The sequence below is a fragment of the Lepidochelys kempii genome, chromosome 7, assembly GCF_965140265.1.
Source record: "Lepidochelys kempii isolate rLepKem1 chromosome 7, rLepKem1.hap2, whole genome shotgun sequence".
NCBI lineage: Eukaryota > Metazoa > Chordata > Testudines > Cheloniidae > Lepidochelys > Lepidochelys kempii.
Window position 1 is genome coordinate 2,695,848 of NC_133262.1, and position 144,179 is coordinate 2,840,026.

A 144,179-nucleotide genomic window follows, 5' to 3' on the forward strand; every position below is an offset into this window, starting at 1 on the left:
TCAAATAAATTGGTTAGTCTCTAAGGTGCCACAAGTACTCCTTTTCTTTTTGCGAATACAGACTAACACGGCTGCTACTCTGAAACCGTTTACAAATGTAACATTTACAAACTTCCAGAGAGTGGAAGAAAAGCAAGGAACTGAAATAACAAAGGTAGCCGAGAGAATCATAGAATTGGAAGGGACCTTGAGAGGTCATCTAGTCCAGTCCCCTGCACTCATGCCAGGACTAAGTATTATCTACACCAGGGGTAGGCAACCTGTGGCCTCCAAAGGCAGCACGCAAGCTAATTTTCAGTGGCACTCACACTGAACGGGTCCTGGCCACCAGTCCGGGGGGCTCTGCATTTTTATTTAATTTTAAATGAAGCTTCTTAAACATTTTTAAACCCTTATTTACTTTACATATGACAATAGTTTAGTTATATATTAAAGACTTATAGAAAGAGACCTTCTAAAATGTTAACATGTATTACTGGCATGCAAAACCTTAAATTAGAGTGAATAAATGAAGACTCGGCACACTGCTTCTGAAAGGTTGCCGACCCCTGATCTAGACCATCCCTGACAGGTGTTTGTCTAACCTCCTCTTAAAAATCTCCAATAATGGAGATTCCACCACCTCCCTAGGCAATTTATTCCAGTGCTTAACCACGCTGACAGTTAGGAAGTTTTTCCTAATGTCCAACCTAAATCTCCCTGTGATGTTGCACCCCATAATGCTTTATAGAAATATGCTTATGAGTGTAAATATAACATAACTGGAATATGTTTTATGCTAGATATGCCATGCAAATATCTTTGCAAAGGTTATGATCTACTGAATATATTCATCCTATTTTTATGCATGTATCATTTTTATATCTGAAGTTATGAGTGTTGGCTCTATGCTTGTATTTAAAGTGTTTGCTATAGGAAGCACATAAGGCAGACTTGGTCAACATAGTGTGAAGGGTTATTCAAGTAATTGGGAGTGCTTAGCTAACAATGGACTTTGGGAGACACCAATCCACATCTGAGCTTTCCTGGGAACGTTCAAACGGACATGTAAACAGTAGCATTGACCTGCAAAAAGCTGAATCATTCAGACATGTGACTTGCCCAGGTGGCTAGACACTCCATCTTGTTACTGGTTTCAGAGTAACAGCCGTGTTAGTCTGTATTCGCAAAAAGAAAAGGAGTACTTGTGGCACCTTAGAGACTAACCAATTTATTTGAGCATGAGCTTTTGTGAGCTACAGCTCACTTCATCGGATGTTACTTCATCGGATGTTACATCGGATGTTTCATCCATCTTGTTACTGTGATTTTGCACAGGAGAACAAAGGGGTTTCCACCCACAAGAGAGAATATAAAATGCCCTGGAAATCCCTCCATTTTGTCTTCAGCTTTCTCAGAAGATAGCCTCTCCACCCCAAAGAAAGAAAGAAACTGGAACATAGGACAGTAACTACAGGGGGTGTGAGTGATTTATGAGGAGAGGCTGAGGGAACTGGGATTGTTTAGTCTGCAGAAGAGAAGAATGAGGGGGGATTTGATAGCTGCTTTCAACTACCTGAGAGGTGGTTCCAGAGAGGATGGTTCTAGACTATTCTCAGTGGTAGAAGAGGACAGGACAAGGAGTAATGGTCTCAAGTTGCAGTGGGGGAGGTTTAGGTTGGATTTTAGGAAAAACCTTTTCACTAGGAGGGTGGTGAAACACTGGAATGCGTTACCTAGGGAGGTGGTAGAGTTTCCTTCCTTAGAAATTTTTAAGGTCAGGCTTGACAAAGCCCTGGCTGGGATGATTTAATTGGGGATTGGTCCTGCTTTGAGCAGGGGGTTGGACTAGATGACCTCCTGAGGTCCCTTCCAACCCTGATATTCTATGATTCTATGATTGCTGGACCCAGATTAGGAAGGAGTCTAGTCTGTCAAAGAAGCTTATTGGAACATCTCTGAGGGTGAGATTTATCTGCATTTAATTTCCTACTGTATTAGGCTTAGACTTGCATGTTTTTGTTTTATTTTGCTTCGTAATTTTCTTTGTTCTGTCTGTTATTACTTGGAACCTCTTAAATCCTACTTTTTATATTTAATACAATCACTTTTTACTTATTAATTAACCCAGAGCAAGTAATTAATTCCTGGGGAAACAAACAGCTGTGCATATCTCTCTATCAGTATTATAGAAGAAGAACAATTTATGAGTTTACCCTGTATAAGCTTTATACAGAGTAAAATGGATATATTTGGGGTTTGGATCCCATTGGGAACTGGGTATCTTGGTGCTAGAGACAGGAGCACTTCTTAAGCTGTTTTCAGTTAAGCCTGCAGCTTTTGGGGAACATGGTTCAGATCTGCATCTGTGTTTGCAGGAGGCTAGCATGTCTGGCTCAGCAAGACAGGGTACTGAAGTCCCAAGCTGCCAGGGAAAACGGGCTCAGAGGTAGTCTCAGGACATCAGGTGGCAGTCCCAAGGGGGTCTCTGTGACCCAACCTGTCACAGTCCCTTGCCGCAATTTAAGCCCATTGCTCCTTGTCCTATCCTCGGAGGTTAAGAAATACAATTTTTCTCTCTCCTCCTAGTAACAACCTTTTACATATTTGAAAAATGGTTATCGTGTCCCCTCTCAGTCTTCTCTTTTCCAGACTAAACAAACTCAATTTTTTCAATCTTCCCTTGTAGGTCATGTTTTCTAGACTTTTAATCATTTTTTGTTGCTCTTCTCTGGACTTTCTCCAATTTGTCTCCATCCTTCCTGAAATGTGGTGTCCAGAACTGGACACAATACTCCAGTTGAGGCCTAATCAGAATGAATTAAAGTGGAAGAATTACTTCTCGTGTCTTGCTTACAACATTCCTGCTAATACATCCCTGAATGATGTTCACTTTTTTTGCAACAGCGTTGCACTGTTGACTCATATTTAGCTTGTGGTCCACTATGACCCCCCAGATCCTGTTCTGCAGTACTCCTTCCTAGGCAGTCATTTCCCATTTTGTATGTGTGCAACTGATTGTTCCTGCCTAAGTGGAGTACTTTGCATTTGTCCTTATTGAATTTCATCCTATTTACTTCAGAGCATTTCTCTAGTTAGTCCAGATCATTTTGAATTTTAATCCTATCCTCCAAAGCACTTGCAACCCCTCCCACCTTGGTATCGTCCACAAACCTTATAAATGTACTCTCTATGCCATTATCTAAATCATTAATGAAGATATTGAACAGAACAGGACCCAGAACTGATCCCTGAGGAACCCCACTCATTATGTCCTTCCAGCATGACTGTGAACCACTGATAACTACTCTATGGGAGTGGTTTTCCAACCAGTTTGGACCCACTTCATAGTAGCTCCATCTAGGTTGCATTTTCCTAGTTTGTGTTTGAGAAGGTCATGCGAGACAGTATCAAAAGCTTTACTAAAGTCAAGATATACCAGGTCTACTGCTTCCCCTCTGTCCACAAGAATTGTTACCCTGTCAAAGAAAGCTATCAGGTTCATTTGACATGGTTTGTTTTTGACAAATCCATGCTAACTGTTACTCATCGCCTTACTATCTTCTAGATGTTTGCAAATTGATTGCTTAATTATTTGCTCCATTATCTTTCCAGGTATAAAAGTTAAGCTGACTGGTCTGTAATTCCCTGGGTTGTCCTTATTTCCCTTTTTATAGATGGGAACCACACCTGTACCCCGATATAACGCGGTCCTCGGGAGCCAAAAAATCTTACCGTCTTATAGGTGAGACCATGTTATATCGGGGTAGGGAGAGGAACCGCTCCCCGCCCCAGCTCACCTGTGCACCGCCTCCTCCCATGAGTGCACCGCAGCTCTGCTTCTCCCCCTTCCCAGGCTTGCAGTGCCAATCAGCTGGTGCAACAAGCCTGGGATGGGGGAGAAGTGGAGCTGCGGCGCGCTCGTGGGAGGAAGCGGAGAGGAGGTGAGCTGGGGCAGGGGGGCTGCAGCAAGTAGGTGGGGGGGCGCAAAGGAACCGCTTGCAGTAACACAAATTCAGATATAACGAGGTAAAGCAGCCCCGCTCCCCGGAGCACTGCTTTACTGCGTTATATGCGAATTTGCGTTATATTGGACCGCATTATATCAGGGTAGAGGTGTATGTTTGCCTTTTTGCAGTCTTCTGGAATCTCTCCCATCTTCCATGACTTTTCAAAGATAATCGCTAATGGCCCAGATATCTCCTCAGTCAGCCTTGAGTATTCTAGGATGGATTTCACCAGGCCCTGGTGACTTGAAGACATCTAATTTGTCCAAGTAATTTTTAACTTGTTCTTTCCCTATTTTAGCCTGTTCTGATCCTACCTCATTTTCACTGGTATTCACTGTGTTAGATGTCCCATCATCACCAACCTTCTTGGTGAAAACTGAAGCAAAACAGTCATTAAGCACCTCTGCCATTTCCATATTTTCTGTTATTGTTTTCCCCACATTGAGTAAAGGGCCTACCCTGTCCTTGGTCTTTCTCTTGCTTCTAATGTATTTGTAGAATGTTTTCTTGTTACCCTTTATGTCTCTAGCTAGTATGATCTCATTTTATGCTTTGGCCTTTCTAATTTTCACCTTACATACTTGTGTTATTTGTTCCTTTGTAATTTGCCCTAGTTTCCACTTTTTGTAGGACTTTTGGGTTTTTAGATCATTGAAGATCTCCTGGTTAATCCAGGGTGGTCTCTTGACCTACTTCCTATCTTTCCTACACAGTGGGATAGTTTGCTCTTGTGCCCTTAATAATGACTCTTTGAAAAACTGCCAACAGTCTTCAGTTGTTTTTCCCCTTAGACTTGCTTCCCATGGGATTTTACCTGTCAATTCCCTGAGTTTGCTAAAGTCTGCCTTCTTGAAATCCATTCTCTTTATTTTGCTGTTCTCCCTCCTACCATTCCTTAGAATCATGAACTCTACCATTTCATGATCACTTTCACCCAGGTTGCCTTCCATTTTCAAATTCTCAACCAATTCTTCCCTATTTGTCAAAATCAAATCTAGAACAGCCTCTCCACTTGTAGCGTTCTCCATCTTCTGAAATAAAATATTGTCTCCACTATGTTCCCAGAACTTGCTGGATAATCTGTGCCCTGCTTTGTTATTTTCCCAACAGATGTCTGAGTAGTTGAAGCCCCCCATCACCACCAAGTCCTGTGCTTTGGATGATTTTGTTAGTTGTTTTACAAAAAACCTCATCCACCCCTTGTTCCTGGTTAGGTGATCTGTAGTAGACACCTACCACGACATCACCCTTGGTTTTTACCCCTTTTATCCTTAACCAGAGACTTTCAACAAGTCTGTCTCCTATTTTCATCTCAACCTCAGTCCAAGTGTGTACATGTTTAATATATAAGGCAACACCGCCTCCCTTTTTCCCCAGCCTGACCTTCCTGAGCAAGCTGTATCCTTCTATACCAATATTCCACTCATTCGTGTTATCCCACCAGATCTCTGTGATGCCAACTATGTCATAGTTGTGTTTATTTACTAGCATTTTGAGTTCTTCCTGCTTATTCCCCATACTTCTCGCATTAGTATACTGACATCTAAGATGCTGATTTGATTCCCCCCACCCCCATTCTGTCTTATAGAATCATAAGAATATCAGGGTTGGAGGGGACCTCAGGAGGTCATCTAGTCCAACCCCCTGCTCAAAGCAGGACCAATCCCCAATTAAATCATCCCAGCTAGGGCTTTGTCAAGCCTGACCTTAAAAACTTCTAAGGAAGGAGATTCCACCACCTCCCTAGATATCGCATTCCAGTGTTTCACCACCCTCCTAGTGAAAAAGTTTTTCCTAATATCCAACCTAAATCTCCCCCACTGCAACTTGAGACCATTACTCCTTGTTCTGTCGTCCGCTACCACTGAGAATAGTCTAGATCCATCCTCTTTGGAACCACCTTTCAGGTAGTTGAAAGCAGCTATCAAATCCCCCCTCATTCTTCTCTTCCGTAGACTGAACAATCCCAGTTCCCTCAGCCTCTCCTCATAAGTCATGTGTTCCAGTCCCCTAATCATTTTTGTTGCCCTCCCCTGGATGTTTTCCAATTTTTCCACATCCTTCTTGTAGTGTGGGGCCTAAAACTGGACACAGGACTCCAGATGAGGCCTCATCAATGTCGAATAGAGGGGAACGATCACATCCCTCGATCTGCTGGCAATGCCCCTACTTATACATCCCATATTGCCATTGGCCTTCTTGGCAACAAGGGCACACTGTTGACTCATATCCAGCTTCTCGTCCACTGTAACCCCTAGGTCCTTTTCTGCAGAACTGCTGCCGAGCCATTCGGTCCCTAGTCTGTAGCGGTGCATGGGATTCTTCCATCCTAAGTGCAGGACTCTGCACTTGTCCTTGTTGAACCTCATCAGATTGCTTTTGGCCCAATCCTCCAATTTGTCTAGGTCCCTCTGTATCCTATCCCTACCCTCCAGAGTATCATTGAATCATAGAATCATAGAATATCAGGGTTGGAAGGGACCTCAGGAGGTCATCTAGTCCAACCTCCTGCTCAAAGCAGGACCAATCCCCAATTAAATCATCCCAGCCAGGGCTTTGTCAAGCCTGACCTTAAAAACTTCTATGGGAGGAGATTCTACCACCTCCCTAGGTAACGCATTCCAGTGTTTCACCACCCTCCTAGTGAAAAAGTTTTTCCTAAAATCCAACCTAAACCTTCCCCACTGCAACTTGAGACCATTACTCCTTGTCCTGTCCTCTTCTACCACTGAGAATAGTCTAGAACCATCCTCTCTGGAACCACCTCTCAGGTAGTTGAAAGCAGCTATCAAATGCCCCCTCATTCTTCTCTTCTGCAGACTAAACAATCCCAGTTCCCTCAGCCTCTCCTCATAAGTCATGTGTTCCAGACCCCTAATCATTTTTGTTGCCCTTCACTGGACTCACTCCAATTTATCCACATCCTTCTTGTAGTGTGGGGCCCAAAACTGGACACAGGACTCCAGATGAGGCCTCATCAATGTCGAATAGAGGGGAACGATCACATCCCTCGATCTGCTCGCTATGCCCCTACTTATACATCCCAAAATGACATTGGCCTTCTTGGCAACAAGGGCACACTGCTGACTCATATCCAGCTTCTCGCCCCCTGTCACCCCTAGGTCCTTTTCCACAGAACTGCTGCCTAGCCATTCGGTCCCTAGTCTGTAGCGGTGCATTGGGTTCTTCCGTCCTAAGTGCAGAACCCTGCACTTATCCTTATTGAACCTCATCAGATTTCTTTTGGCCCAATCCTCCAATTTGTCTAGGTCCCTCTGTATCCTATCCTTGCCCTCCAGCATATCTACCACTCCTCCTAGTTTAGTATCATCCGTAAACTTGCTGAGGGTTCAATCCACACCATCCTCCAGATCATTTATGAAGATATTGAACAAAACCGTCCCCAGGACCGACCCTTGGGGCACTCCTCTTGATACTGGCTGCCAACTAGACATGGAGCCATTGATCACTACCCGTTGAGCCCAACAATCTAGCCAACTTTCTACTGACCTTATAGTGCATTCATCCAGCCCATACTTCTTTAACTTGCTGACAAGAATACTGTGGGAGACAGTTTCAAAAGCTTTGCTAAAGTCAAGGAACAACACATCCACTGCTTTCCCTTCATCCACAGAACCAGTTATCTCGTCATAGAAGGCAATTAGATTAGTCAGGCATGACTTGCCCTTGGTGAATCCATGCTGACTGTTCCTGGTCACTTTCCTCTCCTCTAAGTGCTTCAGAATTGATTCCTTGAGGACCTGCTCCATGATTTTTCCGGGGACTGAGGTGAGGCTGACTGTCCTGTAGTTCCCAGGATCCTCCTTCTTCCCTTTTTTAAAGATTGGCACTACATTAGCCTTTTTCCAGTCATCTGAGACTTCCCCGGATCGCCATGAGTTTTCAAAGATAATGGCCAATGGCTCTGCAATCACATCCACCAACTCCTTTAGCACTCTCGGATGCAACGCATCTGGCCCCATGGACTTGTGCTCGTCCAGCTTTTCTAAATAGTCCCGAACCACTTCTTTCTCCACAGGGGCTGGTCACCTCCTCCCCATGCTGGGCTGCCCAGTGCAGTAGTCTGGGAGCTGACCTTGTTCATGAAGACAAAGGCAAAAAAAGCATTGAGTACATTAGCTTTTTCCACATCCTCTGTCACTAGGTTGCCTCCCTCATTCAGTAAGGGGCCCACACTTTCCTTGACTTTCTTTTTGTTGCCAACATACCTGTAGAAACCCTTCTTGTTACTCTTAACATCTCTTGCTAGCTGCAACTCCAGGTGTGATTTGGCCTTCCTGATTTCACTCCTGCATGCCTGAGCAATATTTTTATACTCATCCCTGGTCATTTGTCCAATCTTCCACTTCTTTTAAGTTTCTTTTTTGTGTTTAAGATCAGCAAGGATTTCACTGTGAAGCCAAGCTGGTCGCCTGCCATATTTACTCTTCTTTCTACACATCGGGATGGTTTGTCCCTGTAACCTCAATAAAGATTCTTTAAAATACAGCCAGCTCTCCTGGACTCCTTTCCCCCTCATGTTATTCTCCCAGGGGATCCTGCCCATCAGTTCCCTGAGGGAGTCAAAGTCTGCTTTTCTGAAGTCCAGGGTCTGTATTCTGATGCTCTCCTTTCTTCCCTGCGTCAGGATCCTGAACTCGACTATCTCATGGTCACTGCCTCCCAGGTTCCCACCACTTTTGCTTCCCCTACTAATTCTTCCCGGTTTGTGAGCAGCAGGTCAAGAAGAGCTCTGCCCCTAGTTGGTTCCTCCAGCACTTGCACCAGGAAATTGTCCCCTACACTTTCCAAAGACTTCCTGGATTGTCTGTGCACCGTTGTATTGCTCTCCCAGCAGATATCAGGGTGATTGAAGTCTCCCATGAGAACCAGGGCGTGAGATCTAGTTGCTTCTGCGAGTTGTCTTGTCTCTCCTTTTTCCCTTCTATAACAGCCCATGCTCCCCCCAGATTCCAAACCTTCTCCCAGGTCTCTATGTTCTTGACTTATCTGTGGGCTTTGGTCACCTGCCCTCTGCAAACCTAGTTTAAAGCCCACCTCACGAGGTTAGCCAGTCTGTATCCAAATATGCTCTTCTCCTTCCTCGATAGATGGACCCCATCTCTGCTTAGCAGTCCTTCCTGGAACAGCATCCCATGGCTGGTTCCCTGGAGCACCTGGCTTCCTGCAGACCCTGGCTTAGGGCTTTGTGTAGGAGCCTGCCTGCTCCCTGTGGTTCTGCCTTTCTGCACCGAAAGCTGATCAGAGCATTTCTCCCTGGCTGGCACTGGGGCACCTTCTACCACTGCTGCTTTGGTTGGCCCTCCAAAAACTGCCAAAGGATTACCAATGTCTGCTTTTGTTGTGCCACGAGCAGTCAGATAATGTCTTCAGCTCTTTTTCCTTCTTGCTGGAAGGGCTTCATCAGACCCTTCCTGCCACCCCACACACCAGCCTGGGAAGGTGTCTGTACTTGCTGCCCCATAATGCCTCCTTGATGGGAGGGAGCCTTGTGATCCCACTGCGGGTACACCCTTTGGGAGATCCTTGTCTCCCCCCATGCTTGTTTGACTGCTTGGGGTGGGGACTGTCAATTTCCATTGGTTTGTACAGTGCCCAAAGCCCTGGCACCCGAACCTGGCTGGTTCTGTTATAACATGTGTAAAGCCACGTGCAGCTGGAATATTTCATAGCAAACATTAAATCTATGGGGCCAGGTCCTCAGGAGGTGTAAATTGGTGCCAGTTGGTTGAAGTCAATTGAACGACACCAATTTACACCTGCAGCTCTTGGTAAAATATAGACCTACATTTATATCGGCTTATTTGCTAGTCTAAATCACGTTGCCATGAACTCAGTGGGGCACAGCTCCCACTCCCCCATCACGCAGAAGTATGTACAAATCTTGCAAATAACTGTGAAAGGCATGTGTGATTCTACAAGGCCGCAGCACATGTGAAAAACAGACCCTGGGAACAATGGCAAAGACTGTTGTTGTTGTTCCTTTTGCAGGAGTGGGGGAAACGTTCAAGTTATGCTCAGGCATAAACTGCTATGGAGAATAAAATACTTCTTTCCTTCATGAGCTGGGCTGGTGCTCAGCTTTTCCCAAGATGTGCAGGGACAACTTCGGTCAGGTTGGTCCGTTTTGATGCGGTCTCTCTTCTCTGGGGATGAAACTTACAACTGAGCAGGGGATAACAACATGATCATTATTTCCCTGTATTGTGGTAGCTCCTAGGATCCCCAGGCATGGACCAGGACCCTGTTGTGTCAGGCGCTGTACAAAGAAAACAGTCCATGCCCCAGAGAGCTTACAATCTAAGCGGAAGACGAGACAACGCAGCTGGGGAAGTGCAAAGAAACAGTGAGACAATACTGGTCGTCATGACAGACTGTGATCTCAGCTCACCGGTGATCTGCCCACTGTCAGCGCATAAAGTCGTTGTTAGACTTATGAGCTGCATACCCTCGGTGGAATTCCACCCTGTCATGCCAGCACTTCAACAGTTACTTCTTTTCTTCACTATCACTTTCCTCTGCAATTGAAGGAAGAGAGATAATATGCTTCTCCGGAACCATAGCTGTCATTATTTCACCAAAGAGGACACTCTGATCCAGTCCAGATTAGATAAAACAGGATAGTTTTTCTTTTAAGATGCAGCTGAGAAATTGTACAGAAGAGAGCAGTTCAAACCGTAGCCACTTTCCTGACCCTGTCTGTCTGTCTGTCTGTCTGTCTCGTGAAGCTAGTGAAGGTTGTGGAGTAACTGTGACTTCCTAAAGAGTAATTTTACAGTAAAATCTAGCAGGAAATTTTATTTTCATGTCGAGTGAATAATGGTGAATGAAACTGTCAGGCCAGGTCCCCCACTGGTGTAAATCCATGTAACGTCACTGAATTCACCTCAGTGACTCTCCTTGACACGTGCTGAAGATCCGGCCTCCATAGGGAATGGAATTTGAAAGACCAGTGTTTGCCATCAGAATGCATCTCTAGCCATTCTCCAAGGAGAAAAGTTATCGTTTTGGGTGGGGAGAGGGAATATAGGTGACTGGGGAGGCATCCCGCCACCATGAAAAGGCCAGTCTCCCTGTTGTGAGTCAGGCCGTTTGCTGGTCTCCCCTGTCCTCCTTTCTCAGGGTCGCTCCAAACATTCCTCGAACAAATCCCATGTCGGGGTAATTTATTATTACATGTCTCCAAGGTATCAACTAAAGGTCCACAGTGTAACTCGGAACACCTCGGGCTATGTCACTCCCAACTCTTCTTCAGTGCCCAGTCTTCCTTCAAACAGTGCAGTAACCAGAACAATGACCGCCCACTGGGGATTGTTAAGTCCGGTGTCCCTCCCTGTTTTTTCCCAGCTCCCTGCCCCGTGTCCAAGATGGTGATATAGGGCTGCTCCTCTGGGCCTTCCTTTGTGGAGTCTCTTCCCTGCTTCAAAGACTGTCCCTTCCCATAGCTCCTCTACTCTCCACCCCCCAACACACCTTTTCCTGTCACTCTTTATAAGGAATGCCTTTCCCCTGCTCAGCTGGTCTGATTAGGGTACAGGGCTGGCTGGGCCCCAGGCTGGCCTCTGGCCCTTTAATGGAGCTGCACCCATTCACCCTACAGATCTGTGCTATATTTGGCCCTGAATCCTGTACTGTCTTTAAGATTCCCCATACCTGGAATACCTACCACCACTGTCTAGCTCCCCATCTGAGAGTTTAGTGCTTGAGCAGCAACTGTCATTTTAGTTGTCACCAGGGATTGAACCCAGGACCTCCAGAGCTAAAAGCATTCGGCTTTTAGAGCTTGGGCTAAAGGCCAATGAGATTGAACTGGCAGCTGTCGCAGAGTCATATTCTCTGTGGATCAGGCAATAACAAACTCTTGCTAGCTCGCCCAGCCTTAAGACTCCTGCAGTTCAAGGTCAGGTGGCTGCTTTAATCAGATGTTTGTGGACTGGGGTTGCCAGCCAGGAAATGCTGTGTTTGAATAAAGAAAAGGAGGACTTGTGGCACCTTAGAGACTAACCAATTTATTTGAGCATGAGCTTTCGTGAGCTACAGCTCAATGCATCCGATGAAGTGAGCTGTAGCTCACGAAAGCTCATGCTCAAATAAATTGGTTAGTCTCTAAGGTGCCACAAGTACTCCTTTTCTTTTTGCAAATACAGACTAACACGGCTGTTACTCTGAAACCTGTGTTTGAATAATGGCTCTGCCACTGAGTTTGCTGTGTCGCCTTGGACAGAGTCCTTAGAACGTCTAATCGCCAGTGGCTTCGGAGCACAAATCCAGCTGAAAGCCACTGGGACTTGTGCTCCAAAGTCACTTTCGAAAATCTCACACCAACTGCTCTCTGCCTTGGTTTTCTCCTCTGCAAAATCGGTATGTTGATATTTCCTTACCTACCTTGCAGGGCTTGAAGATGGAAAAGTTAGAACCAGATCTTCCGAGTTAAGCCCAAACCAGTGTGTCTACACATTTTTGCCACTTACATGAGGTGCACAAATACACCATGTGCAGATAAACTGGGGGGACCCTGGAAAATGTGACTGATGCGAGTGGCCTTTTTGACTCCAGTGGCCAGTTCACATGTATGAGCACCACTCACCCATGTAAGGGATTTCGGGGCTGAGCACCGGAGTCTTGCATGCACATGTGGCAGGTTAGAGACTTAGCTGTCAGAGGTGCTTGTATCCCTACGTAAGGCATGAGAAACTCTTCTCAGTGCTTTGAGAATGTTCAGTACTCGGAAAGGGCTGGTATCATTAATATTTATTCAGTCGGTCTCATTTTGCTTTGGCACATTCTGAATAGGGTGTGAATTCATAAGGTTTGTTTTTTTCCCATCAGTATTGCAGGCTTGAACCGAGAACTTGCATGTGAAGCCCTGTAGACCATTTCCTTATAGGACTTAGTTCCCCAAGCTTCATTGGACTCGTCCGACAACAGAAACTTTGTAGCATAGGTTTTCACCACCAAATGTTTGGTTTCCATTAACAACTTTACCAAAAGGTAAGTGCATTACTACTTTGTGATTCCCAATGATAAATGAAACACATTGCATGTGGAGTAAAGACTCTATTTATCCTTGATATTTTTTTTAAAGGTCCCAGCAGGTTTAATGTGAGTAGGTTTGGTTGACCTTCAACAAATCAGAAATAAACCCCAATGCATTCCCATGAAGGTGAAAAGCATTGTGGGCATTTTTGAAATTGAAATATCAACATTAATAGGGAAGAGCTCTATTGACAGGGTTTAATAGGGAAGAGCTCTATTAACATTAATAGGGAAGAGCTCTATTAACAGGGTTTGATAATGCTAAAAAATCAACGTTCATCAAAAGCCAGGTGCCAGCACTATTTCATTGTTTACCAACAGACTCATAAAGAAACAGAGTTATTAGAGGATCTGAAATCACTCAGTAATTTGGCTGCTGACTTTGATGGATGGCTCTTGGCTGTTCCTCTTTGCTAAAGCCGCTGACAGGATAAATGTTTTATTCATGAGGCCCAGGGAAGAAGGGATGCCAAAGAAACTCTTTGAGATGTCAGGCAAGTCATCAGGTGTTGTTAAGCAAAGGAGCTGAAGTACTATGTGTTAGTGTAGCTGGACTATGAACGTATCCAACAGTGATACATCAAAAGCCAGGATGCAATTTTTTTATCCCCTACAAAGTATATGGAATAATGAGCTGTGAATATGAGCCATTTTATTTACTATCCTCCTGTACACACATTCATCTCAACAGCTCCCGGTAAGAACTGTTACAGCACAGGGGATTTTTGCACCTTGCATTGTAAACTTTCTTAATTCACTTAGGACTGGAAACAAAAACTGTACTTAGAGGCAAAACTCTACCAGCTCATAAATTCAGAGCAAACCTCAAACCAGCACAGATGAAAATCCACCTGTAAATTGCAGCTATAAAAGTAACAAATGAAATGACAGCAAGTAGATTCTCAGATGACCTCTAAGCTCAAAAATTTAATTATTGAACAAGCTTTTTATCCAAATCCTGAATATCAGGGAGTTTTGTCCTCAGCCTTAAGGGGGGGGATGACTTTTTATTGCAGACAATATGCATAAAGGGCCAGATCCCAGTGGTGTAAAATGACATAACTCCAATGGAGCTATGCTGATTTACACCAGCTGAGGATCTGGTGCACAGTAATTTGAGTTCCTGTCAAAGGACTCGTTCCTGTTGTATAATATCACTTTGGAGAAGGAACCTTTGTTGATTTATGAAGGCAAGAGGATTAAATCACTGTTTTGTATAAAGAATTTTAATGAAGGGGTCCTTTGGCCCGCAAGCTCTTGCATGGACAAGTGTTTGAATATTTCATAATCTATATTAATAACTTCTTTTAAGTGCCTGGAGTCTCAGAAGAGCAGAGCAGATGAGCTCTTGATGGAACCAAACTGTCAATCTGAACAGGATGACATTAGACAGGAGCTGTGGTTCCAACTCTACCCCTGTGAAATGTGCCTGCCTGCCAAGGGAGCAGCAAAGGGGAGTTGAAATGTGCCGTACCAGGCGCTCTCGAGAGTAGAAAAATCAGAAAAGGTATTAAAATTGAGTAATTAAGCACTGAAAAATGATAGATAATGGTGAATAAAAACTAGACTGCACTGCCCCTGCTCTTTTGATTTGCGAGCATCCAGTACTAAAGACCACAGGCATATTTCTCATGGGTCCCAGTTAAAAATCAAATACAGTAGATTGACAGTGGAAAACTACTGTCAAAAAAGCTGTCAAGATGTATCAAAATATGTCAGAGTGTTAGCTCTCTTTATCTGTCAAAGCCATTGATTATTTTCAGTAAAGAAACCCGCTGACAGCAGCTGAAACTGTCGAATTCTGTACAGCAATGATTTGGTTGACACATGTCACTATTTCCTAAACAGATGAGTCAAAGGTGTTTTTTTTCCCCTTCACTGACTCTGCACAAGGCAGCATGCTTATATAGTGTTTTACAAAAGGTAAATGATGTAAAAAGAAAGGAACATCCATTAGCCTTTAGGATTTTCAGCACTAAGAGCCCTTTCTATGTAGCATATATTTAAAGGTTCTTGTTTGCATAAAATCTTCAGTTTTCCCGTGGTGGATCTGACACACTAGAGGGATTTGCTTAGGTACCTTGAAGTAATTCAGATCATCAGTGAACCACATTGGTGCTGCTTGTGATCACAGCTGACAGTGTATTGTTGACTACAGTAAATTTCTGTTTGCTACCCATTATAAATCCATACCCATAGCACAAACATTAATATTCTGCAGACGGTGTGTTTATAGTATGGATGGTCAACCAGGGGAGGAAAACCTGGACTCCAGTCTGACCCTTTGCCAGTTTTCAGAACCAACTTGGGGCTGCGCTTTCCCCTGAAATCAGCATATAATCACCTCCTTTCCCTTTCCAGTATGTTTGCAGTCCTGGGTTCCAGCAGAGAGCAGGACCAGAAGTGTGTAGTCTTTCCTGTGGCATTTTGTGTATCAGAGTGCCCACAGCTGGAAGCAGAAATGGAAAAGGCAGAAGTCTAGAGAGACAGGCAGCCCACATAGGCAGAATGTCCAGCCCTTTTTCGGAAAGGCTCAGATAAGCAGGCAGAACTTGTGTGTGTAGCTGAACTGAGCATCAACTCGCACCTATCAAGCCCATCACGGATACAGGTGTGTATCCATAGGGGAGTATCCTATGTGGCTCATCAGAAAAGAAACTTAGGAGTTAGAGATGGAAAATGATCCACTGAATGACCCAATCCAGTCCCGTTAGTGCAGGGCTGCTCCCTACAGATCATTTCCTCATATTTCGCCCAGCCTGGTTTTAAATATCCCAAGCAGGTTTCTCCCTCAGGGCTGATGTGAGTTGTGCCTGAGGTCCCATGGTACCTTTCTAGCAGCTGGGTGTCAGCAGAGTTCAAAGGCCAGGTCCTCTGCACTGGCGACCAAGATGTGGAATGGTGCAGAGCCACAATGAGTTTTACGTCCCCCCCAGAGGTCCCCTTTCCACAAAGATACCCTGGGTAGCCTGTTCACCCAGCTTTCTGTATTGCAGGGCAGACTTGGGACAGATACACTGTATGCCATCCAAAATTACCTTGGCCTTTTGCACTGCAATGTTGCCTTGCAAACTGGTGTCTGATCTGCTAAACTCTCACTCCTAGGTCTCTTTCAGAGTTGCTGCTTTCCCAGTGTTTGTATCATTGAATATCTGTATTTTTGATCACTTACCACCCCCCACCCCAAGGTGTACTAACACGTGACTTCCCCCTCCCCTGCCCCGGGTAAATTTCCTTTTGTTATTTTCTAACCGTGTTTCTTATCTCAAACGCCCTGATTTTATAGGGACGGTCCTGATTTTTGGGTCTTTTTCTCACATAGGCACCTATTGCCCCCCCACCTCCTGTCCCGATTTTTGACACTTGTTGTCTGGTCAGCCTATTCTTATCTCTCTGTTGGCCCTTTTTCTTCTATTTCTCTGGCCTCATTGGTATTTGAAACTCCTTCAAGGCTAGTATAATCAGTTTGCTCTCTTTTCAAGATCCGTAAGGAAGATATTTACTAAGACTGGGCCTTGCTGTTCTCTGTGCCGTACCTCGCTGGGCATCTCCCTCAGCTCAGTACATTGTTGTCTGGCATAATGTGGCATTACAAGTTCCTTTGAGTCATATTTTAAAGTGTAACCCAATAGATGCTCCACTTACACAATGTTAATTTGTCCCGTCAGAGTGCTTAATTGACTGAACCCGCAGCATCCCCATTTTAGAAAAAGGTCTCCTCTCATGCCACTTACAGTCACGTGGATGTTTCAATTTTCAGTTGCTAGGAGGTGCAGGTGTGGACGGTTTCTTTTAAAATTGATATTTACAAATAGCTTTAAAAAAGAATTGTACTTTCTGATTGAAGGTTGCCCTAATGTCTCCTCATTTCAGTGTCCTTACATTCCCCTTTGGGGCCTAGAAGGGCAGTGCTTTTATGTCTCAACATGGTTTGTGAAATAAAAAATCTCATATGAAAAGCAACATCATTGGGAGCATTAATTACTATAGAGAATGATTTAATGTGATGCACCTTAACACAGCAAGTCAGATAGCAAAGAATTCTTCCCAGCCAGGGCATGCATTAGCAACCATACTGAGTACTCACCGTTAATTGGCTCACTTGTTTCTCAGTAGGTAAAGCAATGTAAATTCAAGCCACCATTGCTCTAAAATAATCTTGCCCTTTGCTTATTTTGCTTAATCAGACGATAGACAGCTCCTAGGGCCTGAGTCAATGTCTACTGAACCCCACTGAGTTGGATGGGCTGGCATAAATCCCTGGTGTTAGTCGCTCTCTAGCAAAACTGTATGCCTCCTGCGGCATCTGTCTTTAGTGATGTTTGCCGATAGCAGAAATCAGAAAACATTCACTGGTCTGGATGGTACAATGAGGATGCTTTGTGAAACATAAAGAGATCTGGCTAGTCCTAAAGAACCTTGAACCTAATGTCTTGGGAGGGAAAGCAATCCGCTATACAGGTGATGTACTCTAAACCCGCAAGCTGCATACCAGTCATGACTTCATTGGGGTTTCTCGCACTGCGTAAAGCTAAGCGAATGCAGTAACCCTAACCTAAACACTAACTGGGGCCTCAGATTTTACTTCTCTGCAGCCAGGTCCATCACTGTACAACTTAGTTTCCTGTAGTAATAGAGGTCTGATCCAGTATGGCAATTCCGGCAAATAGTCCAATACTTGTCTCTGACCGTGGCCAGCATCAGATGCTTTGGAGGAAGGTGTAAGAACCCCAGCAAGCAGATGTGGGATAATCTGCCTCCCCATGTAGGTGAGACAAGGTGGGAAGGTAATAGCTTGTCTCTCTCACCAGCAGAAGTTGGTCCCACAAAAGATATAGCCTCACTCATCTTTTCTCACTTTTACCCTGGGACCAACATGGCGACAACATCACAGCTTTTCCTGATCCTCCGTGGGCTTCCATGGAGTTCCGCCCAGTTGTACTAACTGAGGATCTGCCCAAGCTTCTTGTGTTGACGTAGACAATGACTAAAAACACGCACATCCCAGGTTTATGCACATGAACTAAACGAGAACAACTTAGACATTTTCCAGCAAATGTTTTTCTAGCAGAAAATGGTGATTCATTGAAATGGAAACATTTGGTGGGGCTGAGTCGATTTCAATGACATTCTGGTGGAAACCTGTCTACTGTCCTGCCAGCTCCTCCGCAGTCTTCTGCCAGGCTGATGGAGAGCTGAGAGCCTTCAAGAACTCAGCATGCTGGCTCCCAGTTCCTTGGCAGTCAGCTTGGTGGGCTGATGGAAAGCCAAGGGCCTAGGAGCCCTGGATCCTAAGCCCATGGCTCGTCAGCAGCCTGGGCTTATAGGTTCCCCAGCTTCAGGGCACCCCACTGGGCAAGCTCTGGCCCCAGGCTCACGTGGCAGGCTTCCAGATGGCCTGCTGCCTCAGCACCTTGCCTGGTGAGCTGCTACTGAGCTGATGCTCTTTGGGACCCACCACTCCCAAGGATTCCCAGCTTCCCAGGGAGCCAAGCAGCTGGCTTCCAGCTGGCAGGCCAGCCCCTTGGGCTGATCTCCTAAAGGGTGCGTGAGTGGGCAGCCAGGTACCTGGGGAGCTGGGCAGCCACTCTGAAAAAAATTCAAAGTATTTTGTTCATTCTGCTCCAGGATGATTCCCCCCCCCACCCCAAGTTGCTGAAGTTTTAGCAGAATGGAAAATTCCGTTCCCGTTCAACTTGAATGCATACCCACATCTGTATACAAAGTCCTCTTCCCAAGTGCTCCATATCATCCTATTAAAATGGTGGACATCCCAAATATATCCCGGTGAAACATGGCACCATCAATTGCAGAGTGAGTAGGAATTATGAATGTATTAATAGCGTTGAAAATTGGCTCAAACATGAGCTATCCTAGACAAGCTGATGCCCTCGTACATAGACTTTATTATCCATTAGTACATATTGTGCTGCCCGCTAAGCATAATTCAGGCTATACTTCCATCACATTAAGATAACACTAAACCTCACTATAATTTGTTGGAAATACGGCTCCCAGCTGTTGTTGCAGAAGTGAGCTAAACAAAATCCAAAGAAGTGCCAAAGGAACAGTTGTAAAACTCAAACTGTGTTAGGCATGGCTCTCCTTCTGTATCACCCTATAAAATAGGAAATGTTTGTAAGTCAATGTCTGTATTAACAAACTGCAAACTAGAATGGGCTTGTTTCTGAGTTCAGTGCCTTCATTACACTGGAGTAACTCCACCGAAATGCACTGAGTTACTTGGGCTTTACGCTGGTGTGCCAGAGATCAGAATCAAATCATTATCACTGGTAGCACAGTTGTGCTTAGAGGCACCATTGTGCTAGGTGCTGCATAGACATGGGTCAGGAACAGGTCCCCGTTTCAAGAGGCTCACAGTCAAAACAGACACATCTGGGGGAAAGGGAACAATTTCATCCCCATTGGGCAGATGGAGAACTTAAGTGATGTGCCCAGGTTCTCTCACACAGTCTCTGGGAAATGAACATAGACCTCCTGGAGCCATATTCAGTGCATTCACCACAAGACCATGCTTCCACTTACTTTCCCCTAGTGAGCCAGGGCCAGGGACTGTGTTTTTGTTCAGAGTTTGTACCGCACCTAGCACAGTGGGGTCCTGGTCTGTGACTATCACTGTACAAATTCAGAATAATAATTATTATACTATATTTTAAATACTTGTAGTGACCAATTCAGTGTCTGACGTCTCTGAGTACGCATTCCATCTCTTACCAAGCAGCTGTTATAAGTTACCATCTCCCCAGCTCAGAGGCTGGCGGAGTGGGAAAAGAAAAGAATATAAATGTAGAGTTGGTGAATTACGCTTCCTCAAATTAGTTGCATATTGTCCCAAATCTTGTTCCCTTCTATGCGGCTGATGATTTATCAGCAGGGCTCATCTGGGAACCAGCAAAAAGCAACTGAAAAATTAATCTGAGCAAACCTACAATCTCACACTTGACCCAAGGAGTCTACAGCATTGGCCTTCCAAGCAGCAACGGCTCAGTGCAAAGTAGAAGAGAAATGTGCCATTAAAAGAGAAACCTGGAGAGCAGCTGAGCTCTCTGACAGCAGCGAAAAGATACAAACCAAAAGAATGGCTCTGACAGCAAATTAAATTGGGAAGATAAACAGGGAAAAAACAAAACAAATGGGAATTGTCTGAACACATGGCCAAAAAGGAGTCTCAGCATAAATGCCACCAAGTGGAAATTGCAGTGCATGTAGATGGACTACCCATCAGGCAAACAATATCCTCTTGTGAAATTTGCGAGACCAGCATTGATTGAAAGTCTCATGGCTGGGGGAAGTAAAGCGTGTATGATTTGAAGTAGAGTTCATCCAAGAGTGGGCTGGCAAAAGCTGACAATTGTTGATGATAATGAACTGAAGGAAACTAAAGAAACATGATTTAGAGGGGAACAGCAGATTGTGATTTTTGTCGAAATGTGGATTTGGTTTCTGAGTAAATCAGATTTATGCGTCTCTGAGACAATTTTGCTAATAAGCCAATGACTCAGAAATCTTACACCAGATGGAGTTCTCTAGCTGCGGTGGAAGGTATTGTTTTTCCTAAGAGGAAAGTAGCCAGTTCTTTTTAGAAAGCTGATGTCTTGAAAATGTGGTAGGTCTGTTTCCTCAGCAGCCATGCAGCTTTGTCAAATAACACCAGGCCACTCTGTTGATGCTGTTTCTAAAATGGAAAAATTCTAATTTGGAATAAACAAAATAAATTAATGCAAATACAAATTTTAATAATCAACGATAAAGAGTGTGGGGGTTTTCATATTGTCTTCTGTCGTGGGAAATAGCCCCGAAGCCACAGTGTAGAACCAGAAGGGTAAAATGTCGAATGAGGTTACCCACAATTTCTTGGAAGAACAGTTCTCCCGTTTCTGATTTAAGGTTTGTCTGCAGAGGGTCATCCAGGAATATTAATCTGAATTACCTCCAGGTGTGAATTTGAGGGGGAGAGGAAGGAGACGACATAAGGTGGGGAAGGAAAAGGACACATGGGGGGCAGCAATAGAAAGAGAGTCTCACATCCCAGGTGGTGTTTGGGATTCAGCAGGAGCCAGTAGAAGTGACTATGCCATCTGGGTGCCTCTCCCTGGCCTGGTCTGGTCAGGACCTCTCTCAGGATAGGGATGACACAGTCCTGGGGTTCCAGGAAATGGGGGTGGGGGCTAGCAGGCATGATGGTGAAGCTTACTTCTGTAGACAAATTCCCTCCACCCCCCAAGTATTTCTTTAAGAATCCCAAAAGGGCGTGGTGGGTGAAATAGTTTATCTCCTCATTTTTTTGTCTAGTATTAGGCTTACTAGCTGATATATCAGTTTTGGTTAATTGATTTTTGGTCTCATGCCATCCTTGTTTACCAGGTGTGATCACAGGCCTCTTTGTTTGGACTAGTTCTGTCTGTTTGTCTCCTTTTCATACTTTCCCCATCAGCATTTACTGTTATAGGTTATTGTGACATTCATGAGCTTTCACATACCTTCTACAGTTGAGCTCACAATCAGGGTAAATTTGTAGGCCACATAACCTATATCTGCAATACACTCAGTGATAAAGCCTTTCCTGGAGTTTCAGAGGAACAGCCGTGTTAGTCTGTATTCGCAAAAAGAAAAGGAGTACTTGTGGCACCTTAGAGACTAACCAATTTATTTGAGCATGAGCTTTCGTGAGCTACAGCTCACTTCATCGGATGTTTACCGTGGAAACTGCAGCAGACTTTATATACACACAGAAATCATGAAACAATACCTCCTCCCACCCCACTGTCCTGCTGGTAATAGCTTTAGCTTTAGATAAGCTATTACCAGCAGGACAGTGGGGTGGGAGGAGGTATTGTTTCATGATTTCTGTGTGTATATAAAGTCTGCTGCAGTTTCCACGGTAAACATCCGATGAAGTGAGCTGTAGCTCACGAAAGCTCATGCTCAAATAAATTGGTTAGTCTCTAAGGTGCCACAAGTACTCCTTTTCTTTTTTCCTGGAGTTGTTTTCGTTAAAATCCTTAAATGCTCATTGTCTCCCCTATTGAAAAATGGTGTCATTCATCAATGGGCTAAGCAAAGGGGGTTCTTTAGGCCTCTGTCCTGTTTGGATTTAGCACACATTTGACTTTAGACATGGGAGTAGTTCCTCTGAAAGCAGTGGGACTGCTCTTGTGCATCAGTGTTTGCAGGAGAGGGGCTGGGAAGCAGTGTCATCTGGACTTCAATCTCAGGGGCCAACAGCAGTGTTAAAGTTCAGAACTCCTTCCGAGGAACAAACTCTGGTCTTATGGTCTTTATTTTATATAAAGTGCAGAAAGGGGTCAGACTTTGCATCGTAGAAATGCAGTCATGGGGTGTGTAGCCGGGTGACTCTGTGCAATTTACTAATAATCTGGAAGAGGTGAGTAAACGGTAAGATGGTCAAATGTGGAGATGACTGAGAAGAAATGTATTAGGATCCAACAAAGACACATTACGGGGCAACTTGATGGGAGACGAAATTCAATGTAGATAAGTAGAAGTTATTGGAAATTGGAAGGAGCAACACGTCGGACCTGGGGCCGTATTCCAAAGTAATTGTAGCTATTTTTTTTTAAATAAAAGGTCCTAGTCATCACTGAAGAGCTCAGTGGAAAATATCTGCTTAGTGCATGGCAGTGGTCAGGAAAGCAGATGTGTTAAATGGTGTTAATATATGAAGAGAGAATAATAGTGAAAATAGGACAGGTTGGGTTTAAAAATGGGGGTCATGATCTCCCCGTGAATGTGGTGTTCAGCTCGGGCTACCCTAATTCAAAAATGATGTAGCAGGGATAGAAAGGGGTTGGAGAAGGGCAACAAACCTAATCGAAGGCATGGAAAAAGACTTCAGCGGAAAGACTTGAGTGTCAGGAGAGAGTGCCAAGGTGAGGTCTATTTAGCTTAGAAAGACGAATCGGAAGCAGTCTGCAAGAGAGAGACAATATAATGAACAGCATAAAGAAGGTCAGCTGGCTGCTCATACTTCTTCTTTCTTACATATGAAAAAGGGGCACCAAGCGAAATTCAAAGGCAACCCACAACACTTTGTAAAGGAAATATTTTAACCCAAGTGATAATTAGCCTATGGGACTCATTGCCACGAGGTATCATACCCAGACCAAGGGCCTAATAGATGAACAACAATATCATCTAGCTAGAGTTTCAACTGTCATGCTGCAGGCTATACACTAAGCAAAACTTTCTTCTTAGGCATATTATTGCATAATCATCCATTGTGGGATGTTACAGCTTGCTTTGAAGCAGCTGGCACTGCTTATTCTCCAGACCACATCTTGGCTCCAGTGGTTTGCATTCTGTGTTCCTATGTTTCTTTGTGGCAATGGGCTTCTTTACAATTCATGGATAAAAGACTTGTTTTCAGTTCTTGACCAGTTTCCACATGCTTGGACTGTAAGTGCATCAGTGTTAGTGATTAGGGATGTCTAGAAAATGAGACTTTTTGGCACCCCATTTATGAGATCTCTTTGGCCTTCATTTTTATTTCACTCATCCCTTGATAATTGGTATCCTTTCCTGTCTTTAATTATTGCAGATTTTGGATCCATCATTCCAACCGGCTGCCATCAATAAACTGGTTAATTAAATTATTTTGTTGGCTTCCCAAAATGGTTATCCTGAAGTGACTGATACTAGGGCTGGGTGGACTACAGAACGTCTGTTTGATTTTGGTAAAAAGCATAAAAAAATTGCACTTTGATTCAGTCCTGTAGTTATAAAGCTTTTGTTAGTAAGATGCTAAATGTTTAATAAACATTTGCAGTGACTTTTGAAAGGGCTATATTCTTTACAAAACCTCTGTGATTTCCCAGTGTCACTGTGTATGTTCTTAGCTATGGCAGGGCATAGCTTGTCTTTTTTTTTTGCATTTAAAAAAATGGTAAAAGGGCAAAAAATACATGAAAATAAAAACCTATGGCATGTGATTGCCTTAAAATGCATGAGATCTAATCTCTGATTAAGGAGCAACCAGCCTCTGTTTGGAGGAAGGCTAGGGTATGGACTGGCAAATGTGGATCAGAACTGGTCAGACACCATAGATATCGGCCTGAGTCACAGAGGCCTTTCTCTGCATAGTTCCCAGCCCACCCTCTGCCCAAACACACACACACAATCTGGAAAAAATTCCTTCATGAGAATGGACAGGCAGGGGAGAAGATTCAGGATTGAGCACAATTACGATCCAGATGTCCCAGGATTGCCAACCCCAGACATTAAAATATACAAATCCAGCCCCCAAAATATCATGAGGTTATCTTACAAAAAGCTCATGATTGGACTTTTTTTTTTGCCTTCTGTTTCTATAGCCTTGTGTTGTGTTTTCAAGCTTTTCTCTGCAACCATGAAGTTTAGAAACTTACCATTATTTTTTCATGGAAGCTGAGATTCTCACATAATCACAGGACTCCAGGAGATGGGGCTTTAAGAAAAAAGCCAACTAATATGATACTCACAATAAAATCACAGGAGTAGACAACACTGCTGCTCTGTCCATACTTCCCTGGGAAAACACACAACTGCACCACAGCTCTGGCCAACCTCTTCTCCAGACTGGCCTGTAGAATGGGTCTGGTGCATGGGAGAATATGCTACGCCCCCCCAGAAGGTTTCAGCAGTGGCTGCTCTTCCGTGAGATAGGAAACTCCAGGTGGCATTCTCACAATAAAGAGAGTGCATTATAGTACTTGTATGAGGTGAACTGAAAAATACTGTTTCTTTTGTTTATCTTTTTTACAAATATTTGTAAACAAAAATAATACAAAGTGAGCAGTGGACAGTTTGTGTTCTGTGTTGTAATTGAAATCAATATATTTGAAAATGTAGAAAAACATCCAAAATATTTAAATAAATGGATTGTATTATTAACAGTGAGATTAAAACTGCAGTTAATGGAGATTAATTTTTTAAATTGTTTGATAGCCCTAGTAAATAGTTCTCCTGAGTCTTTATTTTAAGTGTAAGCAATTTTTAATAACAAATGGCACCACATTTATATGGTGAATTGGGGATTTGGGGACTAAAATGAGTGTCTTCCCTCAAAATATCAGAAATGGGAGAGGCCTGTTCCTGTGGTCTCTCTACACACGTAGTTCGTGCTGCTTAATACTTCTGGATCCTTTAGGACAAAGGGCATCAAATTCCAAATGATTTATATTCGCTGATTGGCCTCTCGTGTTGTCTTTATTTCCAGGCCGTCAGTCAGCTTGCTAGCTGTCCGGTCAGAAGGCAGTGTTTGTAGAAAACCTGCTCCAGAGAGTTTGTGGGGGAGGTTGGTTAATTGAGATTTTTATTATCATCACCAGTGTGCACTGTGTGTTGTTTCTGGGTGTAAAAGACAAAGCCAGACTCTTTTTCATGACTTTGGAATCTTGTCTCAATGCAGGGACTGATCGAAACCCCACTGTTATCAGTGGGGAGGGAATCGTGGCTCTGAGAGAGGATTTATACCAATGGAATCTACATCCACAAATCCCTGAGCATCCGGGTAAAACAGACGCTGCTGGGGGTAGAATTTTATCTTCAGTGCGGTTAGATCATTCTCTCAGTCTGAATGCTGTGGGATTCGTCTTGTTTTAGAAGCTTCTCTGTCTAGCCCTGTGTGTGAATTTTCAGCTGAGATCACTGAGAGCAGACTGCCTTTCCCATCCAGAGGTACACTTTTGGATGGCGTTGCATTTGGAAGTGCTAAGATCGTGCTGTCTGCACAGCTGCCTCTTTGCATACGCTTCGGCGTATACATTTTAAAAAGCAAAGGTGCTCTTAATTGTCAGGAATAATAACAACACCCTGACGCTGTAGTTTTTAAAGTGTGCAAAGGTTTCTGATCCTTGTTGCTCTCATAGTGCTGGTACAAGAGAAAGCAAGAGTGGCACAAATCACTTCGTTCTTTATTAACCCTTTGTCTCCCTCACCTCTCAGAAGGCTCCCCTTCTTTTCTCTGACATACATGTCCCCTGCTTTCTCCTCCATCCTTTTAGCCCTTTCACAGGTCTGCTGACAGAGTCCACAATGCCTACAGGTTCCTCTGCTGGGCCTTAGCATCTCACACGCCAAGGCCACCCCCTACTCAGTGGTACACAATAACTACGGACATCAAAGCATGCACAAGCTTTAGGTTCCAGTAAATATTATGGTGCCTTAAGACTCCTGCAGTGAACACATTAGAAATGAATAGCTAGGTGAACAATGCAGGACTGAGCGCCCTGCTGACCAGCCCCCTGTCTGCACAACAGGTTCAGGATGGACAGCAGCAGGGCAAGCTTCCCCTCCCCACAATAGCAATTAGTCACAACTCTCTTCTGCAGTGAGCACCCCTCAGAAGGGGAGCACAGCAGGCTCCGTGCTTTCACTTCAGCTGTATCTTTGCCCTTTAAGACGAAATTGCCAAGAGAGGGGCGATCTGGGAAGTGGACCCCAGTCTGCTAGGAACTGCACCTGACATCCGTCGCCTAGACCAGTGAAAAATCACAGAGCCCTTGACCTGCTTACATCATGCTCCAGCGAAGGAGCTCCATTTTGAACAGAAAGGCCAGTTCATTTTGTTTTTTATTGTTAGCAGGAAGAGGAAAAGCAATGGAGAATCGGTACCATTCTCCATCACGTCCTCCGGGCTGTTATACACCAGCACTTTACAATATTGCACAACAGCTCAGAGGCAGGGTTTTTTCTAGTGTGCTTTCACAAGAACTATGGCAATAAAGGCATTGCTGTCTCCATATCTCCTACCAAGAGGTAATGAGCAGCGTTCCCAGAGCAGTTTTGCTAATAACCTCAACTAGAGTGAAGAGTTCAGCTGGGAAGGGAGTTTGTTTGTTTGTAAAAGTTTGCTGAGCTTTCAGAATCTGGTGTTTCAGAGCTGGCTCATTACTAATTAAGGGTTAGTATACTAAATTAGCAGTAAATTAACATTCATTTCTCTGCTAGTACACTAGAGCAGTAGGAAATTACCCAAATTATTCAGGTAGTGACATTCATCACTGGATAGAATGAGTGTAGCTTAAACAAGATTTAGTGCTACTCGGTAGCTAATATTCACAGCTGTGATAGCAAAAAGGCAAACTTCCTCATTCACCATCGTTTTAACAGTGTAGGCGCCCAGTTAGGGTAAAATGTTCATCTAAACTGTAGATTTTTTAAGCAATAGGACATGACAGGCAGTGTGCACTTCTGAGAGATCACTGCATGCCTTAGGTGCAAATTGGGAGGCCCCGGCTCGCAGCTTAGTGACTTACTGTTATTGTAAAATGAAAATGCCACCCCCAAGAATATCATCCTGCATTGGCTGGGGATAATTGACATTGGTGTGCCAGGGCTTCAAACCAATCATAAAGAGCCATCTGAATTCATAGCTCTAAAGACATTTCATAATTATGTTTAATACTGTAATCCCCTATTTCAGGGAGAGGCTATACGGATTTCTGTGCATTTGTCTAAGTGCTCAGCATATTATCTAGGGCTTAGCGTCTTACCTTACCTGCTCAGAGGAATAGGCAGCTTGGGGAATTGGCCATTAGCTACAGAGCCCTATCCCGGCAGATCAGCAGCTCAAACCCAACGTGGCTCCGCAATGGCCCAAATACCTTCCCATCAAGTGATGATTTTGTTAAACATTTTATTACGGCAAAGTTATACTAACACGTTAACACACTACATCAGACATTACTTAGTCATGATCCAGTTAACATTCAAAGAGCCTGGCTAAAGATTCTGGCTTGCTGCCTTGGGAGCCCTCTTCCTCTGAGCATGCTAAAAATGGTGACCACCCTTCTCAGTACCTAGCCTCTTTTTGGTACGTCCCTTGTGGAAGTGCTTGGTACGAATGCTCTTCCATTACGAGGACTGTCCATATTTTAAGATACCACCGTTCCATAGGAGGAGAACTCACAGGGGAGAAGGAGAATGGGTACAGGCCCTGTGCTCCCCGCCACCCCCTGAAGAGACTGGAATTCTATCCAGCTATTACACCGGCTGTGTAAGGGGAGAGCACCTGTGTTAAGGCAGAGTCTGAGATGCAGAAATTAGTGCACAAAATGCATTTTTTTAAAAAATCTGTATTTCACATGTTAAAATTCTTGACAGGAAAACAATATAAACAAGGTCATAGCTATCAAGATACTTACTTGCAATATATTATTCAGCCTCTAGGGATGTCTGTGTTCTGCAACAATTCAGATAGGGAATGGACTAGAGTAAACAAAGGAGACAAAGCTGGAACTCAAGCTGTGTAGAAGCTTGTTTGTGTTTAGTGCCTGTAATTAATTACTGTTTTCTTTTAATAAATGCCTCCAGTTTCAGATGAATTGTGATTCCATAAAGCATAGCAATAGCTATCCCCAAAGGGTTAGTAAGCAGACTCTTTTTTACTTTTAGTTATTTATAAAATCTTTTAGCAAAATTGAGGTTTCTTTTCTGGAAGCACTTTAAAATCAATGGACACAGTAAGCCCAGCTTCAAGAAATCCAGTACAATGCAAGTTAGTTGTTAAACAGATTAACAAATAAACTCGTGCTTCCTTCTATTGTGGGTTAGCAGTTGGCATTTTAGCAAACTTTGCCTTGTGGGAATATTAATACCACTTGAGGCTGTTGCTCCCTCCTCCTCCCCTCCACCCTTTCCCAATTATAATTCTCTGCTTTTGATCTTGGAAATGTTTTTTTATCTCAGAGATACGGCACAGAGATGACATTTTATGAAATGTTCATTTTTAATTATATGGGCGTGGGCACCACCTTTCAATGCAAAAAATCCTTATTTTCTGCTGATTGTATCTTGAAAAGAACTGGAAGCTCTAGGCACCTGAATATTGTAATGCATCATTGTTCACTAACCGAACAGCAGGGGACAGAAATTAAAGCAGAAGTGGGAGGACAGTGGCAGGAGCATCTAAATCAGCAATAACTGATGAGCGCCAACCCCAGGAATGGGGAGGCTAGAATGCAGGTGTCCTGCCTCTTGGCCTGAGCATGCCTGCACAAGATGACGAGCGGGTGCAGAAGGCAATACAAAGTGCTCCTGCAGGACAGTGCCGAGAAACAGGCCAGCCATGACGTCTTCCTGCCACGGTACAGCCCGGAAGAGAAGCAACTGTAGCAGCTCTCAGAGCAATAAGAAACGATAAGGGTGACGGAGCAACACTCACCCTGCAATGCCAGAGCCAGGCGTCCATCCTCCATCATCAGCGACTACAAATGATTGAATGGAAAAATAATGAGAGAGAGGGTCTCCAGCTGGAGGAGAGGACAATGGCCAATGAACTGGAAATGCAGCACCTCTTCCAAAGCCTGCTGATGCCTGGCAGGACTCCAACTGACATCATTTTAGCTCAGGCCGGTGGTACTCAGGATGGGCGGAGCACCAAAGGCTTGGAGCCTGGGTTCAGTTCAGAGCGGTGTCCAAAATGAAGGCATTGATGAAGTGCCTCAAACGCCTTAAGGCTGGGAGCATGGACTGAAGTTTTTGTGATTTCTAATAAAATCTCCAAAGAACTCACTTCTGTCCCTGGACAGAAGCACAACCACTTATGTGAGGTGAGCAGGAAATGGTTCTCATTTCATGTTAGCACAAATGCTACCATAACACGCTGGCAGTGTGTTTTTGGGTCCCTCTCTAGTGGCTGGTCAGCTATGGGGTAATAGCTTACTACTAATAGTAGTATTACTAGGGGCATACCGAGCAGATCGAGGGATGTATAAGTAGGGGCATAGCGAGCAGATCGAGGGACGTGATCGTTCCCCTCTATTCGACATTGGTGAGGCCTCATCTGGAGTACTGTGTCCAGTTTTGGGCCCCACACTTCAAGAAGGATGTGGATAAATTGGAGAGAGTCCAGCGAAGGGCAACAAAAATGATTAGGGGACTGGAACACATGAGTTATGAGGAGAGGCTGAGGGAGCTGGGATTGTTTAGCCTGCAGAAGAGAAGAATGAGGGGGGATTTGATAGCTGCTTTCAACTACCTGAAAGGGGGTTCCAAAGAGGATGGTTCTAGACTGTTCTCAATGGTAGCAGATGACAGAACGAGGAGTAACGGTCTCAAGTTGCAGTGGGGGAGGTTTAGGTTGGATATTAGGAAAAACTTTTTCACTAAGAGGGTGGTGAAACACTGGAATGCGTTACCTAGGGAGGTGGTGGAATCTCCTTCCTTAGAGGTTTCTAAGGTCAGGCTTGACAAAGCCCTGGCTGGGATGATTTAACTGGGAATTGGTCCTGCTTTGAGCAGGGGGTTGGACTAGATGACCTTCTGGGGTCCCTTCCAACCCTGATATTCTATGATTCTATGATTCTACTGCTGGCAGCTAAAGGAGTCACTCCTTTAGTTCATGCATGAAAGGTCTCAGGTTCAAACATTGCTGATGACCCATGTTATTACACTAGCATTTGCGTTGGACCAGATTTTGCCATGCTTATGGTGAGCAATATCTTTCTCCTCAAGTACTTCCATGGGTTTACTAGGATAGGCTGACCAGAATGCATTAGGAGTAGGGTAGTGTGTGACTGGGGACACTTCATGAGAAAATTAGCCCAGGACACCTGTTCTAACAAACCTAGCCTCATGAAAAGTCCCATGGGGTTTTTAATGACCACAAGTTTATTATATTACATTAAGGTGTAATGTCAGGAGTTGTGCGAGGTGCTGGACAAACACTTCAGAGACTGTCCCTGCCCTAAAGAGCTTCCATTAAATTAATGGTCTATAAAAATGGATAGGGCCTTTGTTTTACAGCCCCCATGCCAGATAACGAAATTTTATCCTCTTAATAAAAAAAGCTCTTTTGTGGCTAAGCTGCTACAACACTGAGCAATGCAAACCAAGTCTATTATTAAGGTGAGATATAAATAAACTTTTTCAAAAACTGAGAATTAGAAGTTTGGGCTGAGTTGCTTTTTTAAATAAAAAAGCAATTCAAAATGTTAAAAAAAAACCCCACGAACCAAGTCTGTTCAAAACACAAATCATTTGGAAAAGAGAGCTCACAAAAGAGCAGATGATCAACTCTGAACCCTTTTTGTCTTAGTACAAAGGAACATCTTTAAGAAACAAGAAAGCCCTCATTTTCTCTTCTGAGAGCACAAGTTTTATATAATCTTAAAAGAGAGGCAAAAAATGGTGTATAATTTAGTACATTGCAGCCAGAGGCAGTGCACGAAGGAAAGGATGGAGGAGAGCAGTAGGATTTGTGCTTTTCCTTGCAAGGCACTCAGGCACTTGTTAGGACCTGGTGGCCCCTGGGATCCGAACAGCCTCACACAGTAGGCAGTAGGTGGCCTGATGCAAAGTCCAGTGAACTCGTGGGCAAGGTGAGGGGTGAGATTCCAAGAGGTGCAGCACACAAATTGCAGCCCTGGAGGAGGGACCGGGGGGTGGGGGGGTGGGGAACAGACGGGGCTACGGTGGCTAAAAACCACCTTGAACTTTCTTAATTCAGGGCTGCTCCTGGGGCTGAAGTGACCCCAGCCATGAGAAGCTGCCTAAGCAATAACAGCCTGAGCCCAGCTAGCCAAGGGCATGAAATGGCATGTGTTATGCCCTATCCTCCTGCTCCCAGTCCACGCCTGCCCCTAGCACCCGCCCTATGTGCGGGTTTGCAGAGGGGGCCCTGTAGGGCAGCATGCAGCTGTATTTCTCAGTGCCTGTTCTGGGGGCCCTCTCCACTGGCAAGATCAGAGGTTTCAATCATTCCTTTGCACTGCTGCAGCAATGCGTGGGGCCAGCATGGGTGGGAGAGTCTCCCCTTGTGTGACTGAGGACCTGATCCATACTCCATTGGTGTCAATGGACATAAGCATGGCCAGATGAGTCACAGCAAAGGTCCATCTAGCCCAGCATCCTGTCTTCTGACAGTGGCCAATGCCAGGTGCCCCAGAGGGAATGAACAGAACAGGTAATCATCAAGTGATCGATCCTCTGTTGCCCATTCCCAGATTCTGGCAAACAGAGGCTAGGGACACCATCCCTGCCCATCCTGGCTTATAGCCATTGATGGACCTATCCCCCATGAACTTATCTAGTTCTTTTTTGAACCCTGTTATAGTCTTGGCCTTCACAACCTCCTCAGGCAAGGAGTTCCAGGGGTTGACTGTGCGTTGTGTGAAAAAATACTTCCTTTTGTTTGTTTTAAACCTGATGCCTATTACTTTCGTTTGGTGACCCCTAGTTCTTGTGCTATGAGATGGAGTAAATAACACTTCCTTATTTATTTTCTCCACACCAGTCATGATTTTATAGACCTCCATCATATCCCCGCTTAGCCGTCTCTTTTCCAAGTTGAGAGGTCCCAATTTTATTACTCTCTCCTCGTACGGAAGCAGTTCCATACCCGTAATCATTTTTGTTGCCCTTTTCTGAAACTTTTCCAAGTCCAATATATATTTTTTGAGATGGGGCGACCACATCTGCACGCAGCATTCAAGATGTGGGCGTACCATGGATTTCTATAGAGGCAATATGATATTTTCTGTCTTATTAAATATCCCTTTCTTCATGATTCCCAACATGCTCTTTGCTCTTTTGACTGCCGCTGCACACTGAGTGGATGTTTCCAGAGAACTATCCATAATGACGCCAAGATCTCTCTCGAGTGGTAACAGCTAATTTAGACACTATCCTTGTAAATATATAGCTGGGATTATGTTTTCTATTGTGTATTACTTTGGAATTATCAATATTGAATTTCATCTGCCATTTTGTTGCCCAGTCAGATCCTTTTGTAGCTCTTCACAGTCTGTTTGAGACTTAATTATCTTTAGTAGTTTTGCATCATCTGCAAATTTTGACCCCTCACTGTTTACCCCTTTTTCCAGATCATTTATGAATATGTTGAATAGGACTGGTCCCAGTACAGACCCCTGGGGGACACCACTATTTACCTCTCTCCATTCTGAAAACTGACCATTGATTCCTACCCTATCTTTTAACCAGTGACCAATCCATGAGAGAACCTTCCCTCTTATCCATGACAGCTTACTTTGTTTAAGAGCCTTTGGTGAGGGCCCTTGTCAAAGGCTTTCTGAAAATCTAAATACACCATATCCACTGGGATATATGGGTGGGAGTGCTTGGTAGGGAAAGCACAAAGCCAGTCGTTGTCTTCCCCCCACTTCCTGGGGCACAGCTTCCACATGCAACAGCCTCATTTCACTAATGCTTAAATTGCACACAGTCTGTGTTTATTATAGACTTGAAAAGAACTATTAGCCAACTATCTGGAAAACCGACCTTCTGTAGCATGAACACCGAGACAAGTCCATTAATCACACTCGGGAGTCTTTCTGTTCAGATGGGTACCGATGCTGAATGTTGAAAGCAGTGGGAGCTAGAAGTGCTGAGCACCTTGCAAAAGTAGACCACATGCTGCCTGCATGAAGTGCTGGACCATGGGAAAAAATCTTCTGGAGCACTAGCTTCCATGTGTGTGTGTGTGTGTGTGAGAGAGAGAGATGGTGTAATTTTTTGGAGAAAATCAGAAGTTCACACTAGAATACAACCCTGATTTCTTAGCACCTCAAACATTCTTTTTGCTAGATCTGACTTCCCCTCTGATTTATTTCTCACCTTCCATGGTTTTTGTCTGTATCGAGCAGAGCAGCATGGATATCTTTTTGATAAACAAGGTTCTTTAAATGCCGCAAAAGCTCATTATTAGGCTAATAATAACCAAAGTTAAAAACAAATCAAACAATGTGAGTATGAAAGGTTTTTCCCCCAGATGGCTAGAAAAAACCCCTGAAAACAAATTCAATTAAAATAACATTCAACCTTTTTGTTCTTTCGGTGGTTTGATTTCTCTGAGGCAGGTACACAGAGATGAGAGAGATTTCTTTGAAATGCTGGGGAGAGCACACCAATTGGCAGAGCTGCGACAGATCAAAACAGTGGGTTTTTTTGGTAGAAAACAGCCTGCTACTATTAAGCTCCTACTTTAGGGTCTGAAATGTTTTTGTGTCCCAGATGCTTTTGCATCTGTTGCTGCTCTTTCCTCATGCCTTTTCCCTTATTAAACCTGGCCACAGGTCTAGACCAAAAGGAAACTTCTATATTGAGATGAGAGAATTCTCTCTCTAGTCATTCTGCTGCCCTGACGGTATCTTTACTCACTGAGTTGTTCTCTTGCTGTGCTTGCAGCGTTAGGTACTCGTTGTGAGTAAAGGTGGGAGAACTGGACCTTGGGGCCAGATTCTGAGGTGGTTCCGCAGCAATCAATACAGCAATTGTTAAGGAAGAACAGCTGCAATCTGTCACTGTGCCGGCAACACCCCTTCGCTGTCCTCCGCTCCCTGAAACACCTGAGGACGCTGAGGGGCTTCTAGTGGGCTTTGGAGGTCTCCACATGGGCTGACCAAGGGGAGAAGTGAATCCCACTCTAGCTTATTATTTAGGTGTTCATGCCACACTCAGCACTGTGGTATCTGAATGCATCAGTGTGATTCGAGAGCCCCTCGCCAAGGAAACCCTGACACCCCCTGTTTGAAACACAAGTTCTAGCTCAAGTCCCTGGGCTCAGCATGGCTACCAAGCAATCAGATGAAGGTAGATGGGCCCTCCAAGGGTGGGGGGCAAGGGCCAAGCAATGCAGGGCTTTCTAGAGGTAAAACACACAGATGAAAACTGGTAGACGACTCTAATTTGACTGCGAAGGCCTGGGAGGAAATGCTTAGCACGTATGGAGACATTACGGGTTAGCACTGAATCATAGAATCATAAAATCATAGAATATCAGGATTGGAAGGGACCTCAGGAGGTCATCTAGTCCAACCCCCTGCTCAAAGCAGGACCAATCCCCAATTAAATCATCCCAGCCAGGGCTTTGTCAAGCCTGACCTTAAAAACTTATAAGGAAGGAGATTCTACCACCTCCCTAGGTAACGCATTCCAGTGTTTCACCACCCTCCTAGTGAAAAAGTTTTTCCTAATATCCAACCTAAACCTCCCCCACTGGAACTTGAGACCATTACTCCTTGTCCTGTCCTCATCTACCACTGAGAATAGTCTAGAACCATCCTCTCTGGAACCACCTCTCAGGTAGTTGAAAGCAGCTATCAAATCCCCCCTCATTCTTCTCTTCTGCAGACTAAACAATCCCAGTTCCCTCAGCCTCTCCTCATAAGTCATGTGTTCCAGACCCCTAATCATTTTTGTTGCCCTTCGCTGGACTCTCTCCAGTTTATCCACATCCTTCTTGTAGTGTGGGGCCCAAAACTGGACACAGTACTCCAGATGAGGCCTCACCAATGTCGAATAGAGGGGGATGATCACGTCCCTCGATCTGCAGCTGGAGTACATCAGAGTGGCTCCAATGAGATCGGTTTACACCCACTGAGCATCTGGCTCTGTATCATGAACCTCGGTGACATAGCACTGCAGCGGGTAACCGTAGGCAACTTATCCCCATCGTTGTAGGTAGCAAATGGAGGCTGAGCCGTGAAAGGCCAGACTCGGATCCCCTCGTTCCTGGTGAATAGTACCTTACCCCAAGGATAGTTCCACCAAACTCAATGGGACCACTCACTGAGGAAGGTGCTACTCAACATGAGTAAAGGGGTCTGTTGCAGGCTGGCTGGCTGGCCCTTTAAGGGGGGACTTAGCAGTTAGCTACCCGCACTGGGTCTGATATGGACTCAGTTACCGTTAGTGAGCCCAGCTGTGGCAAGGTCGGGGGGAACTAAGCAGAGAGAGAAGAGAACTGAGTCTGGGGAGAAGACCCAGGGGAGAGGAGCCTGGTAAAGAGGCCTGATGAAGGCAGGCTGGACAGAACATCAGGGAACAGGCCAGGCTCCTGTGGGAGGCCCTGAGATCGGGCTTGTAAGAAGCAGGGAGGTCTCTGGGGGAACTGCCAGAGTCCTGGGAAGGGAGACGGTGGGGAAACCTGCTGCAGGAAGCAGCATAGGAGAACTCGTCAGGGCCTGGGAGCGGGGGGGGGGGGGGGAGAGCAGAGAACTGCAGGGTAGCCCCAGGGGGCAGAAGAATCCGAGGGTTGGGGATTTATTTGGCTCTCCAGTTGGACTGAACTGGGAACGTGACCTGACTGGAGGGCTCGGTCGTGGATGATGTAGACGGAGACAGTCCATTGTAAGGCAAAGACATGGTCACAAAGGAGTGCTAGAGATGAAGGCCCTCTGCAGGGCTGTGGCCTGATGCGCGGGGATGTAACAGCAGTGTGGGCACCTGCTCACAGTGTCGGGCTGTTACCCTAAGGGCTTGATGCGTGGGAATGTGGTATGGAACAGCTGGGGCGTGAATCTAAAGCACACTAGCTAGTCTGGACTTTTCCCCTATGTAAACCGCCTGAAACGATTTCCCCAAAGCCAAGGAGGGAGTTTGGCGGTAGAGCCAGCATTAGACTTCAGGAGTTCCTGGCTCCAGAACGCGTCCGTCTCCAAGCCTGGTCTCCTGCTACATCTGACCTTAGAGAGAGACTGTTGGAGGGGAAATCTCTTTGGTTGGTCCAACTTCTGTTGGCGCGAGAGACAAGCTCTCTAACCTGAACATTTGTTATAAAGGCTGGATTCTGAAACAATTCCCCTCTCGTTAACTTGCAATGTTTGCAGCTTCAGTGGTGGCCAGCTGAACGGTCTCTGGCCCAGTCCAGACCGGGAAATTAATATTCTGGGAACTAGACTGTCACTTTGAAATTTCAGATTGTTTTGATTTATTACAACTGATTTTTATGCCCCGTAATTACTGGGCTGCCTGCTTTTTGTGGCGGGTGGCTAGCACATGTACAGGTCATTGATGTTGACCTGGCACAGTTTCTACAGTCATTATTCTACGATGACTTTGTAGAAATATCTTCTTTGAAGGGCGTTTGATGTTGAATAGCTGGAGAGGTCTTGTCAGGTGCTTTCCTGTGTGGCAGTATTAAGCTCGTGGCTGGCCCCTTCAATTTCTCTGTTTGCTTTTCTTTTCATGACATGGCTCAGTCGAACTAGGAGTCAGGCAGGATCACTTGCATCTCAATAGGCCTTGGATTTTTGTTTATATTAAAGACCCCCAAAAGTTATTTAAATCCCCATTTGTATTAGTTTGGAAGAGTCTTAGCTTCTTGTCCTTTCCATCCCACTGCTGTCAGCTGGGACTCTGGCACAGTGACCATAAGAACATGGGCTGTCGATACATTTGCAGCTGTGTAATGCCCCTAAGAACAGCTATATAAGACACTGGCAAGGGAAAAAAATCTCTGCAAGGTGTTCTGGGCAGAGCTGGCCACTAGAGCAAGTTCTGGTGGTTTGAAGCTCTTGGAAGCTCAGCTGGAGCTGGTCTGTGCTCTTCCAAGACTTATAAAGCGGATTCTGATAGAGAGTTTGTGGTGTCCACCTAGGGGCAAAGAAAAGGCAAGAAAAGTTTTGAATTTGCTTGTCTATGAAATACACTGCCTAAAGAGAGGTTTATTTAGAAAGTGCCTTTTACAAGTGTCACGACATCATGCTGCTTGAGACAATTACAAACCCCTGAAAATGCAGAATACCCATTACTCCAACTGCAGGTGCTCAGAACCTTTAAACTAATCCAAGGCAAGCCACGAGCACTCCTCAACCTCTCGGAGCTAGTCAACCTGTCTGAAGTCTAAACCCAGATATGAAATTTACGAATAGCTCTTATGTTTCTAATGAGCTGAACAAAAACTGTGGCATTGAATGCCTCCAAACACTGGATCTAAAGTCTGCATCTCTGGTCCTATGAAAGGATTAGTTAAATCATCACTGAAATGCAGCCACCTCTGGGCTGAAACATGGAAGCTGTTTCTAAAAGCACACAGCACTGCCATGAAACTGTCCAGAACAGGACAAAAAGAAAACTGCACCCAGTTGAAACCACTGGGCCAATGAAAGGATACAAGATACAAAACACTGGCTCATGAGCTCTTTCAAGTAAAACAAAAGAATGAGGCACTACTCCAGACTTTAACATTTTCCCCTCCCCTCAATAGCTTTTGCCTTCTTCCACCATCCAAGAATCCCCTGAGTCTAGCACCGTGTGCTACACAGAAGTATCCACCCCACACTCAGATCAGCTGAATAAACCCAGCCATAGTGCAAGGCATACGGTAAGGAAGAGCATCATTAACAATAGCGCAGCGCGCGTGTGACAAAGGATGTGAGCTGGCTGGTTTGTGGCCCAAAACTGACCGTCCAGAGCTGGTTTTAGCTGTGTCTGCTGGGCCTTTTCTTCCCCAGGTTCACCCCCTGGAAAACTGGAACAGCTGCCCGTCATGCCTACGTCTAAACCAAGCTTCCAGCCCCAGCAGTTGGCTCCAGGGACAGGCAACACCCAAGTGATGAGAACTGCTCTCCCCTTGAAATGTTGCTGTTTCTTCCGGCTCTGAACTCAATGTGAGGGAGCAAATCCTTTTTCAACCCAGAAGTCACCAGACCCCAGTCATTGCCCTACTTCCCCATCCTATTTCCCCCCAGATCAACCCCTGATCCCCTGTCTCCTGCTGCTCATCCTCCCTTCACCCCAGCATGTCACTATCCATAGTGCTCAGCAGGCCAGGTAACCTCCCTCCCATGTGCTCGCTATCGCTCATTGCAACAGCCCTCTAACTGGGAGGCGCCTTTTCAGATTCCATTCTACAATGAATGGGGATCACTCTGACTTTTGCCCCCTTTGACCTGGGCATAGTTCATCCCTGAGCAATCTGGGGCCTCAGGCACGGATTTATTTCCAGAAATGGATTGTACCTTCCATGCTGGTGTTCTAAGAGCTCCAGTACCTCACTAAAGCACCCCGGCCCAAACGAAACATTCCCATCACGATAGCGGGGTAAGCAGGTAACTTACTCTTACCCTCAGAAGTGGCAGGTGGCTCCTGCCTGAGAAGCCAGTCCATCGATACAACGGAGAATCTTTGGTGCCAGGGCACAGGCCCGAGGACTGCTGGTTTTCTGTGCATCCCAAACTGGAAGCATACAAATAGCTCAGTTGATCATCTCTGAGCTGGCATTCAGTTGTTTTCCTGCAGTGGATCAGCCAGCTTCCAGATAATCTGTATTTGCAATATGGTCGACTGAACGGCATCCCTCCATTCTTGTGCATTGTTCAGAAAACAATGTCGGAAGATGAAGAGCAACAATTAATGGAAATGATTCATCTTCTGAGAGGTTCCCTCTGATAATCTGTGGGGCACTGTTCATGTTCTGAGCCCCCTGGCTTAAATGCTTCTATAACCATGAAGGAGAAGTTGACCCTACATTTTAGATTTTATTCACAAGCTTCTACTAAACCGAGGGCTAATAAAAAAGCTTCCATCTATAATTTTTTTAAAGTTGCAATGGAAATACTTTTTTACCAGATAAACATTGCCCCGCAGCATTGGCAATCCAAACGATGCAGCTCTGTGTTAATGCCTAAGGACTTGAAGTGAAATTGACTAGAAACTGATTATATATATATATATATATATATATATATATATATAAATGAAACTACTTCTGATTTTCACTGGCCCAGCTGTTAGAAATGCAAAAAGGAAACAATCAGCATAACTAGAGGAAAGTAAATGCAAATGTTTAAAGCCTTTGGCTTGAATCCTTGAAGGTGCTGTTAGTAATGTAGGTAAGGAAAATTATTTTTTAAAACTGTAGGATTTTAAACCTCTTTCCTTCAAATAGTGCCCCCGACTACTTGTTTTAATGGAAGGCAATGTTTCAGGAAGGAATTCGCTTTTAATCACCTGACGTGTGTGCCTCTAAAGATTTCTGTTCTTGGTTGTGCCAACATTTACTTCTGCTGATCCGGTAATACAGTTAATGGCAGCTACTCCTGTTTTATTAAAAATATCGAAGTGTCCAAGAATCATGCATGTCTAAAGGCACATGTGTGTCAGGCAATGAAAAGTGAATTCTTCAGGCAGATCAAGAACTTGCAGAACTCATGTTTGCTGGGTCATCCCTTTGGTCTGTTGTGACCATGTAATTTACCATATGAATGAGAGGCTAGCGAGGAGAGCAGGCTGGGGAAGAGAATAATCAGTAACAGCTGAGGTCAGTGCTCAGTGCTGTGAGCTGAAAATGAGAAAAAGAGTTATCTGCCAACGGGGGGCAGAGGGAAGACAGATTGGCTCAGGGAGGCTGTGGTTTTCAGACTGGCGGGGGTGTCCTACAGGGCACTACTGTATGTTGAGTATATTGGTGTAGGAAGTGGAGTTTGTTTGGACCCTCAAGTAGTCAGTTAAGTCGCCTTGAATGCTCATGTGTGTTCCTGGTGTTTATTCTCTGCCATAGTCCATACAGCCCTGGTCAGAAATACAGCACTGTGTGATACACCCCTATGTGCATTTGACCATGGTTGAGCTGACAGATATAATGACAAGCACCTTTATGCCTTCAGTGTATCCACCCCACCGCACCATGGTTACTTTACTGTTGTCTATCTATTATTGGTCGCAGGGTTGTAGCCGTGTGGGTCCCCAGGATATTAGAGAAACCAGGTGGGTGAGGTAATATCTTTCAATGGACCGAATTCTGTTGGTGAAAGAGACGAGCTTTCAAGCTACATTGAAGAAGAGCTCCATGGGGCTCGAAAGCTCCTCTCTTTGACCAGCAGAAGTTGGTCCATTAAAAAATATTACCTCACCCACCTTGTCTCTCTATCCATGATGTACTAGGAGCAGTTCTCCAGGTCGGCCAGCAGATGGAGCAGTTTTCCTGTTCAAGCCTGGTGTGACCCTTGTAAAATTTTTCATTGTATTAGAAATAAGGGGCCAGATCTCCAGCAGCTATAAACCGGCGGAGTTCCACGGAAGCTACACCCATTTACACCAGCTGGGGATTTGTCCCGTGTACCTATAAAAATCAGAATCAAAGGTTCTGTATAAAAATCCACAGGAGGTTGTAAATTTGTGTGGGGGATTTTTATAAATTCTGTGTAAAATTAACGGAACAATTGATATAGGAAAATAGATCAAATTTTCTGTAGTTCTCATGCCGTATAGTAGATTTTTATTCGTACTTGAGCTCCAGTTTTCAGTTAAATGAGACAAGGGTGTAAGAATGATCCTTTGATCACGTTGCTGTTTTGTGAGTCCTGTAATTCCTGTGATTCAGGGGGTTCCAAAAGGGATGGCTCTAGACTGTTCTCAATGGTAGCTGATGACAGAACAAGGAGTAATGGTCTCAAGTTGCAGTGGGGGAGGTTTAGGTTGGATATTAGGAAAAACTTTTTCACTAGGAGGGTGGTGAAACACTGGAATGCGTTACCTAGGGATATGGTGGAATCTCCTTCCTTAGAAGTTTTTAAGGTCAGGCTTGACAAAGCCCTGGCTGGGATGATTTAGTTGGGGATTGGTCCTGCTTTGAGCAGGGGGTTGGACTAGATGACCTCCCGAGGTCCCTTTCAACCCTGATATTCTATGATTCTATGATTCTAATAAAACAGCAGTAGCTGTCATTCACTGTATTCCCAGAGCACTGTTATTCCCAGAGCAGCAGAAGTTAATGGTGGCACAACCAGGAACAGAAACCATGCACTTGTTCTTTCTTAGTGAATAATTGAAGGAGAAAAGGAGAAAAATATTCTCTAGGATCCAAACAATAAACAAAAAAACAGGATCAGAAATCAGGGCAAATGCATTCCTTTCCCTTAAACCTAACTGCCAATAGATTTTTCCTTCAGTGACAGAGAAATGTATTCAACTCGTAAGGGAGAATTGTATCTCAGAGGAGCATGTGTATCCGAGATGGTGCAGAGCAATACTAATGGCCAGATCCTTCTGAGTTACATTTGTGTAAGCCTGGAGCGACCCTGACGACCTCCCAAATTCTTCTCTGTTACACCCATTTGGCTAGATTCTTCTGCTGATGATTTCTCAGCTGTCTATGTCCCTTATACTCTGTTGCTAGGACACCTTTGCCCAAAGCTCGCTACATTATTCCAGAGTCCCCTTCTCCACGGGACAGCTACTCCCCAACGTCCCTGAGTGGATTCCAGCTGTCAGCGGTGATCTCCTGCCGCAGCACTCTACTGTTGTTCATTAGCCTTTCTTCGTGCCCAGGACACACTCATCATTCAAAGGTAACACTACATTTCAATAGCATGGGTGGGCTTTCATTGCAAAGCCAAGTAAATAGGCATGTAAATAGCTTCCACTGAATACGGTTATTTTACATGGCAGTGAGGCGTGTCCCTTTTTGGCAAGCTTGCCTCTGTTTCACATGGGCTATTTCTGGCTTCAGTTCAACAGCCGAGCTAGCCTCAGAACTTCAGCAGGGGCACTGGAAGCTGGGTAGCCATAGTTAAGAGTGCCTCGCCTTTTCCTAGAGACATGGGTTTTCCACTTTGCCTGTAACAGCAGCAAAGGGTGGCCTGTCTCCCAGTATTTCTTGGCACCGTTCAATGTGTTTAAATATTGGCCTGTTTGTAGGCTCGAGCAGGAATAGCTTCAAGCTACATGAAGAGGCATTTCCCTGCCCTTGACTTGTTCAGTCATATCTGCTGCTCTGTTTTGAGATGTGACCACTTGTGGCCCCCATGCCAGCTCTTCAGTCATACGACACTCAGGAGCCAAATTAAACATCCCTCCCTGGCCCAGCTGTCTCCCTACCTTGTCTCACAGTCACTTTCTGTCCTTGCCCACACCTGACTGACCATTTCCCATTGCTCTCCCCTCCTCACCGCCTGCACCCTGTTGTCACCTTGCTGCTGCCATAGTCTCTCCTTCCGCCCTCGTCCAACGGCACATTCCTCTTCCTGGGTGCCAAGGATCCTTACTCTCCTTTTCCAGGTACCTCCTGTCATAAATATAAAGGGAAGGGTAAACCCCTTTAAAATCCCTCCTGGCCAGAGAAAAAAATCCTCTCACCTGTAAAGGGTTAAGAAGCTAAAGGTAACCTCACTGGCACCTGACCAAAATGACCAATGAGGAGACAAGATACTTTCAAAAGCTGGGAGGAGGGAGAGAAACAAAGGGACGGTGGGTCAGTCTATATGCTGTTTCTGCCGGGGATAGACCAGGAATGGAGTCTTAGAACTTTTAGTAAGTAATCTAGCTAGGTACGTGTTAGATTATGATTTCTTTAAATGGCTGAGAAAAGAATTGTGCTGAATAGAATAACTATTTCTGTCTGTGTATCTTTTTTGTAACTTAAGTTTTTGCCTAGAGGGATTCTCTATGTTTTGAATCTAATTACCCTGTAAGGTATCTACCATCCTGATTTTACAGAGGTGATTTCTTTCCTTCTATTTTTATTAAAAGTCTTCTTGTAAGAAACTGAATGCTTTTTCATTGTTCTCAGATCCAAGGGTTTGGGTCTGTGGTCACCTATGCAAATTGGTGAGGCTTTTTATCCAACATTTCCCAGGAAAGGGGGGGTGCAAGTGTTGGGAGGATTGTTCATTGTTCTTAAGATCCAAGGGTCTGGGTCTGTAGTCACCTAGGCAAATTGGTGAGGCTTTTTACCAAACCTTGTCCAGGAAGTGGGGTGCAAGGTTTTGGGAAGTTTTTTGGGGGGAAAGATGTGTCCAAACAGCTCTTCCCCAGTAACCAGTATTAGTTTGGTGGTGGTAGCGGCCAATCCAAGGACAAAGGGTGGAATATTTTGTACCTTGGGGAAGTTTTGACCTAAGCTGGTAAAGATAAGCTTAGGAGGTTTTTCATGCAGGTCCCCACATCTGTACCCTAGCGTTCAGAGTGGGGAAGGAACCTTGACACCTCCTCAAAGCCCATTTCTTCCCCCTCGTCAAGCTCCACCTCAGGCAGACTGCAGAAGCTTCCTTTGCAGTGTAACATCACTCCCATTAGCTAGCGTTGCTGTAACATTCCTCCATTCCCAGCCCCCTTCCTTTCTCTGGGATCTCCAAGTTTTACCAGGCATCAGTGGGTTAGTGTGGGTACAGTGGAGGTTGTATTTGGCCCTTCGAGTGTTAGCTTTCCAATGCAGATGCCCAGGGTCAGATCCCAGGTTAATGGTGTCATGCTGATTTACATCAACTGAGGATCTCTTTTTATACCACTGTAAAGTGCCATGTCCATCTGTGGCACTCTGGGACTGTAGATTGCTAATGGCCCTGGCCAAGGTTTGAGGCTGGGAGGACCACCTTACCCTACTGCAATGCATTGTACAACTAACAATAGAATGCAGATGTTTTCCCCTGTCGAGAAATACTTTCGGTGTCCAATATTTTGGGAGAGACCCTCTTGATGTACACGCTCTTCATTACAGTATCTTACTCAGGGGGTACTTTATCAGCTTCATTCCTTGGTGGAAGCTGGCAGAGCCACCATAAGGTGGGTGTCTTATAGGGAGTGGGAGAGAGGAGAAATCCTCTTTCCATATCCTTTGTATAGTACTGTTGGGCCAGAGGTTTCGTTTGGTCCTCAAGTCAAGAGATACTTTTTATGGCTGCTCTGATACTCTAAGCTGTGCAGAGTAGCTACAGGCATGGCATGCTGTAGAACCATACTTTTACACCGCCAAAGGCTACCTGACATCAGCTTTGTGTTTGTAACACGCCACCACTCCACATGACTCATGGGGATTTTAAGCACAGCAGCACAGACCTTTAGATCATTTGGTAAAGGAGTAACCCCACTAACCAGTGGAAGCAGTAGGTTGTTATCCTCTCGTCAGCAACTAGAGGGGAGTCCACCCCACACAGCGCCAGTATGTTCCACCTTCACCTCCACTGGAAAACTGGTGCAATCTGGTGCATCTATGGTCAAGTTAATGTCCAAAGTTGGCTTTTGCAACAAATTAGGCCCAGAGATTTCTAAAAACAAAATCCTGTTCCAGTTTTGAGAGTGTTTCCTGCACTGTGACTGTTGAAGAATGAAATCATTGATACTCAGGATTTCCAGAACTGCGTGCTATTCAGAGGAGGAACTTTGTGTATTCATCCACAGTAGCTATTTTTTATTTTTTGGCACTATGTCTAAGTAACGGCATGCCGGATGCGTACCATTTCCCATCCAAACTTCAAACAGATTTTTGAATTATGGAAATACTTCCTGTCTGAACCCTGGCGGAAGGACATCTGCAACTCTGCTTGTATTGTCTTTCACAGAGATGTCGTTCATAAACTCCAAGCACAATGAAAGCACCAGAAGAGAATATTTGGCTTCATTGTGAAGTCTGTGCACTTCAGAGTAGTATCAATATCTCAGAGGAACAAATGAATATTTTTTTAGCATCTCATCTACATAATGGCTCAATGAGAATTTGTTACACGTTGAATAGGCACCTGGAGGTCCTTTGGTTTGCTGCAGCACTCCACGCAGTGTGGGAAGAGCGCACCGGTTGCCAGCAGGGGTGAAGCTTGGGTACTTTCTGACATACCATCGTAGGGTTAGAGGGGACCGCAAGGGTTATCTACTCTAAGGCGATGTCTGCACTACCGCCTCCGTCGGCGTAATTTATGTTACTCAGGGGTGTGAATAAACCACCCCCTTGAGCGACAGAAGTTACAGAGACCTATGCACTCACGTGCACCGCGCTTCTCGCAGAGGTGGTATTTTCATGCCAACGGGAGAGCGCTTTCCCTTCGGCATAGACATCGCATGTATAGACCTGGCCTAACCCCCAACCTGGCGGCTGTCTTGCTGCTCCAGCACCATTTACCTGCCCCCCGTGGAGTAGGAACCTGTGTGTATATTTTGCAATGCTAATAAAACATTTGCACACAACGGAACCCATTATTTCAGGGTGACTTTAAAGGAAGGGGACTGGGGAAAAGAGGCCTGTGGGAGCTTTGCTGAGAGGTCTAGATCCATGCTGCACTGTGGACCCGTTTCAAGTGAAATGTTTTTTTTACCGGTAATTCCCCTTTGCCCGTATTTCAGTGGTGTCCGTGCAGGAACTTATAATGCGTATGACACCCAAGCTTCCCATTCTGCTAGGCACTGCACTCGCCCCTAGGAAAAGACAGGCCCTGTGCCGAAGCATTTACAGTGTCAGTAGACAGGTCAGAAAGAGGATGGGAGAAGGGAAGTAGTCTCAGCCCCATGGTACAGGTAGGGCCTGAGGAGCAGAGAGGGAAATGACTTGCCCAAAGCCAGACTTTATGGCAGCACTGGGAAACTGAGCCCAGATTCCCGAAGTCCTGCTCCAGTGACTTAACCCCAAAGCCATCTGCTTTCTCATAGCTCGTGAGACCTGATAACTGTTTACAAATACATGAGTGCCAGGTCCCGTCCTGCAGCCCTCATTCGCGGCAGGTCATGGGAGTTTTGCTCGAAGTTTTGTTTAAGGACAGCAGCATTTGGCTCATGGTTTGTCAGCGTTTTGTTAAGAGTTGGCACCAGGAATTTTGATAGTAAAGGGGGTGGATGGGCTTCAGTGCAAGGCATGAGATGCCCTTTTGGGAACTGAAACAAGACCCACCAACTCATTTCACCCAGGTCACTGAAAAGAGATGGGGCCTGACTCACCACTGGCCTGTCCATGTGGCTGGTGCAAAAACTCTCCCAATGTGACTCGCGACCCACCCTGCACTGGTGCGAACGATGACACAAGGTGTAGGGCGGCAGTGAAGCAGGCTCAACAAGCGGCATTAGCTCTTGTGGATTGGGATTCTCTTCTGCATAGGCTCTCATTCAGCGCTCCTCGTCGTAGTCTCTGAGCAGCTTCCAGTCGGGCATTCAGCATCTGTCACACATTTGTTCTCTCATCCTCTTCCCAAGAGGAGAAGCGTGTGCAGTGCAGTGTCTTGTGTTGGTGGGTCTGTGGTGTGTGTTTGTGTGTGAGTGCGGCGGGGGGGGTGGAGGAGTGGTGGTTGTAATTGAAACCAGGAAGGGAGCTAGCAGGGAAAGGCTCTGTGCCCATATTCAGCCTCCTGGGCCATTCTGGCCCCCTTCCCAGTAGAGTCCATTTCTTTATTAAATGTGAAATGGCAACAAGCTGCCAATTAAAGAACCTGTAGCTTGATAAGCAGATAGTAACTCAGCAAAAGGAGCTTTGTCTTGGTTATTTAAAAAAATCTAAAAAATCTTTAATGTTAAAGTAACCATCACTAAGTCCATTGAATTTACTATCCGGCAGAGTGCACGGGGCAAATATTTGCTTTCTTTGCAGAAAACGTGCTCTATGTTTCAACTTGTGAATGAAAATACAGGTGTGGTTTCTATACTGGCTAACTCATATTCTTTTCCCACCAAAGACTACACTTGTCTTAATTTCCTCTCAATTACACTCAGGCATTAACTAATACTGACTAACTGCAGCCCAAAATAATTATTGCTATCTGTTCCCTTTGTAAATATAACTCCAGCACGGAGCTAGAAGAATAATGGCATATTTACAGAAGGCAGCTAATTAAACTGAGCTTCAATTGCTTTCAGTTTGCCAGAAGGAGCCATTTTCACAGCAAAAAATGTGTGCAAGCCTGCATGCTTACCAGGAACAACTCGGTATAACATAATTCAGGGTTCCCAAGACAAAAATTCAGTTCAAGACAAATTTACACTGGCAATAAAAATCTCGTTAAGGAAGATATGAAGATTTCTCTACTACATCACAACAGTTAAAAGAGGTTATCATTTTTTCAGTTTATTTAAGGAACAGTATATATTTCATTGTTCCACAGCAGCTGTAATTGCAAGTGTCTTTCAAACACTCCTCGCAGCGATGCGTTTGTCTTATTACCGCACCTTCCAAACCTAGCCTCTTGATGTATCTTCATTAGCAGAGCACTGGATGCAGGATTTTCAAAGCTTTTCAACATTCATTTCAGTTTTCCTCATTTTCTAAACCCACGTTTCTGCATCATGAAAATTGTCCCTCTGCCCTGACTGCTCATACAGCGGGTGAGGTTGGCTGCAGTCACGCTCTGGCCCCTAATGCTTAAGCTTCCCTTGTGTTTCGCAGATTTTGTTATCTGGGTTCATTCACGGTGATTACAAAAGTGGCGTTCCTTCGAAAATCAAAGTTTGACAGAGCAGTTCTTGTTCAACGCATGTGTTGCCAGGGCCCTGGACTTCCTCTGTCTTGCAAAAACAAAAATAAGGGGGTTGCCTCCAAGCTGTTTTCTCCATAATAACGAATGTCCGTTCCTTACTCCAGTGCTGCGAGAGAGTCTGGCGCAAAGAGCGTTATTTACCAGAGCTTCTCCTTTGCAACAGATTGCTGTGTTTCTGGATGCGAAGCCGTCCACCCTCAGGTCATTCCTGAATTTGTTTGTATCTATCCGAAGTAATGATTTGGCAGGCAGCTGCAGTTCTTCTGTGTTTAATTAATTCCTTTAATTTTGTGGTAAATGAGAATAATGGGGGCTTAATTTTGCTATTTATGTAAAACTGATTGGTAATTATGGAGAGCACAGGAGCTTTGGCTTTACAAACCAAAATGAAGTGACCTCTTCGTCAGGAGGACTTGGCATGTCTCATTCATTCATTGTGCGAAAGCCGAAATGGCCTGGAAGCAGATGTTACTAAGCTGCAGTTAGGTTACATGAAGTCAAAATATCAAAATGGATTGGATTATATTGTTTTAATTGAATGTAAATTAGCACTAGGAATGTACTACAAGGTGCAGTACAGAAACTGTTCCTATCAGCGCTAACTTGGACACAAAGTCACTTGACCTTCATGATCAACACATGCCCTTGTGTCACCTAGCAGTAGGCAGAAAAGTCTTAGAAAGAAGCAGAGAGGAGCAATCGCTCTGTGGCTGGGGCACTGAGCTGGCATTTTTCCCTCCCTGTAAAATGAGGTGGGTAACACGACTCTTCTCCCACCCTGTGGCTGGCTTGTCTGTGTGCAGTGTAAGCTCCTTGGGGCAGGGATCATCTCTTATAGTGGAATATACAGTGCTTAGCGCAGTGGGGCCCTGAGCTTGGCGGGGGCCTCCAGGTACTGCTGTGTACAAATAGTCAAGAGTAATAAACAATGAGGGGCGGCTGCATGCTGCTGCTCTTGGTCATCTCCGGTGTTCAGGGATGGTGTGGACTAGTGATGCTGTGACCTTGAACTTCTGGGCTGGGACGCCAGGCTGTTGCTGTCCAGTGCCGGCCTGGCAGACGAGTAGGATTAAGGGCTATTCCACTGGGAGGAATATTCAGTCTCCAGTCTGTGAGCCTGGTAGAAAGTGCATGGAGTGTGGGAGGGGACGGGCATCTGAGGAGGCGTTGGTTTAAGTGTGATTCTCAGAAAGCAAACAAGGACCTTAGCTGTCTGTTCCCCCTCTTGGAGTAACCTGGTGGCCATGCAGTAGTGGTCTAGTTAATGTAATGTAGCCTGATCTACAGATTATGTATTAATTATTTTGATTACTTAAGAATTCCCAGTTATCACTTTGGGGGTTGACAGGTTCTTGTCCCAAGATCAGACCCAGTATTGTTAAAATGACTGTATCGTTGGGAGCCCCGACGTGAATGGTTGCAACACTCACACTCGAGGAACTCCTCTGTTTACAAATAGTGTATTCCTACATTTAGCACAGTCACAAACACTCCAGCCCAGTAAGGGAAATAGAAATCATACAAAATGTCCAGCTGAACATCCATGTCCTCAAAGCACCTCTTGCAGAACAATCTGAAATGGTAGCCATTTCTTCCTCATCACCGTCACCTTCCTCATCACCACTGGTGGCGATCATTCTGGCACTTCCCAAGGGCTACAGGTCTCTCCTCCTGTCCATAGGCTGGCATGCAACTTTTGTAATATGTTATGCTGATGCTGCTGTGTCTAATGCATATTCAGTAGGGGGTTCTCCCTCTTCCTTATTTGTATTTCCTCACCTTACTAATGTTGGCGTGTCCTCCTATAGGTTAGTGTCTCAATGATCTCAACTTATTATCAAATATGTCAATTCGTTGCCATGGCCCTCTTGTGGTCAGTCATCTGCAGAGGTTGACTCATGCCCCTGTGGTTGGTAGGTGTCATTATGGTACATTCTGACAAAATCCCCCATTGCACATTCTATTTACAGTTCCCAAAACTTGGGGGTGACCGTTAGGTCATTTATCTATGCCAAAGTTCATAGGCCTCAAGCCTTATGCTAACTGCTGAAGTTAAAGTCTTACAGGATACAGGCCTTTGGGTTCCTTGCATTACTACTGAATCCAATAAGGGCAGAATGCAGTGAAGGCAAGCCAGCCCTACGGGCTACAGTAGGGCTGGCTTCCTCCTTATTCCCTACCCCACTTATTGTTCTGAACCTCGTGCTTTTTTCTGCCACACTCTGCCATTGGGCTCTGCAACTTCCAGCCCTGTGTGAGCCGCTGTTTTAATCATATGGGACTCTGGTTTGAATGGAAAAAAAAAGCCTCTCTCAGCCTCCTTCGGAAATGGCAAGATGCATTTGTGGAGAGGAGGCTGAATGAGGCCCGGCTAAACAGGGCTTCTTTGAGTTTAGCTTCAAAATAGAATTTCAAAGTCAACCACTTGCAAATTTTCTACATCTTTTCGTCTTAATGTTGAAACCCCCTTGCATTCCCCAGTGGCAATGTTCAGCCGCCCTTGAAATTATTTCCAGTGTACATCTTAAGTTTCAAAAGAAGGAGGCAGGGGGAAAAAACAATCTCAATTCTCTTCAGTGCTGCTGCATCAATACTTGGATGAGCTGTATAATGCTAAGCACAGTGGAGCGGAGCAGAGCTATCAGTGTGCTAGCTAACGAGAGGATTAGCTATGCCTGTGAATGGGCAGGCATAATTTAAGCAAGAGGGCAAATGTTTAGAAAAGTCAAACTTGCCCTCCAGGGAAGGCTTTGCTGCTTTCATGTCCCCCTCTCAGGAGCTTCCACTGCACAAACACTAGCCAGGAAACAAAGTAAAGGCCAAGTGTCTGTCTGGGACTTGACGTTTATTTCGCAAAGAGTCATTGCTGCCTTGCTCAGATTTTGTTACTAATACTAGTAAATGTCACCATAATCCTGACCTGCCAAAGCATGTCATCAGGAGATCCAATTCAAACAATAAAAGATGACTATCCCCTAGACGCTCAACAGATGGTACTGCTGAAAGGGAGCCTGAGAGCAGGAAGGTGAGGGGTAATGAGCATAAAGCAAATGGTTTTGAAACTTAAACCCCCCCCCACAATTTAACAATATTTTTAAGGGGGAAGTGGACTGAGGCATTTCTAGTGAGGTGGGCATGGAACTCATCCTATAGTGCCATGCCCAAAGGCAGTTAGCTGGCTGATCTAAGGGGCAATGGTGGGTTCCCTAACAGCATGTGGAAGGGGACTGCAAGGACTCCTCATATTCATAGCTTTTAAGGCCAGAAAACAGCATTACAATGATCAAGTCTGACCACCTGCAAACAGCTTAGAACATCACCCTGTAGTTCGTGCATCGAGCCCAAATGTCATTGTTTACAAAGATATGCAGCCTTGATTTAAAGACTTCAGTTGATCGAGACCACCGCATTCATAGATAACTCACCCCAGCCACACTAACTGGCATTAATAATGCTATCAGCCTTTGATTCTCCACTGAAGCTGTCCCAGATCAGTCTTTCTGTGACTTTGCATGGGATCAGTGTCAGGCTAAGCAGTCTGTAGTTAGCGGGGTCATACTATTTTCCCTTTATAAATTATTGGTATGACATTAACATTTTTCCAGTCTTTTCCCCAGTGTTCAAGGTCTGATTAAAAATTAATATAAATGGTTCAGAGCACTCCTCAGGCAATTCTTTTAATACTCTTGAGTGTGAGTTATTCAATCCTGCACATTTAAAAATGTTTAACTTTTAATAGTTGCTATTTAACATCTTACCTAGTTACTGAGGGAGTAGAAAGTAGTTCCTCACTATTGTAAGATATGAATAAATCATCCTGCTTTTTAACTACAGAAAAGAAAGGTTTGAATTCGTCTGTCTCTTCTACATCGTGATTGACAATTTTATCTTCCTTATCTAGTATTAGATGTATACCATTGCTAGGACTTAATTTATTCCTGATATATTTAAATACTTCCTTCTTATTTTCCTTAACTCCAGGCCATTTATTGAGACCTTGTGCCTTTTCTTGCTGATGATTTGAACTCATTTCCATCCATTTTTCCATTTCTTATCTATTGTTTTTACCTTTTATTGCTGCTTTCACCTCCCTTATTAAACAGGATTTTTTTTTAATGCAAACAAGTCTTCTTTTGTGAGTGCAGAGTGCTGCTGGCTTTATCATTTTAGCATCTAATAAAATTCCTAATCACTCACATGTTTCTTTAAATTTCTCCTCTTCTTAATTTCACTCAGCCTGTTTTCAGCTCTGAGAAACTGGCCTTCTACAAGCATCACCTGTCTCTATACTGGTCAGAGCTATGTTCTGTTTGCACGGATGTAACAAATGAAATTAGGTCATGAACTCTTGCACCTCCGCACCCGTCAGTATTTAGTTCTGTGAACACTTTGTCTTTATCCATCGGAATGAGATTTAATCTAGAATTACCCTGAGCTGGTTACAATAGTTTTTGCTGTTACAAAGTTATCTATTTTGATGAACTCCAGGGATAGTTTCCTAGTAGCAGCATGAGACCTCCAACTAGTATCACAATGTTTCTTTCTGTACCTGTAGATAGATGGAGATAGGTCAGTCAGAGGGGGCTCACGGAGGGTTTCTCCAATGTACTGAGGTCCTCCCCTAATGTGCGCTTTAAAAGTAAACAATCTGCCAATCTGGCTGTAACAGAATCCCGGCAGTTCACAGCCCCAGGCAGAACCACGGCTGCCTTCTGCACAAGCTGTAAGCAAGGAAGGAGTCCTGCCAAGCAGGATTTGCAGTGATGGTTCCTGATGAGCAGGCGGGGCAGGTGCTGCTGATGTAAGATCAGTACCAGCTTACTGTGGAAAGGGTCTGTCTGATGGGACACCAGAAACTTTGCCTACCTCCCTGTCTGTGATATAAGCCCCCTCAATAAATGTTAGCAGGAAGGGCCAGGAACTGAGGTGACCACAACTAATAGTTTGTAGAGAACCTGCAGCTCCCCCCATCTAACAGTTTGGAGGGACCATCCCCCAACCAATCTGTCTCAGAGATGAAGAAGGTACCACTAAAGCTTTCTGGTGGTGCTTCTGGGGGCTTTGGCATAGCACCTCATCAGGAGCTGCTGATTTCTACAGTGGGAGGTTCCAATCCCCTCCATTGCAGAAGCCACAACACAACAAATCTTGTAGCTAGCCGTAGTGGTAAAAAAACCACATTGTAATTGAAGAACTGAATCATGTGATGAGGCAACCTGGATTTAATCCGAAAGTGATTGATCAGCTTCAGGTGTTCAGCCCTATGAACACAGAACAAAAATTGCAAGTACCAGCTAAAAGTGATTGAAACTAATTAGGACTCCAGCTCTGTGGGAAGCTATAGAAAGCCACCAACAATATCTTTCTGTAAATTAGCTGATGATTAACACTGCCTTTTTATTCATTCATAATTCCTAAAGTCCTCCTTCATTCGAGGAGTTCTATGAACAATACAATTTTGGCTTTATAGTCAGACCCTCATTACTCTGAACAAGTAAGATATCCTCAACCTCTTATTGTCAGCTGTTTGTACACTTATCTGCGGTAGCTTAGCATTTTACAAGCATGGGCTGGATCAGCTGGTAATATTATTTTTCCTTTCACAGTTAATATTTTCTGTAAAATAATTCTTTCTGTGTCTGCAAAACCCCCAAACCAGAATCATCTGTGTTGCACATGGGTAAAAGCAGAAGAGTATTTTTCCCAGTTAGACACAGGAAAGAGAGACTGACTATACCATAGGCAAATCTATCCACGTGATGCCCCTGCCTGTCTTTATTTTGTAACAGTTCGGTTGTGGCCTTTTTAGAATTAGATTACGACTGATCAGTCCCTGCATTCTAACTACATCCCACAACGCTCCACTCAGTGACATATAAAATAAAGCTGAGGTGACTGGAAAGCCTAAGGGATCAATTCCAAATATCACCTTGTAATAAAAACCGTAGTTCCTTAATTTTTTGTATTGATTCCGCACTCACTCTGCTCTAATGTGACTTTGATGATAAAACTTCGTGACTGACAATGCCCTCCTGCAGACCTGATTTCAATAGCAGTACCTGGGAAGGAAATGTGTTTTGCTTTAGTTGGTCCACAGGATCTCTCTTATGGGCAGGAATTTACCAATCCCTTTTTCCCTTTGAAATTTATCACCCATCTTTCTAGGGACTCCATCCCACATGCAGGGCTGCTGGAACAATTTGTATAGTGCTGAGAGCCATTGAACCAAACTGTAACCCCTGGATATGATGGAAACCACTTCAAGCCAGGGGCTGCAGCAGCTCCCCTGGTTCCAGCACCTATGCCTGCAGGCATGAAGTCAATAAGATTCTTGTTGTTGATTTCTCTGAGTGCAGGATTGGGGCCCTTAAAGGGAACTGGAAATACTTAGTCATCTCTGTGTATGTCATTTATGTGTATACTGTAGATAGACACAATCATATTTTTTTCAAATGCAATTTCCAGTTGATTGCATGGTATACAACAGTTAAAATACAACAAACATGTTGGTACACTGGCATATGGGTGGCATTTAGGTAACTAACACTTAGCATTATCTACCATTCACGGCCGGGAATTTCAAAGGAGCCTAAGGGATTTAGGCATCCAAATACTATTGAAATTCAAAGGGAGTTGGGCACCTAACTCCTCTGGAAATCCCAGCCTGCATGTTCAAAGTGCTGTGTGATCCTTAATTATATACTGTAAATCTCTTGTCTTCAACCCTAGACTGGAAACCTCATGACAACGGGCTTTCTCATCTCCTGCTGCCAGCTAGCACAAGAGTAGTGTGAGCTGAGTCTTTCTGGTTTGGTACCTCTCCGGTCCTGGCTGGAACGCAGAAATGCAGAAGGATACTAAATAATGAAATATAACTGGAAGTTCATCACCCCCTGAGGGTGTTACATCCGCAAAGGGTATGAGTCTGTTTCGACTCCAGTTACAGTGTCTTGGCTTTTTAGCTTAAGCTGCAGTAGCTCATGCTTTCAGCTCCAAGGTTCCTGATTCAGGCCCCAGTGTGTTAGCCAGGGTGGCGGCTGTCACACACACTTCAGAGCCATACCAAAGACTTGGTCCACGTTAAGTTCCAGATTTGGGAAATGTTCAGGGAATCATGTTTTCCTCAATAGTTCTCCCATCTCAGTTACCAACAGCATTTCATAGCCTGGCACATATATTAGACTTGAATGGACTCAACCGTAAACATTTTTGGCTCATGCTTCCAATCAAAATGATCCAACTCACAATCTGCTGCCCTAGAGCCGTTCACAAAAAGTGAATACATTTGAGAAAATCACAAAGTGCTCATTGACTAAAAAGAGACTAAAACTATTGAATAAACGATTTTCTGAGCTTTTTTAACAGTATAGCAGTAAACAGGACATTGTGATGCAGGTTTAAGAGCCTTACTCCTTGGTGCTAGCTATGTCTTTATTGAACAACACTACAAATCTGCACAGTTGACAAAGTGCAAAAAGATGATTGCTGCCACAGTTACTGTTTATATTGAACAAAGGGCTGATTTTGCCAGAATCAAATGCAGATTGAGAGAGCTAAAAAAGCAGTTAAGATCCCAACCTGCACTGAAATCTGCATGGACAGACCCGGACCCCGAGGCAGAACCGTATTGTTGTTAGGAGCGATCCATGTGAGCACAAGGGTCTGTTTGCCCTGTTCTTACTGCAGCATCAAGCCTAAATGTGCTTTAAGGTCTAAGTTTGATCAGCAGATGATAGGAAAATACAGAGCTTGAACAAAAATATCACACACAATAAACCCTGTCATATCTGGAGGAGCCTAAGAGTCTAGCATCTTTGTCACAGTTCAGGGCAGCTGCACCTGTATTTACCCTCCATGGTCCAGCAAGGGCACCTGTTCTAAGCTCCTCTTGGGCAGAGACCCATGTCTCTCTTCCTCCTGACCAGGGTATTGCCAGGCTGCTCGGTTCCCTGCCTACACCATAAGTTCCCCAGCAAGTCAGATGGCCTAGGCAGGTCTGCTTTTTTTGCTTTCTCCTCAGAGCCTAGAAAGAGTGTAATTGCTTCAGTTAGATGGTACCACCCAGCTTTGCTAAGCAAGCCCATTTATTAAGATAAAAGCGTTCCAGAAAACACACTAGAACACTAAGAGACCTTTTATACATGGCAATAAGCTTACCAGAGATACCTCCCCGCAACTCCGACAAGGGCTCTGGTAGGAGTCAGTCCTTCAACCTTGCACAGGGTTTTTTCTGTGGTTACAGAACAAGGACCTATAGGTTAGCCTTTCCTGTGTACAGCCTAGATCTCTGATCTGTGCAGAGCGTGAACAGGCAATCCGCAGACCCCATTGTCTCTTCCAGGTGTAACTTCAAAAGTTTTGAAACCCCTTCACTGCGTGTCTGGTTCATTGTTTAAAATAGTCCTCTGATGGTCAGAACATATCCCAGAGTTTATACAGGCCATGCCTTACCCCCCACTCCACCCCACACCCCAGCTCCGCCAAGAGACGTTCCATACAATCCCCCAGTGACCAAACTACATTTATTATGAAATGGACTTCAACTCTCTTTCAATGGAATTCACAAAGACATTGCAGGAAATTGCCATCTTGGTCACAGCCCTGATCTCCCGTCCAGTGATGTGTGTGATGCAGGTTATTACATTCCACTGGACCTCCACACTGGAGTACCGGAGGGTTCTCAGCCAGAACGCTGAACTTTCTGTTGGCTGAAGTCAGGCAGGGATATAATTGTGAATGTAATGCTGTAATAATAGAACCTGTACTTGTAAGAGAGAGCCATTAGTTAGGAGCTCATTAAAGTGATGGCTCTGAAAAGATTTTTCTTGCCTAATATCCTCTTCCATCACTGTGTCAAGACTGGGACCTAGTTAAGAAAAGAGCTGCATGCTATTAACACTCCTTTAATTATCTTCTTTTACTTCTGGGGGGCTGCTGGATTAAGACTTCGTTCAGCCTGGAGCTACCAAACTCTGGGCCTTTTGTGTCCTGTTCCCACCCAGGCCTCCATGTAAACAGCTGAACAGCTCCAGCAAGTCCTGACCCAGCCTCTGATTCCCTTGCAACCAATGGGGGCTGTGCTCAGCACATTCAGGCCCAGGTCCACAGGCAAGCACTGGTGCTGCCTGCCCGGAATGGTCTTCCCGCCATTTTCTATACATCTGGAACAGCTGTCTTTCTCCAAGGAGCCGGGCTGCTCTGACCTCCTTTGAGAGCACACAGCTTTTGGCTAGGTTTCCTCAATTAACCCCCCCACCTCCCCAAACTGTCCTGCCTCCCCTCCTGAGCCCAAGGTTGTTATGTTTCAAGTTAGTTACAAACAATAAACTACTGGCTCTGAAGGTTACAGTGTCACTTTTTGATTTGTTAAAAGCCAGAACCGTAACACATAAGAACCCCAAATCGGAAGGACAAAGCCAGGCTGTTCTCTAAAACAGAGAAATATAACTCACCATTTTAATAAATCTTCTCCTTAATTAAGTTAGGCAATTTTGATTATATTCCTCTAATGTCCACTACCTTTCTGTTCTCATCACAGTCTGATGGCACTGTGGGAAGCAGTGTTCAATTATAATTGATGTAAGCCATAATAGAGAGCCAAATTATAACACATAAAGCCATCTGATCATTGAGGACTAGAATAGATTTCCACACTCGTGTCATTTGGATTGATTAGCAATGTTTCCAGAGTCTTATTAAAGGTGAGAAAAGGCTGAATTCCAAAGGCATTTTTTAAATACGGATACACTATTCTGGTGCACAGATTTCAACTGTAACACTTTTGTGGATTGGTTACCCACATGGATTCCAATTCTAAACCTGGACCTTCTCTTATTTCTGGAACAGGGGACCTTAGGTATGATTTTATTTAGTGGTTTTATTAAATCTCTTTTTTGCATGACATTAAGGCTTGAAACCTTGATATATTACTGCTACTACCCAAGCATGAAAAGTAGGGTGATAGATAATAAAACAATTCTAAAGGCATACTCAGAAATTCGTGGGAATATTATAACACAACACACATAGTATTGGAAATATTAATTCATCACCAGGAAGATTCCCACTTGGGACAAGGCACGAGAACTCAATTCAGGACCAAGGCCCAGGTCTTTTAAAGGTATTTACACGTTGCTCTGCTCAGTGGATATCTTTCTTTTTTATGAGATTACCAGTTTGGTTGATGAAAGTAAGCGGGTTGATGTGATATCCTTAGATTAAGGCATTTGACTTTGTATGGCATGACATTTTGATTAACCAACTTGAATGATATAAAATTAATCTGGCACACATTAAGTGGATTAAAAACTGGCTAACTGATAGTTCTCAAGAAGGATGTTGATAAACTGGAGAGGGGAGAAAAGAGCCACAAGAATGATTGATTAAAGACTTAGAAAACAAGCCTTATATAGTGATAGACTCAAGGAGCGTGACCGATTTAGCTTAACAAAGAGATGGTTAAGGGGTGACTTGATCACAGTCTATAGGTACCTACAGGGGGAACAAATATTTAACAATGGGCCCTTCAGTCAAGCAGAGAAAGCTATAACACAATTCAGTGGCTGGAAGTTGAAGCTAGACAAATTCAGACTGGAAATAAGGTGTTCATTTCTGAGGGTCATTAACCATTGGAACAATTTACCAAGGGTCCTAGTGGAGTCTCCATGACAGGCAACTTTTCAATCAAGATTGGAAGTTTTTCCCAAGAGCTCTGCTCCAGGGATTATTGTGCGGAAGTTCCCTGGCCTGTGTGACACAGGAGGTCCAACTAGATGATCACACCGGTCCCTTCAGGCCTTGGAACCTATGGCAGGGAAGCAGATGTGAAAGTAAGCCGGTACGCCCCTGTACAGCATACCGGTAAGAGCCGGCGCGCCGTACCTCGGTATGCTGTACCAGGACCAGCTTTCCCAGGCGGCAATTTAAAGCCCTGGGGTAGCGGCGGTGGGGCTGCGGCGGGGATTTAAAGGGCCCCAGAGCTCCAGCCGCTGCTACCGCCCCAGCCCTTTAAATCCCCGCCAGAGCCCTGCTGCCGAAGCCCTGGGGCAGGGGTGGGGGAGCTCTGGTGGGGATTTAAAGGGCCCCAGAACTCCAGCCCCCATTACTGCCCCAGCCCTTTAAATCCCTGCCAGAGCCCTGCTGCCTGAGCCCTGGGGTCGCGGCGGCCAGGCTCCGGAGGGGATTTAAAGGCCCGGGGCAGTAGCGGCGGCTGGAGCCCTGGGGCCCTTTTAATCCCCGATGGAGCCCGGCCACCGCGACCCCAGGGCTCGGGCAGCAGGGCTCAGGCGGGGATTTAACGGGCTCGGGGCTCCGGCAGCCGCTACCAGAGCAGAGTCCCAGGCCCTTTAAAGCTCTGCCAGAGCCCCGAGCCCCGGGGTAGCGGTGGCAGCCGGGAGCCCCCAGGGCTCCTCAGTGATTTAAAGGGCCCAGGGCTCTGCTGCGGTAGCTGGAGTCCTGGACCCTTTAAATCACCCCTGAGCCCCGGTGCTCCCAGCCGCCTCTGCAGCTGGTAGCTCGGGGGTGATTTAAAGGGCCTGGGGATTTAAGGCCCTGCCTCTTCCAGTTAAGGCCACGCCTCTTCCAGTTGAGGTCACACCCCCTGCTCAGGACTCCGGCGGACCTGTAAGTCCTCTAAGTTACTTTCACCCCTGCAGTGGAGGGAATTGAGTCCTGGTCTCCCCACATATAGGTTACTGGCCTAAGAGCAGGACCATCCTTCCTTGTTCTTCCAGATGCCTTTTGGACAATCCCTCCCAGTCACGCTTTCACAGATCCTCTCCCCTTCCATTTGCACGTATGCGACATCCCCATGGCAGCTGCAGCCAGTGCTCACATGGGAAAGCAAGGCTGGGAAAGCATTTCACGTAGTTTTAGCATTTTGAATGTGATTTAGTAGCTGGAAACAAGGAGGTGGAGCCGGCGCCCCGTGATCAGGCTGCTCTGTCCAATGGGTGCTCTGTGTACGCCTGTGGTCCATGCCTGACTCTGCGTCAAGCCTGGGGAGCCTGGTGTAGGGCCAGGGATCAGGGGCTGGAGGGGAAGGAAGTGTTCCACAAAGGCCCTACAGTGGTGGAAGAGCTGCTCCCACACCCCTGAGCTTTCAGTAACCCCCCCCCCCGCACCCCCTGCTGCTCTTGGGCCTCCTGGGGTTGCAATGTTAGGTTCTCTGACTCCACCTCTGCTCTGGCTGTGCAGAGAGGTGCTGGGAACCCTGGTGGGGCAATGCATTGCAGCACGTAGGGGCTACAGATCTACAGCAGAGCTGCCCCAGGCCTGCCTTAGCGCCCTTGCAGAGCGGACCTGCGCTGGTTCAGCGACAACTGTTGAACCTCTGCAGCCACGGAAGAGAAAGAAGGAGGCAGAATTGTCAAAATTCAGTGACTGGTTTCTCCTCCCCCCCCCCATTGTCTGACTTGCTCTGTGGGGCAGGGACTAGCTCTCCCTCTGTATCTGCACAGCGCCTGGGACAATGAGGCCTGGATCTCAACTGTGGCCTCTAGGTGCTACTGTAATATTATAAATAAATAATAATAAGCTGTAAAACATCATGTGGCCCCTGTCCTAGCACTCTATGACCAAAGGGAAGATTTATTGCTGATGGATAGTTTGATGTGGTGATGTCTTAAGGGCATTTCTGTTCCGATTTACCTGTCTCTTTTTAAGTGCTGAGATACAAAGGAGCATCCTTATGCAAGTCAATAAATAGTAACAATAGGTTGCTTGCAAAGGTTTGTTTGTTTCTCACATGCCGTCTTCCTTCATTGACAATTGGCAAAATAGTTCAGGTGATTGGCAGGGTTTTTGTCATGCAGTCTGTCATTACAGGAACAGAGCAACTTGAAATTTGCATTTCTGTTTGAAAACGCTGTGTAATATTATTACAAGGAACAGCTAAGGTGACCATAACTGCATGAGATTATGCTGCCTCGCATTATCCTTTGGCTCCACAGTTCAGGTGGATGATGCCTGCTGTAATTGCTCTATTATTATTAGATTTATACGAAACTAAAGAGGGAAGCTTACAGCATCTTGCTTGTGTATTGGGTTTCTAGAAGCTGTAGAAGGTCATGCTGGCTCCTCGACAGGGGGGCAGCAATGGCTAATACACAGGGCACTGGACTAGGAGGTAGAACACGTGGATTCTGTTCCAGCTCTGATACTGAACTTTTGGGTCACCTTGGGCAAGTCCCTTCTTCTCTGTGGTTCTGGTTCCCGTTGCCTTATCTGTTTAGCCTGTGAGCTCTTTGAGGTAGGGACTGTGTGGGTACAGTGCTTAGCACAACAGGGCCTGTCTCAGTGTGCACAAATAATAATTGGAAGTTCATGGCAATCGTCCTTTGATTTCAGTGCAGAAGTAACTAAAAAATCACTCTCTCCTACATGCTGTGAAAACAGGATGAGGCCCTAAATGCACTTGTCTCTAGGTGAACATTGCCTTTCAGTTCGCATAAGATTTTCTTTGCTTGGTTAAACCACACTCAAGCTCATCATTCACTTTATGAATTTACTGGGTGTAGACCCAAGATGCAATGTATCCTTCTCTTGTGAGCAGATTCACCTTACACCTGGAATTTTAGCTGAAAGGATATGATGTAGCCCTAGGGTTGACACATCTGTTCATACTGTACTAAGTCATCAATAGCCATCTACCCTGGACTGGAATTAGTTGGTGAAAGGTTGGTTAGTAAATTAGATCTTTGTTCATTTTAAACGTGTGTAGGTGGGACAGTAGTTGGCAGAGAGATTCTCAGAACCATACAAGTGAACCACAGAGAATTGGCTGCCATCTTCCATGGGTGGGGTGGATTCTGTGCATGTGCTGAAGTCACTAGATGGGCCTTCTCTCTTGCCACCAATAGGTATCCAATATCCATTTCTAAAGTAACAGGAGCGGAAGAAGCCATTCTGAAAGCTTATGAGTATGTCTTGTTGCTAGGAGACACCTTCTCGAGGAGCAACATTAACTTATTGGGAGTGGATAAGAAACCACAAATTAACGTAAGTTTAAAACACTTTTACCTTCAAACATTAATTACAAACATAGGTGAATTATCCTGGAATTTAAGGTATATTGGTTACTGTTTAAAATGTGGTTAATAGAACATTTGGGTGTTTCATAGTGGGGCTGAGAATGCATAGCTAGGCCATAATTATCACTCTCCTCCCACTCTTTCTCCTAGGATGTCCAAACTATGCTAAATACAGTGAGCCCCGGTTCTCTAACTCCTACCTCTGAACTCAGCCTCAGACACAGGAAACCTCAAAGTCATGTATGACAGCCTGAAGAAAGCTCTAGGTCCCACTGTCAACAAGGTGGCCCATTTCAAATCGCACAGGAGTGAAAGCATTACAGATAAAAGCAAACAGTTGTCACGTTGGGTTGAACTCTATTCAGAGCTATACGCACAAGAAAGAAACATCACCAGAGAATCACTGGACCAAATACCAACTCTACAGGCCATGCCAGAACTAGATTTGGAGCCCACTGTAGAAGAGCTAAGCAAAGCCATTGATTTGCTATCAAGTGGCAAGGCTCCTGGAAAAGATGTCATCCCGGCGGAAATCCTCAAGTGCGGGAAAGACAGCCTATTACCATATCTTCATCAGCTGCTACTGAAATGCTGGAAAGAGGGTGAGGTACCACAAGAGATGCATGAGACAAACACCATCACTTTGTATAAAAACAAAGGTGAAAAGGGCAACTGCAACAACTACAGGGGTATCTTGCTACTAAGCATAGCAGTAAAAGCTTTTGCAAAAGTCATTTTAGTGAGCCTACAACAGCTGGTGAATCATGTCTACCCTAATCACAGTGTGGATTCAGGGCTGGAAGATCAACCATAGACATGATATTTTCTCTGCATCAGCTCTACATCAGAAATGTGCAGAGAGCAAAACCGACCATTGTACATCTCCTTTGTGGACCTAACCAAAGCATTCAACACAGTCAGCAGAGCAGGTCTATTTGCAATACTAGAAAAGACAGGATGTCCACCAACCCTGTTAATGAACCCTTATAATGAACCCTTATACGTTCATTCCACAACAACATGAGAGCAACTGTCCAGTTTGATGGGTCCGCTTCAGACAGCAATGAGATGAAAAGTGGAGTGAAGCAAGGATGTGTTCTTGTTGCGGTTCAGTGATGAGACAGAACACAGCTTTATGCAAGCAAACAGGCTGGTCAGCGGAGATGGGCTGTTCTGCCCCCCCTGCCTTCCACCTTCTCCTTTTATTATATTTCTCCCCCTAAGCATTACACACTGCTACACAAAGGAATGTATGACGTTGATTCATATGCTTAGTTACCATCCTCTATCTACTACAATCCTGGTTCTCAGGCCTTGAGCCCAGGCTAAAGAAACCTCCCACAGTTGCTGTCCAAACAATCAAGTTCTCAGGGTTCATATCTAGCCCTTGTCCTTGGATAGAGCAATGTGTGCATTGCTCCTAGGAAACAGTCAGGGTGTGCCCCGCCTGCTTCCAGGTGGAATAGCTAGACATTAACCCTTCATGTTCTTCCCCTACACTCTTTGGAATCTTCTCGGTACTCTTGAACTGTGCGTTTAAGGACATGAAAGATGCAGTGTATCTCCACACAAGATCAGATGGGAAACTCTTGAACCTGTCCTGACTTAAGTCAAAGACCAAAGTCAAAAAGGTGCTAATCAGGGAACTTCTATTCACTTAATGATGCTGCCCTCATAGCCCACAATGAAGATCTACTACAAGAACTCATGGACCACCTTTCAAGTACCTGTCAGGCATTTGTTCTCACCATCAAGAAAATGGTTGTGTTAGGAGTGGGGGTTCCACAAGATTCTTCAAGTACCTTAAACACAAACCAGCTAGTAGTCGTCCAGAAGTTCAGCTGTTTAGGTTCTGCAGTGACCACCAACCTCTCACTGGATGAAGAACTAAACGTTTGCATTGGAAAGGCCGCTACCACCTTTAGCAGACTAACTAAAAGAGCCTGGAACAACTCAAGACCAAAACGCTAGTGGACAAAGCCTGTGTCCTCAGCACTCTCATGTATGGTGGGGAAACATGGACAACTTATGCTCATCAGGAGAAAAGGTTAAACAGTTTCCACCTACGTTGTTTATGCCACATACTCAACACCAAATGGCAGGATAAAGTCACCAGCACAGAGTTCTTCAAAGGGCAAATTTACCAAGTGTGACAGCCCTTCTCAAGCAAAGACCACTGCACTGGCTGGGCCCTCTGAGTAGGTTGGAAGACAAACACATACTCAAGGACATGCTATACGGGGAGTTATCAGAGGGAACAAGAACAACAGGACGTCCCAAGCTTCACTATAAAGACACATGCAAGTGAGACATGAAGGAATTTGGAATTGATCCTGACCAATGTGATTGTAACAAGTGGCGCTATCATCTCCATCAGGACATCAAAGTCCTTGACAGGAGCTGGCTCCTACAGCTTGAAGAGAAAAGACCCTGTAGGAAGCAAGCAGCTTCCAACCAAGATACATACATTTGCAATAACTGCCAAAGATCATGCAAATCTCAGATTGGTCTATTCAGTCACATGAGACATTGCAAACCATCTACATCATAGGCTGCAATTCCCACCATCTCTTGCAGATGAAAAGATGCCAACAATCTCTGAACTTCCCACTCAGGCCACCAAAAAAAGCCAGAGACTGTTAAAAGTGTAAGCACAGCAATCCTTAAAAGTTGGCGTTCACCAGTTACCTGTCTGCAATATCTGAAAAACAGTGGTTCGTCCCTATTCCTAGCATTGGAGGTGAGATGGTAAATACCACAGGCTGTAGGTAAATGATGGTTCTTTACCAATTACCACTGTAGCACAATACACATTTGCAAATTAACGCAGATATCACATTGAGGAGGGCAGCATAAGAATAGAATGAATAGAATAGAATACCTTGCATGTAGGAGCTAGTAAACCAGTGCACCTGCCAAGTGCCTGGAGTCGAGATGCAGAGATGCTGGGGTTCATTAGGGTTATTACTCCCTTGTGTGGCTGCCTGAGTGCCCCATATGTTCTGGCTGTAAATACATAGCAGCACCAGCAGACGGGCTGGGCTGTGTGCTACAATGACAAGGCAAACACGTCCAGTTAGCGCAGCATCTGCACGAAGACAATCGCTGACGGCACATTGGTGGGATGTAGCAGAAAATGGGGTTCATTTCTCTTTGCTTAGATAGGAAGGGAAGGCTGTTGTATTGCGCACCAGAACCGCACCCCTCAAAAGAGCTGAATGTCTTGAAGAATGGATCGTATCAATGCTGATAATCTTGCCCAGCAATAATGCAGTGGATTATACAGCGATTGTCTGTTGAGGGGACACTGACCTTAATTTCCCTTTACTTTGGTTTTCTCTCCAATCAGTTAATAAAGGGGAAAGCGCAACATGTGCCAGAGGTGATTAGGCCCCCAGGTGCCCTTGGCAGATGGCTGACACAGCAATCAGAGACAATCCTAAAATAATTAACAGACAAAAATAAAGTTGTGCATAGAGCTAGCTTGTAAGGCTGGAGGAAGGAGACTTTCCCTGCATTCCTGAATGCACCGTTTAAATGCAAGTAGATCTTATTAAGCTTCCACTTGGCTGTTAACAACTCTTCAGCCATCACTCATAGTTTAGAATCACTATTAACAGGGGGAAGAGATTATTTTAGGCTACTTTGAGACACTATAGATACACACAGCAGGCTTTCCACACTGCTTAAACTTGTACATCACTGTCCTGCTATGTGACAAGTACAATGCTGAAAATACAGAAGAGTAGGCACATAAAATGCATGTCTACTTTATCCACCCTGTCAAGACTAGAAAAATTCTTGGGTGAGCTGCAGAGGTCAACAAATCACCAAAACAGCCGCTAAAGAAGGGAGATCAGCATGAGTTCAACTTATTAGAATTTTCCTTAATGTATGCTACGAAGCCTCTCTCAGATCAGGGGACTGAACATGATCTTGGCAAGCAGAAGAGCGTGCGTGGACTTGTAGGCAAGTAGAAAATGGACAAGGTTGATGTGAATGACCTTCAGCATTGAAACCTGATCGTTCCTGTCATATGAGATGGCCTTTGTCAAGGTTCCTCCCCCACTCTGAACTCTAGGGTACAGATGTGGGGACCTGCATGAAAACCTCCTAAGATTACTTTCACCAGCTTAGGTTAAAACTTCCCCAAGGTACAAATTAATTTTATCCTTTGTCCCTGGATCTCCACTGCCACCACCAAACTCTAACTGGGTTTACTGGGAAACGTAGTTTGGACACATCTTTCCCCCCAAAATCCTCCCAACCCTTGCACCCCACTTTCTGGGAAAGGTTTGGTAAAAATCCTCACCAATTTGCATAGGTGACCACAGACCCAAACCCTTGGATCTGAGAACAATGAAAAAACATTCCGTTTTCTTACAAGAAGACTTTTAATAGAAGTAAAGGAATCACCTCTGTAAAATCAGGATGGTAGATACCTTACAGGGTAATTAGATTCAAAACATAGAGAATCCCTCTAGGCAAAACCTTAAGTTACAAAAAAGACACACAGACAGGAATAGTCATTCTATTCAGCACAGTTCTTTTCTCAGCCATTTAAAGAAATCATAATCTAACACATACCTAGCTAGATTACTTACTAAAGTTCTAAGACTCCATTCCTGTTCTGTCCCTGGCAAAAGCAGCATACAGACAGACGCAGACCCTTTGTTTCTCTCCCTCCTCCCAGCTTTTGAAAGTATCTTGTCTCCTCATTGGTTATTTTGGTCAGGTGCCAGCAAGGTTACCTTTAGCTTCTTAACCCTTTACAGGTGAGAGGATTTTTCCTCTGGCCAGGAGGGATTTTAAAGGGGTTTACCCTTCCCTTTATATTTATGACAGCCCTGTAGGAAGAAAAGGTCAACGATGAATCTTTAAGTTGGGTATGGTGAGAATCAGACTTTTCTGAAGAGCTCTCTGTAACAAATCCACGCCAGGCTGTAAACAAGTGTGTTGTGTTTATCTGTGTGCTTTGCTGCTACTGCCAGTGGGCATGGCTCTCCGGCTGGTATCACCACCAAAGGAGAGGAGCAGGCAGTGTAAATCTCTGATCATTTGTTTGGAAGGTATCTTCTGCTCAGGACAGTACTGCCTATAAGCAGCAAGAGAGCTCTATGAGCAAATGAAAGCAGAAATGTACATGTCACTTCTGTTTCCCAGAGCAGGCAGCATAATCAACAAAGGCCCCATCCTGCATTTCTTACATTGGGCAAACTGCCCAGTGACTGCAATGGACGTTTTGCCCACGGTCTGCGGAGTTGGACCCAGCAACTATGTCTCCATTTATTGAAAAGTTCCGATATTGAAAACAGTAGAAGTTGGGCAACAGAAATTGCAGGAACTTCTCATAGGTTACTCTTCATTTAAAAAAGCTGAAGATGTCAAAGAGACCAAAGACATTGCAGTGGGACAATAGTGTAAAAATTCTCTCTCTCTTCTTGTACAATATGTGTATGATTAGAAAACTAAAGGCATCAAAATTATTTCACTTCCTAATAGGCCGAGACTGTAGTAGTGACTATTTAAGATGTGTGGGTACTATAGAATTGTTCTTAACGAGCAAATTTGGATGTTCAAAGTGTAACTGACTTGCAAAATTTTAAAAAATGTTATCCTTAAAAAAATGTACCCTAGAACATTAGCATTGAACAGGTTCGGAGTTAACCTCATCAGACTAGTGGAGAGATGACAAAACACAGTAATGCCTATTGATAGTATGTGCTAAGAAATTAGCCTCTCCACAGCGTGTTCCTTGCCTTACAGTGTGTCTTTGTCATTTTAAGTAGCAAAGATCTGACTGGTCTTTATTTTCCCCCTCTATGCATGGAAGAGAGACTAGATAAAGAAGACGTTCAAAACTTTCTGAGGATTTGACATGTCCTGCAACCGGGATTGGTTTTAAGATATTATATATAGAGGGGAGACAAACTGCTAGGATGGGTAGAACAGGCAGTGCAATGGTAATATCTGTCACCGGAATGCTCCTTCTCACTCTGGGCTCCATGGGAGAGAGGTGGACACGGCAGCCCCGTGGTCCATAGCTCTTGTATGGCCTTGTGGGTGCCCAAGGTGTTCTAGCTTATCTTGTGCTTTGTGTTAGCCCTATCCACCAGTTTAAAATCTCTACAGAAGAGCCCATTTTGCTCTCAGAAGGCCTAACTTGTAAACTTTAACATAATAAGCAGACAGTTAATTACAAGACCAGTATGGCAGTGTGGCAAGTTGGAATCCCTGGCCCATCCCTGGCAAATGAAGAGTTAATTACAATCTATGGTCACAAGAGGTACAGTGACCATAGAAGAGGCTGCACCAGGAGCAGGAGTTCACAGGGCACCTGGGAGAAGGTTGTTCTTGGCTGGGGTGACCTTGAGCTGGGGGATATTTTTGGTTCCGTTTCGGTAACTAAAATACATTACCGTCTTTTGAAAGGGGGAATCCAACTAGCTGTCTCCGTCTTTTAGTGCTGATTTGCTTCATAATGTTACAAGAGGCAACAAGAAACATAGTGCAGGGAACCTAACACGATGTGGGATGCATTTCTTTGTGTTGCTTTTATATTGACTTTGGGCTTGTCTACAAGGGGTGGGTCATTTCTAAAGCACACTAGCGAGTTGCACGTTAATTGGTCCATGTAGAACCTGCTGGTGTGCATATAAAGTTCCCTGGTGTGCTTCTAGCAGTCACACCCCCATAGAGCACATTGACCCACTGTGTAAACGAGCCATCAGTCTCACAATTCCTTGGGCCTTGTCCTTGGAATCTGGGCACAAATAGCACAAAACATTGTAAGCCTGGAAACAATCTCGTTGTAGGCCCTAAGTGTGTAGAACTTGCTTCTGCTTAAATCTGTTCATGTCTGTCTCTTACCACTTTTCACATTTGCAGTGCAAGAGTATTACACGTTAATGTCAATAGGTAAGAACAGAGCGAAAAACGTTGCCCCTCAAAACAAACCTCAGCGATTCTCCCGACCTGTCTAACCACAGTTTGTGGCCCAAACAACCGTATCCAAGACATTTCCATTTCTACCACTTCCTGCTGGAAGGCAGGTGCTAATTTTTGCAGGAAAAGCTGAATATATAAATTAATATATTGGCAGGTAGGAGTTCTCTCGACTCTCTGATCATCTTGATCAGGTTGGTTGATAACTCCAGCCCCAGTCTTGCAACTGACGCTGTGTAGGTAGACCCCGGGTGTGTGGAGAGCCTTAGTGACTTTGAGGAACAGAAGGAGCCCATTGCAGGATGGAAGACAAAAAGCTTGTCGCATCATCAGTACTTCTGACCCTTCAAAGCCCAATCCTGCAACAGGCTCTGCAGGTGTAAGGCTGGGGTCTACATCAGTTACCTAGCAACCAGACCAGCCACCACCCCCCACTCCTGGCACCTATGCACCCAGCATACCCTCTCTCCGAGGTCTCCTACCCCATACCTCCACCAGCATTCTTTTGCTGTGACTGATCAAACAGTCTCCCACTGACACGTAAGACTGTGAAGTTTTGGAAGTTGTGGCTGGTTTTGGGAGCAGAGTGGAGACGCTTTGGGACCCATTGTGGTTAACATGCAGTTTGGCTGGAAAAATAATTCCTATTTGGCCTTGTCTCCATGGGGAAGAAAGGTGTCATCTTAACGTGAGTGAGCTCACATAAAATCCAAGGGAAGAAATGGCGGTTTGTCGTTTTAACAGGAGTTAGACAGTTGTCATTAACCCTAAGCTTCCCCTTCGTCTTTGGTAGAACTGGGTAATATTTTTGTACTGAAAGATTTTTTCCACATAAAATACAGATTTAGTGGCACTGAAATGCTTTGCAAATTCATTTTGATTTCACAGAATTATTTCAGTTGATGTGGGGGAACTTCCCTCTCCCCCCCCCAAAAAAAATAAAACAATCTTTCTTTTTCACACTGTTGAAATGAAAGATTTCAATTTTCTGATTCGAAATAACATTTCATTCCCAGCTTTCCTTTTGTTTTATTTTTTAAACTTAAAAACCTAAAAAAATGCTCATTCCAAGCAAAACATTGCATTGGGCCTGACACACACTTTTTTAATTGCCAGCAAAGTGAAAACCCCCCATTATTTGCATAGCGCTGAACTTTTAGTTAGACCTATTAACTCATGTTAAAGCTACACAGTGCTTTGCCTTTCCCAGGATTTTACCTTGGGTTAACTACTGTGCTAAGAACCCTTCTCCCTTGTGAAGACACCCCTGTTTTGTAAAGCTGTCCTTCTACTTGTTCGTTCCCCTGGCTGTATCTCTCAGAGTGGGGAATAGTTCTGCCTCACCCAGACCCTTTTCACTCAACTCTTAGCATTTTAAGTCCAGCACCACCAGCCTGAAGAGTCATTCCAGCTGTATAGTAAAGCACCTCTCTCATGAACCTTGTAGTGTTAACTAAACCTTGGCAGGCCAGAAAGGGATGTGCGCTCCTGACAAATATTTACAGATCAAATTCTGAGTAGCCCAGATCTGGTTTGTTTTGCAGATGTGCTGTTTGTAATGCCAGGCCTCATGCTTACTCCCTTTCTTTTCATTATTTTTCTCCTTTATTGATCTTGTTCTCCCCTCTTTTGTGTCCTTGATTTAAATAGTAAAGGGAGGTTTTAATTATGTTTTTATTGAGTCTGAATCTCTACAGTATTTATTGGGTTTCACAGCTCCCTGGGCACCTGAGGCTTGCATTGGTGTGCTTGATAATTATTTCTCATATCAATAATTTACAGTAATTGGCAATACACTACCACCAGGTCTACACTTGGTAAATTTGAGCCGAAGAGGAGAGACGTTCCTTGTAATGAGGGCCAGATAAAAGACAAAATCCACACCTATCGCCAGAAGTGGTGGGGACATTTAAATGAATGAAATGAACAAGAAGGTATCTCAGATGCAGAGCTTGTCTATCCCAATCAATTCACAGTCATGTCCTGTCCTCTAGGTCAGATTAAGGTGTTGTGCCTTGAGTCCCTGCTCCTGGAGTCACGTCACTACACCAGAATCTCAGCTTTCATTTTAAAAAATGAGGGGATTCTAGGTCTCCTGGTTGAAAAGAAAAGCTGTAAAGTCTGATCCAGGAGTATCCAAAGCAGGGGTGTCTGCCTGAGTCTGAAAAGAGCCTGAAACAATAGCTCAGAGAGGTGGGAACTGGTCTAGACTTCTCACTGGAGCATTAATTACAAGACCTACCACTCTGAGGGGGCCTCCCCACCTCTGCAGGGGTTCAATGCATGGCTGTAGAAGAATCCCGCAGGCCCATCCCAGCCATTCCACCTGATGCAGCTCAACTGCTTTGGTAAGAATTTAGGCAGGGGGAAAAGGGGCTGCTGGTTCCACCCCTGCCCTAGGGAGAAAGGTACTCCTTTCACTCCCAAGCAGGGGAGTGGGGGCCCCATGCCACTACCCCACCTCTCTGGAAGACAAGGAGGTGCATGGCATTCCAAGTATTGGGGCAGAAGTGTTGGGGTATCCTTAGAGCCCCAGGTTGCCTTACTTTAACCCATACCGTCCCACCAGAGAACATATGGGTTGCACATAATGCATAGTACACTTGTGGTTTCTAGCTTCCTCACAACCCTTTGCTGCTACCAGAATGACTTGCCCATCAATGGGGATCTTCTGTATGACTCAGAGATGCATCAAATCCTTTGCTAGACTAAAAATGGCTCTCTCAAACGTCCTTGATTACATCTGTGCCTGCAACTCGCTGCCTGCGAGATGAAATGGAAGGCGGTGATACTGATGAAGATTAAATGAGCAGAGGGCGAAACCTGAGCTGAATTTTTGGAGGATAATTAGTGACTCTGGTACTCCTGAGGAGAGTATTGTATTTTACTTTCTTCTATTATCTGTGCACTACTGGGGGAAGGCTGGGAAATTCCCTCCTGATCCTATTCTAATTAAAAGGTCTCTCTGGGTAAGGGCTGGAATGTTGTGAAGGAGCAATAAATTAAACTGTGTGCGTTCTCTGCACTGAGCTCAAGGTGTAACAGTAAATAAGTCTCTCTCTCTTGCAGAAATTGGAAACCTTTAAGCACCTGCTGCTGCTGGTGCTGCTACAGTGAAGACACTATTGCTTTTTCCTATTATAAATGTCAATTTTTAGGGGCTTGCAACAGCCACTTTCTTTCACCAGAGGAGGAAGCTGAGTGCAACGGTTTTTGTACCTTTAAATCAGTTGATGTTATGGAAAATGCTAAAGCACAATTGGATGACCTCATCTTCGCTGAGGATATTGACCTGCTTAGTTCAACACCTGGTTGAATGGACCCAGCTTTTGGCAGACACAGCAAAACAAGCTGGTTTGTTTATCAGCATGGGGAAGGCAAAATATATGGTCGTCAGTGTCTCCAAAGTTACCATCAGTGCAGGTGGAGAAAGTCCAGAAGAAGTCATTCGTTTGACCTCTGTAGGGAGTGAGACGTTCCGTGATGGTGCTACTGTTCTAGATGTCGAGGAGCAGCTATCCAAAGCAGCTACCAGCTTCCATAAACTTGAAAAGATTTGGGCAAAAGTAGCCTAACTGGCACTGAGACAAACATACAGGTTGTTAAAACTGGCATCATGTCTGTCATCCTTCATGAAGCAGAGTCATGGAAATTGAGATGATCGACTCATTCCAAAGCAAAATCCTGCAGAAGCTTTGCAGAGTCCACTGGAAAGAATCTCTTACAGTATCAGAAATTCTAAAGAGAGCAAACCAACCTAAAGTATCGAACATGGGAAGGATACATGCCACCATGTTCTTATGTTCACCAACAGGACTTCCATATCAAGTGATAATGGACTCCACCTGGACAGAGAAAGAGAGGGCGCCCTAGAGAAACATTATCCAGAACAGCGGAGAAAACAAGCTAAATCTGTCAGTGTGGCTCTCAGAAGCTTGAACAGACCAGCACAGGACCGAAATACATGGTGGAAACCGGTGGCCACCCTAAGCACCTGAGAGCACGGGAAGGTAAAGAAAGAAGAAATCAGGTCAGCCACGGGTTCAGAATGCTACATGCAGTACTGCTCTGTGTCCAGACGTTAACCAGCTGGGTTGCTGGAGGAGGGCAAGGTAGGTCTCTGCTGGTGCCAGAGGGAAGGGGAAGGAATCCCCATCCCCTGCAGGCCAATTAGCAGCAGGAGAGCCACTTCAGGCAGTTACTGCACCCCACAGGCTGTCTTGGCTTTTGTAACCCAGTACACAGGGTAGGCTAGTTATCACCTCTGCATAGTGACAGATCTTCAAGCCTTGCATCACAACTCCTTCATCCCCAGAGCTCCTCCATCAGACCCAAATCAGGCCCCAACAGGGGCTTAAGGGCATGACAGCACACAGGGAATGGAGGTGGTGGGGCAGGGCTCGAGGATCTGCTAATCTTCCTGTCCCCCTTCCCTTCAGAAGGGCTAGGGGCTTCTGAAGCTTCAAGGATACAGTGACAACTGTGTCGTGTGCTCCAAGGCTGCTGCGGCACCGGGGAAAAGGCAGCTACTCAGTGCACAGCTTTCTATTTGGGCTGTGCATTGGTAGAGAAGGGCTGTTCCGTAAGTCTCAATCCATTTTTTTCCCCTTTAAGTGGAACTCATGCATACTGTAAACACTTAGAGCAGAAAGCACATGCCCTATTGAATTTTCATAGGTAAGTGTTTCAACTCCAGGTTTCCCCAAAGCTCCAGACATGCATTATTTACAACCCTGACTAATAATGTAACAAAGCTGTATGGTATTAAAATTGTTCCATAAAATATTAGAATTATTACTTTTGGGGAGCTTGACTTAAGGTGTGCAATTTTTATGAAACAATATGAATTATTTTCTGTTACAAAGCTATTCAGTGCAGGCTCTGTGTATTACAGTTATTAATCTTTCTATTTAAATGCAAATTTTTCTTTGCAACTCAGAGCTAAAGACACTTTTTAGACAACTAATAAAACACAACTTTGATCTTCTGATTTATCCATCAGGGAGATGCCTTTTTTTAGTTGTGTTTAGTATGTCTCTGGCAGAATGCTCTGTTCTTTTATTGCACAGATGCTTTCTTCATAAATACATTTTTAAAAACCATGGTGTGTTGAAAAATGAAATACAATTTGGGTGGTATTTGGACAATCCTTAGGCTTGTAAAGTTGTTTTGTTTTTATTATAGAGAAAAATCTAATTTAAAAAGGTTATCTCCTCTTTGTGGGCAGGTTATCCCCTGCAAACAGGGCAGGTAATTAACCACTGGAACAACTTACCGAGTGGTGTGCTAGATTCTCATTGTTTGAAGTTTTCAAATCAGGATTGAATGTCTTTCTAAAGGGTCTGTTTTAGCTCAGACAAAAGTTTTGGGCTTGATGAAAGAATTACTGGGTGAGGTTCTTCGACTTGTCTTATGCAGGAGGTCAGACCAGATGAGCATAATCATCTTTTCTGGCCTTAATCTATCAATTTATGAAACATGATCTTGTTAATCAGCGTATTTGTTCTGCTAACCCCAGAGTGTAGCTGCAAAAGGATTTGCATGTCAACTCCACTGCAAATACTCCCCCAAAATACCAATTCAGCCAATCCTTGAGGTAGGCGTGAGCAGTTCATTCTGCTATGTGGAAAATATACCAGAAACACTTTGGTCACTTTCTCTTTTTTTTAACCCGTCTCCCTTTTTTGTTTTAAGGTTTAAAGATATGCTGCAACTCCATGTTTGTTCCTATGTGACATATTTTTAAAAATTGCCACATTGCAAGAGACCAATGGTCCCATGCCATCAGAGCCAGGTTTACAATGGTGCTATGGTGCTGGGCCCACTGTCAGAAGGGGCCCCGGCAGCTGGACTGTGCTCCATCTATGCAATGCCTCAAGGCCCCACCAGCCGCTCACGCCTCTCTTCCCCTCCCTCCGTGTGCGCAGTGGGTGGGGCTTGGGGGGGAGAGGCTGAGTGGCGGCAGGGCCTTGGGGCCGAGCGGGGGGTGGGTGGGCGACAGTCCAGGCGCTGGGGCCCACAAAAGATTAATCCGGCCCTGCATGTCATCCAGTGTCTAATCTGTGATAGTTGCGAATGCCAGATGCTTCTGTGGGCTTCCGTATGCATGTAACAGTACAATACTATGCTAAGGGAAACAATATACCTGACCCTCGCTGGTAATCAGTTGATATCCTGAAGCATGAGTGATAGTCACCGCTACGACTTCAGGCTAACTCTGACTCAGACAGGTAGTGATATTACCCAAGCAGCCCCAAGGGCTACTCCCATAATAAGTTTGCAGCACCTGGCTCCTGGTTACCACTAGCCTATATTGGCAAAGGAGATTGAAAGCCATGCTGGTTTCTACCCTCCTTTCTTGGAGTCCTGAATTAGCATGGAGTCAGACGTTCTGTGAAATCTCATATCCTGGTAGTACAAATGGTCTGAGTTCCTGCCAGTTTTCTCCCAAGTATCTTCTGTGGGGCACTGGAGGGTGTTGCGTGCTTTTGTCCTTTTTGGTATTGCTTACCTCTGTTTCCTGGATGTCCCACTCTCCCTACCCCCTGTTATTTTTAGCATTGCTAACCTGTAGGAAGAAGCTCACCAGGTTAGCCAATGAAAATACAGGTAATTGAATAGGTTAAAGCAGTGAGTAGTGTTATAATTAACTGAATATATTAGGCATTTTCTCATTCTGACACCCTGCAAGAATGAAAGTTTAATGAGAACAGCGAGAGGCCCAGAAGTAATCCATTTTCATGGTGGACATTGTAATGAAGGTGTGAAATGATGCACAGTAACTAAACCTGTCTGTAGCAGTCTCACCGTTGTATGGTTGGGCTCTGCCAGATTTTAGAAACCGATAAATTGCACATACGTTCTTCATAACTTCTGGAACTGTACTAATATAGAGTGTAATAAATCATTCACTGAAGGCTCTAGCTATAGTCCAGGATCATAAACGTCGGTAGAGAGTGAGCTGTGAAACCAAACTTTTATTGGCGAGGAATATTAAGAGGAATGTAACCACGTGAATGCTCTATTTGTGCACCATGGCAAAGAGGACCAGGTACTGCACATGTGGTTGCAAGGCAGTCATCGGTTCTGAAATGGTATCAAGCACATCTCTGCAATCCACACTCATCAGTGTGAGCAGTTTGCCTCATTCTAATAGAAAACCACTGGTAATTATTATTTATTCTTTGTCTGACCATAGCACCTCGGAGACCCATTTGTGCCAGGGGCTTAACCAACACAAAACAAAATGATGATCCCTCTCAAAGGAGCTTGTAGACTAAGTATGAGACAAGAGACAACAGGTGGATAGAGACAGACAGATGGGGGAAGTACAAAGAAACAGTGAGACCATGTTGGGCAGCGTGGCAGACAGTGGTCTTTGCATACCAGCAGCCTAGCGGTGGTCACTATTTTTGTAGGTCTCATGGAAAAGGAGAGCTTTGAACGAGGGTTTTGAAGGATTCATTGCAAATCTGCCAAGGAGATTGCAATGAATCACCATAAAGATGTTCATTTACCCATTTGCATCTGGAGATTCCACAGCTGTTTATTAACATATAATACAGAAGTCGCTGCTTTAAACACCATGCCGCCATGTGCAATAAAATCCTGTCATTCTTGGCTGCAGTGTAATTTGTCTGCCTTAATTTCCAGGTGAGATGTCACAGCAGGGTGAGATTCCCCCAGGCACAGCAGGCCAGCGCAGGGCATGTGCACCTGCGGTGAAGTGCAGTTACTGTGGTGCATGCTAGTGTAAGCAGAGTCAGGATGAGCTCCACCCTGACACCTGGTGGTGAGGTGTGGCAAGTTGTGGAAAAGAACTTCAGGGGCTGATCTCATTTGCATAGGCACACCCACCATGCCTAGAATGAGGCCATAGCTGCCCAAATGGTCACTTTGACTGCTGTGGGATCCCCAATGTCTCTGTTATTGGGGAAGGAAGAATAAATTGTTATTACCCTGATTATGGGAACTGTGCTGGGAACTGTACTTGGCCTTTTGTTATGATGGAGGGACTCACCATCAACTAAGTAGCACTCGCTAGGCAAGGGTCATGGGTTCCAAAACTCTGTGACTTGAGAGAGGCTGGGGACAAGTATTAATACTTGGTGGCATGGGCCTCTTGGTGAGGGCCTTACATGGTAATTGCACTTCCTTCTCGCTTTCCACTGTAGAATATCAGAGCTAATTTTGATTCTATTAGGAGTCTAGTTACAGGCTGCTGAGCTCACTTTGGGCTAATGGTGTACCAGCCCTGAAGCTCCCCTACTAGAAGCTGAGTTCACCAAAGAGCTGAACTGACTAAGAGCTGCAATCACTGAGTGTTGTGTTAAGTAGTGGGGGAGCCTGAAGATATATTGTGGAGCAGTTTGCAGGATGGCTGGAGTGCCTTGTAGACAGGCTAGCGGAGCAGTTTGTGGGACGGCGGGAGCTGCTGGTGGGTAGCGGAGCTGAGTGAAACAGTTCGTAGGGCGGCTGGCAGAGCGGAGCGAAGGCCTATGGAGCTGTGGGGTGGTCAGCTTCAGATCATGTAAGGTGCCCCTTACCTCTCTTCCCCCCTCCCCTCCCCATCTCCACCCAGGTTGGGAGGTGAAGCTCTGCAGATAAACTTTCGAACTCTGGGGTTCCCCTGACCAGGGAAAGAGACTATTGGGTCATTGGACTTTTGGGACTTTGGGTGATTTGGGGTTGCTGGACTCAAGAACCAAAGGGAAAGGGCATGCCCCAATTTGCTTGGGGTGGGTTTTTGCTCATGGGTTGTGTTACGAATCCTGTTGGTGGTGTTTCCCCAACATAATGCCACATTGTTTCTCTCTGTTATTAAAAGGCTTTTGCTACACTCAGACTCTGTGCTTGCGAGAGGGGAAGTATCGCCTCTTGGAGGCGCCCAGCGGGGGTGGTATAGATTTGTCCCAGGTCACTGGGTGGGGGCTCGAGCCGGTTTGCATTGTGTTATTGGAATGGAACCCCTAGATATTGAACCCGGCCCTTGTTGCTGCCAACTCTGACGGGCAGAAGGGTTACACTAGAAGGCTGCATGCTGGCCCTCTGTGCAGGAATGAATTTCACCCACGATGCTGAATTCTGGTCATGGCTGCTTTCCCCAGGGCTTCAGTCTCGGCCTCAGGGATTTCCAGGGCAGAGGCAGGGTGGCTTGGTCCCAGACATGGGTAAATTCTTGGTGGACCCAAACACACTCTCCCATGGGTGTGGAACCTATGCAGCCATCATGGGCTCTCTGTGCCCACTTAGTGGCTTGACCACATCGAGGTTTGAGTCTGCGACTGGCTTTATGCTAACAGCATTGGGCCTTGTAACTGAGGCAGGAGAGTCTTGCACTTACGTACTAAGAGGTTGGGGGTTTGTCCCTGCTAAGGGCATGAGAAGCAAAGCCCTAGGGCTGAATCTGAATCTCTGTTCCCATGGAACGCACATGGGAGACTTTAGGATCCTCAGCCCTGAAGCCTTCAATACCGTAACTTCAATACAAAGCGTAACCTCCTTGACTTAGTGGCATACATAGATTCATAGTGTAAAGGTAATAGGAGCTTTGGAGTGGGAACCAAAGTTACCGATAGTGTTGTGTGTGAGTGTGTGTGTGTGTGCGTGGGGGGGCGTTATTATGTAGTGAGCCATCTCAGCAGAGGCACGTTGCTTTGCACGGGGAGCCGGGCAGGCAAACCAGCACCACCTCTATGTATGGTTCTCAGTAAGAAGTTAAGTAAAGTAGATGAAAAGATGAATGGCTGCAAGCAGCACTATTTCATCATGTGCCAGGTGAAGGAGCAAGAGAGGAACTGAAAACTTTTCAATAGGATGGTGCAGGAGATAAAGAAGCATGCCGAAGATATGGCAAACAGAATCAGTTGGCCAAATGTGCAAATCTGGAAAGGAAAAGTCTCAGGACAAACAGATGAGCCTTTGCAAGATCCGTTCCTCAGAATGCTGAGTACTGGATTGGCTCGGTAATGATCACAAAATCTTGAGTTTGAAACAGATGCAAGGGCACAAGCCAATGTGATGTCTATAACGTTATACAGCACTTGAAGGGCCAAATCAATTCACAGATTGGATTTCTGGCTGACAGCCTCTTTGCGAAAAATTGCATGTGTGTTGTAAATGGAACTTGGACTGTGAGTATCAGGGTGTAAAAGACTTGCTGGGATTTCAGGTGATGGAAAGTTTAAACTTAGAGCAAAGAGTCAGTATGGTAAAGGAAGAACCAGCAGATGACTGGGACAGATTTAAAGAATACAAGGATGTATCTGAAGGCTTAGGGTGCTTGCTAGGTAAGCACACCATAAAGGTGAACTTACAAGTACCACCTGTAATTCATGCACCTCATAAAGTTCCAAGTGGCATTAAGGGGCAAAGCAGAAAAAGAATTGCACCACGTGGAACAGCTGCAAGTAATAACAATTAGTTAATTACAATAATTACAATAAACAGGGCAAGAACCTGCAAAAATGGATTAGTTCTATAGTAATGTAGACAAACCAGGTCAAGATGAAATAAAAAATGCCTGGATCCAAGAGATATGAATAAAGTGATATGAAGGGAACATTTTCAGTTGTCTACAGTAGAAGAAATCACAAGCAGCTTAGCAAAAGATGCAGTTTGCACTGTCTTAGATGGATTTTGGCAAATACACTTGGATAACAAAAGTTCTTTACTCTGTACATTCAGCATTTAGCAGGTAGAGACATCCTTTTGGCATCTGTTCAGCTCTTGAAGAGTACCAAAGAGTGATCCAACAGACTCTTGAAGGTCTGGAAGGTGCTGGATGTTATATAGATGACATACTGGTGTGGGGAACTACAGGACAAGAATATGATGAAAAAGCTCCAGGGAGTTCTAGACAGGTGTTGTGAAAGGAAGCTGCGACTGAACAAGAGGAACACAAATTGGGTCTGACAGAGATAAAATATTTATCTAGACAAAAAAAGCTCTAACACCTGACAACTCAAAAATTGCTACAAAAACTGAAATGGCCTTGCTGACCTGCCAGGCTGAATTGCAAAGATTTCTTGCAATGGTGACTTACCCCAGGAAACTTATCGCACACAGGTCAACAGTCACAACTGGTGGGCACAGATGTCAAGTTTGCCTGGATGCCTGGATGATTATTTGAAATAAATAATAATGCATTTGCAAGGTATGGCATACCTGACAAACTCATTAGTGACAACTTAAAAACTAACCTAAAGTTAAGAAAAGCAAAGCAAAACTTTTTTCTTTGACAAAGCCTTTATCCCCACTGGTAAATGGAGGGACTATTTGTATTTGTCAAAAAGAAGCATGGAAACCTGCAAAGGAGATTGACCAATAGGCAGCTCCAAGATCTTACCTTGCTGAGATAGGGGAAGGAGATGTGTATAGAAGAAACAGAAAGGGTTTTAGAGCTATAAAAGACTTCTGGGGAAGGGGAATGAAAATATGGAAAAATAGAAACTGTGTCAACATCCAGCTAAGAAATGCAAGCAATGCCAGACCAGTCTTCAGTGGTCAATTCAAATACAAGGGGGGAAAGGGACCTTGGCCGTTACTACCGCTAAAGGCAGAGAGCTAAGAAAAGCCGTTAGATGCAGACTCAGTGTGCTAGTCTCTTCGAGCATTCAGATTAGCATTATGGATGCTAAATTAAGTTGATAAAGTTAAATAAAATATAAGAGGAGATGTAATGATAGCAGTAACTTTGGAGTAGGAACCACAGTTACTCAGCATTGCATGGGAAGAATTATGATGTAGTGGATCTTATCAGCAGACACACATTGCTCTGGCACTTGGAGCCAGGCAGGCAAGCCAGCAACACCTTCTGTATGGTTCTCAGTAACAAGTAAAGTGGTTACTGTTCACAAGTCTCCTGCGCTCTCCTTCCGTGGTAATAGCAAGTTGGCAACAGCTATTCCATAGAGATTCCAAGGCCAGAAGGGATCATGTGGCCATCTAGTCCGATCTTCTGTATAACACAGGCCAGAGACCTGCCCCAAAATAATTCCTAGAGCATCCAATCTTGATTTCAAAATGGTCGGTGATGGAGACTCCACCACAACCTGTGGTAAATTGTTCTACTGGTTAATTACCTTCACTATTAAAAATGTGCCTTATTTCCAATCTGAATTTATCTAGCTTCCACTTCCAGCCATTGGATTGTGTTAGACCTTTCTCTGCTAGACTGTAAAGCCTGTTATCAAACATTTATTCTCCATGTAGGTACTTACAGACTGTCAACAATCACCCCTTTAATCTTCTCTTTTAAGATAAATAGATTGAGCTCCTTAGGTCTGTCACTGTAAGGCAGGGATGACTCCCATGAGCAAAGTTAAGCATGTTCATAAATGCTTGCAGGATTGGAGCCTTAATATTTAAGCGATATACGTTTTACATGGCAGCATATGGTGAAGGTTTCTAAACCATAGTTTGAGCATAAGCTTTTGTGAGCTACAGCTCACGAAAGCTCATACTCAAATAAATTGGTTAGTCTCTAAGGTGCCACAAGTCCTCCTTTTCTTTTTGTGAGTACAGACTAACACGGCTGTTACTCTGAAATAAACCATAGTTGTGGAGGATTACCATTCCAGCTGTCTTGCAGGGAATATCCTGCCCTGAAGGGTGAATTCATGCTGTAACATCAAGATCCTGTAAGAAAGATCATCTTATGGTTCTCGGACACTGTATGATTAGTGGCAAATGCCTGTTTCGACATATGGTGTATTGATTTGGGGCTAAACCTAGAGACATACTGAGCACCAGCAGCTCTCAGTGGTGCTCATGTTGCTGTTGCTTAGCACTGCTCAGGATCTGGCACAATACACCGCAAGCAAAGTATACTGGAAGTATATAAACATTACATTAGCTTTATGTGTCTTCTGCATGTCTTCTACAGTGTCGTTAAATGACCGAACCGTGTATTTAAGGCATATCACGATATGAGCATGAGTCTATTGCACCTATTGATTTATGGTATAGTTATTTAATGGGCATACTTAGCCGTTATTTTTTCATAAAGAGAGCAAGGGATCCTTGGCATATCATAGCGAAGGTAAGGAAGGATATAAGTGCAATTAGTGAAATCACAGAAGTGCAAGACATGCATGATGTAAAGTGCAGTCGAATACGGTAGGTATGTTACTTTTGTGTATTACACTCTTTCTGCTATGTGAATGCACACGGGACTGTGTCGGAATATGAATTAACATGCGAGAGCTTCTTTTCCTCTGGCAGGTTTCTAAACTGGGTTTCTCAGCATTTTCCTTTGGTACCCTGGGTTAGGCAGGAAAAGTCGGCTGCCTAATTCTAAACTGCTGGAGCTGCCTCTTTGAGAGTCCCAGTTATTTTTTCATCACAGTGAGAGCGCACATTGTCCTGCATTATTTTTCATCTGGCTTTCCCCAGGGAGGCAGGCGACTGCCAGTGATAGTTTCTTTTTTTATTATTCTAGTTTCATATTTTTTCAAGGAGGGATGTACAGAGGCCCCCAGTCTAAACAGTGTGTGGGGAAAAGTAAAAAGCTGATTACACAATAAAACAATAACTTTGCTGCCAAGGGGCCGCTCCCACTTCTTCAGAAGGTAGTGACAAAACTCCAACTGACCGAGACGACACTAGAAAATGTGATGCTCCTTTGCCAGCAACATCAGAGCTGGGTTTCATAGTCCTGTGGCCAAAAAAGCCCAAGTCTATCTAGATACTTATAAGTACAGCTGAGCGAATAATGGATTTTTTTTGGTTGGTTTGACCCAAATGAATTTTTTTGTTTTGTTTTTGGGGCATTTGGGGTATTTTTCATCTTTTTTTTTTAAAAAGCTACATTTTAAAACAAAACACTATCTCAAAATGAAAAGTCAAAATGTTATGAAATGGTTGAAATTAAATGTTTTCACCTTTTAAAAAAAATCTATTTTTTTTTTGCAGGCCAAAGTTATTCTTTGAATTTGTGAATAGTTTCAGTGCCCTGAAAAAAGCATTTTTCATGGATATACAATTCACCCAAACATTTCACCCAGCTCCACTTGGAAGGCCCTTATCACCATTGTATCCAAGGGCGTCCCTATGAAAAAGAACAAAGTCTTTCCCTTCTCGCCCTGGTAGGGGAACTTGGAGAGAGCAGAAATGTGTGGGCAAGGGAGAGCAAAGCTGTGTTTTGCATTTAGTTTGGTGGGTTTTATTTTTGTGGCAGTGAGTTCCACAGTTTAGGCCCTGCTCTCATGGCAGTTCCATCTCCAGCACTCCCAAGCCTCCTGCTATTGGGCAACAGTGTCGTACAGACTACTTAGGTATAAAGCGTCCCATTAGCAATCCATTGGAAAAATGAAACAACTAGAATTTATTTCATTTGTCTGTCCAGAATGGGTGATATTCGGAACATTATTTTGCCAATGGCTTTTGTCATTGTGAGCTTGTAGGGATTAGTGCAGAGTTTTGAAACCAAATAAAAAATTGACTTTTTTATTCACCAGCCAAAACAAAAACAAAAAAAAAACAAGAGGTGAGACTGAAATTGACATGGGAACTTTCTGGGACAAAAATTTTCCAGAACAGAGTCAGAATACTCAGCTCCCAGCCACTGACCAAAAACAAAAGGGAAAATGGAGTTTAATGACTTTCAGTGGAGCTCATCCTGTAAACTACACCTCAGCATATCGCTGCCATAGAAAGAAGAGGAGGAGGAGATTTTAAAACTAAAAGTTACTGTATTAGAAACTATAGGAGGAATCTGTGATAGTATGTGAGAACTTCCTTCTGCAGAATAGCAATCTGTTTCATAAACGCAATTCTATTTTCATTCTCCTTTGGAAATGAAAGTTAAATAATTCCTCTGATCTCCAGTATAATTGTTATCTTGGTGAATATTTTTAAAGGTATCTTCATCTATTTTAGGGATAATAGATGGGGTGGTATCTGAGTTACCCAGGAAAGAATTTTCTGTAGTATCAGGCTGGTGAATCTTGCCCATATGCTCAGGGTTTAGCTGATGGCCATATTTGGGGTCGGGAAGGAATTTTCCTCCAGGGCAGATTGGAAGAGGCCCTGGAGGTTTTTCGCCTTCCTCTGTAGCATGGGGCACGGGTCACTTGCTGGAGGATTCTCTCCGCCTTGAAGTCTTTAAACCACGATTTGAGGACTTCAATAGCTCAGACATAGGTGAGAGGTTTTTCGCAGGAGTGGGTGGGTGAGATTCTGTGGCCTGCGTTGTGCAGGAGGTTGGACTAGATGATCATAATGGTCCCTTCTGACCTAAATATCTATGAATCTATTTTGCTAACAAAAACATATTTTCCCTGCTACAAAGATATATTTGTGAGACAGGTTGTGGAATGGAATCATTTTATCAGTGCTGGTAAACAATCTGATCATCTTTATGAGAGTGTTTTGCCAATGTTTCCATTGGGTTCTTGAGAGAGAAAATACAACGCTGTTCTTTTTTTGAACAATGAATAAATTGAGTTCCTGTGCACTGAAAAATAGAAAGCGGTCTTGCAACTTGCACTTCAAAATAGTGTTTACTGTCTGTCTAAAGACAGCACACAAAAATAAAGCAATGCAAACAGCATTGCTACACTTAATGGCCTGGGGTCCTCACAATGTATTTCAGCTCATATTATTCTGGAGATAAGAATCTTTAAATATCAAGCAACATAGAGCGTACAAACATTGTACAGGCGTTCTTGTATGCTATCATAGATACTGATTCATCCGCTTGTCCTTACGTTAGCAATTTAATTTTAATCCAGTGTAATAATAAAAGAGCATATTACTGGGGAAAACAAGCTCTTTGTTATCCAAGCTCCTGATAGTTTTAGGTAAAAGAAATGCATTTTCTGTTGACAATAGCAGGTTATCTTTAGTTATTCCAGGACAAGCAACATCTATGATGAACACATAAAATAGGACTGCCAATGTATTGACCCCTACCAGCACAGAGGTATGAGATTTATCACTCTTACTCAGGAACAGATTCTGATCCCTGTACTCACACTGTGCAGAACCTCACACAGCAGGCAATGGCTCTGATCCGGGAAAGCCCTTAAGCACATGCTTCACTTTCAGCACGAGTAATCCTATGGCCTTCATGAATTCCACAGTCTGGGCACTTCAATGGGAATCCAAAGTTGAGCGTGTGCTTATTTGCCCTCCTGGACTGGGGCCAATATGAGCAAGGGTATTTTGGATCTTCCCTCAGTGTTATCCAACCTATGCTAGAGGCTAATGCCTCGCCAGAGAATTCTCAGCCCCTGAGGATGTTGTAATTGCTTCCACCTGCAGTGATGGAGAGTGGGGCTGACAGTAACCAGGCTTCCTTTGGATAAGCAAAAGCACCCTAACATTTAAAAAGAAGTTGGTAGTGCAGGCATTTATCTTACAAAGAGCAGCTTACCGTCTTTAATGGCCAGCAGATAGCATGGCAATCATTCACAGCCAGGCCACTGACAGTCTTGAGTTGCAATCTAATTTTATGCAATTATTAAGAGTTTCTGCAAGACTCTGAGCAAATAATGCTGCATCTCTTGGTTCCTGCTTTCTTTATATTCTGCGTTGTAGTAAATGAGCCACAGGCATCCCTGCACTGGCTTCAATCCCCACCTTGAGGGTTCCCGACCTAGGGCATAAAGTGAGCGGACATTCGCTTTGCTGATATCCTGTCAAGGCCAGTCCAAACACAAACTCATTTGCTGGTACAAATACTAGAGACTTTGTCAAGCCAAAGGCTCCATGTGAGTATGTCTATCTGCTGTGCCTGTGCGACACACACATTCCATTATTGACGTGTGCAAATGACTATCTGTGCAAATGCAGAGACCAGGTTGAGGCTATTTAGAAAATGGGGACGAGCATTTTACTTATCAAACTGAATGCTCAGCTGAAGCGTTTTTAAATTGAGTCCTTGCTCCCAGGCTTCTCGTAGCAGCCTGATGTAGGAATGTGAAGACGTTTTTCCTAAACACCAGGCTTTTGCCAGTGAATAGCTATACATTCTAATTGCAACAGAAATCTAATGATAGACTCCAAGTAGCACAGTTTGATTCAAGATTTTGAACACCCTAAAACTTAGGGGTGTTCAAGCCTGCTCTGGTTTGGATCTATCTACTTATGGGAAAGTCTTATAACATTGAATAAGGATGAAACCAATTGAATTTGACATAAATTACTCCGAAAACCTGCAGTATTTAAGAGAGGATCAGAGCCCTTTCTGAATGAGGTGGTAGCGAGGTCAACGTCTAGACTGGGGCTTAGGGCATTCTAACTGTGGTGCTCCAAGGTGTACGTTTTTCAACTCCCTGAGCAATGTAGCTGGGTCGATGTAATTTTTTGGTGTAGACCAGGTCTCAGTTCCAGTTCCCACATCACAAACTCTCCACCACACTTTGCACTGATTGGCAGAGAGGCCAAAAAGTGGAAGAGCCATGGTGAGTGAACTACCCCGTTAGCTGTAATGAAGAAAGTCTCTTCGTAGACCAGGGTGAAGCATGGTGCCAGTCAGAGGGGAAGATTAATGAACAATAGACTTTACTGGAGATCTGTGCAGCACCTAAGAAGAACTGCACCCCAGCTATCTATATGTATTTGATCAAGATTGAAGTCCTTGACAGTCAGATAACAGATCGGGAAAGACCATCTGCAGTGGTGTTTTCTGGTGACTCCCATTAATGTCACACCTTCCAGTCTCAATTTTCAACAGGACAGTTCTAGCCACAGCTCTGAAAGGCAGGCAACGTGTCATAAATGGCCATCCTTGAAGTCTTTTTCCCAGGATAAGCAAAGCAAACATCAACATAACATACCTTGCTACCAGTGCTCGCTACTCGGGGTGGGGAATCAACATTCAAAGTCAGCTCCTCTCCTCTTGTAATAATAATTTCTAATTCAGGATTTTCAAAGCTTTCCCCCTAAGGTTACACTGTGATGGGCAATATGGTTGTGTACAGGCTGTGGTGTGAATGTACCTTAGTACGTTTCAATATTCTAACAGCTTCCTAGTTCCAGGTTCCCCTTGGAGTCCCTCAACAGGCACTGAGGATGTGTCAGCTCTTACTTTTAAAGCAATTTCCCGTCATGAAAGCTGTTTTGTCTTTGACTCCCAGTGCATAATGCTGTAGTTCACATTCCTGTGACACAGGTTTTGTAGTGGGGGGAAAAGATGCGTAAGGCTGCTTTGGGGCCTGGCTTGTCTTTACACCGCTCGTTTGTCCCTCCTTTTCATCAGGTATTCTCTTTGCCCCCTGTCCCACTGGGATCCCCTCCTTGTTGTGGCCCAGATGTTTAGAACAACACATGCAACACAAGCTGAAAGGGAGCCTTGTGCGAGACATGCTGCCCGGTTACTTTAAACGGATCAAACATTTGTGCTTCCCCATGTTTATTTTCCTCGTTTAAATCTCCCTTTCGGGGGTTCCTCTCAGTGGCACCGAGCTCAACCAGCTTTTCCCTTTCGTAGCCCACAGGCCAGCCTCTGTGGTGGAAGTTTCGTCGTGTTGAACGTCACCCCTGTGCTGAGGGCCAGCCGAAGTGGTGCATAGGCGTGATTGGCCTAGGAGGCGTGGAATTCCTTTGCCTCCCTTCTCTCCTCACACACATCGGGCACAACTTGTGCTGGCAGCTCTGGTCCCACCGCTGCAGGAAGCTGTTGGAGAAACTGGAGAGGTCACTGAGAAGAGCCAGTCAGAAAATCTTTTTGTCGGCAGATGTTTTCTGACCAGCCCTAGTGCTGATCTCTATGACCCCTCTTCCCTGACCAAAGAGGGAGCCATCACCAGGCTCTTCCGATAGCTGGTGGGGACGGGAGGGGGGTGGGTCTGTCCCGGTGAGATGGAGGTGATGCGGAGAGAGGATGCGCAGTGGTGCAGAAACATCAAACGAGATTTTTGCCACGATCTTGGGGTATCACTAAGCTCATCCCTGCTCATAGATCTACAGATGGCATCAACTGCCAGAAACGTCTCTCTGTGGCTGAGGGACTGTCTCTTCCTCTCAGATACGGTACCGTGCCCAGTCATCCGTACCGTCATTGACTGCTGCAATAGACCCTAGCAGGGATTAAACTGGAAAAACCCTTCAGAAGCTCCAGCTAGTACCAAATACAGCTGCTCACACTGAGCATGGCAGAAGCAGATCATGCCTGCATGATTCTCTCTGCACAGTGCAATTTAAAGTACCTGTCCCTAGCTACCCAGCCCTTCATGGCCTAAGGCCTATTTCCAAGTTACCTGAACAATGGCCTCTCCCTCTCTGACCCACCACGTGTTCTTCCAGAAAGCTTGACGTGGTGTCCTAAAGATGAAGCTGGATTTTGCTCCAGCCAGAAATACATTTCAGCCTCCACCTGACCTTATCTGGGAAGAGCTGGCAGGCACATCTCCCAGGTTTTCGGCTCAGTGCTGTGAAATCCTGGGCACTTAGCCAGCTGGCCAGCTATTTCTCTCTCCTTTAAAGTGGTATGTTTTCTCCTCCGCTTTAGAGGCATGAATGCACCCCAATTTAACCTGGGATAAAGTGCACTTGGACTCCTGGGAGATGGAAACCCTACTGTGGCTTGTAGGAATTCAAAATGTTCTAATTAATCACGTAAACCCAGCAGAGCAGCAAGTGGCGAGGCCTAGCGTTTTTGCAGCCAGGAATGGGAACAGACAGGGACTGTACAGGGTAAACCCCGTCGTCTGAAGTCCCTGTTAACATATGGCGGGGGAAGTTGAGAAGAGCAGCCCTCTGCTCTTTGAGAGCTGCACGTGGGCAGGGGCTCCATATGGGAGAGCGCTCTCAGCTGGCATCTGAATGGGCCAGGCCTCATCTGCCTTTCAGTTATGTGACGATTTTGGACATTTTGTTTAAAATACAGTTCACTTCTGAGTTTGCAGTGCTATGGTCCCTGCTGGGAAATTACGGGATGAGAGAACTGCACCAGATCTCCCTTGGGTGCGGGTCACCCTGACCGCTAACCAGTCAGGCACAGTTGGATAAGGAAGCCTGGACAGGACCAAAGAGAGGGAAGGAGCTTTTCCCTTTTTTCCTGTGCCCGAGCCCCCTCTCAGAAGGTTCAGCATCAAGCAGCTTTAGGATCCTGGATTATTCCAAGGCCGTGAAGTCAGGTCGGGAGCTGAGCTGTGGAGCGGCCAGCGCCGAGGTTGGTCTGAGGCAGACGATGGTGCTGAGGTGACTTGGGCTGAAACTAAAGAGACCAGCTGCCTACCTGAGGGACTCGGAGGCAGGCCTCCCTATACAGCTCTCAAAGCTGACATCACTTCAGCTGGGTTTGGTGGTAACGTCCCCGGAGCAGCCCTGGCCAGGCACAATCCTTGGACTCCACCAGTCCATGACAACAAACGGTGAGTGGAGGAGTTGGGGAGACAGGAAATGGCTGTAATGTACCGCTGCAGGAGGGCTGAGGTTGGGACCATGGTAGAGACATCGTGGCGGGGGGCGGGGGAGGGTGTCTTACCTCATAGAATTCACTAATTGCTGGCTTTGATGAGTATGTTTCCCCCCGGTCCCTCCCCAATAGTGTTCTCTCTCTTTTAAACCCCTGGCCTCGGTGCTTGCAAGTAGGGAAATATTACCCATCCAGGGCACCCAGAGAGGTCTACAGTATCCTCTCAATTATCTGAAAAGCATGGTGGACACCGATTTTATTCAGATGATCGGAATTTTGGATAATCGAGAGGCCAGAGCTCAGTCCTAGCCGGGGGTCTCTGCTCTGCCTGGCCAGGATCTCACCTTGTGCCTGCCGGGACGGGGTGTCCCTGGTCTTGCAGCAGTGCAGGGAGTCCTCTGCAGCTCCGTTGTTCACTCACTCCCATGACTGCAAGGCTGCAGCGGGACCTGTGAGCTGCCACGGGAGCCATTCAGCAGCACCGTGGCCTCCCCCTTGCAGTCCTGGCTGGGGGTCTGTGCTCTGCTTTCCCAAAAGCCTCATGGTCGGAATCAGTTCCTTGTCCCCCAGCGTGAGAGAGATTCTGCAGAGGACGCGTATCTCATGCTGGGGCACAAGGAAGGGATGCGGCTCATGTGGAGGTTTGGATAAACAGGAGTGTACTGTATATAGTTTCCCAGGTTTCTAGGTGGGAGCTCAACCTGGTGTGGTTTAAGTCTTCAGGAGGAACCCCGAGAAAATGGAGCTGGCCCTTTTGCTGCTGAAAGCACCTGGTGGAAGGGCCACGCGCAGAAAACCCTGGTGCCATAACTCGCAGTTGACAACCAATGGTCTGTTTAGTTATTTAGTGTCAGTGACAAAAAATTCTTATTTCAGACTATTGGGAGACTTCAAGTTATGGCAGCATTAAGTCTTGTGGGAAATACATCTTGAGTTCACGTGTAGGAAGGATGGACGGATGCCTGTGTTTCCACACATTCCGCCATATTCCTTACAGTATCAGCTCACCTGTCACACCTGCAGCTGATCAGACAGGCCAGGCAAGAGACGAGGGACAGGAGGCAACAATATCTTGGGCTACATTTAGAGACAAGAGGTTAATACAATTACTCTCTAGCATAGTTTACCTGACACATACACTAAGGACTTCAGAGCAGCTTAGTACACGCTGCAGAATACTTGGCAAAAATACTTTGCCTAAGAAGGAATGCCGCGTGAAGCAATGGTTCTCCCGTCTTTCCGCTGCCGTAACACCTGCCGATGCCACTGGGTGATCCCTGTGCAACAGCTCCTGTTTGGATTTTTCATTGTTAAACGTCAGCATGGGTGGAAGAGGCAGCTCAGCTGCCGGTGACGGATAACATGCTGGGACAAGTTGGAAAATGATTTATTTACTTATTAGGGCTGCATTCTGCAAAGATTCAGTTCCATGGGGGCTGAGTTTAGTACAGATTGAGGAGAGGAAGGTGTCTCAGCTGCAGATGAAAACCACCACTTTGGGCATTCGTACCACAATGGTTATATTGTGAATCATGTATATTGTGGTAGCAGTTAAAGGCCCCAACCAAGATGGGAGATCCATTGTGCAAAGCACTGTACAAACACGTAATAAGGAACAGAGCATACCATCTTCAGAGATAAGACAGAAAAGGGGTGGAAAGGGAAACAGAGGTACAAAGAGGTGAAGTGACTTGACCAAGATCACGTACGAGATCTGAGGCAGAGCTGGGAATAAAAGTGGGCAACAATGGTTTAGCATGTTGTTTTCTCTTATTCTTCCCCAAACAATTCTGTAGCTTGAGCTTATTAACATCTGCTTATGGATTTCTTGTAGTCACACCAAAAGTTTATGCCCATTTCCCTTCTCCCCCAGCCTGTTCTTCAACTGATGCTGACATTTTTTACTTTAGCTGCTTGTTTTTTCTGCTCAATTCCAGGCAGCATGGAACCCCCTTTCCTTGATAAATTCCTCTGTGCCCATATGCCACTAAAGTTTCTGGGATTGCTAGCTGGATGTAGCTGCCAGTCCGACTACTATATAATTTTAAAAATAAATAAATTCCTATGTGCATCAAAAGTAGCTAAGCCACTGAGTGGAGATGGACCAAGCACTGAACAGTCACGTAAGAGCTGCAACATGAGTGGAGACAGATCAATAAGTAGAATGCCACCACCCAGGAGAGAAATACACTGCAGAAGAGAGCTGAAGTGGTGGAAGACAGCCACTGAGGAGAGCGAGGAAAACTTTTAATGGAAGAAGATCAAACCACTCAGGAGAAAGAGGGAGACACAATTCTACCCACAGTTGATACTTTAGTTACTGGATATTGCATAGCTGGGGCAATACAATGGGAAAATAAATGGAAAGAGTCAACCTGATTGGAAATTCCAGGTGTGACCTGCAAAATGAAAGGTAAAGACACACTATTTGTTTGCTTCCATCAGGGTTAAGTCCTAGGTGTGGCACCGGAGTTAGGTCTCTTCCCTCCTCTAGTGATAATAAGAATGACTGTCGCTCGTAGTAGAGTATGACTGTGACAGGAAATCAGTTTCCACATGTAAGGTTCAGGAGACGTGCCAGGGCAAGTTGGTTTCTACATTCCCTCCGACTGTCGGCCAGGCCAGCACAATGGTATTCTGTTGCTCGTTCTGCTTCCTTTGTAGAGGAGTGCCAAGCTCCCTGTCATGGGCCGTATCCTCCCAGGTCATTAAGTCCAGCCCAGCAGCCTGAATGTGCCGCTTCGTGCGTGCGGAGTTTGGGAGGCCAACTTTCCGACTGCCTTTGTCAAATTCACTGTACGGAACTTTCTTAGGCAGCCAATTGTTATCCATACATAGAACGTGACCGACCCAGATCATTTGCCTCCATGCTAGCATGGCTTCCATGATTACCATGGCTGCTAGCCATCGTACTTCACTGTTGATGCCATTTGATTCCCAGTATGCTGCGTAGGTGTCCTCGTTGCAGACAGTGAATTTTTTGGACATGGCGATGATAAAAAGGGCCAGTCTCTAATGAGTATGAAGACAAGGAAGACAACAGCTCTGTAAACTTGGCATTTTGTGGACACTTTGACCCCCTGTCGTGTCCATAGTCTTTTTTGTAGACGACCAAAGGCTGAGACAGCTGACCTTAAGTGCGATGAGAGTTCTTTGTCAGTGCAGGTGTCGAACGCCGTACTAAGGCTAACAAAGGCAACATACAGGGGCATTTGTTATTCGGCAGCTTTCTCCTGTAACTGGTGTAGGGTAAATGCCACAGGCGGTGGCTTTCTTAGGGCCCTGGGGGTGCTCAACCCACCACTCTGCACCAGGCCCCGCCCCCCCCAACCCCTTTCCCCAAGCCCGCACTCCTGCCCCCTCTCTTCACTCCAGCTCTGCCCCAGCCCCTGCCCCATCCCTCCCCCACCTGTCTCTTCCCACCCCTGTTCCACCCCCTCCCCTGAGCGATCCCCATCCCCACTCCTCCCCCTCTCTCCCAGCACCTCCTGCACACTGCAGAAGAGCTGATCATGGCCAGTGGGAGGCGCTGGGAGGGAGGGGGAGGAGTTGATCGGCAGGGCCTCTGGTGGACAGGAGGCGCTGGGGGGAGAGGGGGTGGAGCTGGTAATTTTTTTTCCATATGTGCTCTAGCCCTTATGGTAAATACTGTCTTCAGTGCTGCGTGATGAACGAAAACCACTGTGGGGTTCAGGGAATACATCATCTGCAATAACCTGAAGCCTTTTCAGCAACAGCTGACCAAGGGTCTTACCAGCGATGGAGAGGAGTGAAATGCCATGATAACTGCTGCAGTCATAGCTGTCCACTTTGTGCTTGTAGATTGTTACGATTTTGACATCTTTGAAATCCTGGCGTAAAACCTCGTTTTCCCAGCAGAAAGTAAATTAGTCTCGTAAAGCTTTGTGAAGTGTAGGACCACCCTGCTTCAGCCCTTCAGCTGGGATTTCATCAGCTCCAACTGCCTTTCCATTTGTCATTTCCAGAAGTGCGTTCTGAGTCTCCTCCAAAGTTGATGGATCTTTGAGTTCAAATTGAAATGGTCTTTGCTTGATTGAGTCTGGTTTTTGATCATTTGTGCCCAACTCAGGATTGAGGAGAATTGCAAAATGTTCTTTCCATCTCTCTAGTACCATACTGTGCTCAGCTGGGAGGGCGGTGCGATCAGTCGACGGACAGGCTTGGACAATTATTGGCTCTTTGTGGTCCGTAAATGGACTTTAATTCCTGAAAATACCCTCGGGTGTTATTAGTATCAGCAAGAGCTTGTTGTTCTGTTGCTTTATTTCTCCACCGAGTGTCCTCCATCTCCTGCTGCTTTTTCTGCACTTCAGATTTTCGTTTCCTGAAGGCTTCTGCAGTCACGAGGGAGGAAGTTTGTTCACTTTAACTTGGTGCATGGCTTGATGGGCCACAAGGAGTGCTTGGATACTGTTGTCATTTGCATCAAACCAGTCCACATTTTGCTGAATTGGGACACCAAGGACATCTTTAGCTGTTGATTGCACTGCAGTCCGAAAGGCGCCCCACCTTTCCTCAGTGGTTCCACTTCCTCTTGCTTTGGCACAATTGAATAGTGCAGCCTGAATGCAAGTTGCTAACTGGGTTCTCCCCTCTTCTGTGCCAAGTTTTGAAGCATTGACGCACCGGTTCAATTTGGGGGCAATTTTCAGGCTTGTACTGTGGCTCCTGATATTCAGGTCAGTGCGGATAAGCTGGGGCTCAGAGTTAGGTCTCTCCCCTCCGCTAGTATGTGCTTAGAAATAGATCTGGAGGGGTGATATTACTGGAGCACACGACATGTTTGTTAAAACTAGGCAGGCAGCTGGTTAGGGCGAGTTAGTTACCATCCAGGCAAAACAGCACAAAGAAATCGACTTCAAGGATCCACAGGAATATCATAGAATCATAGAATCATAGAATATCAGGGTTGGAAGGGACCCCAGAAGGTCATCTAGTCCAACCCCCTGCTCAAAGCAGGACCAATTCCCAGTTAAATCATCCCAGCCAGGGCTTTGTCAAGCCTGACCTTAAAAACCTCTAAGGAAGGAGATTCTACCACCTCCCTAGGTAACGCATTCCAGTGTTTCACCACCCTCTTAGTGAAAAAGTTTTTCCTAATATCCAATCTAAACCTCCCCCACTGCAACTTGAGACCATTACTCCTCGTTCTGTCATCTGCTACCATTGAGAACAGTCTAGAGCCATCCTCTTTGGAACCCCCTTTCAGGTAGTTGAAAGCAGCTATCAAATCCCCCCTCATTCTTCTCTTCTGCAGGCTAAACAATCCCAGCTCCCTCAGCCTCTCCTCATAACTCATGTGTTCCAGTCCCCTAATCATTTTTGTTGCCCTTCGCTGGACTCTCTCCAATTTATCCACATCCTTCTTGAAGTGTGGGGCCCAAAACTGGACACAGTACTCCAGATGAGGCCTCACCAATGTCGAATAGAGGGGAACGATCACGTCCCTCGATCTGCTCGCTATGCCCCTACTTATACATCCCAAAATGCCATTGGCCTTCTTGGCAACAAGGGCACACTGCTGACTCATATCCAGCTTCTCGTCCACTGTCACCCCTAGGTCCTTTTCTGCAGAACTGCTGCCTAGCCATTCGGTCCCTAGTCTGTAGCTGTGCATTGGGTTCTTCCGTCCTAAGTGCAGGACCCTGCACTTATCCTTATTGAACCTCATCAGATTCCTTTTGGCCCAATCTTCCAATTGGTCTAGGTCCTTCTGTATCCTATCCCTCCCCTCCAGCGTATCTACCACTCCTCCCAGTTTAGTATCATCCGCAAATTTGCTGAGAGTGCAATCCACACCATCCTCCAGATCATTTATGAAGATATTGAATAAAACCGGCCCCAGGACCGACCCCTGGGGCACTCCACTTGATACCGGCTGCCAACTAGACATGGAGCCATTGATCACTACCCGTTGAGCCCGACAATTTAGCCAGCTTTCTACCCACCTTATGGTGCATTCATCCAGCCCATACTTCCTTAACTTGCTGACAAGAATACTATGGGAGACCGTGTCAAAAGCTTTGCTAAAGTCAAGAAACAATACATCCACTGCTTTCCCTTCATCCACAGAACCAGTAATCTCATATGGGGGTCTCTGGCTCTTTACTTCCTGGGAATCACAGTGACCTGCCATGCCTTAGTGCCAGATAAACAAGTCCCCGGAGCCTTTACTAATTCACCAGATAACAACAGGGCAGCTAGACTCGTGGAAGTTTTTGGTGGAGGGGGGGGTAACTAAGGCCAGGCAGGTCTGTAACGATCCATATTACACTTTAAGACAGTTCAGCTAGGAGAATGTCACTGAATCTTTACTGAGCGCTGAATGCTGTACTGTTGAAAGCTGCTAGGCTGGGTTGCGGGAGAACAGACACCCAGGAGTAATTTGAATGCATATCAGACCAGCTGCACCAGGAGATTAGCCCCCTTTGTTGTACAGTGATTGGGTCCTTCCATTTCCAGTCTCATCTGCTCCCAGCAGTTTTGAAGAAGCACTGAAACAATTTTTATTAACATTTCTAACTTGATGGCAGTAGCCCCTAGAATACCAAAATTCAGCTGGTCCAAGTGGTGCTAGGCACTGTACAGACAGTCCCTGCCCTGAAAAGCTTACAGTCTTCAGGCTGATTGTCTCCATTTCACAGATAGGGAACTGAGGCAGAGATACTCAGCACCTGCCCAAGCTCAGACAGGGAGTCTGAGACAGATCTGGGCACTGAACCCAGATCTCTGAGTGCCAGGACTGAACTACCAAGCCATCTCACTTCCCCAACCTGCCGTGTTGGTTTTCTACACTAAGTCTAGGTATGGGGTTGACAGGCAGAAGTGCTCCTGAAAACAACGGCTTTTAAGCAAGTATTTCCAGACTATTGACGGAACGTGACTTCTGGGTTTAGACTAGGTAGCTGCGTGCCCTCAGCGGTTGTGAAGCTGAGACCATTGTGGACTGCTCGTCACTACGCTGGCTCCAGTGTGACTTCGACTCTAGGTGCAAAGGAGGGCTGGCTTGAGACCCCCTGGGAAGAGTAGGGTTTACACGTTGAGGGGCGTCTGGGAAAAGGAGACATCCTTGAGGGGCACAAGCACCTAGCCAGTCTACCGGCAGCTTCATGACTTCAGTGGTCTGGCTGCTCCTGCCAATGGCCAGAGCCCGTAGGGTTTCAAAAAAGCCAGGCCAGTGCAGTGACACCAGCATGGGAGGGCAGGCCTGGAAAACTGGGACTTTTTCAGGACACATCACCCTCCTCCTGCCACAACGGGGTTGGCATGAAAGCAGCTCATTCAAGCCTCTTCATTTACCTGCAGCTGATTGGAACCTGGCTGACAAAACACTTTGTTCCTCATAAAAGGCCATTTCACTGAAGCCAAAATGTTCTGCAGAGACGTGCAGATGTCAGCTGAGTTTTTGTCAGGAAGGTTCCGAGTTCCCGGGTGGACTCTCTAGTCACTCCCAGGGAGAGGGGTCAGGGTTTGAGTTGAAAAGACAGTTTGACACAATCCCATTCTGTGCAAATGGTCTACGGTTTTGGCTTCGTTCCAATGCCCAACAAAAACAAATTCTGAAACCTCGAATATTGTCACAAAGTGGAATTGCTGTTCTCTGGCCAGCTTTACGTTTACCCTTCTGTGCAGCATGGTTCACATTTAGTCACTGAATCTCCTTGAAATGCAGTAAGTCCTGTCTTGGTGACAATCATCTGTAGTGTAAGGATTACTATAAAGTACGGGTCCAATCCTGCAATTAGATAATCTCACAGCAGGGCTGTATGAGAGACCCTCACTCCACTTTAGGCCCACAGTCGGTTGTCCAGAGCTAGCCTTAATCTCTACCACTTTAGCCAAGGGAGTTCCGGTAACTTCTTCAGCTAGTTGCAGCAGTAGACTCTCTTCATTTTATAGGGACCAGTCACTAGAGGGTGACAAAGACCCACACTTGTGTTACTATAGGCAACCCTGGGTCTGCTGCTTCAATGGTGCACAAAGAAAACCTGCTTAAACATATTCTCTTTTTGAAATCTGTGCCGTGTAGAAAAACAGCTCTTGCTTTGCTCTTCCTTTTACCAGCCTTTATTTTTGATATAGCAGCGTACAGGCAACTCTCTATTCAGCTGCCCCCTTCCCTGTAGCCTGTGGCCCTTTCTCTTATTGAATGTGGCCTCGTGCCTTTTGCCAGGTGCCCCGAGCATGCTGCTCTGCTGGCTTCAGCACCTACTTGACAACTAGGTTAATAGCATCTTTTCCTGTACAGTAGCCTTGAAATACATCTATCCATTGTGCTGAGCGGTTATCCTGATGGAAAAAGCCATCAAGCCCCATGCTACCAGGTAACGAACCTACTGCAACGTAAACTCCCATCCTCTGAAAATAAACGTGCATGTGGTTTGGCAGACAGCAATCTGGCTGGTGTTCCTGGCCGATGCTGCTTTGTTACTCAAATACAAATGTCTGGAAATCAGCATTTGACACCAGCTGCAGAGCCAAATCAGTCTGCTGTCATCGTATAATAAAACAGCCTGTTGAGTTTCCCTATTCTAATTGTACGGCCAGAAGCCCCAGCGGACAGCAGAGCTTGTTTATTGATCACTCTTCAGATCTGAAATGCACCTGTGCCACAGGGAGCTGTAAAGGAGGAAAACCATTTAAAATACATTCTGAACGCTCCTCTGCAGACTTAATGAACAGGACCCTGTGCTGTGTGTTACCAGGATGCATGATAAAGTAAATGTTGGTAACCTGCATTGCATTCGATTCCACAAGAGAATTCTGCTTAATCAAAGCTAGAAAGAGACAAGAAATGATAAAGGGGCCATTTATTTCCAGGACTCCAAATTGGACTAGTTTATTACAGGGAAGTTTCAGCAGATTCTGAATTGATTAGCGATATAATGAACAGCATAAAATCATGTGGAACAAATCATAGAAGGTGACAACCTATCAAATTATCTAATTCATTCCCCTGGGGATAAGTGGCAAAATGTATGAAATACCTCCCATGATTCCTTAAGTAGCTATGGGAAATTCATCAGGCAATATAGATGCACTGCATTAATTTGGAGGCTCTTTTGACACAGTCTCATAACAAAGGTTAATGCCCAGCTCAGCTCTGCCACAGCACTTTGAACCGCCTGCTTCTGTTGCCTCCCACCGTTCCCCTGTTCCCGACACTCACCAGCTGGTCGAGCCGTTGTAGCATGGTGGTGCACATTGATACCACATGTATCCCGCCCTCATTGCTCGGATTGTCACCTGGAGGCTTTGTGTATCTGGGCCATTGTTTCAGTCCTGTTAAATAAAAAAGCAGTGGTGTACAGATGTGCAATGAAAATGTTAAACTATGCGTTGCCTTTTTAGGAATGGGTACGATTTCCACAATCTGCCAACCTCCGATAATTATCCTAACATCTGCAGTTTGCCTGGAATTCAGTCTCGGGTGCCTTCCTATGGCTCACTCTGCTTATTTCCAGCTGCCTTTTATTTGCTGTACGCCCTTTTCAGTATCGGTGTTACTGCGACTGAAGCAACGTGTATGAGCCCAGGAGCGAGCTGGAGCGAAGGAGAGAATGCTCGTTTCCTTCTCGCACCAGGCCCCGCTGTGCTCGTGCAGTCCGTGATTAGCATTTCATTTACAGTCTTTAAGAAGTTTGACATCTTTACTTTTACTCCCTTGGGTGCCCAACCGGTTGCCACCAAATAGGTATTTAAAATAATGAGACCAGTGTAGGTGGGGTTAAGGATTGGGCGAGTGGTGAGCTGCGACTCTTACTCTTTTGCTAAACTCTGTTTTATTGTAACTTTGCCCTCACAGCCCACCCCTGCCCCGTTTGTCCACTTGGTGCATCCTGTCTGGCTTGCAGATTGTGAGCTCTCTGGAGCAGGGACTGCCTTTGCTGCTTGTCTGTACAGAGCTTAGCACAATGAGGCTCTGATCTTAGATTGTACTTCCTAGGTGCTGCTATTAATGTAGATAATAAAAACAATGAACTTGTGTAATAAGCTATGGTGTCTCTCTCCACTGAGTAACTCTTCAACCCATCCCAAGGCCCCGCTCTGGCCACTGGATCCATGGTGGTGCCTATGCAGAGACCCGCTGACGTTAGTGGGAGCTTGCTTGGGCACAAGAGCCCACCTACAAGATTCAGGACCCAGTTGGCAGCAACAGAAGTTGTTATCCAGCAGCCGTGGTGGCTTATGTGGCCTCTGGGGAAAAAGGCCCAGATCCCCAAAGCCACCAATCTTCATGGACAATCATGGCTGAGAGGTGACAGACCGAACAACCCTCTTGCAGTTAGAGGTGCACCTTCAAGAACTTTCCTGAGGCGTGTTATGGGGGGTTGTATGCAATAGGGGGCACTGCTTCTGGAGGGCCCCAGTTGTCCTGCTGTCCTGCTGCTAATGGGCTGCTCCCTGCACAGTGCTCCATTTATCAGTTCAGCTCCATCCACAAGTTCTACAAAGGTTCTACACTGACGAGCACTGTTGCGGTGGACAAGAAGCTGGATATGAGTCAACAGTGTGCCCTTGTTGCCAAGAAGGCCAATGGCATTTTGGGATGTATATGTAGGGGCATTGCCAGCAGACTGAGGGACGTGATCATTCCCCTCTGTTCGGCATTGGTGAGGCCTCACCTGAAGTACTGTGTCCAGTTTTGGGCCTCCCACTACAGAAAGGATGTGGAAAAATTGGAAAGAGTCCAGCGGAGGGCAACAAAAATGATTAGGAGGCTGGAACACATGATTTATGAGGAGAGGCTGAGGGAACTGGGCTTATTTAGTCTGCAGAAGAGAAGAATGAGGGGGGATTTGATAGCTGCTTTCAACTACCTGAAAGGGGGTTCCAAAGAGGGTGGATCTAGACTGTTCTCAGTGGTAGCAGATGACAAAACAAGGAGTAATGGTCTCAAGTTGCAGTGGAGGAGGTTTAGGTTGGATAGTAGGAAAAACTTTTTCACTAGGAGGGTGGTGAAACACTGGAATGTGTTACCTAGGGAAGTGGTGGAATCTCCTTCCTTAGAGGTTTTTAAGGTCAGGCTTGACAAAGCCCTGGCTGGGATGATTTATTTGGGGATCGGTCCTGCTTTGAGCAGGGGGTTGGACTAGATGACCTCCTGAGGTCCCTTCCAACCCTGATATTCTATGATTCTATGGTTATTAGCAAACGCAAAAGGGGTGCAATAAAGATGGAAAAAAGTTCAAAATAGATAATATTGAGGTCAGACAAAGATGCATATCTCAAAAAAGAAAAACTGTTGAAGGAATCAAAAGGACTGAGGTCATCATCCAACGTTTTTGCTGTTCAGGAGCCTCGGGGTCAGCAGTGTGGAGTCTGGAACGCCCTCCTGGTAGAAAAGCTTGAGCTGAGCAGCCATTCAGTAGGCCTGCAACATCCTCAGTTCCACCGCAGCTACAGACAGGGCTGTTCCTGAGTCCCCATTTGCTGCTCTACCCTGATTCTGAAACATCTGAGCTTACACCAGAGCTAGGTGGTGTTTCCGTGTCAGGTAGTTGCTCATCAGATTGAGTGGCGAGGAAGGAGTTTCTTACAGAGAGAGCAGCTCGTTCCCATTCTTCTCGCCACAAGGGGGCAGCATCCACTGTGGCAATAGTAGGTAACATATTCTGTCGAAGCGTCGGTGGTGAGGTGCTCTCCATGCATCCCAGTTAGGTTGGTGCTGGACCAGTACCAAACACCGCTACCCGAGTAGAGAGGCTCGGATTTTGACCTCCACACATAGACTCATTACTTACATACAGAGATGTTTGCAATGCGAATATGTGGCTCTCAGCAGACTCTGTTACAAATGAAACAGCATCAACTTATTTATGGAAACAAAAACTTTTTGAAAGGAGATTGATATTTGACTTGGCCAAGCTTCTTGCTTTCTCCTCTTTTTTCTGCCAAGTTGGCAAATCGTTTAGTATTTTATTCTGCTTTGTTCTAACAGGTTTTCAAAAATCACTCCAGAGAAGAATGAGAAGCACACCAACTAAGGAAAAATGAATAATTAGTTTATTTTATTGTGAGGGTCTGCAATAACCATTTACATTAACCCCCTGAGTGTTGCTAACTTCTTCTCAAGATTTTTGTCAGTCTCAGGGCTTATCTACACTACCCCACGGCTCAGCGTATGGGGCTGTGATTAGCAGTACTCGACAGTGTTGCTTTCTAACTCCCCCATGTGTACACTGCGGACGCTAACGGAAAGGTTCCTATTTTGCGTTAATGTAGTCCTCTTCCAACAGGAGTTCAAGGAAAGGAGTCAGATTTCAGGTTGGGAAATCCTGGTTGGTTTGAATAATCAATAAACTTCAAATTTAAATTGAACCTTTAAAGCTTGAAAAAGTGTATTTGTTTTGTTTTCGCACGACTGCACTTCCTGGTGCTTTCCAGACACAGAGGTTGTGAAAGAGCATGAGCCAGGCTGTTCTTTCCGTCTTTATGGCCAACTGGAAACTCACGAGAACACTCATTACTTGACCAAAGAGCTCTGGATACAGTTGGAGAAGTTCTGGTAACTAGCCAAACTTCCAATTCTTTGAATCTTGCCCATTATTACTTCTCATGTTCTCACCCCACGTCCCTGGATGTTTATGTAGGGATGAAGTGCATCTGAAGCATGAGTCAGAAAAATGTCCAAATGTAGGTCTTTGCCAGCAGGCTCAGATGATTGTAGCTTTGGAAATGTATGCAAAAATGGCTTCTGACCAGGTGACTTCACGTGGAAGTATGAAAACTGGTCACGTGAGTTTACAACACAAAGTTGACACCAAGAATGTCTGAAATCAGGTGGTCAGCCGAATCAGAGAAATGCTTTGGCCAGGAACCTTAAAGGGAGACCATGTCTGGGTAAGCATCCAGTCTAGGCCTTCCAGTCCTTTGGCTGGGAAGAGCTGTTTTCACACAGCAAGAGTTTAAAGTCAACTTGCCAGCGCGGGGCCAGATTCTCAGCTGGTGTTACTGGTACCCTTCCATTGGTGTCCATGGAGCTATGCTGATTTACAGCCGTTGTGGATCTGGCCCATTAGAAGACAAGAAGGAGGCAGAGGGATATTTTTTTTCCTGTTGAAAATGTATACTGAAGGGCTAGGAGGGGCTGTTTGTGAGGATGAATGGCTCAGCAGTTGGCAGATGGCCTCAGGCTGAGACGTGATGCCAGAGTTTGTTTGCACAGGATGTTTTCATTGCCAGTCAAGAATGGCTGGGAGCAGCTTATCCTGTTGCGGTGCCAGGTGCCGATGCATGGAACTCTCATTTTGTACATAAAGAGTGGAGAGCCTGGAAGCAACGTTGGGTAAAGCCAAGTCAGTAAAGATGTTGCTGTTTTCTGTGTTGAAAAAGCCTGGAAAGGGCCTGAGAAGCTGCCCAAGGGCAGGGGTGCGTACCTGCGACGTGGGAAGGAACACAAAGACAGACAAGCAAAGAAGGGAGTGGTTTCGGTCAGCATCCGCACGGACACAAAGTTGTATTTTCTGCTAAAAGAAAATCGTTGCTCTGTAAATGAAGAAGCCACCACTGTGAAGGGACTTTGCGCTCTGATCACCTTGACAAGGCAACTAGCTAGAGCAAGAATCGCTTAATGCACGAGTGAAATAAGCAAATAAAAACTGTCAGCCCAGTTCCAGATGGCCCTTTTTATGGTCACATCTAGCAAGCCACCTTTTACTGCCACCGCTGCTGTCTGGCTGCCACTGGGTGTGGGGACTGGTTTGTTCTGGAACTGCTCTGGGCCAACTGCAACGTGTGTGTGAGCTGTGGTTTGTTCTCAAAGATGAATGATTTGTAGGCTCAGGGCTTTGTTCTGCAAGGCGCTGGGCACTTCTGAGAGGTCTAAGTGTGCTCAGATCCTCTCAGGAGTGCACAGCGTCCAAGATGGGTGCTGAGCACCGTGCAGAATCAATCCCTTGGAAGCCAAACCTGCTGGCATTGTAATCAATGGCAAAGCTACCGTTGACTTCAGTGGGTCAGGCTCAGGCCCTTATAAATTACAGGAATGCACCCCAATTCCAGGTGCTAAGAGCCAGTGTCTTAGGCTGCTGTTTTTACTGGCTGAGCATTAGTCTAGAGAGGCAAAATATTCAGGGCCAAGTCCTCAGCTAGTGTAAATCAGCCTAGTTCCATTGACAAAAACCGAGACCCAAACGCACAAGGTATGCTGGAAAATTTGGGTCTATAATTATGAACCATGCTTGCTTTACCACCAGCAAGGGATGCAGAGGTAGGCGTGTGAGCAGTTAAATGGTAATGCTTTCTGGCTCTCTTCCTTCCTGATTGTTTGCAGATGTGTTGGGTTTTTTTTAAACAAAAAACAAAACAACCCCCCCCCCCAAAGCCTTGAAGATGAAAAAGACAATGTTTGCTTCAAAAACTCTTTTAATCTTAGGGGGGAAATCAATTCAGAAATCTGCCAAACAAAGGCTAACCACCATTTACAAACACACCAACCTTCCTCTGACATTCTAACTGGTCCATGGCTCTTTTGGACGGTAAACAGTGTTAGTGGAACCTTTCCAATTCATACATTTCTGACTCATTTTATTGATGTTGACTCAAGTTCTTGGGTCATTTGGCTCGGTTATGATTATAATGGGACTCGTACAATGGCAGTCACACTGCTACATGATTCTTCCCAAATTTCTCCATAATCTGTTCTGTCATCACATAGGCAAAACTGCATTGTTCCTGGTACAAAAGAAGAGTGCAAACATCTGACTTCTCTCTGTCTGGAGTGTGTGCATTAACAGTGTACTATGAAGACAGTCCCTTCAGAATTAATGGAGCTTAAGTCACTATTGAGGAGTTCTGTGCCATAACTTTGTATTTATTGTAACAGTGGTAACAAACTTTGTTGGGATGATGAGGAAAAGCCAGCTCTGACCAGCTTCATTTACATTAATTAAATTGTTGTTTACCTATAATTCCACTGACTAAACATTTTTGTTTTGGTTGGAATTTTTTTATGATTTGATGCCCAAATGTGATAATAGATGATTGTTTTCCTGTACTCATATACAGGCACGAGGATTGTACAGGATATGCCCTGGATAAGGACTCACTCCAAGTGTATGAGGAATGGACTTTGGTTGGATAACGACACTTTTGTTCTGTAAGAGTAGAAGAGAAAGGGCTCAGTGTGTAGGGAGCAAAGAGACTGTGTCAGGATCCTGTTTTACGGTGGCAATGTAGAGCCCTGTGTTGCGTAAGGGCCAATTAGACCAGCCGCTGTGGGACAGAGCTGACTGCACAATGAGGACTGGCAGTGAAAATACTGAGTTGACTTCATGGTGCCCTGGCCCATCAGGCCAGGGGATGCAAAACTGAAATCACAGAGAGCTGTGTGTAGGAACAGCACCTGGTGGAGTAGTTCTCTTGGAGCAGGTCAGTGGCAGGGAAGCGGAGGAAGTGGAGTCTTATGTTGGTGAGATTTGCACTGAGAGTGAGTTCTGGACCTTCATCATCTGGACACTTATTATTTCAAACTAGGGGGGCTGATCAAACTGCTGATGTATGGCTTGGGGTTGCTATCTTTCTTATGTGGAAACATATCTCCTGTCTCTGCATGTTTCTTTTGACCGTTTTGCCTTTCCCCCAAATAATACAGATCCTTGTGTTCCATGTTCCCAGCGAATCCTGAGTGCTTGCCAGTAGGGGGAAACACTACCTGCAAAGATGAGCAGGAAGGCTTTAGTTTAATATCCCAGAGTATGACTTGTGAGGGTTGCTTGCTTTGTTTTGCTCTCTAATTTTCCTGAACTCCCCCTGAGCTCAGCTTGGAGCTGGGGGCTGGTTGCAGGTCACTGATTCAGAGCTGCTCTGCCCTAGTGCACGTAAGGGCTGCATAGGCATATCCCTACTTTATGCCACTGGGGTAATATTCCTCAGAGTCCTTATGCCACTTGAGGATGGGTTGCAGCGGCACTCCACAGTGCCATGCCTCCTTCCCTGCAACGGTCTCAATATGCCCTAATTCTGAGCCACCTCTTCCAGACTGCCAGCAGCGGCGGGTTCCCCAGCACAGGGCAATTCCCCAGGTCATTTCCAGATGCTTTAAAGACACTGAGCTGTTCATCCAGTGCCGAGTGGCTTTTGAGACCTTGAGAACCCAGCCCTTACAGTCAGTGAGCAATAGTGTGTAGAGCTGAGCTGCAGTTTGGTTAACAGATTTCAAATTTGGATTGAATTGGCCAGTTTCAGCTGCAGAGTGAATTCAAACAGAAATCAGTCACCTAACTGTATATACATTGTTATGTGTCTTAAAGACTCTGAGACAAATTTCTCTGCTGCCATGATTCCAGTAAAGTCAGTCAATTTGACCTGCACATGTCGGATATATTGGAAATGCATCCGATGAAGTGAGCTGTAGCTCACGAAAGCTCATGCTCAAATAAATTGGTTAGTCTCTAAGGTGCCACAAGTCCTCCTTTTCTTTTTGTGAATACACACTAACACGGCTGCTCCTCTGAAACCTGTCATTGGAAATTGTGTTGTGCCCAAATTTGGGGCAGGGAAATGAGTGAAATGGGAAAACGATAACACTACACAGAAATGTAGCTGAAATGAAGGTCTATCCTTTCTCACTTCTAACAATGTTATCTAGAGGTTAGCAATCCTAGGACCGGATCATCGGGGGCGTGAATCAGTGTTACTCAACTGAAACCAACAGAGCCACACTGCTTTACAAAGGCTGTGTGTCTGGTCCTTAATTGTAATTGTTTGTATGACACTTTTGCCGTTGTGGTGGTCCATTTTGTAATATTGCATTAATAATGGTAACGTGCCTAGTTTTTGTCCTCAGAAAAGTAAATGGGGAAATTGGGCTTTTATATGTAGTAATGTACGCAAACCAGCCTCCTGTGAACATCACTAGGACTAAATTACAATTAAATGGCGATCACTAAAACTGACTGTCTTTCAAAACATGTGTAGTTTTTTTCAATATAGGCATAACATAAAAGCCTAAGTGCCCGTAAAATGTCATTTCTTAAAAAGGAAGCTTGATCTCAGCTAGCGTTTGGAAGAAATGCGACGAAACTATAAGCAACTGAGTTAAATATCCTTGAAAATCAGCTTTATCATTGCGATCCTAACAGAACCCCTACAGCTGTTGAGTTTCAGTGCTATAGCAACTATCGGCAACTATGTGGAAAGGACAGCATAGAAAAAGCTGGCCTGTCCATATGCTGACTCAAAAGAGGAGTGACGTGTTGATTAATATTGGCATACAAGGAGGTAATGATTTACAGAAATGAGTGTGTGGACTATGAGCCTATGTGTAGGTTCTGAGGGATATTCTCATAGGTACATTTGATTTTGTCTGAGGGAAAAGGAGACATTGTTAATATCTAGTCGTATACTTAATTTTTCCTTCCGCTTTTTTTAAATTCAAAGGATCTTCTCCAATCACAGCCACCTTTTCCCTATATACTTATGGCTTTTGATTTTCAGTTTTGACCAATAAAGACCTCTCATGCACCATACATTGGTGAGGTCCCACTGCATGGAGGGCACCATTTTGTGGAGTAAAATCACATCCTTCATGCAGTGTGACCTCGCATGTACGGTGCGTGTGAGGTCACATGGTATGAGGATGCCATTTTGTAAAACGCCATCCTCCACAGGCACGGGATTGCAGCAACACCATCTGCAAATGGAGCAACTCCACTTGCTAATCTAAGGGCTTGTCTACACAGAGCAGTAATACGGCGTTGTGAGTTCTAAAGTGTACTAAAGTGTTGTGCACTAATTGGTCCATGTAAACTCTGCTGGTATGAGCTAAAGGTTCCCTAGTGTGCTTTATTGTAATGTTGTTTGAAACAGTACTATGTTAAAATGTGCTAGAGACCATGACAAAGAGATGGGTCATTACATTATATGCTACTATAATGAGTAATGTATATAGTATACATTACTCATTGCGGTAAACATAACCCCCCCCAAAAAACCCTGAATTATGGCTACAACTCAAAAATTGCTACAAATAAACCTTGAAAAATGAAATTAATAAAGCCTGGAAACCAGCAGGCCTTATACACTGTATGGCTGCCATTTCTGAATTCTTCTTTACAAAAAAAATTTCAAGCTTCACCTCATCTCTGGGGGCTTCTTAATGATGTTTCCATGGCAGTGGTTCATGAAAATGGGTTTGTAAGCATCCGTCCAAGATGAGTGTGTTCCCTGTACAAGACAGATCAGCACAATACACTATTTTGTGCAAATAGCCCATGATATCAGTGTAGACTGTATAGACATGTGGTGCTGCCAGGCTACATAGCCCCAGAGGGAGCACTGGGTGGAGGCAGAATATAGGGGGGGACACACATAGAACTTCACCCCTTCTGGGGGCAGCCTTTTCCCCCACCTACCTATGCATCAGACTGGCACATAGGTGTGGCAATGTCATGGCTTTGTGCCCACCCACTAGGACTATACCTAGGGGCCAACGAGATGCATGTATATCCATTTTTTAATTTGTGGTTTCCCCCTCACCGTTTGCTTTTATTTAACAGAACTGAAATTAGATCTTTTCCCTGTCAATCTTTCTCTGATGACAAGGCCAGAAGGGGACCATTCTGACCAGGCAGTCTGACGTTTTGCATAACAAAGACCATACAACCTCACTCGGTGATTCCTGTATCAAGCCAAATAACATCTGTTTAAGCTAGGCAGCTCGAGTGTATCATAACCTTCCAATCCTGATTTAAACATGTTATGTCACAGAGGCTCACCACATCTCTAGGCAAGTTCTTCTGGTGGTTAATTACCCTCACAGTTTGGGGGGGAAATTGCATCTTTATTTCTATTTTGAATGTCTAGCTTCAGCTTCTAGCCATTTGATCTCATTAGGCTTTTGTTTACTAGATAAAAGAGCCCACTATCAATCTTCTTTCCATGTTGGTATTTATAGACCATGATCAAGTCACCTCTTAACCTTCTCTTTGATAAACTAGGCAGATTAAGCGTCTTTAGTCTCTCACTGTAAGGCAGGTTTTCTGGACCTAAGACCATTTTTGTAGCTCTATTCTGAACTCTTTCCAATTTGTCAACATCCTTTTTAAAGTGTGGACACTAAGGGACTCACTACTACCTTTGACAGTGGTAATAACACCCTATTTCTGCTCAGTTATTCTCCTGCTTATCTATCCAAGGATTGTGTTTGCTCTTTTCTACTGCATTGCTCTGGGGGCTTGTGTTCAGTTTATCTACCGTGACCCCTAAATCCTGCTCAATTTCCAAGATGGTCCAGGAGTAATTTAATGTTATGGTCAATTAGCACTGGACAAAGAGGATTGGGGTTCTCTGCTCCAGCTAGCTGGAGGAGACAAAGGTAGGTACCAAGAAAGCTAAATGACCTGATGGTGATAGACTGTGTCAGACTAACAAAATCCAAAGCAGGGCAGTTTTGCCTCCTTTGGGGTTTTGTCACTGTCACATTCTGGGGTGCAATCCAGGCCACTGAGGGGTGGGGTCAGCACCTGCCCTTTAACCTTGGGTGCCTTAAAATGCTCTGCTTCTGCAAGTCTCTTGTCTGGATGCTCCCAGACAGCATCTAAGCATGAGGTCTATAAGATACACAGATATGGACCAACAACTCTGACTCCAGCAGCCTCCTTGTTAACACCCAGCCACACTATGGTATCCACCAGCTTTTTGGTTACACCTGGCAAGGTGAGCCCCCAATTTTCCCCAAACCCTGCACTCTGCAATGTCCACTCCTTTCCTGCACCATTCAGGGCAAAAATAATGTTTGTTTGCTCCTTTAAAGAGACCAAATGCACCACTTCAGTTCAAACCCAGCACTGGGATGGGTTAGATCAAAAGTAAAACAAGTTTATTAACAAAAGAAGATAGGATTTGTCATAAATATAAAGGGAAGGGTAAACCCCTTTAAAATCCTTCCTGGCCAGAGGAAAAATCCTCTCACCTGTAAAGGGTTAAGAAGCTAAAGGTAACCTCGCTGGCACCTGACCAAAATGACCAATGAGGAGACAAGATACTTTCAAAAGCTGGGAGGAGGGAGAGAAACAAAGGGTCTGTGTCTGTCTGGATGCTGCTTTTGCCGGGAATAGAACAGGAATGGAGTCTTAGAACTTTTAGGAAGTAATCTAGCTAGGTATGTGTTAGATTATGATTTCTTTAAATGGCTGAGAAAAGAACTGTGCTGAATAGAATGACTATTCCTGTCTGTGTGTCTTTTTTGTGACTTAAGGTTTTGCCTAGAGGGATTCTCTATGTTTTGAATCTAATTACCCTGTAAGGTATCTACCATCCTGATTTTACAGAGGTGATTCCTTTACTTCTATTAAAAGTCTTCTTGTAAGAAAACTGAATGCTTTTTCATTGTTCTCAGATCCAAGGGTTTGGGTCTGTGGTCACCTATGCAAATTGGTGAGGATTTTTACCAAACCCTCCCCAGGAAGTGGGGTGCAGGGGTTGGGAGGATTTTTGGGGGAAAGACGTGTCCAAACTATGTTTCCCAGTAAACCCAGTTAAAGTTTGGTGGTGGCAGTTGAAATCCAGGGACAAAGGATAAAATTAATTTGTACCTTGGGGAAGTTTTAACCTAAGCTGGTGAAAGTAAGCTTAGGAGGTTTTCATGCAGGTCCCCACATCTGTACCCTAGAGTTCAGAGTGGGGGGAGGACCCTTGACAGGTTTAAAAGTGAGTTCAAGTACTAAGGATAGCATTAGAAATGGTTACAAGTGAATAAAAGGGAAAAACGCTTTCTAGAGGCTATAACTTAACAAAACTACTGTCCTGCTTCAAGGTAAGATTTTTATGACACGACTTTCCAGTATGATGGCTGGCCACCCCGTGGTCAGGATCTCCCCCAAAATGCTCAGTGGCTTTGTCTTCTGGGGTAAAAAGTCACGCAGGGTTCTTTGCTCCTGTCTTTTATAGTCCAGGGAACCTCTGAAATGGATTCTTTGAAAGGTTATTTCCCAAAGTAAAGTTCATTCAAGCTGTGAGGAAGGCAACATGGAGTCTGCTGGCTTCTTCACCTACATGTTTTTGTAAAAATGCAAATTAATTCCTGCACTCTCCTCCCCCCGCCATGATGCTGAGTGGTTCTCTCCTTCCCTTGTTTGCTTGATGGTTTTGTTTACTTTTCACATAAATTGCACTCCCATCGTCTCTTAATGTACCTTGGAAGTACCTTCAAGGTGGCAGACCTTCAGCCCTGCCTGGCAGACGTACTTTAAGAACATCATTCCCAATAGGTTTGTAATTTTGAAATTGTCCTCCCTACATACACCATGCAACAATATTAACGATCAGTACATTATTAACTTTTTACTGATGTCTTATATGCCAACTTTTAGATGCAGGTTATGACGTTCATGCATTGAGGTATACTGAATGGGTGAGGCCAGCTGAAACCGATACCGGTGAGCCCCTTGCCTTCTTGTACTGGGATGCTGTTAGGGGCAGCATCAGGAAAGGACAGTCTAGGTGACTATAATTGCAGAAACAAAGCAAGTGCAGATTGAAAAGCACAGGGACTGCATAATTTCCTGGGAGAGGGTAGAGTGGCTTTAAGAGGTCTTGAACCAGTGTCCTTACATGCTTTATACTGCAGCATAATGTGTGAGCACTCAACCACTGCACCACGAGCTAGAAATGAGAAATTTCAAGGGCTATTGAGCACTCTGTGAATTTTCACAGTGGCACTGCGCAAAGTTATTTAGCACAGGTGTTTTGGTAATTGTGATGCATTGGGAGAATTCACAGTGCTCAATGGCCCTCAAATGTCCACCTGTTTGAGGTGGTGGTTAAATATTAATGCAGTGGATTATGAGATAAAATATGCAAGGATACAGGCTGGCTTCGGGACTTTCCTGACACCGGTTTCTTTGTTTGCCTAGGATCGGGTTGTCATTTTGCACCAAGAGGAGAGAGAAAAGGTGCTGTACATTGAGAAAGGAACAAAATGGACTTTACCGGCTGTTAAAGGTGATGGCCTCCTCTGTGCCCCACATGTCTGTTCTGCTGGTGCCATCTGACAGTTCCGCTTCCCATCAGAAGCACAAGTCAGAGGGTGAGGGGGAGAAGAAGTGGACTTGCACCACAAACTTCACCTGGGATGACTGGTGCTTCCCAAAACTCCCATGACTCAAAGACTGCAGAGTCTCAATAAGTGTTCCGCCTCAAAACTCTGGGAAAGGGGAAAAAACGAACCAGCTGTTTTTAAAAAATGCATGTAACCCTGGAGGACTCGCAAGTTCTGGGGAGCATTTTCTTTTAATTATCATTTCCGAGTCCCACTGCTCCCCTGCTGATTGTGCTAGGAGGGGGCCTTCAGGGAAGGACACTCTCTCCTGTCCTTTCATGCACAAATGAATCGATTAGGAAGCTTTGCAAGAATGTAATGTGACCACGAACAAAGAATTGGGAGAAAACAGCTTTAGTTTTTCTTTTCTTTTATGCCTGACAATGGAATAGCTCTCGCTGCACTAACGGCAGGGGCCATCGTTAAAAGATAATTAAAAACCAAAATATAGTTTTTTCACCTCTGGCTCTGCAGTCTCCTAAGCTGACTCAGGGGGCTCCTCCTGTCAGTATTTGTGTTTCGCACTGCTCTGAAGCAGGGACGTAAAGCAAAGCCAGAGGGGCTGCAAGGCAGCACAGTTTGCTGTTTGCAGCACAAACCTAATGGTAATGCAATGATGCGTAGATGTGAGCGTGGATGCAAATAGCGAGATTCCACCCCGGCCACAGCCTTCCTTCTGACTAACCAACCAGTGCTGCTTGGCCTTGCTCCAGCAGCGTCTTCCCTTCGGATGGTCAGCCTAAGTCCGCATGGAGAAGGGCTTTGCACGCAGTCACTGTATCAATGCTTGGACAGAGAAAAGGTCCAGCAGCTGAAGGGAAAAGAGTCGCAGAGCTGGTGATGTGTTTGAGGGATGTTTGGGCTCTAGCCAAGGGCCTGCCATTTGATTAAGGTGTGACGCTTTACATAGAGGAGCTACTCCAAGGAGACCTGGTGTGTGTCTGCTACCACCATATTGAAGTCAACAGCTGTTTTACCCTTGTCACCAGGAGGGTCAGATTCGGACCCATCTGCTGCCTAGCAACCCCAAATCATCACAAAAAATGCTGCATGGGTGGCTGGGGAAACTATTCCTTGCAGGGGCTGAGTCCACCTCCCACTTACCCACAGCACTGGCTCCTGTCCTGTAGGGCTGGGCCTAGCTTCCACTCCAGCCTGCTGGCCCTCACCACTCGCACATTCGGCAGAGCCCATCACAGCATCACTTGAGAAACCCATCCATGTGCAGGCAGGGCCCTCCCTGCACTGTGCCCCAAGCCCTTGTGGTCCTGGAGCTGCCCTTCCCCTGGACCTCACCTTCCCCTCCATAACCTCAGCTAGCTCCTTTCCCCCATCATCTCAGATACCCCCTTCCACTGGATGGTCCACTGGGACCTCCCCGCATCACCTCAGCATCCCCCTCTTCCCCAGGATGGCCCTCCTCCCATCACTTCAGCATCCCCCTCTTCCCTGGGATGTCCCTCCCCCCATCACCTTGGCTCCCACTTGCTGGGACTGAGGAATTTAGCTCCACCTGCCAGCAATCCCCACATCGTGCCCCAGCCCAGCTCCTACCTTGCCCTGGGCCACTGGACTGTGAGAGACCTGGACGGGCTGCCACCTGTATTGTAATTACTCCCACGTAGATACAATTCATCCCGCCACTGTTAATTCAGTCCTTCTATGACTGCCAGCAGATGAGTGGAGCCTTTCGTCTGCCCAAACAATGAAAGCGCAATTTATTGCCAGAAGAGTAAAAAATAAGTACGTAGCTGCCGATCAGCTGCATGGTACCTGTCATTAGCCTTTACCAATAAATATTTCTGATACTGTGTTAAGCTAGAAAGGTTTTTCACGCACTTTATTACTCACAAGTAATCAGTAGCAGGTCACAGTCCAATCAACTAACCTAACAATTAATTTACCAGTTACTCTTAACAGACATATATTTTGCACAAAATATATCACATTACTAAAGGAAGCGAACTCTGGCTGCAGCACAGACATATCGCTGTTCGATACTCCCCTCCGAATCCCCCTTCGAGAAAGGTGTGAAACAAGGAGATACAGTTTCACGAAAATTATTTACAGCCTGTCTTGAATTGGTTTTTCGATGAGCAGACTTGAAAAGCGGGATTAATATCGACGGTGAGCGGCTAAACCATCTCAGGTTCGCAGATGATATAGTGCTGATAGGCGAAAGTACAGCCCAGCTTGAGAGACTGCTAAAAGGATTGAACGCAAAAAGTAGTCAAGTCGGATTAAAAATGAACCAGTCAAAAACAAAATACATGAGATCAGATGTTCTGCCAAGAACCCAAATAACTCTTGGAGGAGAGCAGATCCAAGAGGTTGATAAATACGTTTATTTGGGCCAGGAAGTCAACATGCGCCATGATCAGAAAGGCAAACTGTCGTGCAGAAAAAAGCTGGATGGTGCGCATTCAATGACATCAAAGACATCTTCCAAGGAAAGATCAGCAAAACAACTTGTGCAAATCTTTTTAACTCGACAGAGATGCTATATGGCAGCGAAACATGGTCGCTGACAAAGACTGAAGAACATCAACTATCTGTCTCACAGAGGGCGATGGAATGAATATTTTGGGGCATTTCGCTCCGCAATCACATCCCCAATGAAATAATTAGGCAGCAGTCTGGAGTGTGAGACGTTGTTGTTGAAAGCAGGCTCAGCAAAATGCGATGTGTGGGACATGTGGCCCAACTCAGCGACAACAGATGGACTGCAGCTTTTTCCGAGTGGTATCTGCGAGAACAGAAACGACCACGCGGTCAGCCTCCAAAGAGGTGGAGGATGATTTCCTAACAAGGAGATATGGACAAGCATGGTGAAGGATGGCCAGAGTGAGAGAAGATTGGAAGACATTTTGTGATTGGCTCAGTCTCAACAATCTATGCAGTCTATGCTTAATAGACATCATATATCACGCGTGGGCGGCCTTGTGCTTTTAGTCACTCCTGGATGGAATTCACTTGCCTTTACTTTTTCTCGGTCACACCAACCCAGAAAATTAGGTATCGATTGTATCTTTCGTCAGCTTCCCTTTGAAGGCTGTCAGTACTTATTTAATTAGTTGTTGCATAATCATAGTTTATCATTTCCAAGTCTAATGTAGTAAAAAGATTTGATGATTAAAGGCCCTGTCAGAGCTTTTGTTTCTTTTCAAACACAAAATTTATTTACTGCCTTTTTTTCCTACGAAAGGCTGTTCTTGCCATGCCCATGAGACATGCCGGATTAGGGAGGCCAATTTCACTTGAAAAGACATTTAGAATAACGTTCATAGATGTAATGCTATTTTTATTATCCGTGGCACCCTTATGTAAACACTACAAGCAATCTCCCATAAAAGTGTCCAGTATAACTCGTTTGTTTCTTATTACACTCAGAAGGATACTTATATCCCAACAGCAGCAGCCAAAGTGCACACAATCACACCCCACGGAGCCCCATTCTCCACTACAGGGAATGCCCTGTACCATAAAGAGGAAGCTCGTAGGCTGAGGGTATGCTAGCCTTTTTTCTGAAACACTTCCCGTTGCTACAGTGATGTGAGGGGTAGTATAGAGTTGGCTCCAAGCAGCCGCTGGTGTCTATAATTGGCTATTCCTGCTCAGAGCAGCTCCACCAACATGGTGGTTAAAAACATTCGTCTCTTGTGGGGCTCGGTGCAGGTAGCAGGGTCTGATTGCAGGGTTGTGTTCCTAATCTTGGAGCCTGAGGAACAGATTCACAACTGCTGTAAATGGGCATAGATCCAATCACTCTACTGGAGAGGCACTGGTTTACCCCAATCTGCAGGTCCAGTCCTTATGATACAACTGTGTAAAGGATACATCTAGTGTCATGGTTACACACCTTCAGATTCTAAATGGCTCCTTAAACATTTCTGTGCAGGTGCTTTTAAGCAGAGCGCTGAGCGAGGGGGTGACATATCGACTGTACCAGCCACGGAGTATCCCCACGAGGTGGTGTGCCCCAGAGTCAAAATCCCTCCCCGTTCCGCTTGTCTTGCCAATCCAGGCAAGACACTACAGCCCTTGAATGGCTGCAGACAAGCCCCCCCCCACATACCTGGCCAGTGAATGTGAGGGTGCTGTCTCCACCAGTGGGCTACGCAATCCCCACCCCTCATTCCACTCACTTGTCGAGAGGACTATCTTGAGTATAAGGGGGACACATCTGGTGACAGATCTGGTTAGGTGTTGTCCCAGGGAGCATCTGTGATAAAGAGGTTTTCCTTCTCTGCTCAGGCCAGGGTACAATCCAGCCTCTCTGTGTTTGTGTTGCATTAGCATTGTGACAATGGCAAAATTATAGTGCAATAATTATGATGGAATCAGATGATAGAACATACTTGAAATCTTTAATAACAAGACACACATGTTCCCCCACCCAAGTCACACTCACAGACTTTTGTTTATTGATGCTGAAACTGCATGACTGATCGAGTTTGTATCATCAATTCCAGAGTTTGTTATTTAAATTACAAAAGCTCATTCTATGCGTCGGTGTATACACAGCAAGTTAACAATCTATGCATAATGTCCCAGCAGGTTATCATTGACTCCTGAGGAATGCAGAGGGAAAGATGACATAATGGATTGACAGTAATACCACTGAGTTCAGAGATGTTCTCGGAACAGTTGTTTTCTTTCCGAGAAAGCCTTCGCTGAGACGGTCATGACTGAACATCAGTAAGCGTGAGCTACCCAAGGAGGGAGTTGGCATCATTGTGGCATGGTATGAAAGTGCTTCCATCAGCTTGTTTAAGAGCCATTGTAAAAACAAAGCCCAAACTTGAGCAAGCGGTGTAATTTGGTGCATGGGCGGCGGGTGAAGCTTCCTGGGGGGAGGCTAGCGCCCTGTCCCGCCTCTTCTGCTCTTAGCCCCACCTCTTCTGCCTGTGGCTCCACCCACACTCCACGCCAGGTCCCATCCAACCCCACCCCCCCACCCCCTGCCACTGCTTGCTGAGCGCCTCCTCTCCTTCCCTCTGTGAGGCCCCCACCGCTCCCCATGTTCCCCCTCTCCTCTACCCTCCCCCGGTGTGAGGCCCCCACCCATTCTCCTCTATCTCCTCCCCTCACCTGTTATACCCGTTGCCTATGATTTGGCGCCAATTCACAGTCATGACAACCAGCAGGTTCACTTCCTACGCCTCCCAGTGGATGTAACGGAGATGGGTCCCAAGTGTCCCTATCATCACCTCCTCATCCCCAAGAGTGGTGGACGCTCTTGTTCCTCCGCCCTTAAAACTAGTGGGCCCTGGGTTGCTAGTGAGCAGGTGTGCACGGACCAACAGCCCTATGGCTTCTCAGCTATTATTTAACTAGCACAGCGACTCGACGGCCACAGAGAAGTGAAGGAGAGTTTAGTCTCCGGATGGGGAGGGGAAAACTAAAAGGAGGAGAGGGGGACAGCAAAGGTATCAGGGATGGCCATTAAACAAGGCCCCCAACCAGTCTGCAACAACTGAAGCCCACAGCGGAATCTGTACAACCAAAGAGCCCCCACCCCGACTCCAGGGCAGGGGGGCTGGAGCTCTGGATGTAGAGCTGGCAGCTCTTACGTCCCAGCGGAAGGGATCCCTGGCTCGCAGTTCAAGGGGCAGGGGACAATGGCGTCTGCTGGTTTGAGCTCTCACAGTTGCTGCAGCTTCTTGGGTTCAGATGCTCTGGCATGGAGCCAGTGGCACCGAGCTGGTCACTGACCGGGAGAGTCAAAATGGGTCTTCTCTTGCTGCTGCCGCCGTGGAGAGCAATCACCAGCCTCCTCCAGCTCTCGCTCTTCTCACAGGCTCGCTCAGTCTCTGCTCCCCAGGACCAGCCCCATGTAGACTCTGTGGGACCAGCTGCTGATCACCCCAGCATGTCAGTCAAGATCCTGGCCCAGCCCCCCCAGGCTGGGCATATTCCTTCAGCACACAAGATAAGGGAGCAGCTAATATGAGACACCGCTGATAAAGTACTAAAGGAGGATAATATAATTAATGCCAATCAACATGGGTTTATGGAATTTAGATCCCCTCAAACTAACTTGATCTCTTTTTTTGATCCGATGACAGGTTTGATTAACAAAGGTAACAGTTTTGTTGTAACATATTTAGACTGCTGTACGGCGTTTGGCCTAGTACCACACAACATTGTGATTAAAAAACAATCACTGGCCATTTTAAAATCAAGGTTGGGATTTTTGTACAAAATATGCTGTACTTCCAAAGGAATTATTTGGGGGGAAGGTCAGACTAGCTGATCACAGTGATACTTTCTGCCCTTGGAATCTGTGCATCTCTGAATCTCTGTAGTGCCCATCTTTAAAAAAAAGGAAGAAGGAGGATCTTGGGAACTACAGGCCAGTCAGCCTCACCTCAGTCCCTGGAAAAATCATGGAGCAGGTCCTCATGGAATCAATTCTGAAGCACTTAGAGGAGAGGAAAGTGATCAGGAACAGTCAGCATGGATTCACCAAGGGCAAGTCATGCCTGACTAATCTAATTGACTTCTATGATGAGATAACTGGCTCTGTGGATGAGGGGAAAGTGGTGGACATGTTGTTCCTTGACTTTAGCAAAGCTTTTGACACGGTCTCCCACAGTGTTCTTGCCAGCAAGTTAAAGAAGTATTATGCTGGATGAATGGACTATAAGATGGATAGAAAGTTGGCTAGATTGTCAGGCTTAACGGGTAGTAATCAATGGCTCCATGTCTAGCTGGCAGCTGGTATCAAGTGGAGTGCCCCAAGGGTTGGTCCTCGGGCCGGTTTTGTTCAATATCTTCATAAATGATCTGGAGGATGGTGTGGATTACACCCTCAGAAAGTTTGCAGATGACACTAAACCGGGAAGAGAGGTAGATAGGATACAGAGGGCCCTAGACAAATTAAAGGATTGGGCCAAAAGAAATCGGATGATGTTCAACAAGGACAAGTGCAGAGTCCTGCACTTAGGACGGAAGAATCCCATGCACCGCTACAGACTAGGGACCGAATGGCTCGGCAGCAGTTCTGCAGAAAAGGACTTAGGGCTTACAGTGGACGAGAAGCTGAATTTGAGTCAACAGTGTGCCCTTGTTGCCAAGAAGGCCAATGGCATTTTGGGATATATAAGTAGGGGCATTGCCAGCAGATCGAGGGACGTGATCGTCCCCCTCTATTCGACATTGGTGAGGCCACATCTGGAGTACTGTGTCCAGTTTTGGGCCCAACACTACAAGAAGGATGTGGAAAAATTGGAAAGAGTCCAGCGGAGCACAACAAAAATGATTAGGGGACTGGAACACATGACGTATGAGGAGAGGCTGAGGGAACTGGGGATGTTTAGTCTGCAGAAGAGAAGAATGAGGGGGGATTTGATAGCTGCTTTCAACTACCTGAAAGGGGGTTCCAAAGTGGATGGAGCTCGGCTGTTCTCAGTGGTAGCAGATGACAGAACGAGGAGTAATGGTCTCAAGTTGCAGTGGGGGAGGTTTAGGTTGGATATTAGGAAAAACTTTTTCACTAGGAGGGTGGTGAAACATTGGAATGCGTTACCTAGGGAGGTGGTGGAATCTCCTTCCTTAGAAGTTTTTAAGGTCAGGCTTGACAAAGCCCTGTCTGGGATGATTTAGTTGGGGACTGGTCCTGCTTTGAGCAGGGGGTTGGACTAGATGACCTCCTGAGGTCCCTTCCAACCCTAGTCTTCTATGATTCTGTGAATCCAAGGCAGGCCATCTTGCGGGTAGTCTCAGTCTCCATGCTGCTTTCTCTGGGTGCTGAATCTTTGAAGCCTCCAAACTGGCAGGGACTACTTTAGGGAATAAATCTCCCTGGGCTAAATATTGTGCCAGTTTACATCCCTGAAGCCCCATTGAGGTCAATGGAATTTCAGTTTGGAAGACAACATAGCAATTGGTTTGAACTTTGTCGCTACACATAGAGGGTGAATCTCTCCTGCTCTGGGTGAGTGTCAAAAGAAGGCTTCAGTCAAAATTTAAACCCAGCTGGTTACCAATACAGGCTCAACTTAGTCACTGGCTTACCTTGGATATTATGCTGATGTGGGACAATACAAGAACAGAGAGGCAAGCAGATTACCCAACCTTTGCCTCGCTGCTACTGTATATCCCAGCAGAGCATTGCTAATTGACACTGCATTCTTTTAAATGCACGAATTCAAGTCATAAACTCCAGTCTGTCTCTTAGTCAAACACTCCAGAAGTCTAAGTAATCTCTTGTCCTGAAACCCTTTGACGTTCTAATCCCTCTATGTAAATTTCGGCAGGCTGAGATGGAATTTACATTGCCAGCAAACGGTGGTGGGGGTGGCAAAAGCTCATTCAGGTCATGAGCAATCGCTCTTCAGTGCGAAGAGAGTTGATCCACCCTTGATTTTTAAGTCTATCTTTAAAAACCAAAACAATAAGAACATTTTAACAGAGCTGGCCAGTTTCACGAGCAGTCTATAAAATAGGAGCTAGAATTTGAAAGGCACTGATACCTACTAGTCTGCTGTGCAATAGAAATTCTTGGAACCTTGTGCTCAGGTAATGAAGGGGGTCTAAAAGGTCTCACAAGTTGATTCTTAATCCCTGCTCCCTGATCTATTGGATATGTGACTCATAATGCAGAAACTGGCCACATGCGAATGGTCTGTTTCTTGGGTTTCTATGCTGTTGGAACCCCTTCTTTTTGCAGGTGGCATAGGAACAGCTAAAGCATTAAGTATTATGGAATTCTTCCTGACTGGAGCTGGGTGACATTTTAATTTTTTTTTGGCCAATAGTAAATTTACCGAAAAATGCATTTTTCAGGGCACCAGAACTGTTTGTGAATTTAGGTTGAATTTGGCTGAAAAACAAACAAACAAAAATAATCAGCAATGTCTTTTTCAATTGACATTTCATTTCTAAAATGTCGAATCAAATCAGCTTTTGAAACATTTTGTTTGACCCTAATGAATTTTTTTCAGTTGTTCATTTCAGCACAAAACAAAACAAAAACAAAGTCAGTTTGGGTTCAAAAGGAATCAATATTTTTTCCTGATTTTCAGGGGGGGCCACCGAACCAAAAAGTTACTTATTAACTCTGTTCTATTCCTGACCCCGCTCAAATTAATAGTGTCTTGCCAAGGTTGCACTATTAGAGCCAAATTAGAGCCCAGGTCTCCTGCTCTATTCACTAGACAATTCTGCCTCTTCGCATGAGAGTAGAAGGCTGAATATTCTAAGATCACATTCTGGGAGTCATTTCCTTCCCCAGAACGACTTTCTATTGCAGCTGACGATGGGCTTCCTTTCTGCAACAAAACATTTTGAATAATAACACTGTAAACATTTTTTAAAATAATTAGTTTTTAAAATGTAGGTATAAAGTAGCAATAGAAGAAGTGTGACAGGGATTTTTTGATACACCGTCACTTGGCTGATACGAAAGCTTAACTGGAAGACTCTTTTTTTCACAGTTACAGAATGATAAGATTGCAGGGGAATGGTTTATTCTAACGTGCTTAAGCTTGAACAGGTATTAAAACCTTTCCTAACTAAATGTTAGTTAAAGGCTATCAAACTTTAGAAGAAATGAGTAAAATGTTGGATGCATATTTTTTAAAGGGCCAAATTCTAAGCTGGTATAATGGGGCAAAACTCTACTATAGGCAATATGGCTACACCTACTTACATCATCAGAGAATTTGGCCCCAAAGAATGGTTTCCCATGCTCACAAGAGTCCTCTAGTAAACCACATCTTTGTGTTATTTGCAAACATCCCTAAAATAACATTATTTTCAAGGTGATTGCCAGTGCTTTCTTTTGTTTCATACTCAAAGACATACCCAAGTCACTGAACACCACAATATGGGTAGCTGTCTGTTACCTGAATGGTGTCTGAATGCATCCGATGAAGTGAGCTGTAGCTCACGAAAGCTTATGCTCAAATAAATTGGTTAGTCTCTAAGGTGCCACAAGTCCTCCTGTTCTTTTTGCGAATACAGACTAACATGGCTGCTACTCTGAAACCTCTCTGTTACCTATGGCTGATGGTGTTTTGTTGCTCAATCATTGAGAAAGAGAGGACTGCGATACTTTTTTCCCTTTATGCAGGCTCTTGATCTTTCTCTAAGGGGAAAATACCTTGACTTGGTAGTGGAGGCAAGCTGAAAAACCTGTTTTGCTATTCCAGCTGAATGTAGCAGCCATCCTTCAGTCTCGAGAGGCTATTGGTATGTGCCTCTGAGAGCTAAAATATTTAAATAAATAAATAATAAGCAAAAGAACACATCCTTGCTTTTCAATGAATGTAGGGTATTAAGGCCTGGCTTTGTAATGATTAGAGTCTAATAAACAGTTCCCTGAGAGCAGATTTTTTTGCCTGCACCACTAACCTTGAATACACCATTCATTTTTGTGGAAATGCTTCTTTTCACAGAATGTATTGTGCACACAAAGAATAATTTAAAACTTACATTGCATAGTCAATCAGAGATACTTAAGTGGGCTCTTTGGAAAACATGAATTGTGCATTTTTTTATCGAAACACAAAACAAATCGGTGGCACCACATTAATCATTCAAGCCATTTGGAAATTTGCCAAGTGCTGACTTGAGTAGGAAAAAAAACAAAAAAACCCTCCCAACCAAAAAGCCCCACACAATCCACTTTGATAGGAATCAACCAGAAACACGGTATTTGTACGTTTCAAAAAGAACCACCACAAAAATAGAAAAATTGGCAAGAAAACAAATGGAACTATCATGAGCACTTGGAAGAGCCATGCTTTGCCTCTGGGGAGAAGCTGCATAAAGAGTCATTAAACTTGCGGGGGTCGGGGGAGAACGAACAACAGGCTTAGTCTTATTCATGAGGGTTCATATGTGGGGTTGGTGTCAGGGGGACATAGCCAAGACAGGAAAATTGCAGTTTTGTAACACATTTGCTAGGACACATGGGAACTGAATTCTACCCCACAAAATAAACTTTTTCTTACTTACTTGAGACAGCCAGGCTCAAGGAGCTGCATGGAATCTGTACTCCCCACCCCGGGAGTAGCCCCAGTAACTCTGTGCTGCAGAGATAGCCTTTGAGTCGCAGCACTTCCCCTGTTTCCCAGGGGCTCTCAGAGGGAAGGAATTTGCTGCTGGCTAAGTCTAACAAGCAATTACCCACCCCGCTATGCTAGTCCACCTCTGTTGTCCAGTGCATTGGGGCACAGGAGCCCTGGCCCCTCCAAGTAAGCAGAAAGATGGTGCCCATGTGAGCTGCCAAGATCCAGGTAGCCCACATCAAGATATAAGGGATGTTCTTATCCCCCAGCATGGACATGAGGCCCAGTCACAACCTAGCCCTACGTGGTGTAATGACTTTTACTACGTGCTAATAGCCTGTCGTTTTTAAGCTGAAAACAATAATGTTAGAGTATTTTTTACATAAGGATAATACAGATCTGCAAGGGAGAGGCCACTCTGCTTAGTGTAAATCGGCAGATGTGGTTGAGAAAGGCCATGACACTCCGAGGTCAAGGATTTGGTTGTTTATTATTGTAGTTTGGTTCTAAAGTTGGCTAGTATCTGCCTTTTTTCCCAGATATGTGCTGCTTGGGCTTGTACTCTGTCAATGTTTAAAAACAAATAGATCTGTTATTAACAATGAAAGCTTTTAGTTTTAAATGTGATTCATTAGTTGTAGCAGAGTAGCTCCTGGAGGAGACGGGGGCCCTGCTGTGCTAAGCACTGTATATACACTTAGGGTATGTCTACGCTATGAAATTAGGTCGAATTTATAGAAGTCGGTTTTTTAGAAATTGGTTTTATATCTTCGAGTGTGTGTGTCCCCACAGAAAATGCTCTAAGTGCATTAAGTGCATTAACTCGGCGGAGCGCTTCCACAGGACCGAGGCTAGAGTTGACTTCCGGAGCATTGCACTGTGGGTGGCTATCCCACAGTTCCCGCAGTCTCCGCTGCCCATTGGAATTCTGGGTTGAGATCCCAATACCTGATGGGGCTAAAACATTGTCGCGGGTGGTTCTGGGTACATATCGTCAGGCCCCCGTTCCCTCCCTCTCTCCGTGAAAGCAGCAGCAGACAATCGTTTCGCGCCTTTTTTCTTGAGTTACCTGTGCAGACGCCATACCACGGCAAGCATGGAGCCCGCTCAGGTAACCGTCACCCTATGTCTCCTGGGTGCTGGCAGATGCAGTACGGCATTGCTACACAGCAGCAGCAACCCCTTGCCTTGTGGCACCAGACGGTGCAATAGGACTGGTAGCCGTCCTCGTTGTGTCCGAGGTGCTCCTGGTCGCCTCTGTGAGGTCGATCAGGAGCACCTGGGCAGACATGGGCGCAGGGACTAAATTTGGAGTGACGTGATCAGGTCATTCTCTTTAGTCCTGCAGTCAGTCCTATTGAACCATCTTATGGTGAGTAGGCAGGCAATATGGATTGCCAACAGTCCTATTGCATCATCTTCTGCCAGGCAGGCAAGAGATGAGGGTGGCTAGCAGTCCTATTGTACCATCTTCTGCCGGGCAGGCAAGAGATGAGGATGGCATGCAGTCCTTCTGCACCACCTGCTGCCAGCCAAAGATGTAAAAGATAGATGGAGTGGATCAAAACAAGAAATAGACCAGATTTGTTTTGTACTCATTTGCAACCCCCCCCCCACCCCGCCCCCCATCTAGGGGACTCATTCCTCTAGGTCACACTGCAGTCACTCACAGAGAAGGTGCAGCGAGGTAAATCTAGCTATGTATCAATCAGAGGCCAGACCAACCTGCTTGTTCCAATAAGAACAATTACTTAGGTGCACCATTTCTTATTGGAACCCTCCGTGAAGTCCTGCCTGAAATACTCCTTGATGTAAAGCCACCCCCTTTGTTGATTTTAACTCCCTGTAAGCCAACCCTGTAAGCTGTGTCATCAGTCGCCCCTCCCTGCGTCAGAGCAACAGCAAACAATCATGCATCTGAGTTGAGAGTGCTGTCCAGAGCAGTCACAATGGAGCACTCTGGGATAGCTCCCGGAGGCCAATACCGTCAAATTTTGTCCACAGAACCCCAGATTTGACCCGGCAAGGCCGATTTAAGCACTAATCCTCTTGTCTGGGGTGGAGAAAGGAAATCGATTTTAAGAGCCCTTTAAGTCGAAATAAAGGGCTTCATCATGTGGACGGGTGCAGGTTTATATCGATTTAATGCTGCTAAATTCAACCTAAAATCCTAGTGTAGACCAGGGCTTAGCAAGAGACTGTCTCTGGGCTGAAGAGCAGATGAGCTAAATAGACAAGGCAGAGAAAGGACGGAAGGGTAAACAGATCCCCAGAGATGTGCTCAAGGTCACACAGCAGGTAAGCCACAGAGCCAGGAATAGCACCCAGGTCTACTCACTCCCAGTGGGCTAACTTGTCCACTGGACCATGGTCTATTTCCCTGAGATTCCTTGCCATTGATACCATTCTGTAGGACGTAGATGACAGAATGAACGTCTTCTTCATGCTGATGACTTGTAAGGGATCACACACCTCTCACTCTGCTTAGTGTAAATCAGGAGTGACTCCTGGCAATTCATGGAGGGACACCGAGGAAAAATTGGTGTGTGAGGAGACTTCACGAAAACTAAACTCTTATAGCTGTAGCATGACATCAGTCTCTAAGCGGATACCTCCACTGAATTAAGTGATGAGTGCTGAATAAAAGATGGAGCTTACTCTATGTGTTATATGACTTCTGCATCATTTTTCCCTGGTGAGCTCTTTCACTCTCACATCTGTGTTGTTCTTTGGGTGTGAAACCATAGAAAATTCATTAAATTTATTGATGTGATTCTCAGATGTTATTAGATAACCTTGATATGTGAGCACAGCAGGGATGACATCATAATTCCACAACTTCCTGCAGCCAGGTAATGCTGACAGTGTGGATCTACCAATAAGGGTGAGTAAGACTATAAAACAACTCGATAGCAGAGTAATTCTTTAGTAAAGAAACCGGTGAAGTAATACAGTAACTAATTGGAATAGGACCGGAATATCCTTAAATATAAAGTAAACTAACATGAACATTTAATTCATCCTGTAAGTGGGTTACCTTAGCTATCATTATTAATAAGGGCCCTATTAACAACAGCATAACACAGTGGTGAATCATGCACGAATGACCTGGTCTGAATCTCACTGAAATTAAAGAAAGATTCCTCTTGACTGTCATGGTCTTTTGATCAGGCCACAAGTATCTGTCTGGGGTAGTGCAGTCACTGCATTGTGCATGAGCTTCAAAAGTAAATACTACAGGTCAACAGTTTGTTTTAATAATCACTGCAGCCACATTAGTAAAATCTGACCCTATGGTAAGCTAAATCCAAAGAACTAACTACTGTTGGATATCAAGAAATCTTCACCTTGAAATGCAAAAACCCCAAACGCCAACTTTCAAAGAGAAAAGGAGGACTTGTGGCACCTTAGAGACTAACCAATTTATTTGAGCATAAGCTTTCGTGAGCTACAGCTCACTTCATCGGATGCATACTGTGGAAAGTGTAGAAGATCTTTTTATATACACAAAAAGCATGAAAAAATACCTCCTCCCACTCCACTCTCCTGCTGCTAATAGCTTATCTAAAGTGATCACTCTCCTTACAATGTGTATGATAATCAAGTTGGGCCATTTCCAGAACAAATCCAGGGTTTGACAAGAACGTCTGAGGAGGGGGGGGAGGTAGGAAAAAACAAGGAGAAATAGGCTATCTTGCATAATGACTTAGCCACTCCCAGTCTCTATTCAAGCCTAAGTTAATTGTATCAAATTTGCAAATGAATTCCAATTCAACAGTTTCTCGCTGGAGTCTGGATTTGAAGTTTTTTTGTTGTAATATCACAACTTTCATGTCTGTAATCGCGTGACCAGAGAGATTGAGGTGTTCTCCGACTGGTTTATGAATATTATAATTCTTGACATCTGATTTGTGTCCATTCATTCTTTTACGTAGAGACTGTCTAGTTTGACCAATGTACATGGCAGAGGGGCATTGCTGGCACATGATGGCATATATCACATTGGTGGATGTGCAGGTGAACGAGCCTCTGATAGTGTGGCTGATGTTATTAGGCCCTGTGATGGTGTCCCCTGAATAGATATGTGGGCACAGTTGGCAACGGGCTTTGTTGCAAGGATAGATTCCTGGGTTAGTGGTTCTGTTGTGTGGTATGTGGTTGCTGGTGAGTATTTGCTTCAGGTTGGGGGGCTGTCTGTAGGCAAGGACTGGCCTGTCTCCCAAGATTTGTGAGAGTGTTGGGTCATCCTTTAGGATAGGTTGTAGATCCTTAATAATGCGTTGGAGGGGTTTTAGTTGGGGGCTGAAGGTGACGGCTAGTGGAGTTCTGTTATTTTCTTTGTGCACGGGCTGAAATTGTGGAAAAGCAGCATCACTTGCCCCATAACCTCAGCCGTGCGGAACACAATGCCATCCACAGCCTCAGAAACAATTCTGACATCATAATCAAAAAGGCTGACAAAGGAGGTGCTGTTGTCATCATGAATAGGTCGGAATATGAACAAGAGGCTGCTCGGCAGCTCTCCAACACCACTTTCTACAAGTCATTACCCTCTGATCCCACTGAGAGTTACCAAAAGAAACTACAGCATTTGCTCAAGAAACTCCCTGAAAAAGCACAAGATCAAATCCGCACAGACACACCCCTGGAGCCCCGACCTGGGATATTCTATCTACTACCCAAGATCCATAAACCTGGAAATCCTGGGTGCCCCATCATCTCAGGCATTGGCACCCTGACAGCAGGATTGTCTGGCTATGTAGACTCCCTCCTCAGGCCCTACGCTACCAGCACTCCCAGCTACCTTCGAGACACCACTGACTTCCTGAGGAAACTACAATCCATCGGTGATCTTCCTGATAACACCATCCTGGCCACCATGGATGTAGAAGCCCTCTACACCAACATTCCACACAAAGATGGACTACAAGCCGTCAAGAACAGTATCCCCGATAATGTCACGGCTAACCTCGGTGGCTGAACTTTGTGACTTTGTCCTTACCCATAACTATTTTACATTTGGGGACAATGTATACCTTCAGATCAGCGGCACTGCTATGGGTACCCGCATGGCCCCACAGTATGCCAACATTTTTATGGCTTACTTAGAACAATGCTTCTTCAGCTCTCGTCCCCTAATGCCCCTACTCTACTTGTGCTATATTGATGACATCTTCATCATCTGGACCCATGGAAAAGAAGCCCTTGAGGAATTCCACCATGATTTCAACAATTTCCATCCCACCATCAACCTCAGCCTGGTCCAGTCCACACAAGAGATCCACTCCCTGGACGCTACACTGCTAATAAACGATGGTCACATAAACACCACCCTATACCGGAAACCTACTGACCGCTATTCCTATCTACATGCCTCCAGCTTTCACCCTGACCACACCACACGATCCATCGTCTACAGCCAAGCTCTGCGATACAACCGCATTTGCTCCAACCCCTCAGACAGAGACAAACACTTACAAGAGCTCTATCAAGCATTCTTACAACTACAATACCCACCTGCGGAAGTAAAGAAACAGATTGATAGAGCCAGAAGAGTTCCCAGAAGTCTCCTACTACAGGACAGGCCCAACAAAGATTGTGTTGATTGATAATCACGTCAAAAAGATAGACTTTAGCAGATGCAGTGACTCTTCATCTGTAATTTTTGGGTTTTTGTGATCCACCTAAATTGGCCTCCTCCAAGCTGGCTGAGCTGCAGGGGTACAATCTTGAAGCTTTAACGCTCCTGCTGTCTGGCAAAGGGTTTTCAATCCTGTGGAATGAAGCCCCCTGAACAACTCTGAATTCTTGTAAAAAAGGACAAGAAACGTTGCAAGTCTTCAGGACAGAAGTGTTTTAGTCTATGTCCTTTCTTAAATTGGATTATAACTCATAACATAGTGAGGAAAACCTACTGTAAAGGGTGACCAGCCCATAGTAAGGCAGGTCCTAACAAATTTTGGTTAACCTGGGGTAAAGTGTGCATTGTAATTACAGCTAGCAAGGGATGTGAAGGGTAACAAGAAGGGTTTCTACAGGTATGCTAGCAGACTGCTGCACTGGGCAGCACAATATGGGGAGGCGGTGAGCAGCCCTGAGGGGTGAAAGGACAGGTTAAGGACTATTTAGAAAAGCTGGACATGCACAAGTCCATGTGTCCACACCTAATGCATCTGAGAGTGCTGAGGGTGTTGGCTGATGTGATTGCAGAGCCATTGGCCATTAACTTTGAAAACTTGTGGCAATTGAGGGAGGTCCCCGACAATTGGAAAAAGGCAAATATAGTGCCCATCTTTAAAAAGGGGAAGGAGGAAAATCTGGGGAACTACAGACCAGTCAGCCTCACCTCAGTCCCTGGAAAAATCATTGAGCAGATCCTCAAGGAATCTACTTTGAAGCACTTGGAGGAGAGGAAGGTGATCAGGAACAGTCGACATCGATTCACCAAGGGCAAGTCATGCCTGACCAACCTGATAGCCTTCTATGATGAGATAACTGGCTCTGTGGATTTGGGGAAAGCGGTGGATGTGATATATCTTGACTTTAGCAAAGCTTTTGATACGGTCTCCCACAGTATTCTTGCCACCAAGTTAAAAAAGTATGGATTGGATGAATGGACTATAAGGTGGATAGAAAGCTGGCTAGATCATCGGGCTCAACGGGTAGTGATCAATGGCTCCATATCTAGTTGGCAGCCGGTATCAAGTGGAGTGCCCCAGGGGTCTGTCCTGCGGCTCGTTTTGTTGCACCCTCAGTAAGTTCACAGGCGACATGAAGCTGGGGGGAGAGGTAGATATGCTGGAGGGTACAGATAAGGTCCAGAGTGACCTAGACAAATTGGAGGATTGGGCCAAAAGAAATCAGATGAGGTTCAACAAAGACAAGTGCAGAGTCCTGCACTTAGGACGGAAGAATCCCACGCACCACTAAGGCTGGGGATTCACTGGCTAAGCGGCAGTTCTGCAGAAAAGGACCTGGGGATGACAGTGGATGAGAAGCTGGATCTGAGTCAGCAGTGTGCCCTTGTTGCCAAGGAGGCTAATGGCATATTGGGCTGTATTATTAGGAGCATTGCCAGCAGGTTGCGGGAAGTGATTATTCCCCTCTATTCGGCACTGGTGAGGCCACACCTGGAGTATTGCATCCAGTTTTGGGCCCCTGACTACAGAAAGGATGTGGACAAATTGGAGAGAGTCTTGCAGAGGGCAATGAAAATGATTAAGGGGGCTGGAACACATGACTTAGGAGGAGAGGCTGAGGGAACTGGGCTTATTTAGTCTGCAGAAGAGAAGAGTGAGGGGGGATTTGATAGCAGCCTTAAAGGTGGGGTTCCAAAGAGGATGGAGCTCAGCTGTTCTCAGTGGTAGCAGATGACAGAACAAGGACTAATGGTCTCCAGTTGCAGTGGGGGAGGTTTAGGTTGGATATTAGGAAAAACTTTTTCACTAGGACGGTGGTGAAGCACTGGAATGGGTTACCTAGGGAGGTGGTGGAATCTCCTTCCTTAGAGGTTTTTGAGGCCCAGCTTGACAAAGCCCTGGCTGGGATGATTTCGTTGGGGTCGGTCCTGCTTTGGGCAGGGGGTTGGACTAGATGACTTCCTGATTCTATCAAAATGTATCAAACCCTGCCAAAAAAAAAAACATTGTTGACCATCTCAAGCTTAGCTCTTGAATCTCAAACCAGACTTCCTATAACTTTTTTCCTTTAGACCTATACAAGGGTTTCTGGCCTAGTGGATGGGGAAAAGCAGTAGATGTGCTATGTCTTGATTTTAGTAAAGCTTTTGACATGGTCCCACATAACATGCTCATAAGCAAGCGAGGGAAATGCGGTCTAGATGCACTTACTATAAGGTTGATGCACAACCGGTTGAAAGCTCAAACTTTCAGAGTACTTATCAGTGGTTCACTGTCAAACTGGGGGAACGTACCTGTTGGGGGTCCCACAGTGTTCTGCCCTGGGTCTGGTACTATTCAGTATTTTCATTAATGACTTAGATAATGGAGTGGCGAGTAGGCTTAGAAAATTTGCAGATGATTCTAAGCTGGGATGGGTTGCAAGCACTTTGGAGGACAGTATTAGAATTTAAAAAACCTTGACAAATTGAAAGTTAGTCAAAAAATCAACAAGATAAAATTTGATAAAGGTAAGTGCAAAGTACTTCAGGTGGGAAGGAAAAATCAAATGTACGAATACAAAATGGGAAATAATAGCTAGGAGGTAGTGCTGCTGAAAAGGATCTGGGGGTTAAAATGGATCACTAATTGAAGATGAGTCAACAATGTGACGCAATTGCGAAAAGGTTAATGTTATTCTGGGATGTATTCAGAGGAGTGTGGTATGGAAGACATGGGAGGTAATTGTTCTGAGTCATTCAGCACTGGTGAGGCAACTGGAGTGCTGTGTCCAATTCTGGGCACTACACTTTAGGAAAGATGTGGATAAATTGGAGTCCGGAGGTGAGCAACACATGATAAAAGGTTTAGAAAACCTGATCTATGAGGAAAGGCTAAAAAACCCAGCACATGTTGAGTCTTGAGAAAAGAAGACCGAGGAGGACCTGATAGCAGTCTTTGTTTTAAAGAGGACGGGGATCATTTGTTCGTCATGTCCATTAAAGTTAGGACAAGGAGTAATGGGTCTAATCTGCAGTAAGGCAAGGTAGACAAAAGGATAGGTAAGCACTGGAACAGGCTTCCAAGGGAGGCTCTGGGATCCCCGTCACTGGAGGTTTTTAAGAACAGGTTGGACAGACACCTGTCAGAGATTGTCCAGGTTTACTTAGTCCTGCCTCAATATGGGGGGATGGACAAAATGACTTCTCAGGAGCCCTTCCAGCCAGACATTTCTATGGTTCCATGAAGGAAACTTTCTGACTTTGTGTTAAAAACTTTTTGTTGCTTTCCCAGGCCCACTCCTGCGCCTTTCCTTAAAACATCTCTCCTGTCCAGCTGCATGTTTAGGCATAAAGTACATTCCAGATGCCTCAAAACAAAATGAGGGCTCTAAGCCCCCAGGCTTTCCTCTTCTGCACAAATGGTTCTCTCTTTTTGCATTGATTCTCTTTTCGTGCTCCTCATAGCCTAGATCACCAACACCTACGGCTTCCCATCTGTCTATTTCCTAGCTTTGAAGGGAGACACATCTCTTCTTCTGACAGCAGGCTGCCTTGCTTCCTTTCTCTCGTCTTCAGTGGGAAGCGACAACTGCTGCTGCTGTAGCTCCTTCACAAAGCTGTGCACATCAAAGAACGACTCAAAGGAAAGTTGGCAATAAGTTGTGCACCAGCTACCAGATGTTCTATCAAGGTGGTAAAATATGGGACTGACTAAAGAGAGCTGGAATTTTTTCCATCTTTCTCCTTCACAGGACAATACCATATGCCCTTCCAAACGGTATTTTAGGCTTACAGCACATCTTCCCCTCTCACTCCTGATATTAGCCCTGAACAGCCAAAAGAGCTGGTTCTTCTAATCAGGGATGGATCTGCCGATTTTCTTCATAGGATTAAGATATTCAAGCCTGGTCTTCCAGAATACGTTGCAATGCAAGCTGTAGCCACAGCAAGGCATATGGCTCAGGAATCTTTCCCCCAGTGTGTGTATCAGGAGCTTTTCTAACAACTTCAGGCTATGTTGGCATCATTGGTTCAGACAAGCCTGTACATTCGTGGAGCAGGGACTGTGTCTTACAATATCGCTGTGTGGTGTCTAGCACAATGGGGTCCTGATTTTGATTGGGACTCTAAGCATTACTGCAATATAAATAAATAAATAATGACAACACTTAACCTCTTTCCTCTCGAGTCGTGGATTGCACATCTTCAGCTGCAGCAGTCTTCCTCAGCATTGGCTGGCAACTATTGTCCAATACAGGGATGATGAGCATTTTTAAAGCATTCAAAAGAAACCCTTGATTATAAAATCTACTGTTACTGACTGGAACAAGATGCATGCAGATCCCCAGTTCATTATCCCCTGTAACCTCTTCTCTCAAAGGTAGGTTTTGTTAGGGTCCTTCTTTTTTATAGTGTTTTTTTAAAAAATGTGATTATCCATTCATAATTCGATAAGCAGCTCTAGTACAGGAAATGACACTAGAAATGTATGCTTCCTTCCTCCGGGCAGCTGTATGTAGATTGTGAAGGAGACAGGAAAGAGAATGGAATTTAAGCACGCGCTTAAAGTTACATACATGATCAAGTGCAGTCCAGAGTAGGGATACTTTCCTGAGATGTTGCCCTTGTAATTGAAGAGGAAATAATTGAGATTTCACACATACAAGCTGGTGGCATTTCTAGAAAAATTCAGACATTTTTAATGGTGACCACCCCCAAAAAAAGTCAGTAACGTTTGACATTATTGCTAACCATAGATTAGCTCATAACCCTTCCGAGCTGACATGGCTCTGAGTGGCTGCAAACAAAAGAGACTCCAAAGATTCTGCCTTTGGCGCCTTTATGCAAAGCAACAAAGACTATGTAGTTATACTGAGATAGAAATATTCCCCACAAGCTTGTCTCTAAAGAGCATAATGGAATGGTAAAGAAGTGGTGTATCATTACATAGATTTAATTAATTACAGGCATCTGTGGAGGGGGACTAAATATCATGGGCCTCAAAGAAGGTTTGCAAACGATTAAAAACTAACCCAGGAGCTAAAAGCAGAACAAAGGGAAGAGCTGTCGCATGTGCTCTTGAGGGAAATAAAAGATCCAGAAACATGGAAAGTGTAAAGCACCCTTCCCCCAATTCTGCAAAATATTTAAACGCATGCTTAAAACTAAGCACGTGCATAAATGCTTTGGTGTATCGAGACTACAATGGTCTAGAAAATTTATCCAATTTTTAGAGAACAAGAACCTGATTCAGGAAGCACTTAAACATGTGCTCATGTCCCATTAACTTTGACAGGACTTATAAATGTGCTTAAAGTTAAGCCTATATTGAAGTACTTTCCTGAAGAGAGAGTCGTTTTTAAGGCCAGAAGGGACCATTAGAGCACCTAGTCTGACCTCCTGTATATCACAGGGCATTAAAGTTGACCCACTTGTCTCTGTTTTGAGCCAAATAACTTGCATTTGTCTAAGCATAGCTTCAAGAAAGGCATCCAGTGTTGATGTGAAGATATCAAGAGGTGGAGAATCCACCACTTCCCTTGGTGGTATGTGCCAAAGGTCAATCACAGAATCATACAAATGTGGGGCTAGAAGTCCTGCCATCTGTGCTGTGGCAGGACCATTCCTGCAGGTCTTTGTCCAACCTGTTCTTAAAAACCTCCAGTGGTGGGTGTCGCACAACCTCCCTTGGAAGCCAGTTCCAATGCATAATTACCCTGCTAGTTAGAAAGTTTTCCCTAACATGTAACCTGCATACCCCTGGCTGCAAATTGTGCACATTGCTCTGTGTCCCACCATCAGTGGACCTGGAGAAAAATTGAACACAGCCCCATTTATAACAACCCTTAATGTACGTGCAGACTGTTATCAGGTCTCCCTGCTCAGTTGTCTGTTCTCAAGACTAAACAGGCCTGTTTTTTTTAACCTTTCCTCAGAGGTCAGGTTTTCTAAAAAGCTTTTATCTTTTTTTTGCTCTTGTCTGGACTCTCTCCAATTTGTCTGCTTCTTTCCTAAAGCGAATTGGACACGGTGTAACACTGACAGACCCCGATTGTCGACATCTAACCCGGGACTTCTGAAGCTTAGTGCACGAACCTCTGCTGCATGAGCAAAAAGCCACATGGCTCTTCGTTAAGGCTGTAGCAGACCCATCAATCTCCAGCTGGGCTAGGTGCCCCCGGGGGGGGGACAGAACACCACACCAAGCAGGCCTGGGTTACAACAGCACTCCAGCTGAGGCCTCACCACTGCTGAGTGAAGCAGAAAAATTACCTCTGATGTCTTCCACTCAACAGTCCTGAAAATACACCCCAGAATGACATTAGCCTTTTTCACAATTGCATCACGTGGTTGACTCACATTCAATTTGCAATCCACTGTAACCCCCAGATCCTTTTCAGCAGTAATGCTGCCTAGACAGTTATTTCCCATTTTGTAGTTGAGCATTTGATTTTTCCTTCCCAAGTGACGTACTTTGCACTTATCTTTATTGAATTTCATCTTGTTGGTTTCAGACTAACGTTCAATTTGTCAAGGTTGTTTTCAATTCTAATACTGTTCTCCAAAGTGCTTGCCACCTCTCCCAACTTGGGGTCATCTGCAAATTTTATAAGCATATTCTCCAGTCCATTACTCAAGTCATTAATGAAAATACTGAATAGTTCCAGACCCAGGACAGAATACTATGGGACCCCACTAGATACACTCTCCTGCCCCCCCAGGGTGACATTGAACCATTGATAAGTACTCCGAGAGTTTGAGCTTTCAACCGGTTGTGCACCAATCTTACAGTAATGTCATCTAGACCACATTTCCCTAGCTTGCTTATGAGCATGTTATATGGGACCATATCAAAAGCCTTATTAAAACCAAGACATATCATGTCTACTGCTTCCTCCTCCCCATACCCTTAGCTAGTAGGCCTGTCATAGCAGGAAATTAGGTTAGGTTAGCATGCTTTGTTCTTGACAAATTCATGCTGGCTATTCCTCATAACCCCATTAGGTTCTAGGTGCTTACAGTGATTGTTTAATAATTTGTTCCAGTATTTTTCCAGATACCAGATAGGCTGACTGGTCTATAATTCCATCTGTCCTCTTTGTTTCACTTTTGTAAAACTTGTGCTTTTATTCTAATTTGAATTTGTCTGGCTTCAACTGACAGATGGAAGGAGAAATATGAGGTTCATAAAACTGCTGAAGTCTAAGGAAGGATTCTGTCTTCAATATCAAAGTAAGTATGACTAGTGAAACTAAGATAGAGTTCATGTCAATAGTCTCTGTACATTTTGTTTAGTCTTTGAGGATTTTTTTAAAATCATAATTAGTTTCTGGATGAACATATATTAATATTTTCAAGCCTAATTGTCTATGCCAATAGAATCATTGCTGGTTATGACGTAAGATCTTTGTTAACTATCTAGCTATGCAAATTTGGAATAAGCCACTAAAGGAAACAATTATTTTAATACAGTCAGAGAGAATACATTTGCTAAACCAAATGAGTTGTTAATATGAAAACTTCAGTAATTAGTTAGTCATTTCCAGAATCTACTTTGTAAGCCGTATAACAGTGAACTAACCTTAAGGCATCTTTTATAATTTTGACATCTAATATCCTGCTTATAGTTTGCAACAGGAGGGCTCATGTATAACTGATAAGCTAGTGAAGTGTAATTAAACCAATATTTTCTAAGTTTTGATTTAATTTAATTTTGATCTAACTGAAAGAAGCAATCTGAGTCCAACTAAAGTTTTCCTTAAATGCTATCCTTGTTATCCAGCAAGCTTTGACTCAAGTAAGATAGATGATTTTAATTTTCATGTTCTCATTGTAACACTTGGGGTCAATGTTTGCATACTTATCAGAGGCAGTTTACAATTGACAGCCACTATAATTGTTCAACTTTTCTTTGGTAAAAACCTGATTGACTATTATGCACTTTATTTATTATGTCTCACACTAAAATATAGGTGATTGATTATTCCATTATTCCACTGACCAAGGCCATAACAAGCTAGGAGAAATATGTGCCATTAGAGTCCATAACCATCTGAAAAAGGTAATTAAATCAAGTGGTAGAATTTTAACACATATGAGTCTCTGGAAAGTTTTAAAATATTAGTGTTGAAAGGACTTTATCTGAATGATCATTCTTTATTTCAGTTGCAAGGCACTTTCTAATCAGAAAAGAAGATACAGATGCTACTCAGAAGAGTTTAGAATTTGATGCACTAGGGCCAATGGAGACAGGTTTCAGAGTGGTAGCCATATTAGTCTGTATCAACAGAAACAACGAGGAGTCCATGTGGCACCTTAGAGACTAACAAATTTATTTGTGCATAAGCTTTCGTGGGCTAGAACCCACTTCATCAGATGCATGGAGTGGAAAATACAGTAGGGAGGTATAAATACACAGCATATGAAAAGATGAGAGTTGCCTTACCAAGCCGGGGGGTCAGTGCTAATGAGCCAACTCAATAAAGGTGGAAGTGGGCTATTCTCAACAGTTGACAAGAAGGGGTGGAAATCACTTTTGTAGTGTCTTCCAATGACATACTGAGTTTTGGTCAGGTCCTAACTGGAATCTCTCTGTTTACTTCAGATCCTGAAAGAACAGCTATTTCTTGATGGCATTAAAACGTTCAGGGAACAGCTCACCAGTCTATTTCATCATTGACATCATAGGTGGGTGTGAGTTATGTGCCTGCGTTAACAGTAGAATGTAGGTTTCAGAGTAGCAGCCGTGTTAGTCTGTATCCGCAAAAAGAACAGGAGTACTTGTGGCACCTTAGAGACGAGCAAATTTATTTGAGCATAAGCTTCCGTGAGCTACAGTTCATTTCATGGGATGCATGCTTATCCAATGTAGCTTATTGGATGTAAACAAACCCTTACACTTTAAAGTCTTTGCATCTGTAACATGGTATTATTTGAAATACTTCATTTAATTAGCTTTAAGCTGCATTGTTCCTCTTTAAAATAAATCATGTTTAATTTTCGGGGGATGGTGTTAGCAAATGCGTTGTTTATTAGTCCTCATTGCCAGTGGAGAGTGCAGCACCGTTTCATTACCAGGCTGTTGTATTAATTAATCTTCATACTGTGTTAGTCCTTTTCATTTGTGTTCAGCGTGGCCTGAGACTGCTACCAATTGAATGAAATGTTATCATCAAATCAGCTCACATGCGATTTCATCAGATTAATTCTTTTTTTATCCATTATAATTGAAATCACATTTGTTCTTTTAAGCAAATACAAAATGTAATTGGTTTGCACATGCAGCTGTCTTTTTTTTTTTTAGTTTACTTTAGTGACATTTGCAGCTATGTAGCAATGCTGCTGGATGGTCTGAGTTCTGCTCTGTGTAGTAGATCAGAGTGGAGCACCCCAGTTTGTAAGAATCCTAGCTCAGAGCTGCTCACATGCAACAGATTCTGTTGTCTTCTGTTCCAGTGACTGAGGTTGGAATTTTTAACAGGATCCAAAGGAGTTCAGTGGCCAAATTCTTTCAAATATCAGTGGCACTGGGGTTGCTAAGGCCTTTGCTCCAGGAAAATCCAACCAGAATTTTGAAATAAGATTTCTTCCTTAAAGGTCTGAAAGCACAAGTCTAAATAGCCCAGTATCCGAATGGAGAAGACATACTGTCCCGTAGTCTTTAAAGCTCTTTGGAAGTTTCAGTAGACTTCATGAGAACCTTTCATCTGGGTCACAGATAGTCCCTTGTGGTCTCTGAAAGACCAGTCACTCCAGCAGCTCCTGGGCAATGAGATGCGGTGCTTTGTTCCCAAACACAGGTGGCCAACTGGAGCCAGCTGAGAATTTCCAAATTGAATTTCTGCTATTGAAGGCCAATTTTTTCCTTAGTTACCCACTGCAAGGCCAGTGTTTGGCCCTGAATGAGTACAGCAGGACCTGTCTGTGGTGTTAAATCTCTGTGTTTGAAAGGGAAGTAATTTGTTATAAGAAAACTGCATCTACCCCAACAAATCCTGCTGTCAGTTCCCCAGCCATGCAGTGATATGGCGAATGAAAGGCCAGCTAAACTTGCTTATCCCTTTCCACTTAGCTGCATATAACAAAGAGGACCTGTGTGATGGGGTGTCTACCCCACTGTGACAGAATATACCGCCATATTCCCACCCTACATACTAATGTAATAGCGTTTGTACAAGACATGCCTTGTTACCAGTTACGTTACCATTTAAAACCTCATAACTTGGTGATCAATAATATCATAACAAAATGCACGTAGTGACATTATATGTCAAGTTATGCACATAAGCTGAAATCATGACTGATTTATGTTTCCCAGATAAGGCAGGGGAGTGGTCAAATCAGTTCCTCAGAAACAAAGAGCAGACTGATGCCTTAGCTGGGGTAAACAAGGCTGACGGACCATTACCTGCTAAGCAGCCATTCTTTGGCAGGAAAGGGGGCAGGGCCAAAAAGCTACATCTTAGCAAAGAAACAATATGGAGTTCCCTTTCCTCACCAGACTGCCTTTCCCTAGCTGGAAATACTTCTCAAACGGGGGACAGGACTATACAACGAAGGGGCAGACACACACGTCATCATGCTCCCCGTCTATCTCTGGCATTGCACCATTGGACTTGGCAGGGGAAGGAGGGAGCGGGTTCCTGCCCTGAGAGTTTGGCCAGTAATCTGTGAGAGCATGTGGTGAGAAAGTTTGCTAAGCAACTAGGATAGTTTCTTAAGTAGCTACTAGTAAATGTTTTATCTTTATTTTTCTTGTACCCATTTCTGACTTTTATGCCTCACTTAACATCTGTCTTTTTGTAGTTAATAAACCTGTTTTATCTAATCTGGTGTGTTTAAGTAGACGTGTCTGGATAACTATTTAAGATAATAAACTGGCATATTGTTCCCTAAAGGAATAACGGACTTAATATATTGGGACTGTCCAGGAGCAGGCTGGGCTGTACAAGACATACAGGTCTGGGGGATGATCTTGGACTGAGGGTGCTTTGGGGGGGTCACCCTGCAGTATAACCATGGCTGGGGCGAGCCAGGGCGGAGCTGGCAGGCTGCAGTGCACACACACTCAGGGTGTGGCTTGCACGCTATACGGCTGTTTGTGAGTGGGAGCTACTGCAGCAAGGCATGGTAAGGCAGCCAAGGCTGCAGGGCAGGGGTGACCCAGCACCACCTCCAGTGCCCCCGTATGTCACACCCACGCAGGTGAAAAAAAGGGTAAACAGGAGTCTGGGAACTCAGCCCGTCTTGCTGCCCCTGGTTGTTAGACTCTGTGGGGGAGGAACTGGGTCCTCTTTATAACAGAAGAGCTATAGGAGAAGGCCCCAAACCAGAGACACCCCCAAGTGGGAGGGAATTCCCTCTTCCTGGGACAGCAGCCTGAGAAGGCCTCTGGGATGGCATTACTCGCTGTGCTAGGCCCTGGAAAGGGGGCGAGGCACAGCGGGGCAGGCGGCAGGGGGGCCACTCCAGCAGAGAAAGGTGGGGCTGGGAGGATTCGGGAGAAGCCAGAGGCCTAGGAACTAGCGGAAACTGTGTTAAACCCTGCAGGGATGTGGCCCAAGAGGCTTGGCAGTGGGAAGTGGCTAAGACCACAGCAGTGCAGTTCAAGGAGCAGACCCAGCCGCATAACACAGGGTCTCTGGGCTAGAACCGTGGGGTGGGGGCACTGGGCCTGGGTTCCCCTGCCAGCCCCAAGAGAGGGGCGTACAAGTCTGACAAAAAGGCTGCGGAGCCCAAAGTGGGGCTGAAGCCACAGCCTCAAGGACAGGCCCAGGACTAGTTCAAGAGGGAGGCTTTTGTGTTGGGATGTTCAGAGCCTTTCAGGTGTGCTTTAGCTACCCCGGTAAGGGTGTGAACTGAACTGTGACCTGGCCAGAGCTGTGAGGAGAGAGACCTCCTCAGGCCTGAAGCGATGCTCGGGCCACAGGGGAGTGGGGAGCATCAGACTGGCATGCACTCCTATGTCCAGCCATGAGGGGGGTGCCCCAGTGGTGAGTCATGCTTCCACCACCTGCGTCTTGGGGACACTCGCCCAGGTGTAGCTCAGGGGTCAATACACTGGTGTAGCCCTAATTAAGAGGCAAATCGAGCCCACTGCCTCCAGTCAGGTACTAAAAGACTCAACATATAGTGCCTTTGGCAGGGTGCTTTTTTCCCCTTTACACATTATTAAAACTTTTCAGTAACAGCTTGAGGTATTTAGCTTGCAGCGGAATGGCTGATGCAGCCTCCAGAAGTTACCTATACAGGTAAAAATGTCAAAAGCTCTTCAGAGTGCCTATGGGCGATATAGCCTCCTGTGTCACAAAGCAGCTTTTGAAAATGTTACCCTCCATGACTAACTCACGTGTGTAACAAGCCAGCCGTGATACCAAAGACACAACAGTAAAAAGTGGTTGGAGGGAGGTGTAAAAAAATCCTGCAGCCTCTCGCTGTTTAGCAATGGTGGTCCAGAGCTCCCAGAGACAGCAGCATTAGAAAGGACAAGCTTCTCTTCATAAATAATGTTTGACCCACTCACTAAGGCCATATTTCTCCTGTAATACAATATTTCTGGCTGAAAAGTTAGGTGAAATTAGGGCTCTTATTACTCTTTTGGGGGCTTTTTTCTCATTGGGAAGTTATTCAGCTGTTGGGTGTGGATGTTCCGGCTCTTCCTGAGTTCTGATTGTATGTACTTTGCTCTTCAGCACAGAGCAGACAGTACTGATCACCATTTAACATAGCCGTCAAGTTCCCTCATTTATAACACTTTCCCAACCATGAGAGTCAGAAGTAGGTGGAAAATATTACTGCTCTTTATTGCAGCCAATTCATGAATAGTGTCAGATGTCACTTATTTAGCAAACTACTCGCTGCCGAGACATTCCATTGGTTGCAGTGTTTTGTTCAGGAAAGACCCCCTAGCATTACAGGGCAAAATCAGTCTAACTCTTCTGCGTTGCTGGTTCAAAGCGCAGAAGAGAAATAACGATACAAAGATCGACGCTCCAATGAGCGGAAGTTAGTGAAACATGTGCCATTCCTAGCTGGGAGCCTCTCTAAATAATGCACAGCTTTCTGCTGATGTAGAGCTCTCTTGTGCATATAATGAGTAATGTGCCAATGAGATGAAACCTCAGCCTCCTGATTCAGCTGATATTTCTGGCGAAGCGTTGACCTATTGCAGTTTATTCAGGAGTTTTCTAGTCTTGGTAGAGTGGCGCTAATAACCACAGATTTGTCAAGCCATTGCTAACAAATATGCAGTTTTTATAACTCTGAAAGTTGGGTTTAGATAATAGCTTGCAGCGCTGCACATACGAATCTACTGTCCTCTGTGCTGCAGTGTTACCGTTTCTTTAAAAGGTGTCAGAAAAAGCATTAACTTAATATTACTTATTGGGTCTTAATGTTCCCTGCAGGGACTTGCGGCACAGAATAAGTCATCGGCACAATTTTAATTGTACCTGATGTATGTCTATTAATAATTTCGCTGTTGATCTGGAACCAGAGAATTAAGCTTTTCTACATAAGGCTGAAAGTAGGGCTCATTAAGGGGGGCTGCGAAGAAGGCATTGCATGGCAGCGTTAGGCAGCTGGAACTGAGGCTAAATGAGATGCCTGCAAAGTGCTACTTTCTTGTGCTCATTGTGGAATGAATGCAAACCGTTGTCTGGCTCAATCCACCTTAGCCAACGGAGGAAATGTTTGTGTCCGTGGGCTCGGATCTGGGATAATTTGGGGGAATTGAGACAGTTTGCCATGAAGTATATGGGGAGGATGAATAGTTCCACAGACGCTTATGTAACTCGAAAGGAGGGGGTGAGTCAAAAGGGGGTGACAAAAATCAAATGCTAGGTTGTGTTTTGTCGTCTATAATCAGCCAGATACAGGAGATCAGAGCCTGCTTTGACTGTTGTTAAAGAGTTTTTTATTAGCAGAGCGATACGGCCTCTGGGGACCTCTGTTGTTGATGTTTCCCTGACAGGGGTCAGAGATCAGACAAATTTCTGAGTCCTGTAAGGCCAAGTAATCTCTCGCTATCCTTGGGCTTCACACTGAGCGCCAGTCAAAAGAGGCTCTCCACAACAGACACTGAAGAGGCCTTTCAGCCCAGTGCAGAGAGCACCTGTGCAGGGCCCAGTCTTTTCCCCACTGAGTTCAGTGGGAGCGGAACTGCAACCTGGGGCGTCGGCAGAGGTGAAAGTAAGCCGGCTCGCCCCGGTACGGCAGACCGGCAAGAGCCCGTGCGCCGTACCGGGATGCATCGGCTACCCCAGGTGCAATTTAAAGGGCCTGCAGCTCCCAGCAGCGGCTGGAGCCCCTGGCTCTTTAAATTGCTGCCAGAGCCCCGCTGCCGGAGCCCTGGGGTAGCGGCGGAGATTTAAAGGGCCCGGGGCGGAGGTGGCGGCCGGAGCCCCATCCCCGGAGCCCTGGGGAAGCAGTGGCAGGGTTCCGGGGATGATTTAAAGGGCCCAGGGCTCCGGCTGCTGGTACCGCCCTGGGCCCTTTAAACAGCTGCCAGAGCCACCTGTGTTTGGGAAGGAGGCACTTGCCAGTACAGGGTGGGCTGGGGCTGGCTCTGACCTCCCCCAGCCCCGCCCCTTCCGCCTGAGGAACCCCCCCGCCTCCCTAGCCCTGTACCAGTAAGTCCCTAGACTTACTTCCACCCCGGGCGTAGGTGGTGCATAAGGCCTTGTGCTGGGCCCCTGCCCAAGGGTGAGTTTTACCTCGGTTAGGTAATCCATGTGGGTAAGCACGCTCACTGCACCCGTGGCCCTGGGATTCTATAATGAATCCTCACGCTCTGCCAGCAAACTACCTCGCCAACTGCCTGCATCATTAAAACAGGGGACGTTCATGCTGTAGTCATACGGTAGCTGTCCCAGGATGAGCCTGCACATCTGCTCTCTGTAAGTGCCTAAATATGGCACGTATTTAGATCAGTGGGGAGCACCAGCTGCCCTATAAAGACCACAGAAAGGGGCGAATAGTTAGTGAGACGCTGGCTCCTGGCTGATCTGGGCACATTTCTAAAGCACTTATTGTAGATCATGGTGGGTTTAACCAGTGCACAAAATAGTTGGCCTAAAATGGGCTGAAAGCTTTTGATTGGCTAACAGTCGTTTCTCATATTTCCCCTCTCACCCTAGCCCTTACGTCAGTACCAGGGAAACGTCAGTCTAGCCATGCCCGGGTAGCGCTGTTGGAAGTAGCTGCTAGCAAGGCTGGCAGATCGGGCTGCAGGGTGTCTGCTGCCCTAGGCACATTGGACAGTGTATGGCTCTGGCAGGCCCCACTCACTGACACGCTACGTAGCCACGCGGCCGTGTTCTGTTTGCTGCACTCCTTGGCCAAAGCAATGCTTCGCTATTGTAGTTACAGCCTCACCACCAGTCCTTCGGAGCGGGCGAGACCCTGGGCTAGTTGACAGTGTTTAGCTTATGGGAAAGGCACAGTTTAGCCCTGGGGTGGGGCGGGTTATGTTCAAATTTTGCTTTTGCATCTTGTTTGGAAATGATTTTATTCTGGGCGTGAGAGACTCCCCCCAAAAGGTCACACCCTTTAGAAAGCTTCAGCCAAATACAAAATTATCTTCCAAACCAATGGGAATGTCAGTTAGCTTGTCAGCCCCAGGCTGGTGCTTGGCTGTTCACTTCCTCACTGGGTTGCCTTTAGTGAAGAAAGCGAGAAACGACAGGTTTCCCCATGCGCACGCACCCATGTGCGCACGTGTGTCTGTTCATGGCGTGTGGACAGAGAGGCCAGAACATGTGAGTGGCTAATCCGCTTGCAAGAAAATACGGCAGCGTGGGCCCGGGGAGGTGCGCGTGCAGCTGTCAGGAGGGGAAGGAGATGCCAATGGGTTTCCAGGCATTTTAAAAAGCCCAGCACGAGCAAGAGAAAAGCAGCACTGTACAGCAGCTCTTCCCCAGGAGTACAAGCACGCACCAGATGCTCATTCTTGGGCAGGTATTTTGGCATCATGGCCAGTGGCTCTCAATGCTAGTCCCGAAAAATTCATCTGATGCCAATTCTCACCGAGGAGCTGAGCGAACGGTCGGCTTCTCGCCAGCTTTGTACTTGCGTTTGGGTGGCCAGAAGGAAAACGCCGTCACCCAAATCACTCCTTGCCGCTTGCTGTGATTCACACACTCGGGTGACAGCCTGGTTCTGCGG